Genomic DNA, 144,179 nt, shown 5'->3' with positions numbered 1-144,179 from the left:
GGGAAAACGAACGATGTTGGGGTGCTCTACGGCTTGCGGAGAAGCCAGTGAACAATAGCAAGGAGCGGGCAGTGGTGCAAGTGCCGCGTGCAGGGGGTGGCCGAAGTGATGGCTACGCGACGGCCGAGCAGCGGAGCTTGATGGAAATGACCCCGGGATCAAATTCGATGAGCTAAGAGGCTAGGCGGTATCCACACTGCTCCAGAAGCTCGTCGACGTGCCCAGTTGGGCTCGCATGGTTATAGGGCGACGACGAGTTTCGACTACGGTGGCACGGCGGCTAGGGGCGTGGGATCGACTGTGGGAGAGAGGGGAAGGGTGCTGCAGCTCACAGCGGTGCCGAGGAGAAGCATGGGGAGGCCCGGGACGCAATGGTGGCGGAGAATCACGTGGCGGAGCTTTGGTAGCCGACGATGGAGAAGACGATGCAGGCGACGATGCAGGCACTCCGAGGTGGATCCCCTCCACGTAGTCGACGTAGTCAACGACGGCGCAGCAGCTCGACACGGCCTCAAGCGCTGGGGAGCTCGTTGGGCGCGAGGATGACAAGGCCATGGCGTCGGCAGCTCGGGCATTTGCTGCGGGGAGGAGAAAACGGCGCGAGGGGGGAAGAGTGAGTGGGGGTTAGGGTTTTTCGCGACGCCGGGGAGTCTTGTGGAGCGCCGGGGGCCGGCGGATGGCTGCCCCGTGGCTGGTCCGAGCCACGGACACCGCACGGGCATCCACCTCCCTCTGATGAACAGAGGTAGGGGTTAGCCCAGATGGGCTGGGCCGGGGCACTGTGCAACTAGGGCCTAGTTGCACAGTAGCTTCTGGCCTTTTTCATTTTCTTTTTATTTCTTTTCTGTTTCTTTTTATTATTCTCTATTTTGCATTTAAATGGAGCACCAAATGACTTTTGTAGAATAAGTAATTTGCGACATACTTTAAATTGCATTAATTGGCACTGCCACATAAAGCTTGAACCTCATTTGAAAACATTTGATTTTTGGTTTGAATTTAATTATGATGGAAGGGTGTTGTTGGGTCATTCAAAAATAGCTACGGGCATTTTGGAGTCTCAAATAATGTTGGTTTTATTTTTACAATAGCTCTGGGAATTTTCGAAATATTATGAACATTTTTCTTTTACTGCTAGAAGAAATAATTTATTTGTCTTTATTTTAAATTGGAAATTGGGTTTGATTTTTATCAGGTGGCAATTTGGCTTAGTTAAACTTGATGACATGGCACCATTAGGGTGAGGTCACTGTAGCATGACACTGGGGGTGTTACACAGCTACTACCGCACCTCCTGCCAAGCAACAGAAGCTTATGGCAGATGCGATGAAGAGTGCAGCCCCCTCCAAGCCTAAGCCCAAGGCTCCGACTTCCATGCCCTATAACCATGTTGCTTCCAATCCCAATGGCAAGACCACCAGAAATATCTCCGCTGCTGAGAAGAACAAGACCCCAGTGCCTGAAAGAGAAGAAGAGGAAGATGCCCCGGTGCTTATGAAGCTAAGACCTAGATTGCCTGAACACAATGACAATCATCCAGTTGCTGAGAACATGAAGAAGTGGAAAGATAAAGGTCTCAGGAAATGGAGAGAATCTGTTCCTTACTCCATCAGAAGGAGGACTGATGTAGACTATCGCTTCCACACCAAAGAACAACTGGACTTCTATGAGACAGTGTTGCTTGACAAGAAGCCAATAGTTAGTGACATGAAGTGGGTGGCTGGAAGTATATTGATCTTCATGAGGACAAATTCCCCCACGTGCATGAGGACTTTAGGACTGTTGATGTTGACAAGTTCATTGGAAAGAATTTTACTGCATGGAACAATGAGATGATCATGTATTTTTACTCGAAAACTCACTTCTATCCCAATGGGAAGATTGTTTGGATGACCGAAGGAGTCAAGTACAAGTCTACCATGTCTGAGTGGGCCACATTGCTTGGTGTGCCCGAAGCTGATGAAGATGACATTGATTTCTATGGTAAGCCAAAGATGGACCACAGTTCCATGGCTAACATGTACATAGAGATTCCTGAGGAGGACAAAGAATCCCACAAGCTTGGCTCTGTTTATCATTTGTTGGCAGGACTTGCTACCTCAAACACCATCATGAGGCATACTTTGATGCTCAAGTCAGGTGATGATAAGATGGTCTGAGGTCACTCTATTAACATGCTGCATCATATTAACCAACATGAGAAGTTTAAGGTCATGGATTTCATAGTGAAACCATCAAGATGGCAACTGTTGATCAGAAGAGGTGTTGTGGATTTACCCTCATATTCATATGCTTATCAACTCGAACGGTGCAAACAAGTCTTATCTTCTGGATCGTGAGCATTTACCGCTTTGACCAGAGTATGAGGACAACATAGTGACAATGGATCCATCCCATCCTACCTTAGCCGCAGCACAGGCAAGAGTAGAGATTGTCAAAGCGTCAGGACCTAGTGCTCCCTCGGCTCCAGTGCTCAAAACCAAGACTGACCAGATGCAATATCTCATTCAAGCTACTCGGAGGATCGATCGGAGTTTGGCCAACCTCGCAGAGAACCATAAGAGTCTTGAGAGGGTTGTAGAAGCTAAGTTTTATGATCTGGATATCAAGGTGACAGAGGTTTAGACCACTGTTGATAGCTTGAAGAAAGAGGTGGATGAGGCAAAGCGTGCCAGCACTGATGAGGATGAGCAACATAGTCCAGCACTTCCCACGACTACCAAGTTTCAGAGAATGCCCAGGTCAACTGCAGTACGAGACACTTCCAGAGCTATAGTTTCAGGTCTAGCTGCTGCCCCCTCTGCTGCTCCATCAGTTCCTCCCAGCATCTCCACCCCTCAAGTACAGCAGACGTCGTCCGAGGGATTCGCAGATACACTTCTCTCCACTCCGACATCGACGCACACAGGCGCTGCAAGTCAGAGGACTTCATAGCCAGGAGCTGCCGGAGATCAAGCCTAGAGCGACGATTAGCGATATACTTATTTGAAATTTTTTGTACTTGTTGCCAAAGGGGGAGAATAGTATAGATCATTAGGCTTCAAGAGAGTGTTTTGCCTTTTATTTGGTTGGTTTTTATTGAGATACTTGCTCTCTGAGATTAACTTTTGCTTGATGCATGTATGAGACTACTTTATTGTGTGCTTGATCATACCGTACCCTTGATGCTATGCTTGCTTGAATATATGCTCTTGTATGATCACTGATTTGTGTGTTTGGTGAAGAGTGCTAATAATTATGCAATCTTATCATTTTGAGCGCTCCACCAAGATGTATGTGACATGGAAGAGTACCCCATGGCCCTAATCGTTTGTGCATTTGCATTCAAATGCAATTTTTTCTAATGATGCACAATTTAAGGGGAGCTCTTTCTTATCACATACTTCTCAAAGCAACAATGTATTTCATTCATTATATCATTTATCGAAGCTTTGATCTATATGGTTTCATCAATTACCAAAAAGGGGGAGACTGAAAGTGCAACTAACCCCCGGGTGGTTTTGGTAATTAATAACAACATATATGTCATTGATCTCATGAACATTGATGATAGATTTTAGAAAAGATCAATGATTGGCATGGCAAGGACTAATGGATGTGGACCCCTCAAAATATCAAGGACAAATGATTGGCTACCCAAGACTCTTCATTTTGGTTTAGTGATCCAAGATCACATTGAGTCACTTAGGAAAGCCAATACTATTAAAAGGGGATGAGGTATTGTTGATGAGGTTGTTGCTCAAAGTGCTTAGTGATATTGCTCCAAAAACCCTCCATCACTTTCCCAAAACAAATCTATCCAAACCCTAATTCATCATTTCGGTCCCACCGATATCACCTACTCCGAACCCACCGAGATGATCATTCCATTGCCACAGCCAAAACCCTAGCAATTCGGTCTGACTGAAATGGATCTCGGTCCCATCAAGATGGCATTGCCAAGTTTCTGTGATGAAGTCACTTCACTCCGCAACCACCAAGTTGAAATGATCGGAATTTCTGAAATGAGGTTTTGCCTTTGCCATTGCACTTCGGTCCCACCGAGTTGGTATAATCGGTCTCACCAAAAATCCTAATGGTCATGTCTTTTGCACTAGCCGGTCTGACCGAGAATTCACATCGGTGCCACTGAGTTGGGTCAAAGACTTGTAACGGTTGGATCTTTGGTGCTGCCTATTTATACCCCTCCACCACCTATTACTCTCCACTGGTGTGCGTTGGTCCTAAACAAACGGTTTTTAACCCCTTTCCGCGACGGCATTTGGAACCATCGCCAAGTGAGTGTGGGTGATAGGGGGGTCCTTCCCACACGACCCAGAAACCGTCGGGGATATTGAGGGAGTCTTGGATTAGGGGGTCCTCGGACAGCCGGACTATATCCTTCGGCCGGATTGTTGGACTATGAAGATACAAGATTGAAGAGTTCATCCTGTGTCCGGGTGGGACTCTCCTTGGCGTGGAAGGCAAGCTTGGCAATACGGATATGTAGATCTCCTCCCTTGTAACCGACTCTGTGTAACCCTAGCCCCCTCCGGTGTCTATATAAACCGGAGGGTTTAGTCCGTAGAACAACAATCATACCATAGGCTAGCTTCTAGGGTTTAGCATCTACGATCTCGTGGTAGATCAACTCTTGTAATACTCATATCAACAAGATCAATCAAGCAGGAAGTAGGGTATTACCTCCATCGAGAGGGCCCGAACCTGGGTAAACATCGTGTCCCCCGCCTCCTGTTACCATCCGCCTTAGACGCACAGTTCGGGACCCCCTACCCGAGATCCGCCGATTTTGACACCGACATTGGTGCTTTCATTGAGAGTTCCACTGTGTCATCATGATAAAGGCCTAATGGCTCCTCCGATCATCGCCAACGATGCGATCCAGGGTGAGGTTTTCCTCCCCGGATAGATCTTCGTATTCGGTGGCTTCGTACTGCGGGCCAACTCGCTTGGCAATTTGGAGCAGATCGAGAACTACGCCCCTGGCCGTCAGGTTAGGTTTCGAAATTTAAACTACACTGGCAAGGACTAATGGATGTGGACCCCTCAAAATATCAAGGACAAACGATTGGCTACCCAAGACTCTTCATTTTGGTTTAGTGAGCCAAGATCACATTGAGTCACTTAGGAAAGCCAATACTATTAAAAGGGGATGAGGTATTGTTGATGAGGTTGTTGCTCAAAGTGCTTAGTGATATTGCTCCAAAAACCCTCCATCACTTTCCCAAAACAAATCTATCCAAACCCTAATTCATCATTTCGGTCCCACCGATATCACCTACTCCGAACCCACCGAGATGATCATTCCATTGCCACAGCCAAAACCCTAGCAATTCGGTCTGACTGAAATAGATCTCGGTCCCATCGAGATGGCATTGCCAAGTTTCTGTGATGAAGTCACTTCACTCCGCAAACACCAAGTTGAAATGATCGGAATTTCTGAAACGAGGTTTTACCTTTGCCATTGCACTTCGGTCCCACCGAGTTGGTATAATCGGTCTCACCAAAAATCCTAATGGTCAAGTCTTTTGCACTAGCCGGTCTAACCAAGAATTCACATCGGTGCCACTGAGTTGGGTCAAAGACTTGTAACGGTTGGATCTTTGGTGCTGCCTATTTATACCCCTCCACCACCTATTACTCTCCACTGGTGTGCGTTGGTCCTAAACAAACGGTTTTTAACCCCTTTCCGCGAGGGCATTTGGAACCATCGCCAAGTGAGTGTGGGTGATAGGGGGGTCCTTCCCACACGACCCAGAAACCATCGGGGATATTGAGGGAGTCCTGGATTAGGGGGTCCTTGGATAGCCGGACTATATCCTTCGGCCGGATTGTTGGACTATGAAGATACAAGATTGAAGACTTCGTCTCGTGTCCGGGTGGGACTCTCCTTGGCGTGGAAGGCAAGCTTGGCAATACGGATATGTATATCTCCTCCCTTGTAACTGACTCTGTGTAACCCTAGCCCCCTCCGATGTCTATATAAACCGGAGGGTTTAGTCCATAGAACAACAATCATACCATAGGCTAGCGTCTAGGGTTTAGCCTCTACGATCTCGTGGTAGATCAACTCTTGTAATACTCATATCATCAAGATCAATCAAGCAGGAAGTAGGGTATTACCTCCATCGAGAGGGCCCGAACCTGGGTAAACATCGTGTCCCCCGCCTCCTGTTACCATCCGCCTTAGACGCACAGTTCGGGACCCCCTACCCGAGATCCGCCGGTTTTGACACCGACAGATATGCCCTCCTGGCACACACGTTCGGCAAAATGAGGTCGTGTGCGACCGGCGAGTGCTCAAATATGGAAATACGTACAGTAGAGCTAAAAAATACAATTATACGGCGAAATTGTTTCCAGTCGTAAGTACATCCCACACAGTCAGTCCCCACTAAACGTTTCCGTTCGTATGTACATCTGATACGTCTACGTCGTATCTACTTTTCCAAACACTTTTGCCCTTGTTTTGGACTCTAACTTGCATGATTTGAATGGAACTAACCCGGACTGACGCTGTTTTTAGCAGAATTTCCATGGTGTTATTTTTGTGCAGAAACAAAAGTTCTCGGAATGACCTGAAAATCAACGGAGATTATTTTTGGAAAATATAAAAAATACTGGCGAAAGAATCAAGGTCAGGGGGCCCACACCCTTTCCACGAAGGTGGGGGGCGCCCCCCTGCCTCGTGGGCCCCCTGGAGCTCCACCGACCTCAACTCCAACTCCATATATTCGTGTTCGGGGAGAAAAAAGCAGAGAGAAAGATTCATCGCGTTTTACGATACGGGGCCGCCGCCAAGCCCTAAACTCTCTCGGGAGGGCTGATCTGGAGTCCGTTCAGGGCTCCGGTGAGGGGAATCCGTCACCATCGTCATCATCAACCATCCTCCATCACCAATTTCATGATGCTCACCGCCGTGCGTGAGTAGTTACATCGTAGGCTTGCTCGACGGTGATGGGTTGGATGAGATTTATCATGTAATCGAGTTAGTTTTGTTAGGGTTTGATCCCTAGTATCCACCATGTTCTGAGATTGATGTTGCTATGACTTTGCTATGCTTAATGCTTGTCACTAGGGCCTGAGTGCCATGATTTCAGATCTGAACCTATTATGTTTTCATGAATATATGTGAGTTCTTGATCCTATCTTGCAAGTCTATAGTCACCTACTATGTGTTATGATCCGGCAACCCCGAAGTGACAATAATCGGGACCACTCCCGGTGATGACCATAGTTTAAGGAGTTCATGTATTCACTATGTGTTAATGCTTTGGTCCGGTACTCTATTAAAAGGAGGCCTTAATATCCCTTAGTTTCCATTAGGACCCCGCTGCCACGGGAGGGTAGGACAAAAGATGTCATGCAAGTTCTTTTCCATAAGCACGTATGACTATATTGAGAATACATGCCTACATTACATTGATGAATTGGAGCTAGTTCTGTGTCACCCTATGTTACGATTGTTACATGATGAACCGCATCCGGCATAATTCTCCATCACGATCCAATGCCTACGAGCTTTTCACATATTGTTCTTCAGTTATTTACTTTACCGTTGCTACTGTTACAATCACTACAAAACCAACAATATTACTTTTGCTACCATTACAGTTACTTCCATACTACTTTGCTACTAAATACTTTGCTGCAGATACTAAGTTATCTAGGTGTGGTTGAATTGACAACTCAACTGCTAATACTTGAGAATATTCTTTGGCTCCCCTTGTGTCGAATCAATAAATTTGGGTTGAATACTCTACCCTCGAAAACTGTTGCGATCCCCTATACTTGTGGGTGATCAAGACTATTTTCTGGCGCCGTTGCCGGGGAGCATAGCTCTATTCTTTGAGTCACTTGGGATTTATATCTGCTGGTCACTATGAAGAACTTGAAAGACGAGAAAACAAAAATTTATCCCTCAACTACGAGGGGAGGTAAGGAACTGCCATCTAGCTTTGCACTTGATTCACCTTCTGTTTTGAGTAAGCTTGCGACACCTAAACCTGCTTCTGCTATTAACTCTGATATGTCGCATGTTATTGATGATGCCACTTCTTCTATGCATGATACTTATGATGAAACTACTTCTAAGCTTGATACTACTGTGCCACTTGGCGAATTTCTTGATGAACAACTTGCTAGGGCTAGAGAGAATGAAATTATTGAAACTGATAATATTGATGAAAGTGATGATGAAGACTCTCCCCCTAAATATGAATTGCCTGTTGTGCCTAAGGGCTATGTTATGGATGAAGAAACTGCTAGAGACTTTCTTGCTTGCAATGATAGAAGTGATCTTAAGAAATTATTAGCTAAGCTGAAACAAAAAACTCTGAATGCTAGAATGAAATATGATCCTGCTTATGCTACTTCACCTATCTTTGTTACTCATAAGGATTATGAATTCTCTGTTGATCTTGATATAATTACTTTTGTTGAATGTGATCCTTTTTATGGCTATGAATCTGAAACTGTTGTGGCACATCTTACTAAATTAAATGATATAGCCACCCTGTTCACTAATGATGAGAAAACTCGCTACTATTATATCCTTAAGATATTTCCGTTCTCATTAAAGGGTGATGCTAAGATATGGTTCAACTCTCTTGATCCTGGTTGTGTGCGTAGTCCCCAGGATATGATTTATTACTTCTCTGCTAAATATTTCCCTGCTCATAAGAAACAAGCTGCTTTAAGGGATATATATAATTTTGTGCAATTTGAAGAAGAGAGTCTCCCACAAGATTGGGGGAGGCTTCTCCAATTACTTAATGCTTTGCCTGATCATCCTCTCAAGAAAAATGAAATACTTGATATCTTTTATAATGGACTAACCGATGCTTCCAGAGACCACCTGGATAGTTGTGCTGGTTCTGTTTTCAGGGAAAGAACACCAGATGAAGCGGAAATTCTATTGAATAATATGTTGACCAATGAAAATAATTGGACACTTCCTGAACCAACTCCTAAGACAACTTCGAAGAAAAGGGGTGTTCTATTTCTCAGTCCTGAAGATATGCAAGAGGCAAAGAAATCTATGAAAGAAAAAGGTATAAAAGTTGAAGATGTTAAGAATTTACCTCCTATTGAAGAAATACATGGTCTTAATTTACTGCCTGTTGAAGAAATATATGATCTTAATTCATCAGCTATTGAAGAAACACATGATCTTGATAACCCGACACAGGTAATAAAGGTAAATTCTCTCTATAGATTTGATGAAGGTGATATTCCTTACTATAAGTCTGCTAGACAATGCTTAGATGAGTTTGACAATTTTATTGTTAAAAAAGAGAATTTTAATGCTTATTTTGGTAGACAATGAAAACAAAATGCTTATATGATTGAAGACTTGGGTGATTATATGTCTAGAGTTAAAGGTGAACTTAAACTCATTAGTAAACATGCTTCTATGGTTACCACTCAAGTAGAACAAGTACTTAAAGCTCAGAATGATTTTTGAATAGTAAGAATAATGATTTTGCTGTTAGAGTGGCTACTAGAACTGGTAAAATGACTCAGGAACCTTTGTATCCTGAAGGCCATCCTAAGAGAATTGAGCAAGATTCTCAGAGAAATAATATAGATGCACCTAGTCCTTCTAAAAAGAAGAAAAAGAAAAATGATAGGACTTTGCGTGCTTCTAGTGAACCTGTTGCTGACACACCTGAGAATCCCAATGATATTTCTATTTCTGATGCTGAAACACAATCTGGTAATGAACATGAACCTAGTGATAATGTTAATGATAATGTTCATGTTGATGCTCAACCTAGCAATGATAATGATGTAGAAATTGAACCTGCTGCTGATCTTGATAACCCACAATCAAAGAATCAATGTTATGATAAGAGAGACTTTGTTGCTAGGAAGCACGGTAAGGAAAGAGAGCCATGGGGTTCAGAAACCCATGCCTTTTCCTCCCAACCCATCCAAGAAAAAGGATGATGAGGATTTGGAGCGCTTTGCTGAAATGATTAGACCTATCTTTTTGCGTATGCGTTTGACTGATATGCTCAAAATGAATCCTTATGCTAAGTACATGAAAGAAATTGTTACTAATAAAAGAAAGATACCGGAAGCTGAAATTTCCACCATGCTTGCTAATTATACTTTTAAGGGTGGAATACCAAAGAAGTTAGGAGATCCAGGAGTACCCACTATACCATGCTCCATTAAAAGATATTATGTTAGAACTGCTTTATGTGATCTTGGAGCCGGTGTTAGTGTTATGCCTCTCTCTTTATATCGTAGACTTGATTTGAATAAGTTGACACCTACTGAAATATCTTTGCAAATGGCTGATAAATCAACTGCTATACCTGTCGGTATTTGTGAGGATGTGCCTGTTGTGGTTGCAAACGTTACTATTTTAACGAACTTTGTTATTCTTGATATTCCCGGGGACGATAGTATGTCTATTATTCTTGGAAGACCCTTTTTGAATACTGCAGGGGCTGTTATTGATTGCAACAAAGGCAATGTCACTTTTCATGTTAATGGTAATGAGCATACGGTACACTTTCTGAGGAAACAACCTCAAGTCTACAGTATCAATTCTATTGGAAAATTTTCATCAATTTTTATTGGAGGTTTTGAATTTCCTCTTCCTACTGTCAAGAAGAAATATGATATTCTTATTATTGGGGATGTGCATATCCCCGTTGAGGTAACATAGTGTTATTCGAAATTTCTCCGGTTTCATGTTACTCAAAATGAGTTTGTTAACAAGACTTGATCAACCTTGTTAGTGGATTCCTTTTGATGAGCATGAGATGGATGAAGTTAGAAGGCACAACCTTCTGTACCCTTCTTTTACTTTCTGTTATGTAGTTGAAATAAATTAAAAATAGTATTTTTCTGTCTGTTTCTTGAATTATCCGTGCAATAAAAAATACCCCGAAAATAAAAGTTCTCCAAATGCCCTGCCAATTTAATATGATTTTTTCTGGAATATTTGAGAACATTTGGCACTGAGAACACAGCAGGGGGAGCAAGCACCTAGGCACGAGGGTCCAGGGCGCGCCGCCTGCCTCATGGGCCCACGGTGGCTCCCCTCCACTTATTCCTACACCCACACACTTCTTCTTCCTCCCAAAAAAATCACCAACCAGCTCAAGCACGAGTTCTAGCTCATTTTGCTGCGATTTTCGATCTCCTTGCTCAAAGCACCTCTCACAAAACTGCTCTGGGGGATTGTTCCTTGGTATGTGACTCCTCCATTGGTCCAATTAATTTTTGTTCTAGTGCTTTATTCATTGCAAATTTGTGCTGCCTAGGTGACCATGTTCTTGAGCTTGCATTACAAATTTATATGGTTCCAAGTAGTTCTAATGCATGATACAGGCTCTAGGCACTTGTAGGAGTAGTTGCTATCAATTTTGTTGAGCTTGGTTCACTTTTATTTGAAGTTACTAAAAATTTCAGAAATTTTCGGAAAATGATGAAGAGATTTTTGAGGGGCTCATCGAGCCGAAGCTCGAAGGAAAAGCAAAGTGAAGAAGCAGAGAGGCCCAAATATAATCTGCCTCGCACCGCAGAAGTTCGGCCATGTGAATGGCCTTGTGATGATTTCTTGAGAGCAGCCGGGATCTATGATGATTTTTATGAGTTGGCTGAGAATGCAGGCCTCACCGACTTCCTCCGCGACCAACGCGAACAGTATCTCTTACTCACCAATACCTTTGCGCAAAATTTTCATTTCCAATCTAGGAGGTCACCACCTATGGTGGATTTTTATTTATATGATGAGTATAAGGAGATGACCCTTCGTGAATTCTGTGAGGTGTGCAAGTTACCTTTTCCGGGTTTCATAGAGGAACCACATAGTAACGATGTGGAGGGGTTTATTGATACAATTGCTGTAGGGGAAACGAGGAAGGTTTCCGACGCACGAATCACTAGCATACACTTTCCTGTTCTACGTTACTTTGCTATATTTGCTAGTAGATGCTTAATTGGTCACGGAAACTGTGGAAACTTGAGTGTCCCCGATATTATTATTTTGTTCCATGCCTTGTTTCGTGATGACACATTTAGTATGGGCACTATTCTTGCAAAGCGGTTAAATCTTAACCTTACTAAGGGCCCCATCTTGGGAGGCATCTTCGCCTCGTGCCTCGCTGCATACTATAACATACCTATTAGGCACTATGAGAAAGAAAAGAAGTTGTTGCCTACTGTTTTTCTAGACTATAAGAGTATGGTAGCGCATCATTTTATTGTTAAGAATAGGGAAAGGGTGCTTAAATACAAACTGTTATTTGATAAAGATCACCCTGAGACTATTACCTTGCCTGCTCCTTCCTTGTTTGATTTGTCTGCAGGCAAGTATCTCGTTCCGCTGGCGGCCATCCACGCCTACCGGAACCCTACATCAGCTACAGAACCAGAGCCGGAGCCGGAGCCGGAACCATAATTTGATCCTCCACGACAGTCTAATTACCAGTGGGATCCGGAGATGATTGCCAACCAGTGGCAATCAGAGGCTTCTTCTTCTCAGTACAACCCCAACTACAACTTTGGATATCCGCCAGGCCAGCCGTGGCAATAAACCAACTTAGGCCAGAAGCCTATGCTTGGGGGAGTACGTATTTCTCACCGACATTACATTCATGTTTACACACTCATTGCTAGATGTCGGTGCTCATACTCTTTCACTTTAATATCCATGCTAGTTTATTTTCTCTTTTTTTATGCTTTCGTCTTGTGTGTTTGATAAACCTTAAGAAAACCAAAAAAATTAGTTGTAGCTGTTAGCTAGTTTACTTTCTTGTTGTATTAGTAGTAATTAAAAAGAAAACCCAAAAATATTTCATGTTCTTCTTTTGCTTGTTGGGAGCTTTCCCGTGTAAATAGTTTTATTTCTTTTCTTTGCGGTCGATAGGAGAAGACCATAATGAAAATGTTGAAGTGGCTCTTATATGCATTATTGTTGATTTAACCAAGAGCCCATATTACCTTGTCTTCTCCTGTTTATTGAATGCTCGCAGATTCCAGCTTAGTCCAATGCACATGCACTATTATTATTACATCATTCGGTCGTGCAAGTGAAAGGCAATTATGACGATATATGATGGACTGATTGAGATGAGAGAAGCTGGTATGAACTCGACCTCACTTGTTTTTGTAAATATGATTAGTTCATCGTTCCTAATTCAGCCTATTATGAATAAACATGTTTGCAATGACAATTAGAGATTATAGTTGCTTATGCCATGCTTAAGTAGCTAGGAGCTTATAATGGTTTACCTTGCATGCCAACATGCTATTAAAATGGTTGTGATGTGGTATGATAGGGTGGTATCCTCCTTTGAATGATTTAAGTGACTTGAGTTGGCACATGTTCACACATGTAGTTGAAACAAAATCAACATAGCCTTCATGATATTTATGTTCATGGTGGATTATATTCTACTCATGCTTGCACTCAATGTTTATTAATTTTAATGCATGTTCATGACTGTTGTCGCTCTCTAGTTGGTCGCTTTCCAGACTTTTGCTAGCCTTCGTTTGTACTAAGCAGGAATACTGCTTGTGCATCCAATTCCTTAAACCCCAAAGTTATTCTATATGAGTCCACCATACCTTCCTATATGCGGTATCTACCTGCCGTTCCAAGTAAATTTGTATGTGCCAAACTCTAAACCTTCAAATGAAATTCTGTTTTGTATGCTCGAATAGCTCATGTATCAACTAGGGTTATCCGTATCTTCCATGTTAGGCGGATTATTCTACAGAGGAGTGGACTCCGCTCCTCACTCATGAGAAAATGGCTGGTCACTGGGATGCCCAGTCCCATGCTTTATGCAAATCAAATCAAAATAATTGCAAACAAAACTCCCCCGGGACTATTGTTAGTTTGAGGCACTCGTTGTTTCAAGCAAGCCATGGATTGATGCTTGTTGGTGGAGGGGGAGTAAAAACTTTACCATTCTGTTTGGGAACCGCCTATAATGTGTGTAGCATGGAAGATATCGCCATCTCTTGGTTGTTATGTTGACAATGAAAGTATTCCACTCAAAATATTATTTATCTCTGCTTTAAAACCGAGCTCTGGCACCTCTACAAATCCCTGCTTCCCTCTGCGAAGGCCCTATCTATTTACTTTTATGTTGAGTCATCACCCTCTTATTAAAAAGCACCAGCTGGAGAGCACCGTTGTCATTTGCATCCATTACTATTAATTTATATTGAGTATAACCATGATTGGATCTCTTTTACCATGAATTACAATGTTTAGTCAGTCCTTGATCTTTAAAGGTGCTCTGCATTTATGTTTTGTGGTCTCAGAAAGGGCTAGCGAGATACCATCTTGTTATATCATATTATGATTGTTTTGAGAAAGTGTTGTCATCCGAGATTTATTATTATTGCTCGCTAGTTGATTATGCCATTGACATGAGTAAACATGAGACCTAAGTGTTATTGTGAATATGGTTAGTTCATAATCTTTGCTGAAAACTTGAATGTTGGAACCTCTACTAGTTTTTCTTTATCACTTTCAGTTTATCAACTGAATTGCTTAAGGACAAGCAAAGGTTTAAGCTTGGGGGAGTTGATACGTCTCCGTCATATCTACTTCTCCAAACACTTTTGCCCTTGTTTTGGACTCTAAATTGCATGATTTGAATGAAACTAACCCGGACTCACGCTGTTTTCAGCAGAATTGCCATGGTGTTATTTTTGTGCAGAAACAAAAGTTCTCGGAATGACCTGAAAATCAACGGAGATTATTTTTGGAAAATCTAAAAAATTCTGGCGAAAGAATCAAGGTCAGGGGGCCCACACCCTTTCCACGAGGGTGGGGGCGCTCCCCCTGCCTCATGGGCTCCCTGGAGCTCCACCGACCTCAACTCCAACTCCATATATTCGTGTTCGGGGAGAAAAAATCAGAGAGAAAGATTCATCGCGTTTTACGATACGGGGCCGCCGCCAAGCCCTAAACTCTCTCGGGAGGGCTGATCTGGAGTCCGTTCGGGGCTCCGGAGAGGGGAATCCGTCGCCCTCGTCATCATCAACCATCCTCCATCACCAATTTCATGATGCTCACCGTCGTGCGTGAGTAATTCCATCGTAGGTTTGCTGGACGGTGATGGGTTGGATGAGATTTATCATGTAATCGAGTTAGTTTTGTTAGGGTTTGATCCCTAGTATCCACTATGTTCTGAGATTGATGTTGCTATGACTTTGCTATGCTTAATGCTTGTCACTAGGGCCCGAGTCAGTACTAGGAAAAGGCCTGCTAGTGGCGCACTACAGGTGCACCTGTTTTGCCTACTAATGGCACACTACAGGTGCGCCACTAGCATCACGCCATTAGAATTTTTTACTAATGGCGCACAAGAGGTGCGCCATTAGTATCTGGTATGCTAATGGCGCACCAGGCAGTGCGCCATTAGTATATCACACGGTGCGCCATTACTATCTGACTTAGTAATGGCGCACCACATAGAAGTGCGCCATTACTAACTTTTTTTTCAAATTTTTTTCAGAATTTTTTTTCAAATTTTTTCGTTTTTTTCTTAATCTCGGGTCACTATGGCTTAATCTCGGGTCAATATGCTTAATCTCAAGTCAAATCGCACTCCGTGGTCAAACTTCCCAAAAGGTCACCCATCCTCACACTACTCCAGCCCAAGCACGCTTAACTTCAGAGTTCTATCCAACCCCAGCACCAGCTCACTTAACAGGCACTTGTTGATATATCTAGCATGTCAATCCTATTAAACCTTGTTGATGTCTAGGACTTTGTTCATGTTCATGAGTGTGATGAAATTTTGAAAAAATATTTCAAACTTCCGTTCATATTACGTATCATATTTTGAACATTTTTTCCAAAAAAAACTGAAACTATTTTTTTCGGTTACAAGTGGCGCACCTAGTAAATGGTGCGCCACTAGTAAGTTTGAAATTTTTTCCATTTTCCCCCTCTAGATCTTTAAAGTCCCGTATCTTTTTTTTGTTAGGTTTTTGGGGATTCTAAAAATGTTCAACGGGGTTCCCCCGGTTGAATTCAGATGTATCTTTTCGAGTAGATGATTTTTCATATAATTTTTTTTAATCCGAGTTCGTATGCAAAAGTTATGCCCATTTTACAAATTCCAGAGAGATTTTGCAAATAAAGTTGGAATTCATATTTGTAAATTTTCCCAACAACTAGACCACATATCACATGGGAAACTTATTTTATTTTGTTTTCTTGACATTTCCATCATTTTCTTTTATTTTTTCTAAAACTGAAAAGGCGGTCCAGGGGGGGTGCATTCGGTGGAATTTTTGGGCAAAGTTAGTAATGGCGCACTGTGGGTGTGGTGCGCCATTACTAGTTTAACTAGTACTGGCGCACCACACCCACGGTGCGCCACTACTAATATTTTTTTCAAAGTTAGTAATGGCGCACCGTGGGTGTGGTGCGCCATTACTAGTTAAAACTAGTAATGGCGCACTGTCCCCTGGTGCGCCATTACTAGTTTAAAAAAAATTGTTAGTAATGGCGCACCGAGGGTGTGGTGCGCCATTACTAGTTAAACTAGTAATGGCGCACTATCCCCTGGTGCGCCATTACTAGTTTTGATAAAAAAAATTGTTAGTAGTGGCGCACCGTGGATGTGGTGCACCATTAGTATTTGGACACTAATGGCGTACCAACACATGGTGCTCCATTAGTATATAGTAGTGGCGCACCACATGTGTGGTGCGCCATTAGTGTCCATATTATCTATAGCCCTTTTCCTAGTAGTGAGTGCCATGATTTCAGATCTGAACCTATTATGTTTTCATGAATATATGTGAGTTCTTGATCCTATCTTGCAAGTCTATAGTCACCTACTATGTGTTATGATCCGGCAACCCCGAAGTGACAATAATCGGGACCACTCCCTGTGATAACCGTAGTTTGAGGAGTTCATGTGTTCACTATGTGTTAATGCTTTGGTCCAGTACTCTATTAAAAGGAGGCCTTAATATCCCTTAGTTTCCATTAGGACCCCGCTGCCACGGGAGGGTAGGACAAAAGATGTCATGCAAGTTCTTTTCCATAAGCACGTATGACTATATTCGGAATACATGCCTACATTACATTGATGAATTGGAGCTAGTTCTGTGTCACCCTATGTTATGGTTGTTACATGATGAACCGCATCCGGCATAATTCTCCATCAGCGATCCAATGCCTACGAGCTTTTCACATATTGTTCTTCGCTTATTTACTTTACTGTTGCTGCTTTTACAATCACTACAAAACCGAAAAATATTACTTTTGCTACCGTTACAGTTACTTCCATACTACTTTGCTACTAAATACTTTGCTGCAAATACTAAGTTATCCGGGTGTGGTTGAATTGACAACTCAACTGCTAATACTTGAGAATATTCTTTGGCTCCCCTTGTGTCGAATCAATAAATTTGGGTTGAATACTCTACCCTCGAAAACTGTTGCGATCCCCTATACTTGTGGGTCATCAACATCCCACACATTTGCTCCAAGGAAAACATTTCCGTTCACAGGTACATCACACACAATTTTTCCCGTTAAATCGTTTGGGATAGCGTTGCCATTGCACACGATATTAATAATTTTATCATTTGTGTTATTGAATGCATCACACACGGTGCGTAGAAGAAACTGTGTGGCAAAGGCTGTCCATCACACACACTTTTAATGTGATAAACGTTTGCGCAAGGTTTCCTAACGCAAACAGTTTTCAAGAGAAAGTCGTGTGTGCAGTGAGATTGGTCGCACACGTAGTGGATCCTAGAAACGTTTCTGATCTCCACGTATACCGCAGACGTTTCGCTTTCGCAAACCATGTGCAGTGTAATCTCTAATTAATCCATAATTAATCCAATTAATCCCTAATTTAAAAATCACATGTTTTGAATTTGAAAGTAGGCAATCACTTATTTCATATCCAACCATGTTTATTACAAATATAGGTTCAACCACGAATCCATAATTCAATGCACAGGTACATATACTGAAGAACTACAGAAGCACCAAGTAAAGAATGATGAACCACAGTTGTACTAAATACTATAAAGAGAGAGGCGAAAGACATTCTGGTTGCTGGAGAAAGTGAAGCGGAATGCCCATATTCTGCCCTCCTCCATGCGTAAGGCGCGCATGACTCTAGGCCGACCCCTTGTGACGGATGCCCGTCCATCCTTCACTGTCTTCATTAGGAGTTCTCGATGCTCATTGTAGTCTAGATGAAATACTTTAACCTTCATTATGTGTCCACTAATCATGTACTTTGCGAGGTAATCTTGAGTGAACTGCTTCGGAAACCAGTGGGAACGAAAAAGATTCAGACATTGTTGTCTAACAACTCATTATGGGCAGTAAAAAGAGAAGGCTGCAGAGTTTGTAGTTACCATCCTACAGCTCACTGTTGTGTTGGATAGAGCATAAACAAATAATTTGCTTGCCACCATTCGTATCTTTTTGCTAATAATCCTTATCTGTTTCCTCACTTGATGCTTGTTCATCAATATCTCATTGCCCCATACGCAAAAAGGGTCGATGCGTGGATCCTTGCCAAGGGCATATGTACCTACAAGCAACAAGTCAATATTGGAAGCTAACTAGTGTCCAGGCCTAGATCTGTATGCACTACATTATGGAACGACGGGGGGAGTACAAGCCGAGGGATGAAGCTAACCTCGGCGGAAAATGGTGGCCACTCCCGTTGTTGTCCTGCATAAGTAGTGGAAAGGCATGATAAGTACAGCAATCTTAACATCAAACAAATATAGCAAAGGTAAACAACATCATCTCCAAATGATAGCTTGAATGTGTTGGTTTCAGCATGCTGTTAAAGCAGATATAAAATGGAAGGCAATGTTACCGACAGCAGGCTTAATAGCCATCAAATATTTCAACTCAAACTGGTATTATTGAAAATAAATAGAACGTAGGTAATGCTTAAAGATCACACTGGATAAATGTGTAAAGCTGAAATAAAGGGCATGTGTTAACTACACCGGGAATAACTGGAACCAAATATAGCCATTCAAACTGGTATTGATGTAGTCGAGCGGCACAGTTCCGACTTGCACATAATGAACCACACATTGTGAATGACTGAAATAAACAAGGCATAATTGACCAGTATAACAACCAAATATAGCCATTGAAAACTGGACAGAGTCTCACTGCAACCAACCTAACAAGCAAATACAGATAAACAGGGCATATGCTTGAAAACTGGACAAATACTCACTGCAACCAACCTAACAAGCAGATAAAGATAAACAAGGCATCTGCTTGATAGCTGGAGAAATGCTAAAAAAAAGCAACCTAACAACCAAATACAGATAGACAAGGCATCTGCTTGATAACTGGACAAATGCTAAAAAAAGCAACCTAACAACCAAATACAGATAAACAAGACATCTGGTTGATAACTGGACAAATACTCACTGCAACCAAACTAAGAACCAAATACAGATAAACAAGGCATCTGCTCGATAACTGAAAAAATGCTCACTCCAACCAACCTAACAACCAAATACAGATAAACAAGGCATCTACTCACTATAAAGAACCAAAAATCGCCATTCATGAAACTAAAGTGGACAATTCATACTTAAACATCACATAGACCTATTGAACAATACATTTTTGCATAACTGAAATAACTAAACACGACACAGTTAAAGCACCGCACGGCAAATGCTACTATAACAAAGAGTACGGGTTGGCAAGCTAGAAAAGGTAATATTTGCGGATAGAATGTTGCCTCACATTTCATGGACGGGGTCCTTCCAGTTGGAAGAGCACAGACCCATGGTGCGCTCTCTGATGTCACAGATGGGCTGTTTCACCTTGGAAGAACCTTCGTGGGTGCCCTCCTCATGGTCGTGGTCGATGAGATCTGACTTGGCAATTGAGGCTCCCAAGCCGCCGCCGTAGAACGTGTCCTTCAGAAGTGACAAAATGGGCTCGATGGCGTATAAAGCTCGCAAATCCTTGACCGCTTGGCTGAGGACATCAGCGGCAGGGCCGTCGAAGAGATCGACGACGGTTGAACTAGAGGGGTTGGGGATGGACCACTTAACTTGTGAGATGGCCCGCGTGAAGCCGTCAGTGTGGACGATATTGATGTCGTAGCCAGCTTTCCCGAGATACAGTAATACGCTAGCCCGCTGACATGAAGCCTTCGGCATGGCAACGTAGTCAACATCTTCGCCGGCTTCCGCGGCGACGTGTTGCTCCGGGATTGACAGGTCGGGGCGAACGGCGGCCACCTCGCCAACGTCCGCCGGAGAGGCCATGATAAACCTCTTCTTGGCCGACCGCTCGTCGGGCTCCCCGGGATACGTGGTCGAGCTTAGGCTGTGACATTCTGGAGCAGGGGATGTGGATCTAGCGGGGAGGGACACCGCAGGCCTCATCTAAAAACTCAGGGGAGTGGGGCGACGGTATGGGAATCGCTAGATAACCTGAACTTTATTATCTAAGCTAGGAGGAATGGGCAGACCGACAGGGTTGGTGGCGGCGCCGGCGGCGGCCGCGAGCTAGGGTTCGAAGGGGGAGGGGCGGGTGGGGGACTGTGGAGGGGGTGGTGTTTGAGGATAATCCGCGGCTACTGAAAATTTTAGTAATGGTGGGTGGAAATGGTGATGGACGAGGGAGGGCGACGGTTCAAATGCCTCGGCTACTGCAATTTTACTATAAACTCGGTGCTGGATGAGTGTGGGCGACGGTTGAAGTACGGCGGCTACTAAAATTTGGGTAAAGGAATTGATGCGGGGCGGGAGTGCCCAAGATCGTGCACGGTCCAATAACAATATGCGTGTATGATAATAAGGAAAAGTGGCGCGGATCCGCCGATTTTTGCAACGCTCAAGGCGGGTAGTTTGTTTTTTATATTTCTAGCTAGCTAGTCTATCGCACACGGTTCGTCCTAATTTCCATATAAACTTACCCGCCTTTAGCTTCCACAGGTGGTGGTTTTATAGCGCACTTGCATCGCACACGGTTAAGCCAGTACCTCCACCCTTTGCTCGCGCTTGCGCAGTCGTGGTGATTTCAGTGCACTTGCATAGCACACGGTTGAGCCAGTACCTCCACCCTTTGCTCGCGCTTGCGCGGTGTGGTGATTTCAGCGCACTTGCATCGCACACGGTTGAGCCAGTACCTCCACCCTTTGCTCGCTCTTGCGTGGTCGTGGTGATTTCAGCGCACTTGCATCGCACACGGTTGAACCAGTACCTCCACCTTAATTTGCTCGCGCTTGCACGGTCGTGGTGATTCACATCGCACTTGTATCGCACACGGTTAAGATATTATACCTCGTGTCCGTTGAGGGTCATCAGAGTCTTTGCAGCAAAAAATAACGTTAGGGAGGGTCAAAAGACAGCCACACCAGCATGTGGCCCAAATATATATGAGTGAAAAGGGTGGTATGTGATGTTCAAAATTCCAATGCACAACTTTGACCCTGCGGGCCCACGGTTGGGCGCGTCATTGAAGATCGATGAGAGGGGCCAGAAGTCAAGAACCACCTGGAAGTGGCCAAATATATGTACAAATATTGGGGATGTTTAAAACGTTAAATACACAATGCATAACTTTGGTGGCACCTGCCTCGCAAACCCGAAAGCACCCTAACAACCACCTAGCTAGGATATATATAATGACATAATGTCGTACCTAGCTAGGATGCTTGGCCCACCACCTCCCACTTCGTGTCAGCGGGGCGGATGCATGTAATGATCGATACTTTGGTCATACATGCATGTCGCCATGACCTACCATAAGACGGACCAATGAATCTTTCGTTTGGTCAAATGACAGTTTTTGTTGTCGATAAACCGCTTGGGCCAATAGATTGAACCATCATAAACATCGCACGAGAGGGACCACAAAACCAGCACCTCTTGCATGCAGCCCAAAATGATGTACGTCGGGAAGGGGTGATGTGTGTTTTCAATATAGAATAATGTAGAATTTAGATGTGGTGCCTACCTCTCGATACAGACAACAACCATGAAGGCAAGGTAGTTAAGGACGAGATACGTACGCAGGGTTTGATCTAGGTCGAACCCAGCAATTGGAGCATCTGGGAGGGAATCCTGACAATGCATCAGCTCAAGCTTTGGTTGACCGACATTTGACGGTGACCGGCCCTAACATGAACTAGGAGGAATCCATTCATGGCCAACACATACCCCTCATTATCGGTCAAAGGGATGATATATATACACTCAGGGAGCCCACAGAGATCCGTGTCGTCACAAAAAACCGCACAAGGGAGACGTGGTCGATCAGAAGACCCCGTATACACTGCATGCGGCCCGAAAATATGTATGGGTACGATGGTGTATGATGTGTTTAAATCCCAAATGCACAACTTCGATGGGCCACGCCAAGTACATTACAAACCGAACACCGTACCCGACTCCAAGCCTAGTTCAATACCTATGATGTCAATTTCCTAACTTCGAGGCGGCAACGGGGGGGGGGGGTCGTCCCACGCATGCGCTCAAACTTTATTTTGTCTAGCATGGGACACATCTATATATATATATACACATCTATACATCTATACACCTATATAGTGTGCGAATAACTATGAAAGTTGCTCGTTGGATGGAGCCAATCCGACGGTACAGAGATGGCAAATCCGAGCACTACTGGCCGTTGGATATCATCTACATTCCACCAGATTCTGCCACATGTACAATCTAGAAGACTCCATGGTTGAACTTAAGCATAATGCACAAACCTCAAAACACAAGCACTTCTCCTTTGTTCTCTAGAATCTTCCATATCTTAATTGCCCAAACCTTTTTTTAAATGAATTGTCACTTTTTGTTTTTACCTTTACAATGCACAATTCCATGAATCTTAAAATAGTTTTTTTATAAAACTAATTGATTTTGGATGAGATGAACTATAAGAATTAAACGAACATCTACATCATACATATCTGGGAGAAGAGGCGGGAAACCGATGAGAGGAGTGGCGAGAAACGGTAGCCTGTTTTGAATGAAAACCTAGTAGAGAAGGAAGCATGAGCTACACGACGCATGCGCACAGTGCTTACCCATGTACTGCATGTGCTGTCGAAAGGGCTCAGGGGGGGGAGTATCATACGCAAACCAATATTCGGTGGAAACCGGTGAAAAACCACGAGAAAAAGATGTTTCGAAGTTTCAAAAAAATGCGGGATGTTAAGAGGATGATGTTTTATTGGCACACAAAATTTCAAGTTGAAACACATTAAGAGATGTGAGCTATGAAAAAGACAAAATCAGTGTTGAATAGTGCCGAATAGTAATTCACTATTCAGGGCGGAATTTGTCTTTTTCATAGCTCACATCTCGTAATGTTTTTCAACTTGAAGTTTTGTGTCGCAATAAAACATCACCTTCTTAACATCCCACATTTTTTTCAGATTTTTATGAAACTTTAAAATATGGTTTCCATGAAGTTTTCATTGAATATCGGCTTTCGTGAGTGAACCGTGTGCTATTTGAAAACATTTCGTGAGAAGAATCTTGGTTTTTAAATCCCCGTATATCCAAAACTAAGCGGAAAATCGTGAAACCTGCCATGGTCTCACGACATCGCACTTTCGAGGAATTTTTTTTGTCCATTGTGGCACAAGTTTTATTACAAGCCTCTTACAAACCGGAGCTTCTCTCAAAGAAGCCTCGTGGTTCCGATAGGGAAACGTGTCCCCCTTGTGGGTGAAACGTAATCACTGCCTCTTTTCACCTTGTATTTTCTTCTACGGGCAACATGGAACGACATGATATCCGTGCTGAAATTTAAACTTATTCAGGGTTCGTTTGGCCTTTTTATACACTAATTGAGTTTCCTAGGCATTTAATGTGCATAATTCAAATCTGGACTACAAATACATGCTCCAGTTCACCAAAATGGCCAGAAAAATTATACATGTGTCCTTGGGTGCATGTTTAGGTCCCATGCCAGGAATGGGAACGAATTACAGCCGTACTTGTGTCATGGCTCGTACTCAAACATTTCGAATCTCAGTTTTTAAGTCCCCATAAATCCTAAACTCACCAGAAAGTCATCAAAGGTGGCATGGTGTCACGTCATGGCACATATATGTCATGCTAAAAACATTGTCCAATTTGGGCCAAGCCTTATTACAAACCTCTTACAAAAACTGGAGCTTCTCTCAAAGAAGCCTCGTGGTTCTGATAGGGAAACGTGTTCTCCTTGTGGGCGAAACGTAATCACTGCCTCTTTTCGCTTTGTATTTTCTTCCACGGGCAACATGGAACGACAGGATATCCGTGCTGAAATTTAAACTTATTCAGGGTTCGTTTGTCCTTTTTATACACTAATTGAGTTTCCTAGGCATTTAATGTCCATAATTCAAATCTGAACTACAAATACATGCTCCCACTACAAAAAAATACACTTCCGTGAAGATACGTGTTTGTCACAGTAGGTCACGTTTTCTGTCATGCATGTACAACCATGACAAATTTATGACAGAATCAAGATAGTCATACATGTGTTGTCGTAGAAGTGTTCCATGACATTACCAAAATTATCATCACAGAAGTGTCCACTTCCATGACGATAAATCGCGTGTCACAGAAGTGCTTTCGTCAAGGGTGACCGACACGTGGCATCCATCATAACGGAACGCCGTTAAGCTATCGGGTACGGTTTTGGATCCGATAACCCGTTAACAGCCTGGACCAATGGGGATTTTCCACGTGTAAAATCATAATTAGCCGGAGGAAACACATGTTGCCTCACCGTTGGGACAGATGTCATCCACTCATTGGACAGGAGGCGCCTATGATAGGTCGACACGTGGCATGGCCCAACAGTGGCCCATTCCGGTGAAAAAGGCTGGCCCAGTAAAAAATAGCAGGCCGGCCCATATAAGGCCTACTCGTGTCAGGTCCATTTAAGCCCACGACCCATACGAGATGTGATAATTCGGCCCGTCAACGGCCCGTTATAGATTTGACACCATTGCAGCCCATCATCAGTTCGAGCCCGTTAACAGCCCGCTATATATTTGGGCTCAATATCGGCCCGATGAGATTTCGAACTATTAACGGCCCATTCAGTGGATGGGCCAATTTTCACGATGTACATCTTTCGGCCTTTTAGCGACCCATTTAAATAATGGGCTAATTTCTGGCCCGGTGTGTCTTTCAGCCTGTTGACAGCCCATAAATCAGTTGGGCCATTTGTAGTCGGACCTGAGTTTCGGCCTTTTAGCGACCCATTTAAGTGTTGGGCCAATTTCCGGCCCGGTGTGTCTTTCAGCATGGTGACGGCCCATATATCTGTTGGGCCATTTGTAGTTGGACCTGAGTTTCGGCCTTTTAGCGACCCATTTAAGTGTTGGGCCAATCCCCGGCCCTGTGTGCCTTTCAGCCTGTTAACGGACCATAAATGAGTGCGGCCATTTGTAGTCGGACCTGAGTTTTGGCCTTTTAAAGGCCCGTGCCCTTCATGGTCCAATACCAGCCCGGTTTCTCTTTCGGCCTGCTAAAGGCCCACAACACAGTTGGGCCATTTACAATACGACCTGACTTTCGGCCTCTTAGCGGCCCATGCTCGTCATGGTCCAGTACAAGCTCGCTGTCTCTTTCGGCCTGCTAAAGGCCCACACTATAGTTGGGCCATATGTAGCCTGAACTTAGTAACGGCCCGTGAAATCAATTGGGCCCACCTGTTGCCCGCTTCGATGTCAGCCTGTTAACGACCCGGGAGTTAAGAGGGCCGACCATTAACTTTTGGCCTGGTAACAGCCCATTAACTTAATGGGCCCACTAAAGTTCATACATGTCTTTAGGCCAAATTATATAATTTGAGCCCATTACGACGAGCAATTATGCACAGGACCAAAACCGATCAAGCAAAGGTACGGCATACAGGGAAAAACGTTGCACATCTAGCATATATTACAGGAAATTACATCCACGGGGTAATCAAAGATTGATGCTAGTGCAAATAAATGAACATAACCTAACGATCTACAACGTCACAATCTGCAACCTCAGCACGGATGACGCCCATAAGCATGTGGGCAAGTTCTTGCTACTTTGCTACACTGTCTCTGAAAACATTGATCAGTTGTTGTGTCGCACGACTCTGCACCTTTGATTCCTCCACCATTTACATCATTCCTTCAGCCATTAATTGGTTCACAAACATACATTTTTCCGTTGCATTCGAGACAGAGGATACTGAACAGATTCAGATGGCGATTTTGGCAGGCTTGTATTATTGATAGTGGAGAGTGTCTCGACCACTGCATCATAACATAAATTAGGAGGGGAACCAAACAGATTAATCATGAGTTATTGGCATATTACCTGGCCTAGATTTATTGGAAAGGAACAATGGGGTTGCCTTGCTGTTTTCAGAGTTTGTCTTCTTATCTTCAGCAGCCTGCACCAAATTAAGACACTAGCATTGTTATCATTGGCCAAGTCAGATAATAGGAAAGCAACATTGGCACAACGAACGTTTGGGCAACTAGCCAACACCAAATTAACAAAATATGGCACAGCTATCATCAGCCAGGTAAGGTAATACGAAAGCAACATTGACACAATGAATGAATGGGCAACCAGAGCAGGACTACAATTCAGTAATGTGCATGATATGAGATAGGACACTCATGCAGCTCAGTATGCAAAACTACCAGGCAGTTTTCTTTACAAAAATCAACATTGGCGCCTTTAACATTTTGCTACAACTAATTTTAGATCAGACAAAGGTTGGATTCACGCCGATTAACAAAATACATGCTGATGTAAAAATATAGTGATATACAACAGGTACTTACATCAGCATTGGAGCACAGAGAATTCCCGCAGGATATTTTCCTCGAATACAATGCCAATGAAGGAAATCTTCTATCATCTAACCTTATATTCTAAAAGAGAGATGGGTAAGAAACATGTAGAAAATATGATCAGAATGCTATAAAATTTCTTGATGCGAGGATACGCACACGCTTCTTAGAATGGAGTTGACATTCTTTTGTTGGACTGGAGCGGACTAGTTCTTTGGCCACTGGAATCTGCTTATTATCAGTGGGAGTTGGGTTTCTCTGTGCTGGAGCAGTATCTATGAAAAATGGAGTTGGTTTATTATCTCCTGGCGTTTGGATCTTTTGCAAAGACCTGGTTTGTAACCCTTCAGATTCTAACATAGCCGTCTTCCCCTTGCATGCCTTATATAGAAGAATGGTGCTTCAATTATAAAACATGCTACAACAGAGATGGAATAGGTACTGAAGAATAGAAAGGCATGACATATTGACATGTATTCCCTCCATCCGGAAATAAATGGATGGGTCTAGGCGTATTTAAGTTCTAGATACATCCAGTTTTATCCATTTCTGCGACATGTAATCCGGACGGAGGGAGTATGATGTAAGAGCTAGGGATACAACGGGACAACACAGTAAAAAAACACTGAAAACCAACTGCAGAACCAAGGTAATCAAACCCACTGATATGAGATAGCACACTCATGCAGCTCAGGATGCAAAACTACCAGGCAATTTTCCTTACAAAAATCAACATTGTGGCCTTTAATCATACATTTTGCTACAACTAAATTTAGATCAGATAAAGGTTGGATTCACGCCGATTAACAAAATACATGTTGATGTAAAAATATAGTGATATACAACAGGTACTTAGTTCTGCATTAGAGTATAGAGAATTCCTACAAGAATCTTTCCTCACAGACGATACCAGTGCAGAAATTCTTCTATCTGTTAAGCTTATTTTCTAAAAGAGAGATGGGTAAGAAACATGTAGAAAATATGATCAACATGCTATAAAATTTCATGATGCAAGGATACGCACACGCTTCTTAGAATGGAGTTGACATATTTTTGCTGGACTGGAGCGGACTAGTTCTTTGGCCACTGGAATCTGCTTATTATCAGTAGGAGTTGGGTTTCTCTGTGCTGGAGCAGTATCTATAAAAACTAGAGTTGGTTTATTATCTCCTGGCGTTTGGATCTTTTGCAAAGACCTGGTTTGTAACCCTTCAGATTCTAACATAGTCGTCTTCCCCTTGCATGCCTTGTATAGAAGAATGGTGCTTCAATTATAAAACATGCTACAGCAGAGATGGAATAGGTACTGAAGAATAGAAAGGCATGACATGTTGACATGTATTCCCCCCATTCGGAAAAAAATGGATGGGTCTAGGCGTATTTCAGTTCTAGATACATCCTTTTTTATCCATTTCGGCAACATGTAATCCGGACGGAGGGAGTATGGTGTAAGAGCTAGGGATACGACGGGACAACACAGTAAAAAAACACAAGTTGAATATAAAACTGTATGCTAGCAGAATACGTACAGAAAAAACTAAGGCAACATACACGTGTATGATTGGGAAACTAAGATGGCATTGCAACAGAGCACTAGAACAACACTTCAATGTAAAAAAAACATGGTATGGTAGACAGATGAAGTACATACTGATGAATAACAATTCATAAGATATTCAGAAGCATGACATCCAAATTAAGCAGATGGCATTGCGATAGAGCAAGGACCTTGTGGGGTGAAGAGGATTCAACATCTTTCTGCAAGTGTTCTGAAGAACTGCCTTTACATGTTCCATCATATTGGGTATCATTGACATCAAGTTTATTGGCCTTTACACTGCTCCATGAGGTTCTTGTGGATATATCAGTGTGTGCAATTATATCTGACATGCATGGAAGACAACTAGTAGTTAGATTTATGTAATGAGTGCCTGTAGGAGATGACATAAATAGTAGGACTGGGGTTAACTAGCAGTAATAGGTCTCAAAAACTAAAGGGAGAACACAGATGAAAGCTACAGAATATGTATCGTTTGTACTCGAGATTAACTAGATGGCACACAAAAGTATTAAAGAACAACATAGGTAATACTAGAAGCATTGGCTGATGGATGATAACTATGGAACAGCGTTACCTAAAGAACAAGTATCTTAGCTGAACTATGGAACATCGTTAACTCCTGAACAAGACCCGTAAGAGATCAGCATGAATATACAGTGAAATGTGATAATCTATTTTCCATGCTTAGATGAATAACAAATCCATAAATGTTGCACACAAGTAAGATGAGGGTACAAGCTATCTGGCCGCCATCCATAGGAGTAAGCATCATGTGCTGACTTGTCGATGGCCCTGCAGTTGTTGTGGTTGTCCATGTCGGGCACGCGCATTCGATGCAGGGAACAGTTGAGTGGGGACTATAGCTCGCTTCTGGTGTATGCTTCCCTTGTTGGAGCAGCTGCGGTGAGTCGGAAGACGGTGTGGCTGAAGATGCAGATAACGCATAATGTTAAGAACGACACATATCTTTGATCTGAAGAAATGCACTAAGAGATCAACAGCAAGGTACGAGAGTGGTCACACGTCTGTTGATTGAGACTAAATTGGGGTCACACGATTTTATTTTATTTTGGTACTGTTCGATCTACGCCGGATGGCTTGATGGCCGTCTTGTGCCTCCCGGCTGACACTGTTAGGAATCTTCCCCGAAGAGCCAGCAACCAACGGCAGAGCAGCTTGCCTCCGCCGTCCGTGGCCCCGGCCAAAACCCCGCTCCCCGTCCCACCGCACTGCCGTGGTTGCGCCGCCCCCGGGCCAATCCACAAAGACTCCCCGTCATCCAGATCCGCGGCGGCAGTACCTTGAACCCACGCAACTCTAAGATAGCCATCTAAGCGCTGCTTCCGTGAACTTGTGGCCCTGCACCCTTACGTTAGACCCCAGCCAACCGGCAGCCTAGGAGCTCCGCCGCCTCGAGGGGTGCTGCTTCCCATTGGGAATCGATTGGCCCAGAATAAAAATTCAGACAACCGACGCCTAAATAAAGTGATTTGAGATGAGGGTGCGACCTATCTGGCGGCATGGTGAACTAGGCAGGTCCAGCTGCCGAGTCGGAGAGGCCGGCGCAGTTGCGGTGGCCACCGGCGGCAGGGAAACAGCGATATCCCGACGGTCGACGGCTATGGGGAAGGAGCGCCGGGACTCTGGAAGGATCCGAAGTTGGAGCCGCTCCGGCACCGTGAACAACGGCAGGGGTGAATCGGCTCCGGTACTATTCATGCGGCTGTCGTCCAGGCAGCTCCAGCAGCACGGAGTAAGAGGCACACGGCCCAGTGCACGACGGCAAATGGACAGCGTCTCCGGCATTAGGGAGGAGGGCGGCTGTGAAATTGGTGCGGTGGGGGCGCCATGGAGGAGGGGCTAAAGTTTCGCAGCTCGGGAGAAGGGAGCTTCCGGGGAGAAGGTGATTTGGTGCCCACGAGGTATGAATGGGGGGGGGGATTTGGAGGGGAGTGGAACCATGTTTTACGGACGCATTTGTCTGAAATGTAAGGGGGAGTTATAGTTCTACCCCTGCCTTTAGGCTTCTCGGCTTGGGTCTGTGTACTGAGGGTCGGGGATAGTAGAGTACCTTTGCTTCTCCCCAAATAGTGGGCGGGAGTGATTTCGGGCCAGGAGGGCGTGTTTTGAAATATAGTGGGCGCGAGCAATTTTGGGCGAGGAGAGTGTGTTTTGAAATAGTGGGCGCGAGCTATTTCGGGCAAGGAGAGCGTGTTTTGCCGACCATGGTTTATGAATTATTCGGCACATGTCATTTCGGCCGAGGAGAAGGCGGGCTTGAATGAAGTTATGAACCTACCCTCGATGCACAATGGGCCAATTAATGCGTCTCCCACATAGGACGGTAATTTCGCGTCTCCTATTTATTTGCTCGGGCGAATTCCACCGAGCAGAGGATGTTTAACGGTTCGTTCAAAATTTGGGAGAACGAGCATCCACGTCTACCTTACCAAGTCGATTCGAATCAAATTTAGAAATATTAGCTTGCCACTTCTTTTTTAGATTGAGAGATGATGCTCGGGAGTAATGTGTTTTTACATGCTCGTTGCTAGCGATTTACTATATGAAAAATAGTTGACCCACTCAAAAACGCGAATCAAACCCAAAATGAAATATCTCGATTCAATGAAATAGCTCGTTCACCAGGTCAAAATAGTGAACTAAATCCAAAATTGAACACCTTAATCAAATAGCATGTTGTACAGTATTATAGTACTCCATGAACATGTTGAAAGTCAAATTAATGAACTTGTTTGATATACGCATATATCCGTTCATGTGTGGATTGCAGACAACATGTTCTCCAATTTAAATATTTGAATGCAAGTTTATATCGAAACATGGTTTATATCTGTCTTTGATGCATAAAACGCGATCTCCCCCTCTCCCGGACTCCTGCGCTCTCTCTCTCACCGACAATCTTCAATTTTGTCGCACGCATCCAACACACAAACCTTGCTGGTCCTCTCTTTCTCTCCATCTCTCTCTCTCTTTGTTTGTTGGCGTGGGGGGTCTTTCTAGTTCGCATGCATATATACTCCATCTATAGGTCTCTCTCGCACACTATGTATGATTCTCTAGTCCAAGCTAGATATCTTGGGTGCACTCATCATACGCACACAAATTCCTTGGTTCGTTGCCCGTAACTCTCTCACGCACCACTCTGTCATCTCGGAGCTCTTCCCCCTCTCTCTCAAACTCTCCATCTACCTGGGTCACACATACACATGCATATCTCACTCGCACTCGATGGGCCGATCTAAAACTCTATCTCTCTCCCTCGTTCTCTCTCCATCTCACACGCACACACACACAATCTCATGCCTAGCTAGCCAAGTATGATGGTCTCTCACTCAATTGTAGGCACAGGCAGTCCCCCCTATATGTATATGACTATCTAATCTTAGTCTCCATCACAAACATGTGCATGGTCTATCTCAATTTCTCTCGGGGCATCTTTCTATCGCGCACGCTCCTCCCTCGATCTCCCACCCATATAGTCCCCTCACGATCTCGAGGGGGTCTCTCTATCACAAACACATCCTCTCGCCCTCCCCATGCGTCCATGTTCTCCGTGTGTCCCTCTCGACCTTTGTTCCTTGTTGGCCAGACCTCTATTGGCCATGTGCTATAGGGGTGTCTCTCTCCGTTGCAAACAATCACACACTAGCTATATTCGTGTATCTCCTCGCCTCGCTTTTCTATCTCGGAGATGCATGCGTGATATGTTCACCTAAGAAACGAAAAAACACACACTCTCTCTCTCTCTAATTTATCGTTTGTTGTCACTTTCTCTTTCACACACATACTCTTTTTGCACACTTACTCATTTTCCTTCACACACACTTGATCCCTCTCGACTTAGGCACTCTCCTCGGTCCATAGCATATTGATTTATTGAAAAGTCAAACATCACAAAGTTTGACCATGTACATGGAGAAAAACAATTACATCTGGAACGGCAAACATATACCATTAGATTCACCATGAGATGTAGTTTCGTATGATGTATCTTTGGTATTGAAGATATAAATAACATTTGTGTAAACCTAATCAAAGTTTCCAAAGTTTGACTTCTAAAAAAATTACATGCACTGCATGATTGAGCGGATGGAATATCTCTTTCCCCCTCTCAGCTATCTGACGCACCACTCAGCCTTATCGGGGCTCCTCAATCTCACTCAAACTTTATATCTCCCTGGTTCACACATACACATGTCTCGCTCGCGCTATACATATAGACCCATCCAACACTGTCCGCCCTTGTTCTCTCTCTATGTGACAGGCACCCCCCTAATAAGTACCATAATCCCTCACTCCATCATAGGCGCAAGCACTCCCCCCTAAGTATGATTATCTCTCACTAGCCATCAGGAACACACGTATTGTCTCCTTCCATCCATACCTCTATCTCGATATCTCTCGGGGTATCTTCTATCGCGCACACACCTTGTCACTCGATCTCCCACCCATATGTAGTCCCATCATGATCTCCAGGGGATCTCTCTATGACAAACATACACTCTCTCCTCCCCATGTCTGCATTTTCTCCGTACGTCTCTCTCGACCTCTCTCCCTTGTTTGTCAGACCCCTCTTGCCCAAGTGCTAGGGGTCTTCCTCTCTCGGTTGCAAACAACCACACACTATCTCCTCACCTTGCTTCCGTTGTCGAAGATGCATGTGTGATATGTTTGCATAAGACACACACATTTTCTCTCGACTTTTATCGAGTGTTGTCCATGTCTCTTTCACACATGCACACACACTTTTTCACTCACTCTTTCTATTTCACTCTCTCTCTCTCTCTCTCTAGTTAGGGACTCTCTCACGTCCATAAGCATATGGATGTTTTGAAAAGTCAAACCTCAGAAAAGTTTGACCAGGTATATGTGGAGAAAAAAATTTACATCTGGAAAGATCATTAGATTCATCACAACATGTACTTACTTCATACTATCATTTATCTTTGGTGTTGTAGATATAAGTAATTTCTTTATAAACTTGGTCAAAGTTTCAAAAGTTTGACTTTTCAAAAAATGTTGGAACTACATTATCGAACGGAGGGAGTAGCTCTTTCTCTCTCTCTCTGCTATCTCTCACGGGCCTCCCCTCTCACACGAACACTCTATACCGACGGATTATACGCTCACTGTCTCAGCGTATAGCTCTATATATTGTTTAGTTGACCGGTCAACCAGTCCACATGCTGCCTTGTCAGCTCGTGTTCTGTATCTTCGTGTGCTGGCCTATGTGGCAGTGGGTGAAAATAAGTAAACTAGAGGCCCATCTGACACACGGTGAAGTAAACAAAGTTGAAACCACTCGGGGTAGCACCCCGCACGCTAGTAAATTGAGGGTGCATTGAGGACACACTTCTTCCACGTGGAGGACGCACTCGCGCACAATTCACCACTGCGCGGCAGCATGCACAGAAGGACGCACTCGCGCACACAGCACACAACACACACCACCACACCTGTACACCGGCGTCGCCGCCGGTTGAGATGGACGGCAAGGCAGCCAATAAGCGGAGGCGGCTCGAGCCAAAACCGCATCCGGCGAGCCTTGACTTCATTAGCAGCCTCCCTGATGACATGCTGCTCGTCATCATTGGCCTCCTCCCCACCAAATCTGCCGTGCGGACCGCCCTGCTCTCCTGGCGGTGGTGCCCCCTCTGGCGCCGCGTCCCCCTCAACCTCACCGTCGACAGCTGCCTCTGCGACGGGGATTGCAAACGCATGGCTGCAGTCTCCAAGATCTTTTCATCGCACCCTGGGCAAGCCAGACGCCTTGACATCCGCATGTTCAGTACCAACTGCAAGGTCCAACCCAAGTTCAACGAGTGGTTCTTATCCCCCGCCCTAGATCAGCTCGAGGAGCTTAGCTTTGAAGCTGGACGATGTCGCTCTCTGCCGCCGTCCACGCTGCGCCTCGCGCCAACGCTGCGCCACGCTAGCTTCAGCTCGTGCTATCTTCCCCAGATTAATGCTGCGCCCGCCCTTCTTCTCCCTCAACTCAAGCAGCTCGACCTCTTCAACGTTGTCATCTCGAAGAAGGCTATGGAGCACCTGCTCCACAGCTGTACTGCGCTCGAGTACCTTTGTCTTGAGCAGATCCACGGGTTCATTAGCCTCCACATCGCCTCGACGAATCTCCGATGGATTTATGTGTCTTGTTGGCCCCGCAACAAGACATCAATTGGGAAGAGATCACTCTAGCTGTTCCACATTATGGTCATTGAGAATGCGCCTTTCCTTGACAGATTGCTTGTATCGGATCTAGAAGGTCCAACAAAAATCAGGGTCATTGATGCGCCGAAATTGACAGCGTTGGTGCACTCGTTTGCCAAATTCTCCGAACTCTTTATTGGATCCGTAATCGTTCAGGTACATCACTCATCTTCTTCTCCGTCTTCTTGAAATTCACATTTTTAAATTTCTTCTTGATGTATTTACGACCGTCTTCCAGAAAATGATTCCCACAAGCTTGACCCAGTCTATGTGCACAGTGAAGATCTTGGCAATAAAATCTATCGGCCCCAATCTGGATCAAGTTGTTGGATTCCTTACATGCTTTTCGTGCACGGAGGAGCTACTCATCGAGGTGAAACTTCTTTCCTATTAGTAAATGGTAATCACAACGTAGCTCAAATTTTTCGTAATTTTCCCAAATTACGATGACAAGTGTAGTGTTCAAAACTGCATCTACGCACTGCACCAAAAGAAATGTTTTTAGTATTTTTTTCTCATGTGATCACCTGCATCGTTTTTTTGTTGTACTACTATAGTAGCCTAGGCTAGTCATAGTGGAAAGTAACTCAGACTACTCCAGTAACTCTATGGTTACCCTAAGAGCAAGTACTACCTCCGTCCTAGTTTACTCTTCCTATTTTGTAGTATCAAAATTTGACCATAGATTTAACTGACAAAATGTTAATGCATGTCACTAAGAACTATATCATTGGATTTGTATTTGAACATAATTTCAAATGGTGTAATTTTTAGTGACATGCATTGGCATTTTCTTATATAAATATATGGTCAAAATTTTATACTAAATAAGAGGTAGTACAAAAGTGGGCTATAACGGCCCTCCACTATGTAGGCCAAAACACGTGCCAAATTCACTTGTGATGCATTTGGCATCGATGCCCCTCCATTTCTCACCTGGTGCCCCAATCTGGATCACCCACTTTGCTCCGGTGCCAAATTAACTCACGCAATGAAAAAACACTTGCGTGGGAGAGAGAGAGAGGACTGAGGCAATAAAAATACACTTGTTTGGGAGAGTGAGAGGCTGGTGTAGTTGGTTTGATTGATTTGTTTATACATGTGGGTCTGTGTGCATAGCGGTGCCAACTCTCTCACATCACGAGAGCGGTGCCAAAATCTTTTGATTTGACATCGATGCATATTATGTGGCATACTTTTTGCGAAATATGGCATCGGCCACATAGTGGAAGGCAACAAATGCCCAAGCTCTTCACGTACTCCTAGGTAAATGAGAGGAAAGAGAGAGAGAGAGAGTGAAAAATATCACTAGCCAGCCAACCCTATCGTATGAGCGAATGATATTGGTACCTCTTGATGTCACGGCAATCTTACACATCTAGCTGCTCTAATATGTTCTCTTCTTTTGCAGATAAAAAAAGACCCGAAAGTGAAAAATGTGCTGCACTATAACAATCTCATTGAATGCCTTGATCTCCATCTTACAGAAATTGATTTGATCGACTATCGAGGCAGCACATCTGAGATTAAATTGGCCAGGTTCTTTGTTCTGGAGGCAAGTGTGCTCAAGGTAATGAGGTTTGGCGTTCTATGGCGCAACAATGAATGGCGTGTTGATCACCGCAAGCGTCTAAGCCTAAATGACAAAGTCTCCGCAGAAGCTGAATTTGTTTTTGAAACATCAAGTGGACAGAGACTCGAAAACTTATTTGCCCATTAGTGACTTGTCAGGGCGGTGGATTTTAGTTTGTACGATAATGCTGCATCCACCTAAAGTAACGAAAGTTCTTACGTAAACTTCCTAGTAATTCCCTCTTTGTAGGTGCAGCATTACTCCTAACATTTGTAATATCAGTTTGAAACTTGTAATATTGTCGTATCATATTCCTGCGTTTTCAAAATCCTGGGAATCAAACAGGTCCTGAGGTGGTGATGATGTTGTTCCTGCCATCTTTCTCCAATAGCCGTTGGATCTAGATCTGACGCATACAAACCAAACTTCTCCAGTTTTGCAAAAAGATGCCCGCACTTGTTCCCTATTTACAAACAACACCTTGTCTCTCACAATTAGCCTTATCTCCTCCCCACCACAGCTAGAAGGCCATGGAAAAATCTGGCGTGATGGCCGCTGCCGGCGCCGTCCACCACCCAATCTTGGTGTTCCGTGCAATGCACGGGCATCTACGCACGGGAAATTATGTCGAACACGGCTAGTTGTAAGCAGTCTAGGTCTACAGCCATGATGATAGTGACTGCACATGGTGAGGCTGACTATGGTATGCTGAACACGGCGCCTATACTCAGGTGTCATCTCTGGCATAGGGTCTTGTCACTTCACTGTGAGGAGCAGCACGTAATAATTTGACCAACGGGTAGTACAGTGCTACTACATTGGTAGTACTACTACTAGTAGTACTAGCACCACCGTCTAGATTTAGTAGTACTACCACGTCCATCTGGATTTAGTATTTGACTAGCAATATCTAGTAATGCATGTCACAAAAAATGTACTACTCCCTCTGTAAATAAATACATGGTGTATTGTTTTATTCCTATCGGCGAGATAACTTAATGTCTTTTTGCTACTTAATAGGATTACATGCAATGAACTAACTACTGCATGTGATGTTTGGTAGTCTCAAGTCATTGAAAGCATGCACGGGCACGGAGGGGGACGCATCTTCATTGACTTACTGCACCTGCCTTTGGGTGTATGACACGTGGGCCCAACGGGTGGCTGGCCAACCTGTCATATAGCCAAAGGCAGATGCAATAGAGGGGCGAGGAGTAGATGGCCAACACATACGTGAATTCAACACAGTCTGCACTTCTCATATAAAGGCTCCCGCCAGTCCAATCTACGAAATCCTACGCACCCAAGGGCAAGAGTGATCACTCCAATCGCAAGATCAGTTGACTAGAAGCTAGACCCATGGAGGCGATGAGCGCGAGCATCAGCCGGCTGTGCCAGATGGTCCACGACGCCGGCCTGCGGCCCGGCACCGAGGAACGTCTCCAGGTAGTGCTTGAGGCCGCCAGGGCGAGGGGCCGCTTGGACGACAGCTTCGTCTCCTTGTTCGACGAGGTCCTCGTCGGCTTCCTCGACAAGTTCACCGTCGTCAAGAAGCTCGCGGACGACCTTGACGTACGCCTCCAGCCCACGCGCCCAGGCTCTGTGATGCCTGCCACCCTCAACGGCCTCTATGGTGACAACCTCTTCGATGCACTGGTGGCCCTACGACTGCCCGCCGTCGCGCCGGAGAATGTCCACCTCGAGGTCGCGCTCGCCGCGCAGCGCCTGGCGCAGCAAGACACCATCGACATAATCACCCACGTCTAAGCGCAAATCATCCACAAGGACTACTACATGCAAGAGGAGGACGATAGGACGCTGGCCTTCTTGGACCGCAGGGCAACCTTGGACGGCATTGTTCAAAAGCACGTTGAGCTTGCCACCAACGCCGCTGCTCCTCACACGTCGGTTGGTGACCTGGTGCACTAGGGCGTGAGGATGTCGTTGATGGATCCGTATGTATCTTTATCTTTCTGTCAAATCCATGTAGTAGTATATGGTACTACTAGTAATTATCTTACCTTTCGCATCAACTTCATAATTTTCCTACGTACTCCATGCATGAACCGCGCCAGAACCAAACTTCTCATTACTCTAGGAAAATCGTTATTTCTATCTATCTGTCGCGCCGTGGAGTAGAACCAAATGTTACAAGTTACAAGTTCAAAAGGAAAAGCCTGTCGTGTTCGCGTCGCACCCCCACACGGTTGGTCCGGCACGCCTCTCAAGGGGGAATGTATGCTGTGTTCCATTTTCACTTACAAGTGGGACCGTAGTTGAGCAAACCGACTATCGGCACACCCCCACCCCGCCCACCGCGCGATGGCTGAGAAAACAGGAGGGAGAAGAGATGGCTGTAGCACGGACTCCAAGAAAATGTGGGTGGCGTGTAGGTGGCGTGTGCCGTACTGCTAGACATGAATGCTAGCTATGGCCCATGCCACCCCACTATATCGAGGTGCTGGTTACATAGAACAAATTTCCTAGAGTCCGTGCTCAGCCCTCCTCTATCTCTCTTCTAAGCCAGCCAGCAGACGCGTGGAGCCCATCATCTGTTTGCTCATATGCGGCCCCACATGTCAGTGAAATTGCAAGAGGACCCACTGAACCTGCACATCTTTCACCTCGACGTGCTGGTGATGAAAACAAATCCAATAAAGATCTTCGGTGACCGCTTTTGGAGTTACTCAAGAGTTAGTAAGATTCTATTTACAGTTTAACCCAAGATGCACATCACATGGCTTCAACTACCACTCTATTTTCTTGCATGACACGACCTGGATGCTGGATGTCCCACGTGTCGGCAAAAGGAGGAAGAACTCGACCAAATCTTCGGTTGTGCTCTCGGATTAGACTAGTTGTGCTAGCTAAAAAAATTATTGTGTAGAATGGATGCAAGTTTTGGTATTGGGAAGAAGAGTACAACGATATATTGATAGAGCGCAATTTAGTAGATGTTCTAGCACTTTTAGCTAGCATAGAGGCTAGAGATGAGACTAGTGCACTTGTTGATAGAATAGAGGCTAGACACGTCTACTTCTTTACACTCGAAGAAGAAAGAAGCACGCAGGATCAAGCCTCCGCAGATCAACAATGAATGTATCGAGAAGGCACTAATCCAACTTACAGGAGAAGTTATGGAAGTTGGATATCTTTTAAAATGTATTCTTGTGGTTCTTGTTTTTCTATCAAAATTTTGGTGATGTATCTCCATGTACCAAAAAATCAATGATGAAAAAAAGATATGTGTTTGCAAAGAAAAATGTACGCGGCCGGGATGCGTCCGCGCGTTCGACGCACGGCCACCGTATCCGAGAAATGGCCCGGACACGACCCCATTGCCCTACCCAAACGGACAGAATCCGGGCAAAACGGAGGTCCGTTTGGGGTCGTGTGTTGGAGTTGGCCTTACAAGTGGGACCGCACTTGAGGAAACCGACTATCGGCAAACCCCCACCTCGCCCGCCACGTAATGGCCGAGTTAGAGAAACGATGAGGTTGAAGAGATTGCTGTTGCACGGACACCAACAAATATGGTGTCAGATGGAAGTCATGCTAGTGGCGTGTGCCGTACTCCTGGACGTGAATGGTTGTTCTGACCCATGCCACCCTACTACTCCTACTACTTATAGTAGTAGTATCGAGGATTCGAGGTGCTGGTTACGTACAGCGAACACGTTAACATATGGCTCACCTCACACTGTGGCTAAATTTCCTGGAGTCTGTGCTAGGTTAAAAAGTGTTCTTTGTGAGGATGGGTGGCTGGTCTCAAGTTTAAAACGTTTTGTATTACGTACGTAGACGTAGAGATAGTGCAACATGGGAAGCTAGTACAAATAGTGTACTATTGTTGATTGGCCTCATCCGATAACCTGTTGCAATGCACGTACAATTATGTATTCGGAAAATATTTTTTTGCCTCGTCGCAGCACCCACTCAGAGAAGCGACTCGAAATCCATTCATAAATTTAGTAAGTTTATCACAGGCATATCATTTTATTACCTACAACAGGTCATCAACCCACAACGACAATGAGGATACATTATAAATACTAAAGTTTTCATCACACAACAAATAACAAGCAATGAAATGAACTTCAACTCAACCAATCCTCGGTGTTGGAAACACTTGCTTTGTACCACAAGTGATTCTCTGGGAAGGGCCAGCTACTGTCAATCTCGAGACCAACGTAGGGCTGATCATCCAGGCTGAAGTGGCCTACTATATCACGACCAGGGTAGGGAACCACCGCAATGTTCGACGTATAGATACAGTTGCTTCTCATAAATGGTAGTAACGTTGTGTCAACAGCAGTTGGATCGCCTTTCACCATCATTGGATAGTTTTGTCCAAGGAAGAGCGATTTTGCTCCAAGATTATCAATACTATACCAGGGATAAGGTGTTGGTGCTAGCACACTAGTATCCATCCCGAATACCATGCAACGGGTGTTGGAATAGGTCCGGAGAGTGCGACCATGGGAGACAACACCTGCTCCCTCAGTAGTAACATCAGCAGTCACTACTAGGAAAAGGGCTATAGCTAATATGGACATTAATGGCGCACCATGTATGTGGTGCGCCACTGCTATATAGCAGTGGCGCACCAGATACAGGTGCGCCATTAGTGTCCTCATTACTAATGGCGCACCACACACAGGGTGCGCCATTACTAACAAATTTTATTTTTTTATTTTTCCAAAACTATTAATGGGGCACCATGACACAGTGCGCCATTACTAGTTTTAACTAGTAATGGCGCACCACACACTCTGTGCGCCACTACTAACAAATTTTTTTTACTTTTTTTCAAAACTAGCAATGGCGCACCTGGGTACAGTGCGCCATTACTAGTTCAAACTACTAATGGCGCACCGCATCCACGGTGCGCCACTACTAACATTTTTTTTGAAAAACTAGTAATGGCGCACCACGTAACAGGTGCGCCATTAGTAACCAGGGTTACTAATGGCGCATTTTTAGGTGGTGCGCCATTAGTAACCTCAGACCAGCTACATATTTTGGACAGCCACCTACCACACTCACTTTCCCCACTTCATTCTCTCCGCCTCCTCCTTCAAGCTTGTCTCGGCTGCCTCCTCCTCCTCACCTCATTTGCACCATAGATTCACCCAAATTAAGTGGTTAAATTACCTTTTTTTGATAGGTAAGTAAGGGGAAAGATTTCTTTATGTTGTAGATCTACTTTTTTCTCCCTCCAACAACTTGCACATGCACTTTTTATGGCCTAGCTAGATCTACGTATGTTTGTGGTGTTGCATATGTTTGTGGTGTTGCATATATGTTTGTGTTTGCAGGTACCGGTATTTGAAATGCGATAGTTGCCAATATTTTGCCGGAATGTTGATTCATTTCCGTTTCGGCGGGAATTTGGCACTATGGATTCTTTTTGGTCCTATCTTTAGGCAAAGTCATGCCAAATTTTTTCTTGGTTCTAAAATATCGTTTTGCTCTACCCCGCAGGCGACCATGGTCCGCACGATGACCGAAGGCATCGTGAATAGGTTTTTGAGCTCCGCGAAGGCCGAGATGCTTCAAAAGAATGAGACAGAGATAAGATGTCCATGTCGAAGATGCAAGCTGAAGAGCCTTATTACGGACCCGGATTTCGGACAGGTGCGGGACCACCTGCTCTTGTGTGGTTTCATGGATGGCTATCGGTGGCAAGGTGATGAAGATGACTATGAAGTCGTCCATGGGGGCCGGGCAAGAAATGAGAAAGGGCAACAAGACAACCGCGGCGAGGGCGGGCGAGAAGACGAAGAATCTCCAGGACATGATCATGACGGTGATGCAGTACACAGTCATGATGTAGAAGATGCCGGACATGATGATGAGGAAGAACAAGACGAAGGGCATGATCATGAAGATGAAGATGCCGGAGCAGACGACAATGGACCATCGATGGGCTGGGTGCAGGACCCTCATATTCAAGAGCTGCTTCTCAAGCAGACGGATAACGCAAGAGCTGCCGCTCGAGAGAAAGCCAAGCTGGATCAACTGGAGATAGATGCGGTTACTCCATTGTATGAAGGATGCAGGCCCGAGGATACCGCCCTGAAAGTAACGCTCATGGCTCTGGAGATGAAGGTAAAACACAAAATGACCGACGCATGCTTCGACGAGAACATGTCATTCTCGCATGAACGTCTTCCCAAGGGGAACAAGTGCCCGACCAGTTTCGAGGAGGAGAAGAAAATCGTGTGTCCTCTGGATTTACCGCACGTGAAATACCATGTGTGCATGAACAATTGCATCATTTATCGGGACGAGCACGCGGAGTCTACCATATGTCTAGTGTGCGGCGTCACTCGATACAAGAAGAGGAAGAAAGCTCCTCAAAAAGTGGTGTGGTACTTTCCGATCACTCCTCGTCTGCAGCGGTATTTCGCGGACCCTAAGCTAGCAGAGCTCCTGCGTTGGCATGCAGATAGGGAGGAGAAGAAGCGAGAAGATGACGGAAATGATCCGGAGATAAATAAAAAAGACAAGATGCTGAGTCACCCTAAGGATGCAAGCCAGTGGCAAGCGTTGAACTTCGAACACCCAGAATTTGGGGACGATCCAAGGAATATCGTGCTGGGCACGAGCACCGACGGAGTCAATCCGTTTGGCAGCCAGAGAAGCACACATAGCACCTGGCATGTGTTTGTGTGGATGTACAACCTTCCCCCCTGGTTGTGCATGAAGAGGAAGTACATTCACATGAGTATGCTAATTGAAGGGCCGAAACAACCAGGGAACGACATCAATCTGTATCTGGGGCTGCTGAAAGAGGAGCTAGACACACTGTGGAAAATGCCAGCCAATACGTGGGACGCTGCAGAGAAAGAATATTTCCCTATGAGAGCCGCACTGCTCACGACGGTGCACGACTATCTCGGTTACGGATATCTCATGGGGCAGGTGGTCCACGGATTTTCTGGATGCGTCAGGTGCATGGATGACACAACATATCGCCAGCTAGATAGAGATCCCGGGTCTTCGAAAACCGTGTTCATGGGACATCAAAGGTGGCTTCGCGATGATGACCCATGGAGAAAACGCAAGGATCTGTTCGATGGTGAAACCGAACCCCGAAGACGCCCGCGTATGAGGAGCGGCGAGGAAATAGACGAGCTGTTGAAAAATTGGAAAGATCGCCCATTGTCGGGAAAGAAGCAAAAGGCGCCAGAGCCGGGAAAGAAGCAAAAGGCGCCAGAGCCGCTGCTGAAGGTATGGAAAACGAGGTGTGTTTTCTGGGACTTGTCGTACTGGAAGATCCACCGTGTGCCTCACAGCCTTGATGTCATGCATATCACGAAGAACGTGTGCGAGAGTCTGCTTGGTACCCTGCTCAACATGCCAGAGAGGACCAAAGATGGGTCGAAAGCAAGGGCAGACTTGAAATCAATGGGCATCAGGGAGGAGCTTCACGCTAATGATGATGATGATGAGGCGCAGCAGGACACGGAAAGTCGTCGCAAAGGCAAAAAGGCCAAGAAGATCGGAAATGACTACCCTCCTGCGTGCTTCACTCTAAGTCAGGAGGAGATCGAGCAGTTTTCCACCTGCCTCGTAGGAGTAAAACTTCCTTACGGTTACACGGGAAGATAAGAAGATACCTAGACTCAGCGAAGCAGAAGTTCAGCGGGATGAAGTCTCACGACTGTCACGTGCTGATGACGCAGATACTTCCAGTTGCAATCCATGGGATCATGGACACGCATGTCCGTGAAACGCTATTTGGCCTATGCAACTTTTTTGACGTCATCTCTCGGAAGTCGGTTGGCGTGAGGCAACTCAGAAGGCTACAGGAAGAGATCGTGGTGATACTATGTGAGCTTGGGATGTACTTCCCGCCCGCATTCTTCGATGTTATGGTGCATCTGCTGGTCCATATCGTGGAGGATATCATCCAACTCGGGCCGACGTTCCTGCACAGCATGATGCCATTCGAAAGGATGAATGGTATCATCAAAGGATACATTTGCAACATGTCACATCCAGAGGGAAGCATAGCCAGGGGCTTCTTACCGAAGTGTGCATCTCCTACTGCACGAATTATCTAGGCATCGAGAACCCCGTTGGTCTGCCCGTCAACAAGCACCTCGGCAGGCTCACTGGATGGGGTCACCGCGATGGTCGCCGCGAAATGCATGTCGACTTCGAGGGTCGACTCGCCGACTTTGAAAGAGCAAACCTAGTCGCGCTACAACACATAGACGTGGTCGATCCTTGGGTGGTAGAGCACAAAACCTTTATTGAGAAGACGTACAATGACCGACGCCAACAGAGGACGGACGGAGATATAATCAAAGAGCACAACTCATGTTTCACGCGTTGGTTCAAGGAGAAGCTTTTGTCGTACCCTTTACATGAGGATTCTTCCGTGGAAGAAAAACTCATATTCGCCTTGTCACAGGGCGCCGAGCACAACCTGATGACCTATGAGGCGTACGATATCAACGGCTACACATTCTACACCGAGGGAAAGGACATGAAGAGAGATGGTTATCAGAACTCCGGGGTAACGATGGAATCCTACACCGGTAACGACAAGGACAGATACAACGGAAGGATCGAGGAGATCTGGGAGCTGAGCTACGCTGGAGAGAAGGTCCCGATGTTCCGTGTCAGATGGGCCAAGAGCGTCATAAAAGAAGACTGGTATTTCACCACCATGGTTATACCCGAAGCCAAATCCAAGACCGCGGGCGCAAACGTCACCGCGAAAAATGAGCCATGGGTACTGGCTTCCCAAGTGGACCAATGCTTCTTCATTACCGACCCGTCAAAGCCCAGTCGTGTTGTCATGAGGAGAGGCAAAAGGAAGATCATCGTAATGGATGGAGTCGCCAATGAGCAAGGCTTCGACAAGTACGGCGACCCGAAGATGAAACATGACGACGACGATGAAGTGCCATACACCACAAGAAGAAGCAGGACCACCCTAGACGTCCGTTCAACAGAAGAACTCCATTTGCGAAAAAGAAGGGCAAGAAGATTGTGAAAAGATAGCTAGCTAAGATCGATTGTATTTAAATCGTAGTCTTCATTTCTCGATAGTATTTCGACATATGGAAATGGGCAGCACTTTTTGAATTCATGAATATTTTGAAATCTGATGATATTTTTTCATATTCATAAATGTTTTCTAAAAAATTATTAGATGCAACTAAAAATCCAAAAAAATTCAAATAACAAATTTGATGATATTTTTTCATATTCATAAATGTTTTCATATTCATATTTTTTCATAAATGTTTTGAAATCTGATGATATTTTTCCACATTCATAAATGTTTTCATATATGATCGTCATTTTCTAAAAAATTATTAGATGCAACTAAAAATCCAAAAAAACAGTTAGTAATGGCGCACCAGGGGAGGGTGCGCCATTGCTATGAAGGTATTTATGGCGCACCCGAATGAGGTGCGCCATTGATATAAAAAGAATTTATTTATATTTATTCTTATATTTTATTTTTCAGTGTTCCTTTTCCTGCTTAAATTTCATGGGCACTTTTTGAATTCATGAATATTTTTTCAAATTTTATGATATTTTTTCATATTCATAAATGTTTTACCAATTCACAAATGAATGCAACGACCATAAACCAGCAGGTCGTGGGTCTGGGTGAGGCGACTGGAGGGGCGACTGCCACCTCCGGCCGGCCCGCACACCATGGTGCTAGGCGGCGGTTCGGAGGGCGGTTCTGGGCACTTGCCGACGATGAGGACGATGGGGATGGAGAGATGGATGCAATCTCGCCGGAACCGCCGGAGACACCGCCGTCGCCGACGCCTTCCGATCTGGTATGTGAATTTTTCAATGTAGGGTACGATGAGGAGGAGGTGGCAACAACTCTAGACAGGATACTGCCCCCTGATGATCCAGCAAGGATAGGACTACACGCGGGGGAGAAGAAAGAAATGATCCGGCGAGTCTTTCATCGGAGGACGGTGGCGTCGGTGATCCGGCCATGGAAAGGTCCCCTCCCTAAGGTATGTCTACCAAATCTCACACTTTTTGATTTGATCCGTCCGGAGGCTTGGACTACGGTGGTGAGGAAGAAGAAAGGCCGCCCGACAGTCGCCGGGCCGGTGCCAGCGGCAAACGCGGCGATCGCGCCGGTGATCACGGCGATCGACGTCGGGGCTGCTCGATCCTCTCGTTTGAACGAGCTTCTGGGCCGGGTTGGGCTGACGTTATGCGAAAAGGAGACGGGCCTGACTAGGACAGGGTATGAGGCCCAGGACCTTAGCCAGGTGACCGAACGGCCTATCGAGGAGGCTAGCGACGTGCATGTGATCGAGTCGATGAGTTCGACTAGTCCTGCACTTCCTCGTTTGTTTCGTTCGTCCAGGGCGGCTAGGGTTCGCAAGGTTGCTGCGCCTGGCTTCCCTCAGATTGGTTCTGGAAGGGCTGCACGTGTCCCAAGGCGCAGGACTCGCGGCTTCCCGACGTGTGGCTCGGGTCGGGCTAGGAGGATTCGACCCTTGCTGGCCATGGCCGGCCGCGGGGCTGCGGCGCCGCCAGCCAAGACGCAAGTCGCCTCTGCTCCAGCAGGTCGGGCCGGGGCTACTCCGCCGCCGGTGGCGGGTGCTGGGCGCGGTGCCCTGGTGCCGCCCGGCCAGAGACCGCCGGCGGGCAGTGGTGCAACTCAGGCCACCCAGGGTCATGGTAATGGCCGCTTGGGCGCTCGGCCGCCGGGGCAACCTTTGCAAGCTATGGCCGCTAGGGGCGGGCTGAGGCCGCCGGCGCCAGGTCTGGCTTCCGTGGCGCAGCCGGCCGTGGGTCGGGATGGGCCTCGCCCTCAGGCGCCGGGCGCGGCTGTTGTGGCTACTGCAGGCCGGGGTGGTGCGGCCCTTGGGGCTGTGCAAACGCCGTCAGCCGGTCAGCCTCGTGGCGCGCCTCCGCCTCACTTCGTCGCCAGGCCTGCTCACAAACGTTCGGGACAATCGCAGACGACGCAGAATTCGAACACTAGAGGCTCCTATGATCCGCCACGAGGCCAGTGGGGAGACGATGGTTATGATGTGTATGGAGATGGACAACATCGTGGTTCCTCATCTACGGGTGGAGGACGTGGTTATGCCTGGCAGAGTGACGGGTCTGCTGAGAGACCGTTTCTCGGGCCTCCAGGAGGTTTTGTTGAGGGTGCTTCCAGTCCGGATCACCGCCAGAGAGGGGGTGACCGTGGACATCGCGGTGGTTGGGGTGGTGGACGCGGGAGGTATCATCGCAGACCGCCGCCGCCTTCGGCAGTTGTTGACCAAGCGGAGTCAGTACGGAAGACCGATAATGCTACCGCGGAGCTCCCTCCCTAGGCAATGGAGGTGGTAGCGGCTTTAGCCAATGTTGAGGCTCCGGCGACTGGGAGTGTGACTGAGGCTACAGAAAGTTTTGAGGCTGAAAGGGCGTCCAAGTGGGCGCGTAAGAAGGAAAGGATGCTTTGCTACCGTTGTGGTGAGAAGGGCCACTTCATTGCTGATTGCGTGGCAGAGCTGTGTGAGTCCTGTGGTAAGCCGGCACATGCCTCGGGGGACTTCCCATTGTTGCGTGACCAGGCTCCATCTTTGACTATGTATGGAGTTTATTGTGCTGAACTTATGTTCTTTGAGTCTCCGGCTGCGAGAGAGACTCCGGAGGAGACTTTGAGCTTGACCACCGGGGTTGTCAAAGCTACTCAGGGTGAGGTTTCGGAGGCTCAGATTGTGCAGAGGCTTCAGGAACTGGCACCGGGAGACTTCATTGGGAGCTCGTTCCTCTCGAGGCCAAGGTTTTTAAGGTGGAGTTTCCTTCAGTGGACGATCTGCAGCGACTGTTGAGTTTTGGTTTATGCAGAGTTCCTGGCACTAGGTGCATTCTGGAGTTCCATGAGTGGCAGCAGGTGGAACCTAAAGGAAAGCCGCTTACGCAGGTCTGGTTGAGGTTTTCGGGGGCTCCATCTAAGCCTTTGCAGGATGTTCGAGTCGTGGCCAGTATGGGCATTATGGTTGGCAAGACGGAGAAAGTGGATATGGCCTTTACTCGTGCACATGGAGTGGCACACATCTTAGTGAGCGTTTTGGATATTGAGTTCGTGCCTGACGTGGTTAACTGGACCTATAGAGGAGAGGTGTTTCCTCTTGAGATCGAGTTTGAGGACGCTGCCCTGTTTGCTGACGCAATGATCGGGAATGATGTTGACATGCACGAGGGGGACGACAGTGCGGGAGCGGAAGGGGCTCCGACTGACGAGTCGACCCGTGAGGGGACTAACGGTTCCCGTCCTGTGGCTCAGTCCGGGGATGGGACCGGGGTTGAGCCGGCACCTTCACCATCGGTGCCTATGACCTCATTGCGGTTCGGGTCCTTTGGGCCAGCCTCTGCCCCTCCCAGACTTTGGAGTGACCGGGTAGATTCTGATGAGGCGTTTGAGCAGTCACTACCTTTTTTGGAGTTTGAGGATGCCGGTGGGGCACTGGCTGGATGCTCCGTGCGGACATCGTCGGTGAGGATTTTGGTTGGCTCTGGGGACGGGGAGTCGGTGGTTGCTTCACCGGAGGCTCTCTTTCCCTTGGGCGTGGCGGCGGCGGCCGCGCCTTCTGTGGCGTTGGGGGAGGGGGGCTTGGGGCAGGCGGCTCTGACTCCCACTTCCCCCTTCACTTCCCCGACATCGGCATCGCTGGTCATGACGGGACCGGCAGGTGCTGGGAGTGGAGGTCCGAGGCAGGCGGCCTCGGCTCTCTCTCCTTCGGGCGTGGCGGCGGCGCCCGCGCCTTCTGTGGCGTCGGGGAGGGGGATTTGGGGCAGGTGGCCCTGACTCCTCTTTCCTCGCCGGCGGTCAGGAGGACCGCATCTCCTTCGCCAGTGGCGGCGCCCGAGCCTTTGGTGGCGTTGGGGGAGGGGGGTATGGGGCAGGCGGTCCTGACTCCTTCCTCGCCGGCGGTCAGGAGGACCGCATCTCCTTCGCCTGTGGCGGCGCCCGCGCCTCTGGTGGCGTTGGGGGAGGGGGGTGTGGGGCAGGCGGCCCTGACTCCTCCTTCCTCGACGGCGGTCAGGAGGTCCGAGCCTCCTCCCAGCGTACCCGTTGTTATGGGTCTCGGCTTGGGGCACCTGTCCGAGGGGCATGGGAGCCCGCAAGCGCCTCCTCCGGTTTCCTTGGTTGACCCTTCGCGGGTTTCAGCGCGAGGGGTTACTAGGGAAGAGGTTGTTGCTTTTGGCGGGATCCCGGACCCGGCCTCGGCGGGGAGGCGGATGAGTGCCCGCATTCAGGAGCTTCTGGAGGTTGATGACATGCAGCAGAGGTGCGCTATGAGGGCGGCCAAGCTTCATGATGCTGCGATCTCTACTGGTATGTCCGTCAACATATCTAATTCTTTATTGCATTTTTCTCCTGAGGAAATTATAAATAATGCAAACCAATTAGGAGTTTCACTTGGGGCTACAGATAGTGAGATTTCCATGTCGGTGAATGATTTGTTAGATTTGGAGGCGGAGCGTGCCTTAGAAACTATTCGTAATATAGCAGCGGTTAAACCCATGAATGACAATGAGATTAATGCATTAGGGGTTAGAGTGCTCGATAATATGTGTGTGGATCTAGCACCATCCAATCATGAGTCGGAGGACGATGATATGCCCTTAGAGAATGCAGTTGTTTGTTCCGCTGAGCCCGGTTATGAGGATCGGGAGTCAGGACTTAGTAAACCCAAGCGTAAGTGGAAACGGAAAATTTACCCCGCTTCTGCAGTTCGTAGGAGTGCTAGGATTCGGACGACTAAAAAATTTCATGATGAGTGATGAAAGGAATCTTTTGGAATAGCAGAGGTCTGAAAGACTTGGCTAAAAGAAGGTTTCTTGCTGAGGCTTCTCTGGAGCATCGTTTAGATTTTATTGCTCTATCGGAAACTGGTAGAGATAACTTTGCGCCCCAGTTCCTTTCCTCTCTTGCGGGTGGTGTTGATTTTGATTGGCATTGCCTCCCTCCGCGAGGAAGATCGGGTGGTATCTTGCTGGGTGTGAGATGCGATTCGCTTGAAGTCCGGAGTGTAGTGATGGGTGACTTCGCGGTTAAGTTTCGAGTCAGGTCTAAGGCTGATGGTTTCAACTGGGCATTGGTGGCGGTTTATGGTGCCGCACAGCCCGAGCTTAAACCGGAATTTTTGGCGGATCTGGTTCGGATTTGTGGGTCCGAACAGCTTCCAATCTTAGTTGGGGGTGATTTCAACATCATTAGGAGGAGAGAGGAGAAGAATAATGATAACTTTGACGGCAGGTGGTCGTTCATGTTCAATACTATTATTGAAAGCTTGGATCTGAGGGAGATAGAGCTTTCTGGTAGAAAGTTTACATGGGCTAACTCTTTGCCCAACCCAACTTACGAGAAGCTTGATCGCGTTCTTGCGAGTGTGGAGTGGGAACAGAAGTTCCCGCTTGTGACGGTTCAAGCTCTTTCTCGGGGTTTTTCCGATCACACACCCCTGTTCGTTGACTCAGGGGAGCCGAACCACGTGGGAAACAAAAACACCTTTTCTTTTGAGATGGCCTGGTTCGAACGCGAAGGGTTCCTAGACCTGATCGCTAGTGAATGGGCGAAGGGTGTAGGCGGTAGGACCGCGGTTGAGCGTTGGCAAAATAAGATTAGGAGTTTGTGAAGCTTCTTACGGGGTTGGGCTAAGCACCTTAGTGGGGTATATAAGATTGAAAAGGACAGGCTCCTCTCTCTTATACAGAATCTGGACGTTAAGGCCGAATCCACGATTTTGATGCCTGCTGAGCTCCAGGTTAAAACTGATGCAGAGAAGAGGTTGAAAGAACTTCTCCGCGAAGAAGAATTGAAGTGGGCTTTGCGGGCCAAGGTTCGCAAAGTGGTCCAAGGGGACGCGAATACTCAATTCTTTCATCTGATTGCTAATGGTAAGCACAGAAAGAAGAGAATATTCCAACTTGAACAAGATGAGGGCACTATTGTAGGACAGGATAACCTTAAAACATATATAACCGAGTATTATAGGCAGTTATTTGGACCTCCGGAGGATAATTGTGTATCTCTCGATGAGTCCAGAACTGAGGATGTGCCTCAACTTTCGGCTGCTGAAAATGATATTCTGGTTGCCCCGTTTTCGGAGAAGGAGGTGTTTGATGCTATAGCACAGTTGAAAAATAATAAGGCTCCCGGACCGGATGGATTTCCGGCGGAGTTCTACAAGAAGTGCTGGCATATTATTAAGGGGGATTTGTTACCTATGTTTCATGATCTGTTCTCTGGACAGCTTCAATTATTTCACTTGAATTTTGGAACTATCACACTGCTTCCTAAGAAGACGGACGCTGTGAGAATTGAGCAGTTCAGGCCGATCTGCCTTCTCAATGTTAGTTTTAAAATATTCACCAAGGTCGGGACTAATAGGCTCACACAGATTGCGCATTCTGTGGTGCAGCACTCCCAAACTGCTTTCATGCCGGACCGAAACATCCTTGAAGGGGTGGTCGTCCTTCATGAAACGCTCCATGAAATCCATTCCAAGAAGTTAGATGGTGTCATTTTTAAGGTGGATTTCGAGAAAGCGTATGATAAGGTTAAATGGCCATTTCTCCAACAGGCATTGCGAATGAAAGGTTTTGATGAAGTCTGGCGACGCCAGGTTGAATCATTTACGCAAAAAGGGTGTGTGGGAATTAAAGTGAATGACGATATCGGTCATTACTTCCAGACACATAAAGGCCTAAGACAAGGAGATCCGATGTCCCCTATCTTGTTTAACATTGTGGTTGATATGTTAGCAATCTTGATAGGAAGGGCTAAGGAGAATGGTCAAGTGGGTGGCTTGGTACCTCATCTGGTTGATGGAGGTGTATCCATCCTTCAGTACGCTGATGATACAATCATCTTTATGGAGCATGACCTAGCCAAGGCGAGAAATATGAAGCTGGTGTTATGCCTGTTCGAACAATTGACCGGGTTAAAGATTAACTTTCATAAGAGCGAGCTGTTCTGCTTTGGTAGAGCCAAAGACGAACAGGAGGCTTATCGGCAATTGTTTGGGTGCGATTTGGGGGTTTTACCTTTCTCGTATCTAGGTATTCCAATCCACCATAGAAAGCTGACCAATAGAGAATGGAAATGCATCGAAGACCGGTTTGAGAAGAAACTGAGTTGCTGGAAGGGCAAACTCATGTCATATGGAGGCCGGTTAATTCTGATTAATTCGGTGCTCACGAGTATGCCTATGTTTCTCTTATCGTTCTTTCAAGTCCCAGTTGGTGTTAGGAAAAGACTGGACTTTTATCGATCGCGTTTCTTTTGGCAAGGTGATGATCTCAAAAGAAAATACAGACTTGCAAAATGGGATATCATCTGTCGACCGAAAGACCAAGGGGGTCTTGGTATTGAGAATCTTGAAGTTAAGAACAGATGCCTTCTTAGCAAGTGGCTGTGGAAGCTTTCTTTTGAGACTGATGCCATGTGGGCCCAGATCCTTCGCGGCAAGTACCTACAGACAAAGTCCTTGTCCCAGGTCACAGTCAGGCCAACTGACTCGCCTTTCTGGAAAGGCCTGATGAAAGTCAAACAATCTCTGTTTAATAGGACAAAGGTTGTTATTGGCAACGGCGCTACTACGCGCTTCTGGGAGGATACTTGGCTCGGCGAGACACCCTTAGCCATTCAATATCCGTCTTTATATCGCATTGTTCAACGACGTGAGGTGTTCGTTGCTACGGTGTTTCAATCCACCCCCCTTAATATTCAGTTCAGACGGTCGTTAATGGGCAATCGTTGGGAAGATTGGCTTCGTTTAGTTCGGCGACTAATGGATGTCCAGCTTTCTCAACACCCCGATGAATTACGCTGGAAACTAACTAAGTCTGGAGTATTCACGGTTAAATCAATGTATATTGATGTAATTAATTCGAGCTCCATTCCTACCTCCAAGCATGTTTGGGCTGTCAAAGTTCCTTTGAAAATAAAAGTGTTTATGTGGTTTGTCCATAAACAGGTTATTTTAACCAAGGATAATTTGATTAAGCGTAACTGGACAGGACCTACGAGGTGTAGCTTCTGTGATCGGGACGAGACGATCAAACATCTCTTTTTTGATTGCCCATTGGCCAGAGTACTTTGGCGGACGGTTCACATTGCTTTTAATATTACTCCACCGATTTCTGTCACTTCGTTATTTGGGACATGGCTCACTGGGATTGAGCCTGAATTAGCGAGACATATTCGTGTTGGAGTTTGCGCTTTGTTGTGGACTATCTGGACTTGCAGGAATGATTTGGTTTTTAACAGAACATCACGTGTTCACTTTTTGCAGGTTATTTTCCGAGCTACGGCCGTGATCCGTTCATGGTCGCTACTCACTCCGATGGAGACCAGGGACCGTTTGGTTACTGGATCTATCCGCTGGGAGATGGTAGCTCGGGATATCTTCAACCGGTTTGGATGGCGGTCATGTAATAGGATAGGCAATTAGTTTCCCTATCTATCTTTAGCCAGCCGGTTGTGGCGTATTTATCTTGGCTAGTCTGTGTGTTTAGCCTCTTTTAGCTCTGTGTGAGCTGTCTTTTTATTACTTTTCAGTCCGAGACTTTGGAACCATGTTGGAACCTTTTATTTTGGTAATAAGATGGCCGTATGCATCATTCTGATGCAGAGGCCGGGGAGATCCCCCTTTTCGAAAAAAAACAAATGAATGCAACTAAAAATCCAAAAAAAATTACTAATGGTGCACCGCTAAGCGGTGCGCCATTGCTATCCAAAAAAAGTTACTAATGGCGCACCGCTAGGTGGTGTGCCATTGCTATCCCTCCCCCCACTAAAATCACCAATCCCCAATCTCACATCTCTCTCAGCCCCCCCACTGCGCGCCGCTGCCCCGACCCACTGCGCCGCCGCCCCTACGTGCGCCGCCGCCCCCTCGCCCCCGCCGCCTCCCTCTCCCCATCTTCCCCTTCCTCTCCCTCCGACCCAACCCCGACGCGTCTCCGTCTCCACGCCGTCGAGCACCGAAGCAGGGCGGAGAAGTCCAGCACGAGCGTCTATGTCGTCTCCGTCGGATACGTCAACGAACCGGACCGGAGCCGAGCCGAGGAGCACCGCGAACCCGCCACCGAGCCCTTCTTCCACCTCGGATTCCGCCGCCTCTCCTTCAAGTTCGGCCGGCCTGCTGCTCCTAATCCACCGCCGGGCCTTCGTGTGCCTCCGCGGTGAGCTCCCCTCGCTTCCCATCTTCTGTTTCCCCTCGTCCCGAGCGCTGTAGACCCCTCGCGCACCCGCTCGCCTGCGCGTACCACCCGCGCTGGCCGCTTCCACCCTGCCGCTCTCGAACTATTTGGAGGATGACAGGTTTGCCATGTTATAGAAACTTTCAGAAATTTCCATGGCAATTGCTCCATAAATTCGCCATGACAAGTACTCATAGCAATTCTATCCATCGCAAACTACTCATAGCAAATACTGCCATGGCAACTACTACAGAATTTTGCCATGGCAATTACTCCAGAATTTCGCCATGTCAAAAACTCGTAGAGATTCTATCCATGGCAACTACTCATAGCAAAGTCTGACATGGCAATTTTCATAAAAACATTCAGTTTGCCATGGTACTTGAAATAAGTTTGACATGTTGTGGAAATTTCAGAATTTGCCATGTTTTACATTTGCCGTGTTTTTAGCTAAGAGCAATCCTACATTTGCCATGTGACCATGGTCCCAAGATTTGCCATGGCAAAAGATTGTAGCTGTGTAAACAAAAAAAAAGTGTGATAGCTCAAAAAATGAGATCCAAACCTACTACACAAAAATTCAGTTATGTATCAAGGTGGCAAAATGTTTGTTTGTTCTGTAAAATAGCATGGATAATTTTTATCTAAGAGTTTGTTCTATTTGTATTTATCTAAAGATTAGCATGGCAATTTTCTACATGGCACAATCTTTCAGCATGGCAAAATATAGGATGATAGCATCCTAATTTTTTCATATGGCAAAAATGAAGAAAAGCATCAACTTATACCTGAGGAAAAAAACTGAAGCTAGTGACAGCACAGTGGCCACGCTTCTACTCTCCCTATATAAGCGTTGACACATTGGCACTCTTTTGATCAGACAATAGCATTAATAGGTGGAGACTGTTTAATACCGGGGTCCTGTTATTTTAGTTCATGACAGCTCTTGCGTTTGGTATTGTTGACTTATGTCTCTGTCCACGACTCTGTTTTGCATACGGGCTGTTTTGTTGTTTGTTCGATCGAAAGAAAAAAGTGTTCCTTGATGCGTTCCAGACACTAGAATAGGATCCACCATAGAACAGACCAGACTCCATCTTGCATTGGCTGGTGAACTCCTCGATCTGTTGTTAGTCCTTATCTGCATTTTCCCACATTGTTCATGTATCTGATCCACCATTGCTTGTACTAGTTTGTCAAGAATACAGGTCTGTATAGCACAGAGAGCACCACAAGTTAAACACCTCAATCTGTTAGTATTTGTCTGCATTTTCTCACATTCTTCTTGTATCTGATCCAGTATTGCTTGTAGTGGTTTGTCCAAAATGTTGAATGATACTGCCTGGAGATGCATATATTGTTTCACCTCTTCACATGCCAACGTATTTTCCATGTTGTGATGGAGGCCTTTTTTTAACACTGGGCTTTGCCACCTGTTGTTTGTCTTGTAAATAGCATTGGACAGAGATTTAAGCAAGTAGCACATTGCCTTGTCCACCTGGGATAATGATTTTGCAAGTACCCCGAGAGGCCCTTGAGTTTGCCGGAATGTCAATTAACTTCCGTTACGGCAAATTCGGGTACTCCATATGTCCTATTTTCAGCAAAGGTCATGCTGAAATTTTCCATGAATTTTAGCATGACTTTGCTAAAAATAGGACATATGGGGTACTTGCGACTAATGCATGGCCCGGGGTATCTTAGTACTTAATTAAGTAGGATCAACTGCCTCTTGTGTTATACATATAGAAGTGTGATATCAACTCATAGTTATTACTAATGTCAGTTGCTCGTCATCGATAAACCCTAATCTGGTAGGATGACCTACTAAAAAAGCCCATACCACATATTCTATTTGGATGGTCCTCCTAACCCTTGACCATAAATACTTGAGATGGATGTAGCAGGCTTAAAGAAAGAAATGTTTTTAGGCCAACTTGTTATATCAACCAATCAACTCCTTATTAGAAGAACTCCACCAGAATTTTCCCTAGAACGCATGCAAGCTTCCAGGTCCTCGTAGGGTCTCCGTTCTAACTTATAAGAACTTGGAAATGCAATCTATTAGTGCAAGAAGTGAATGAAACTCTATTACTTAATTAAGATTTAACAAAATGTCAATATTACTTAATTAAGTAGGATGAACTTAGTAGTTATAATATTTTCAAGATGATATGATGATGATGGCTTTTAGGGTGCCTCGTCATCGATAAACCCTAAATGATGAAAGCTTAGGCTTTTGGGGTGCCTCGGCGTCGACAAACCCTAAATGATATAACCTTGGCTTTTAGGGTGCCTCGGCGTCGACAAACCCTAAATGATAAAACCTTAGCTTTTAGGGTGCCTCGACATTGATAAACCCTAAATGATGAAAACTTAACTTAGCATTTAGGGTGCCTCCGCGTCGACAGACCCTAAATGATAAAAGCTTAGCTTTTAGGATGCCTCGGTGTCGACAAACCCTAAATCATGAGACCATGATAATTCCTCACAAACCAACCCTTAAATAACACTGAGCCATTATGCCGTCACCCTTGAAGCCTTGCGGGCATTTGCAGCCCTTAGCTTGTTCATTCTGTAGATTTCCAAAATTCAGTTTTGTACCGCACACCGAAGCCAACTTTTTGGCGACATTCCTCGAGAATTAGGTTATTTGGTCAACTTAGAGATCTTGTTCCTTGACAATAACCAACTTTTTGACCAAACTTCCTATTTAGAGCAAAACATGGCCCACAACGATGAGGCCGGCGGTTCGGGCAAGGCATTCTGGGAGCTGTCCCTGGAGATGGAGGAAGAACCTCACCGCTATGAGGACGCCGCGGAAGACACCGATCCTGACTACACAACCCCTAGTGGCGCCGGGGATGACACCACTGATGGTGCCGCCGAGGATGCCACCACTAATGATGGCAGCGCACACACAGATGGCAGCCAACCGAAGAGGCAACAGAAGGACCGGTGCCCGAATGTGCTCGGCACCGTCAAGGAGGAATTTACTGAAGTGTCCTCCGAGGGGCATCCAACGGCGCCCAAAGAAATAGTCAAGGGGTACGCGGGACAGCTCGGGTACATTCTCCGGAGCACCGTCTCGATCAACACCGAGAACCTAAGGCATCCTGACCGAGGGAATTTGCGCAACCTCCTCTTCACGAAGCTACACGAACGGTACAAGTTCCCTGGTGACTTCGCAAACACACGCCTCTCAGGGAATAAAGTGAACAGTGCCGCCCTCATGAAGATGAGCATGGCCCTGGCTACTTGGAGAGCCGCGGTGAAGAGAATGATTGAAAAAGGTGATAGTTATGAGAAGATCATGGAGAAAAATCCTTCAAGCAGCAAACATGACTACCGGGAGTTCAAGATCAAGTGCGAGAGCAACGCAACCGTGGAATCAAGTCAGTGGGGGAAAGATATGCGGGACTTGAACTTAGGGATCCACAAACTCGGTCCCGGCGGTTACAGAGTGGCGGAACCTATATGGGACAAGGATAACGCGGAGCGTGCCGAGCAAGGCCTACCGCCCCTCTTCGGGAAATACCGTGACAAGCAGACCAGGAACTATGTCAGGGCCCGGTACAAGATTGACCCGGTAACCAAGGAGCTTACCACGGATCCGAAGACCAAGGTGCTTGAGCTTGTTCTGGTAAGGAATACACCCCTGTGTAATTAGCTCCATATGGTTGCATTCTAATTAATGAATCCAAATTTCTAAATGGTTCACATTCCTTCCGCAGGACACTGAAAGCAGTAGAACGGGGTCATCTCAGAGCTCCCCTTTCGACACCCCTTTAAATAGGGCGTTGAACGTAATGAAAAACAAGGATAAGCTCAGTAAGCCGTCGTCAGCTGGTCGTGTGGCCGGCAAAGGCTTGTCACAAAATGGCCGGAATACTATACCGCTGGGCGAAAGGAGAGAAAGACCAGCTCAAAAAGCCAGGAGCGCGAGGTACAACAACTCAAGGCACAAGTGGCACGGATTCCGGAGATGGTTGAAGAGCAAGTGCGAGATCAACTGGGACCGACGATCACCGCCATTATACCTACCTTGGTTTCTCGGCTGCAAGCGTGGATGGCGGGCGTCCAACAGGGGCCGCCCCCGATTCCCAACTTCACGGGCAGCAACTCGGGCAACGCGCCGGCGGCGCCATTGGTGTCTCCCGCGCCGGCGCCGGCATTGTAGCTTATTGCACCCGGGTGTGGGAAGAATACGCCGGCCGGCACCTCGGCAGCAAGCGGCCCCTCCGTCAATTGCACGCCCGCCGTTGGCGGTGCCTCGACATTAGCCGAGCTCGACGCCATCATGGTAACTAATTAAGCCTCTCGGCCGATGACTTCATCTCCTTGCCTTTGACTGGGCATCCCTGACGCCCTACATGTTTTCGCAGGGCGCCGCCGACGTTCCATGCACTCTCCTGCACTTCATGGACGGCGAGTTGATCGATGTCGCCAAGGCCAGAATCGTTCAACCGGGCAACCGCCTATTCCACGGTAATCCGATGCCACCCAACGTGTATAGGGTTCAACTGGTTCGGGTGCTGCGGGGCTGCGACGACTTGTTACCTCCGTTTCGACCTCATGGGGCCGACGAAGATGATGTGATGACCCTCAGCGCCTGCTTAAGCTGGCCCCTGCTTTGGCCGAAGAGCCAGATTCGTTTGGGGGCGGGGGACACCACTCCACAGACAACACCGCCAGTCGTGCCGGCGCCAAGCCATGGCAAGACCGCCGCAACGCTACCGGACATGCCGGACATGCATATGGCACAGGATCCGGACATGCATATGGCACAGGATCCGGACGACGACAACGACGGTACATTTACCAACGTCGATAAGTACTTCAACGAACATGGGTACGGTGACGAATTCTTGGGGCCTCCTTCTCAAGAACCCAACCCTGCAAAAGACGATCGCGCTGGTACCGCGGAGAAACCCAATTGCAATAGGCGTCGTCTGGCATTCAGTTCTCAGGAGACGCCTCCAGCTGCCGCCTTCACCGAGCCTCAGATAGCCTAGGTGCGAAATATTATCAGCCCCAACACACTCAAGAAGGCGGTCTCTGAGCAGAACTCGATCCCATTACAGCAGAAGAAGAAGGGCCGAAAAAGAAAGACTAACAAGGGTGCGAGCCAGCCGGCACCGACTACGATCCATGCTCAGGACGGGCCACCTTCACCTAAGGATATCTCGAGGAGGGTGCATGTGGCGGGTAGGCCGATGCTACCGACTAATCTGCTCAATGCTGCAACCGGTGCTATGCGGAGCCTGCATGACAGTGTTCTTTCTTTGGAGAAGTGGCGTCTCTCCGAGAATGATATGGCATACCCGGTTTTCGTGGCCAAGGTGCCAGAGGGCAAGGGCTTTGTGGATAGCGCCATCGGGGGTACGATCGTCCTGCGGTTTGATGACATCTTCGCTATGTTTAACCTTCATCTGCTGCACTACACCTTCGTTTGGCTATTTCCGCTGAGTATGGAGATGCGGATCATTAGAGACAAGACCCCGGACATCGTGATAGTCGACCCCTTCTACATGCGTGCCAAGATCTTGGGCAGCGCTGGGGACCGGCAAGTCGCGAGTTCATACCTCGAAGGCGTCATTCTGGCAAACCCAGATAAGGATAACTTCCTCGTGCCTTACTTTCCCGAGTAAGTCATCCCCTCACCGCCCCGTAACATATGATTTCTTAGATTTCGATCGTTCTTTTTTTTTCTAACATTCTGTGTTTTCTGCAGTGACACACATTGCACACTCATCCTCTTAAGCCCGAAATATTCCATGGCCACGTATTTCGACTCGGACCGTCAGTCGAAGAAAGACTACACAAATATCAAGAAAGTTCTTGATGATGTTCTCCCCTGCTACGCCAGATCTGGAGGCACCTTCAGCAGGCCAATTGGTAGGTACGGCATGCACGTGTTCACCCACAATACGACGTTCCCCTACGTCAAGCAGCCGCCTGGCGGTCAGAAGGATGCCTACTACGCCCTCCATCACATGCAGGCGATCGTACGGGACCATAATCACCTTCTGCTACCAAATAATCTCAAAGATTGGGCCGCACGCTTGTCGGCAATCCAGGACGCGGACATGAACAAGAATTCTTTCGCATCCAGTCGGAGTTTGCAGAAATCATCCATCAAGATGTCCTTCGTACCTCGGGGCAGTTCTACCTCAGATATCAACCGTCCAACAGTGAGATAGAAACTACGCTACAAATGCAGGCTGACAACGCCCGCGATTTCATGACCATCACGACAGACGACGGCTTCATCCACGCTCCGGTCGCTGAGTCGAGTCGAAAGTAGTGATGCTATGTAGTTCTGAAATATCGATTAGCTCATGTTGTAATTAAACTTTAATGAACTTGTATGTCTCTTTGGTTTGGACAGTGGCTCAACTTATATGTAATTGATGCTATTTATTAGTAGGCCCATGAATCGTGCTATTAATGTCTTGCTTTTCTCTTCCGATCCTTTTGTTGCATACTTATATATTGCTTATGTATTGTCTGTGAATTGCTACTAACGTTTTGTTTGGCTAGTGCATAGATATGCCGTCGTGTGTCGTGTACAAGGGTAAGGTTCCCGGAGTCTACGACGACTGGGAGGAGTGTCGGAGACAGGTTCACCGTTTCAGCGGTAACAGTTACAAAGGGTACACCACTAGGGTGGAGGCGGAAGCTAGATACGCGCGCTATCTAGCGGGAGAGAGGAGGGAGCGGAGGAGGAACCGGATGAAGACTAGTTTCATCGCGATGATACTAATCGTGATGACCGCAGCTCTCTTCTATGTGATGGTAGTTTAGATGATCGATATCGACTTGTAATGTGAAGACAAACTCGCTACTCGCGGTCTCGAGACTTGTAATGTTCTAACTTTGTTCGGTCTTTTGAATTCGGAGACTAATATGATGAATTGTATTTGGAGACTAATCTTCTATTGTATTCGGTAAATCTGCTGTTTATATGTTCTACTGTCTATATTCTGTGCAGTAATATATTTTGTAACATGTGCAAATATCAGAAAAGAAAAAAAATCCTAATATTCATACTAGTGGCGCACCACACAACACTTTAGTGGTGCACTGCAATAAACACACTAGTGGCGCACTATCTAGTAGTGTGCCATTAGTAACCCAAAGCACAAGGTAAATATGGCCCCCTGGGAGGCATAGTAATGGCGCACCGTCTGACATACTAATGGTGCACTCCCTGGTGTGCCACTACTGTCTGGTATACTAATGGCGCACCAGGGGTGCGCCATTAGTATTAGTTACTAGTGGCGTGATGATAGTGGCGCACCTGTAGTGCGCCATTAATGGCCAAAACAGGTGCGCCACTAATTAGCCTTTTCCTAGTACTGAGTGGGCTGTATACAGACAAGAAGTGGTGATCCATTGGAATTAGTTGCCAGCCGCCAGTGAGCATATGGGCCCTGCTCGTGATCATCACCATCGTCATCTCCCCCTTGGTTATAAAAAATTTCAATTATAGGTGGTGGAATGTTCACAGGACCTTGGAAACACAAGAAGAAGGTTAATTAGTAGAGAAGGGAAACTTGCTAACTCGCATGCATGTGGATGAAACAATTATAATTACGGTGGAAGAAAAACTTACCGAAACTACTAGGATCCCATGCAAAAACAGTGCCACGAGTGGTGGCAGCAAACACAAGACCCTCGTATTCAATTGCATCACAGTACACATCCGTGTATAGAAACTGATTTTTGAGCAATATCCATCTAGTCAAACCACGAAGGACAGCAACAACTTGATAGTTCTTGTAATTCCAAGAGCGGTTGGGAACTCGAGAAATTGCTATCTTCCGTAGACGACAGTCACCATGATCATATTTGAACGTACATAGATCATCTGTGTGCTCAACCTCAGGGCACTCGGAGATTTTTGGAAGTGGAATCCGCTGACGACTATACACATTCACAAGTTCCCACTCACAATTGTACCCAATATAAACAACCCAATCTCCATTTGCGCCTGCCCAAGCCTTGCCCTCAAGCGATGGCATCTTAACATCATATGTATCATTATCAAGCGGCATCAACTTGCACAAGGCGAGGCTTCCCTCGTCCCCGCGCCAGTCAGCAGGGTCACGGTGAAGAAGATAGGGGAGATCAAACCGCTCCTGGACCCTTGGGTTCCTTGTAATGATGTTATTAGTTGAGTCGAGAATGTTCTTGAACGAACCTGCCATGCTAGCCGTGGTGATGACGTCGCACCGATCAATGAGTTCCCCCACCACGTCATCTTTCAGATCGGGGCAAGAATAACGGGGTCGTTTCCGGCTTTTTCCCTCCATGGAGAAGACGATCGAACAATGGCAGAAGGAAGGGTGAAGGAAAATGGAGGAGGGAGGAAGAGCGTGCAACAGCAGTTCCAAATCGAGAGGGAAAGGCGAAGAGTGGGTGGACGGTTGCCAGTTTTACCACGGTACACGAAGAGGCGCCCCGGCCTACACGTCCTTTCGGAAATTGTACAAAAGGACTCGTTGTCGTCTCACTGACATGTTGGAACGGGACCACATGTCAACGAAACATGGTGTGTAATTTCTCGTGCAAAATGCGATCTGGCCGCGTTGGCCCGAGGTGCCGCATTAGTTATCGACCTTTATTTTTTTAAATACACTTTGAGTGGATATCTCCTGTGGTCATCACACGTGAGCGGATATATAGGTGGGCTAGGTGGGCAGGCGGTAAGTGCTAAAAGAGTTGATCCCGAAAAAAGAGTTGATCCAATGCTTGGTTTTGTTTGGATTTTCCAACTATGACCATTGGATAGAGTGAATCAATGGCTTACGATCAAAGTTATTCTCATACTATAGAATGGTATAGGAACATGGAGAGATTTGGTTGATTTTATATCGCTGAATAAAATAAAATATTATGAGTGCAGACGCTCCACCCCGAGGTTTGTTGCTCCTTCTCGGTCGTCGGGAAACTATGTTCTTCCACTCTTTCGTTTAAGACATGAGCTTTGTTCACCCTTTTGCCGACACGCGGGACATCTATATGCCTCCATTTTACAAAACCATACTATATGCCTACATGACACGCAGGACCTCTAGCATCAAGGTGGCCTGTCATGCAAGAAAATGGAGATATGCAGTGCGTAAGTGAGTCGTGTACTTCGATGGCACCTAGTACTACGCAATATTGTTTCTCCTCGATGGCACGTGAATAGTGCACGTACTCAATGATAGAGCACGGGATGGTAGCCATGGACATGGTCGGACCTTTTTTAAGAGAGTAGTAATAAATAACTTTGATGTGTCCCGTCAACTCGCAGAACGACGAGAAGCTTGCTTACTACGCCTTCTCCCTCGCCAACGCGTGCGCGGTGGCTCGCAGCACGAGGAGAAACTTTTGCTTACAAGCGGTGGACGTGCAACAGTTCATTTGGTGTCAGATTGCCAGAAGTACTGCTGTAGTACCATCATTATTGTTCGACTTCCGGAAGAGGAGAAGAGCCAAGCGCAAGGTCACCTACTAACCTAGTATAGTACTACTATAGCCAAAGTTGGTCCACCTTTTTAGAGCATGGTTAATTAATATAGGTGGCTCTTGCAGCGGCACATCATTTAGAGCAAGTACTCTCTTCGTAGGAACAAAGGAAGTCAAACAAAAGTTGGAGTGGATGGTAGATTGCCAATTAAAACATGATTACATAGGAAAAAATCCTATAGCATTCTATCATGAATCAAACGACCAATGTAGGAAAATTATGAGGGGGGTCTCTCCAACAGTGTTCCTTGGCTCACACCTAGTATCACGGTGGTCGAACTTCGAGTCATTCATCTGGTACACGTGGCATCTCAGATCTGGACACAAGGTGACGCGACCTCTCACTTCCTCCGCCATTTGAAGCGGCGCGCCGGTGGAGGGCTAGCATACTCCAATATTAGGTTGGCTCTATGTGATGTGGCAACTTCATATACTAACCGGATGCTGCCTATACTACTACGGTACTCACACTCCAAGAAGTGACTCGAAAACCATTCATAAATTGAGTCTATGACATGCATTTGCAAATGTACCATTCATTACATACAACAAGTCATCAACACACAACGACAACGAGAATACATGTCGGATTACAGATTATTCCAACAAAGCATTCTAGCAAATACTAAAGTTTTCATCACACAACAAATAACAAGCAATGAAATGAACTAAAACTCAACCAATCCTCGGCGTTGGAAACGCTTGCTTTGAACCATAGGTGCTCTGAGAAGGGCCAGTTATTGCCGATATCGAGAGCAACGCAGTACTGATCATCTAGGCTGAAGCGGCATATATCAGGACCAGGGTAGGGAACCACCAAAATGTCCAAGGTATAGATACAGTTGCTTCTCATAAATGGTAGTAACGTTGTGTCAACAGCAGCTGGATCGCCTTTCACCATCATTGGATAGTTTGGTCCAAGGAAGAGCGGGTTTTCTCCAAGACTATCAATACTGAACCAGGGAGAAGGTGTTGGCGCTAGCACACTAGTATCCATCCTGAATACCATGCAACGGGTGTTGGAATAGGTCCGGAGAGGGCGACCATGGGAGACAACACCTGCTTCCTCAGTAGTAACAATCTGAGTGCACTGTATACAGACAAGAAGAGGTGATCCATCGGAATTAGTTGCCAGGCGCCACTGAGTATATAAGTTTTGCTCCTCCTCATGCTCGTGATCATCACCATCGTCATCTCCCCCTTGCTTATAAAATTTTTCAAGTATAGGTGGTGGAATGTTCACAGGACCTTGGAAACACAAGAAGAAGGTTAATTAGTAAAGGGAAACTTGCTAACCCGCATGCATGTGGATGAAACAATTATAATTACGGTGGAAGACAAACGTACCGAAACTACGAGGATCCCATGCAAAAATAGTGCCACGAGTGGTGGCAGCAAACACAAGATCCTCGTACTCAATTGCATCACAGTACTCATCCATCTGCAGAAACTGATTTTTGAGCAATATCCATGGACGATGAACCGTGGAATGAGTAAGGATGGCAACAAGCTTGTCGAAGATAGAAACAACTTCATAGTTCTTGTAATTCCAAGAGCGGTTGGGAACTCGACAAGTTGTTATCTTCAGTAGACGACAGTCACCATGATTGTATTTGAACGTACGTAGATCATCTGTGTGCTCAACCTCAGGGCACTCTGAGATTTTTGGAAGTGGAATCCGATGACGAGTGTACACATTCACAAGTTCCCACTCACAATTGTACCCAATATAAACAACCCAATCTCCATTTGCACCAGCCCAGGCCTTACCCTTAAGCGATGGCATCTTGACATCACACGTATCATTATCAAGCGGCATCAACTTGCACAAGGCGAGGCCTCCGTCGTCCACGCCCATCCGAACAGGCTTATAGCGAAGAAGATAAGGGAGATCAAACCGCTCCTGGACCCTTGGGCTCCTTGTAATGATGTTATTAGTTGAGTCGAGAATGGGCTTGAACGAACCTGCCATGCTAGCCGAGGTGATGACGTCGCACCGATCAATGAGTTCATCCACCACGTCATCTTTCAGATCAGGGCAAGAATAACGGGGTCGTTTCCGGCTTGTTCCCTCCATGGAGAAGACGATCGAACAATGGCAGAAGGAAGGGTGAAGGCAAATGGAGGAGGGAGGAAGAGCGTGCGACAGCAGTTCCAAATCGAGAGGGAAAGGCGAAGAGTCGGTGGACGATTGCCAGTTTGCCACGGTACACGAAGAGGCGCCCCGGCCTACACGTCCTTTCGGAAATTGTACAGAAGGACTCGCCGTCGTCTCACTGACATGTTGGAACGGGACCACATGTCAACAAAACATGGTGTGTAATTTCTCGTGCAAAATGTGATCTGGCCGCGTTGGCCGAAGTGCCGCATTATTTCTCGACTTTATTTTTTTAGTGGCGTGCCGTTCAGTTTTGAAGCACGACTAACTGGTACTGTTTGCAGAGAAAATATAAACTACTCTACCACTACTCCACCTCTAGTACTAGTAGTATAAAAAAGATATATAGGCTGGAGCTTCAGAGCTTTCTTGTTAAGGGTTGCCCACTTGCTTCTCACACTATCACCCTCTCTCCAAATCTAAAAAAGATGGCCTATCTCTCCCTCCTCACCGGTGGTCACAGATCCGCCGGGGAAGAAAAGGACGTGCAGCGTTGACGCACTCGTCGTCGGCGAGCGAGGTCACGCACTGACGACAAGGCCATCCTCTCAGACCTAGCGCCCGCGCGGGATGGCCTCTGTCCCCAAGCTCGCTGCCGTAGTGCGTGCAGAGGACGACGACCACGAGCAAAGCCACTTCCCGCCGACCCTCAGGTATGCTACCTCTTTTCGAACCATACCCTTGTTCTATTGCCCCATCTACCACGTAGCTGCATGTGGATCTTTTTCCACTCCACCATCTTCCTAATTTCCTGTCCTCTGCTCTGCTGGTCACGCAGACGAAAACCTTAATTTGCACTATTAAAGGAAACCCTACTTCATGCAGACTAATCCATGTCTGGGTTAATAAGGAAAAGAAGGGAGACTGTACTGTCCAAGAGAGTAGGCATCGAACCCGCATCTAGGTTGAAAAGGGGAAATCAATAGCTAAGGAACGAGTCTCGTGTCTCGACGTTGAAGAAGGGTAGAAAGGCATGACAACGCAATAGAGAATGACCAGGTTGATCGGTTTTTTGTCCTCACATAGGAAAAAGGTGGCTAAAGAGAACAAAAATGGGATGTAATCCACATATGCTGCCTGGATATTTGTTGCTCTGGGCAACCATACCTCCATCACCACTCTATGCGTTCATGGACGTACATCGTACTGGTGCACCCACTGTCCGAATGGGCCTAGCATGTCCCTTAAACCAAACACATACTTATTGTCACTTTTTTGCTATTAGTATAATGCCAGCAGTCAAGTCAAGCAATGCTACTGCTAAAGTGATGCCACATTTAACTAATGCCGCACTCAGTCTAATGCCACCGATAAATATATTTTCTGACGAAAAGGCAGGGCCACTGCTTTTCATTGCGTATAGAAGAAATAAACAGTTACAAAAACAAGATTAGAGAAGGAGGATTGGGGTTAGAGATACATCAGAAGTACATCAGTCTGGTTCTAGGGGGCGCTCTACAAGAGCCATTGCACGCTAATGCCCAGCATCAACCCAGTCCTTTGCTTCGACCTGAATCTTCAGAAACAGTTGTGTGGGGTGACAAGAAATATTTCTGAATGTTCTATCATTTTTTTCTTTCCATAGGTTCCACCAAACCAGGGCCAAAATTGATCTCCAAGATTTCGCTCTTTCCTTTCCCATGGAAGCATTTGTTTGCTGCCACCAGCTAACTAGGGAATTGTCATGAACTGCCGCCATACCGGGCTCATGTTCAGCTTGCAGAGTGTCAGGTGCCAAACTTCCTTCACAAAAGAGCAAGAAGTAAGCAGGTGGGGAGCAGTTTCAGGCTCTTGTAGACATAGCAGACACAGCGGATTTGAAGGAAATATGCCCTAGAGGCAATAATAAAGTTATTATTTATTTCCTTATATCATGATAAATGTTTATTATTCATGCTAGAATTGTATTAACCGGAAACATAATACTTGTGTGAATACATAGACAAATAGAGTGTCACTAGTATGCCTCTACTTGACTAGCTCGTTGATCAAAGATGGTTATGTTTCCTAGCCATTGACATGAGTTGTCATTTGATTAACGGGATCACATCATTAGGAGAATTATGCGATTGACTTGACCCATTTCGTTAGCTTAGCACTCGATCATTTAGTATTCTGCTATTGCTTTCTTCATGACTTATACATGTTCCTATGACTATGAGATTATGCAACTCCCGTTTACCGTAGGAACACTTTGTGTGCTACCAAACATCACAACGTAACTGGGTGATTGTAAAGGTGCTCTACAGGTGTCTCTGAAGGTACTTGTTGGGTTGGCATATTTCGAGATTAGGATTTGTCACTCCGATTGTCGGAGAGGTATCTCTGGGCCCACTCGGTAATGCACATCACTATAAACCTTGCAAGCATTCCAACTAATGAGTTAGTTGCGGGATGATGTATTACGGAACGAGTAAAGATACTTGCCGGTAACGAGATTGAACTAGGTATTAAGATACCGACGATCGAATCTTGGGCAAGTAACATACCGATGACAAAGGGAACAACGTATGTTGTTATGCGGTTTGACCGATAAAGATCTTCGTAGAATATGTAGGAGCCAATATGAGCATCCAGGTTCCGCTATTGGTTATTGACCGGAGACATGTCTCGGTCATGTCTACATAGTTCTCGAACCAGTAGGGTCCGCACGCTTAAAGTTCGATGACGGTTATATTATGAGTTTATGTGTTTTGACGTACTGAAGATAGTTCGGAGTCCCGGATGTGATCACGGACATGATGAGGAGTCTCGAAATGGTCGAGACATAAAGATTGATATATTGGAAGCCTATATTTGGATATGGAAGTGTTCCGGGTGAAATCGGGATTTTACCGGAGTACCGGGGGTTACTGGAACCCCCCCCCCCCCCGGGGGGGGGTTTAATGGACCAAGATGGGCCTTAGTGGAGAAGAGGAGGGGCGGCTAGGGGAGGCCGCACGCCCCCTCCCCCTCTAGTCCGAATTGGACAAGGAGGGGGGACGGCGCCCCACTTTCCTTCCTCTCTCCCTCCTCCTTCCCCCTTCTCCTACTCCAACTAGGAAAGGAGGGAGTCCTACTCCCGGTGGGAGTAGGACTCCTCCCTGGCGTGCCTCCTCCTGGCCGGCCGCCTCTCCCCCCCTGCTCCTTTATATACGGGGGCAGGGGCACCTCTAGACACAACAATTGATCCCTTGGATCTCTTAGCCGTGTGCGGTGCCCCCTCCACCATAGTCCACCTCAATAATATCGTAGCGGTGCTTAGGCGAAGAACTGCGCCGGTAGAACATCATCATCGTCACCACACTGTCGTGCTGACGGAACTCTCCCTCAAAGCTCGTCTGGATCGGAGTTCGAGGGACGTCATCGAGCTGAAAGTGTGCTGAACTCGGAGGTGCCGTACGTTCGGTACTTGACCGGTCGGATCGTGAAGACGTACGACTACATCAACCGCGTTGTGCTAACGCATCCGCTTTCGGTCTACGAGGGTACATGGACAACACTCTCCCCTCTCGTTGCTATGCATCACCATGATCCTGTGTGTGCGTAGGAAAAAATTTGAAATTACTACGTTCCCCAACAGTGGTATCAGAGCCAGGTTTTATGCGTAGATGTTATATGCACGAGTAGAACACAAGTGAGTAGTGGGCGATATAAGTCATACTGCTTACCAGCATGTCATACTTTGGTTCGGCGGTATTGTTGGATGAAGCGGCCCGGACCGACATTACGCGTACGCTTACACGAGACTAGTTCTACCGACATTCTTTGCACACAGGTGGCTGGCGGGTGTTAGTTTCTCCAACTTTAGTTGAACCGAGTGTGGCTACGCCCGGTTCTTGAGAAGGTTAAAACAGCACTAACTTGAGAAACTATCGTTGTGGTTTTGATTCGTAGGTAAGAACGGTTCTTGCTCAGCCCGTAGCAGCCACGTAAAACTTGCAACAACAAAGTAGAGGACGTCTAACTTGTTTTTGCAGGGCATGTTGTGATGTGATATGGTCAAGGCATGATGCTATATTTTATTGTATGAGATGATCATGTTTTGTAACCGAGTTATCGGCAACTGGCAGGAGCCATATGGTTGTCACTTTATTGTATGCAATGCAAACGCCCTGTAATGCTTTACTTTATCACTAAGCGGTAGCGATAGTCGTTGAAGCATAAGTTGGTGAGACGACAACGATGCTACGATGAAGATCAAGGTGTCGCGCCGGTGACGATGGTGATCATGACGGTGCTTCGGAGATGGAGATCACAAGCACAAGATGATGATGGACATATAATATCACTTATATTGATTGCATGTGATGTTTATCTTTTATGCATCTTATCTTGCTTTGATTGACGGTAGCATTATAAGATGATCTCTCACTAAATTATCAAGGTACAAGTGTTCTCCCTGAGTATGCACTGTTGCGAAAGTTCTTCGTGCTGAGACACCACGTGATGATCGGGTGTGATAGGCTCTACATTCAAATACAACGGGTGCAAAATAGTTGCACACGCGGAATACTCAGGTTAAACTTGACGAGCCTAGCATATGCAGATATGGCCTCGGAACACTGAGACCGAAAGGTCGAGCGTGAATCATATAGTAGATATGATCAACATAGTGATGTTGACCATTGAAACTACTCCATCTCACGTGATGATCGGACATGGTTTAGTTGATTTGGATCACGTGATCACTTGGAGGATTAGAGGGATGTCTATCTAAGTGGGAGTTCTTAAGTAATATGATTAATTGAACTTAAATTTATCATGAACTTACTACCTGATAGTATTTTGCTTGTCTATGTTGATTGTAGATAGATGGCCCGTGTTGTTGTTCCGTTGAATTTTAATGCGTTCCTTGAGAAAGCAAAGTTGAAAGATGATGGTAGCAATTACACGGACTAGGTCCGTAACTTGAGGATTATCCTTATTGCTGCACAGAAGAATTACGTCCTGGAAGCACCGCTAGGTGCCAGACCTACTGCAGGAGCAACACCAGATGTTATGAACGTCTGGCAGAGCAAAGCTGATGACTACTCGATAGTTCAGTGTGCCATGCTTTACGGCTTAGAACCGGGACTTCAACGACGTTTTGAACATCATGGAGCATATGAGATGTTTCAGGAGCTGAAGTTAATATTTCAAGCAAATGCTCGGATTGAGAGATATGAAGTCTCCAATAAGTTCTACAGCTGTAAGATGGAGGAGAATAGTTGTGTCAGTGAGCATATACTCAGAATGTCTGGATATAACAATCACTTGATTCAACTGGGAGTTAATCTTCCGGATGATAGCGTCATTGACAGAATTCTTCAATCACTGCCACCAAGCTACAAGAGCTTCGTGAGGAACTATAACATGCAAGGGATGGATAAGACAATTCCCGAGCTCTTCGCAATGCTAAAGGCTGCGGAGGTAGAAATCAAGAAGGAGCATCAAGTGTTGATGGTCAACAAGACCACCAGTTGAAGAAAAAGGGCAAAGGGAAGAAGAAGGGGAACTTCAAGAAGAACAGCAAACAAGTTGCTCCTCAGGAGAAGAAACCCAAGTCTGGACCTAAGCCTGAGACTGAGTGCTTCTACTGCAAACAGACTGGTCACTGGAAACGGAACTGCCCCAAGTATTTGGCGGATAAGAAGGATGGCAAGGTGAACAAAGGTATATGTGATATACATGTTATTGATGTGTACCTTACTAATGCTAGCAGTAGCACCTTGGTATTTGGTACTGGTTCTGTTGCTAATATTTGCAACTCGAAACAGGGACTACGGATTAAGCAAAGATTGGCTAAGGGCGAGGTGACGATGTGCGTGGGAAATGGTTCCAAAGTCGATGTGATCGCGGTCGGCACGCTACCTCTACATCTACCTTCGGGATTAGTTTTAGACCTGAATAATTTTTATTTGGTGCCAGCGTTGAGCATGAACATTATATCTGGATCTTGTTTGATGTGAGGCGGTTATTCATTTAAATCAGAGAATAATGGTTGTTCTATTTATATGAGTAATATCTTTTATGGTCATGCACCCTTGAAGAGTGGTCTATTTTTGTTGAGTCTCGATAGTAGTGATACACATATTCATAATATTGAAGCCAAAAGATGCAGAGTTGATAATGATAGTGCAACTTATTTGTGGCACTGCCGTCTAGGTCATATTGGTCTAAAGCGCATGAAGAAACTCCATACTGATGGACTTTTGGAACCACTTGATTATGAATCACTTGGTACTTGCGAACCGTGCCTCATGGGCAAGATGACTAAAACGCCGTTCTCCGTAACTATGGAGCGAGCAACGGATTTGTTGGAAATCATACATACAGATGTATGTGGTCCAATGAATGTTGAGGCTCGTGGCGGGTATCATTATTTTCTCACCTTCACAGATGATTTAAGCAGATATGGGTATATCTACTTAATGAAACATAAGTCTGAAACATTTGAGAAGTTTAAAGAATTTCAGAGTGAAGTTGAAAATCATCGTAACAAGAAAATAAAGTTTCTACGATCTGGTCGTGGAGGAGAATATTTGACTTACAAGTTTGGTCTTCATTTGAAACAATGCGGAATAGTTTCGCAACTCACGCCACCCGGAACACCACAACGTAATGGTGTGTCCGAACGTCATAATCGTACTTTACTAGATATGGTGCGATCTATGATGTCTCTTACTGATTTACTGCTATCTTTTTGGGGTTATGCTTTAGAGACGACTGCATTCACGTTAAATAGGGCACGATCAAAATCCGTTGAGACGACGCCTTATGAACTGTGGTTTGGCAAGAAACCAAAGTTGTCGTTTCTTAAAGTTTGGGGCTGCGATGCTTATGTGAAAAAGCTTCAACCTGATAAGCTCGAACCCAAATCAGAGAAATGTGTCTTCAAAGGATACCCAAAGGAAACTGTTGGGTACACCTTCTATCACAGATCTGAAGGCCACACTTTTGTTGCTAAATTTGGATCCTTTCTAGAGAAGGAGTTTCTCTCGAAAGAAGTGAGTGGGAGGAAAGTAGAACTTGATGAGGTAACTATACCCGCTCCCTTATTGGAAAGTAGTTCATCACAGAAACCGGTTCCTGTGACACCTACACCAATTAGTGAGGAAGTTAATGATGATGATCATGAAACTTCAGATCAAGTTGTTACTGAACCTCGTAGGTCAACCAGAGTAAGATCCGCACCAGAGTGGTACGGTAATCCTGTTCTGGAGGTTATGTTACTAGACCATGACGAACGTACGAACTATGAAGAAGCGATGGTGAGCCCAGATTCCGCAAAATGGCTTGAGGCCATGAAATCTGAGATGGGATCCATGTATGAGAACAAAGTGTGGACTTTGGTTGACTTGGCCGATGATCGGCAAGCCATTGAGAATAAATGGATCTTCAAGAAGAAGACTGACGCTAACGGTAATATTACTGTCTATAAAGCTCGACTTGTTGCAAAAGGTTTTCGACAAGTTCAAGGGATTGACTACGATGAGACTTTCTCAACCGTAGCGATGCTTAAGTCTGTCTGAATCATGTTAGCAATTGCCGCATTTTATGATTTGGAAATTTGGCAAATGGATGTCAAAACTGCATTCCTGAATGGATTTCTGTAAGAAGAGTTGTATATGATGCAACCGGAAGGTTTTGTCGATCCAAAGGGAGCTAACAAAGTGTGCAAGCTCCAGCAATCCATTTATGGACTGGTACAAGCCTCTCGGAGTTGGAGTAAATGCTTTGATAGTGTGATCAAAGCATATGGTTTTATACAGATTTTTGGAGAAGCCTATATTTACAAGAAAGTGAGTGGGAGCTCTGTAGCATTTCTGATATTATATGTGGATGACATATTGCTGATTGGAAATGATATAGAATTTCTGGATAGCATAAAGGGATACTTGAATAAGAGTTATTCAATGAAGGACCTCGGTGAAGCTGCTTATATATTGGGCATCAAGATCTATAGAGATAGATCAAGACGCTTAATTGGACTTTCACAAAGCACATACCTTGACAAAGTTTTGAAGAAGATCAAAATGGATCAAGCAAAGAAAGGGTATTTGCCTGTGTTACAAGGTGTGAAGTTGAGTAAGACTCAATGCCTGACCACTGCAGAAGATAGAGAGAAGATGAAAGATGTTCCCTATGCTTCAGCCATAGGCTCTATCATGTATGCAATGTTGTGTACCAGACCTGATGTGTGCCTTGCTATAAGTTTAGCAGGGAGGTACCAAAGTAATCCAGGAGTGGGTCACTGGACAGCGGTCAAGAACATCGTGAAATACCTGAAAAGGACTAAGGATATGTTTCTCGTTTATGGAGGTGAGCTAGTCGTAAATGGTTACGTCGATGCAAGCTTTGACACTGATACGGACGATTCTAAATCGCAAACCGGATACGTATTTACATTGAACGGTGGAGCAAGTTGGTGCAGTTCTAAACAAAGCGTTGTGGCGGGATCTACATGTGAAGCGGAGTACATAGCTGCTTCAGAAGCAGCAAATGAAGGAGTCTAGATGAAGGAGTTCATATCCGATCTAGGTGTCATACCTAGTGCATCGGGTCCAATGAAAATCTTTTGTGACAATACTGGTGCAATTGCCTTGGCAAAGGAATCCAGATTTCACAAGAGAACCAAGCACATCAAGAGACGCTTCAACTCCATCCGGGATCAAGTCAGGTGGGAGACATAGAAATTTGCAAGATACATACAGATCTGAATGTTGCAGACCCATTGACTAAGCCTCTTCCACGAGCAAAACATGATCAGCACCAAGGCTTCATGGGTGTTCGAATCATTAATGTGTAATCCAGATTATTGACTCTAGTGCAAGTGGGAGACTGAAGGAAATATGCCCTAGAGGCAATAATAAAGTTATTATTTATTTCCTTATATCATGATAAATGTTTATTATTCATGCTAGAATTGTATTAACCGGAAACATAATACTTGTGTGAATACATAGACAAACAGAGTGTCACTAGTATGCCTCTACTTGACTAGCTCGTTGATCAAAGATGGTTATGTTTCCTAGCCATTGACATGAGTTGTCATTTGATTAACGGGATCACATCATTAGGAGAATGATGTGATTGACTTGACCCATTTCATTAGCTTAGCACTCGGTCGTTTAGTATTCTGCTATTGCTTTCTTCATGACTTATACATGTTCCTATGACTATGAGATTATGCAACTACCGTTTACCGGAGGAACACTTTGTGTGCTACCAAACATCACAACGTAACTGGGTGATTATAAAGGTGCTCTACAGGTGTCTCCGAAGGTACTTGTTGGGTTGGCGTATTTCGAGATTAGGATTTGTCACTCCGATTGTCGGAGAGGTATCTCTGGGCCCACTCGGTAATGCACATCACTATAAGCCTTGCAAGCATTGCAACTAATGAGTTAGTTGCGGGATGATGTATTACGGAACGAGTAAAGAGACTTGACGGTAACGAGATTGAACTAGGTATTAAGATACCGACGATCGAATCTTGGGCAAGTAACATACCGATGACAAAGGGAACAACGTATGTTGTTATGCGGTTTGACCGATAAAGATCTTCGTAGAATATGTAGGAGCCAATATGAGTATCCAGGCTCCACTATTGGTTATTGCCCGGAGACGTCTCGGTCATGTCTACATAGTTCTCGAACCCGTAGGGTCCGCACGCTTAAAGTTCGATGAAGGTTATATTATGAGTTTATGTGTTTTGATGTACCGAAGATAGTTCAGAGTCCCCGATGTGATCACGGACATGACGAGGAGTCTCGAAATGGTCGAGACATAAAGATTGATATATTGGAAGCCTATATTTGGATATCGGAAGTGTTCCGGGTGAAATCGAGATTTTACCGGAGTACCGCGGTTTACCGGAACCCCCCCCCCCCCCGGGGGGGGGGGGTTTAATGGGCCAAGATGGGCCTTAGTGGAGAAGAGGAGGGGCGGCCAGGGCAGGCCGCGCGCCCCCTCCCTCTCTAGTCCGAATTGGACAAGGAGGGGGGCGGCGCCCCCCTTTCCTTCCTCTCTCCCTCCTCCTTCCCCCTTCTCCTACTCCAACTAGGAAAGGAGGGAGTCCTACTCCTCCCTGGCGCGCCTCCTCCTGACTGGCCGCCTCTCCCCCCTTGCTCCTTTATATACGGGGGCAGGGGGGCACCTCTAGACACAACAATTGATCCCTTGGATCTCTTAGCTGTGTGCAGTGCCCCCCTCCACCATAGTCCGCCTCGATAATATCGTAGCGGTGCTTAGGCGAAGCCCTGCGTCGGTAGAACATCATCATCGTCACCACGCCGTCGTGCTGACGGAACTCTCCCTCAAAGTTCGGCTGGATCGGAGTTCGAGGGACGTCATCGAGCTGAACGTGCGCTGAACTCGGAGGTGCCGTACGTTCGGTACTTGATCGGTCGGATCGTGAAGACGTACGACTACATCAACCGCGTTGTGCTAATGCTTCCGCTTTCGGTCTACGAGGGTACGTGGACAACACTCTCCCCTCTCGTTGCTATGCATCACCATGATCCTGTGTGTGCGTAGGAATTTTTTTGAAATTACTACGTTCCCCAACAGGATTATGGGGCCACCGTCGCTTAGCAAGGTTATCCGCCGTTAGACATCGATCTTGAGCAGCCAGCCAGATGAATAACTGACATTTGGGAGGGGCATCCGAGTTCTAGGCCAGCTTCGCATAAGGTGGCCTAATGTTGGCAGTAAGAGTGGCAGTGTACGCCGAGCTAGAGGAAAACTGACCATCGTTTGTCCATCTCCAGGTTAGTGAATAATCTTGAGCCTGAGTGAGTTGGATCGGCTGCAACTCATTCCAAAGGTTCATGAATTGCGCGATGGCCTCTTGAGTTAACCTCCGATAAATTTAAGCAATGCCATTTAATGTCACTGGATTATTTCAGGGTTAGCTGTTGATTGTGGATGTATTAAATATTTTTCAGCTAAGGCATTCTAATGCTGTTGCAGAGCTAGTATACCAACGATGAAACTTGTTACTACCTTCAGATTTTTGCACTGTTAATGCTTATAAATTACATACCTCACTTTCATGAGATAAGTTAATTTTTTTGTACAGTGTCACCAAAATGCCAAGGCGCTGATGTCATTTTATTTTGTTTAAACTGCACAAAAAATTATGAAGACAAGAGGAAAGGTGAAGAGTGGGCACCTCCTCCTCCGGCTGTTCTCTTGATACGTTCGTTCAAGTTTCTATGTTTGATCGATTATCAAGATTGGGATAGCAATTTTTAAGGTCCCCCCGAGTTTGAAATGATATTTACCTTGGAGGTACATGGTTTGCAATTTTTTTATACTGTCATTAGTTAATAGTGCTAGTTACCTTCAGACTTTTGTATTTGGTTTAATGCTCATGCACAGCTAGTATACCAATGCTGAAACTTGTTACCTTTACATTTTGTATTGTTAATTCTTATAGAAATCTTCCAGTGCTAGAGTTTATTGAAATCTGTTCAGTAAAACCATTGTACTGTACCCTGTAATAAAATAACTACTCTACTGTTGCACTAACCACTGGATTAGTGTATATTTGTAGTATTCGAATGGTGTTGCACTAGCGTATGGACATAAATAAAGTGTGCCAAGCTTTCCCAGATATGTGCTCAAGAAAACTACTACCTATTTTTCTAAATACTAGACGTTTGGGTACTTTAAATTGAACCACAAAAATGGCTTATATTAAGGAACAGAGGGTGTAGAGTTCACTCAAATTATCCCGGTAAAGCTAGTCACACCTTTGTTAAAATTAATGTTCATTATGTTATCGGAGGAGGTCTGTAAGTTTGTCTCTAATGCATGTCGACTACATACCTGACATCATGATGTAATGTTAAGTCATTTCCTTTTGGACAGTGTCACTGAATTGTCAAGGCGGTGATGGAATTTTATTTTAGTTGAACTGCACAAAATATGCTTAAAAGAAGAGGAAAGGTCAGGAATCGATCATTCTTTCAGAAAGAACTATATATGCCTTTCTGACATCAGCCGTTGTTGCCTTATTTATTCCTTCAAACAGGTGGTTAGAAACAGTCTTGCTACCTTTTCCCATTAAGAAATTGGAATGCTTATATTTATGAGTCTATGCTTCAACTAGTGCCACTTTTATAGTAATCACACTTTCAATATCTATGCAAACAGGGATGCTCGATTTTAGTGGAACTGCACAAAAAGTCCAAGTGGTTCAACATTAGGAGCATGTTTTCTTCCAAACCTTTATATCCAATTGGTGGCACTATGAGCTGTTCATTAAGAAGGTACATGGTTTGCTACTATCTTGCTACTCTTTTTGTACTGTCATTAGATAGTAATACTAGTGGTTTGCATGTGAATTTATTAGCAGGGTGGACCTACATTGGAGGTGCAGGACAGGATTCAATGATTGGATGCTCAATTTCGGTTGTATCGATTTCACCTCTTCCATCACTGCAAACATGGATATCCTTGGTCTGATGAAGAATAGGTGCTATACTTCTGCTTTGAACAAGCAAATCAATTCAGTATGAAATTGTCCAGGGCAAAACATGACTGTATCAAATTCTCCAGTGCAAAACATGACAGATGCTAAGCGGAAGAGACATGTTTAAACCGAAAATACAAGGTGGGGTATATGTTTACTAGCTGCTTGATATTTGTGCAGACAGAGATGTCTGCCTGTGCTATTTGGCAAACACACAAAGTGACCGCAATTTTGGTTGAACTGCACAAGAGAATAGTATAGTCACTGCATGCAGTGCCATTTGAAAATAGACGCAGAAAGACTGGATAGTCACTTTATGGACTGCAGAAAAGTAGTACTGTACTATTTATTGGCCAACACTAGGTGCTTCATTACTTTGGTATGATTATACAATGGGCATCATTTTGCCTAAGTTAAAGTTTGTATTCCGAAAATAGTCTCGCCGTGTGATCGGGAGAAGACCAAATCATATTGCAGTGGATGTTCCCCCATCATGTTTGGTTCATTCTCATGGTTCCAGCTGTTGGTGAAACCACTTATGTTTGCAAGAGGAATTGTAGACTTCACAAACAAATTTGTCTTCCATGTTAGTAGGAAGAACATTTGTTTTTTCTAAATCTTTGCTTTTGGAGCTACATATTTGTATATGATCTGTGAATCATTGAGATGCATTAACATGTTGATCTTATGTATGGGAATCGTACTAGTTGGTTTTAGTTGTGGCTGATCTTTGCTTTTGGAGCTACATATTTGTATATGATCTGTGAATCATTGAGATGATTAACAGTTCCTTATATCTGTTCGCTCAGTGTTTACAAGTTACTGATCGATCACTAGCTAGCCTACTAATGCGCTCCTAGCAGTTTTAGTTTTGACGCAAGATCCGAAGTGGCGGTTTTTTGAATAAAAATGCCTACCTCTGAAGAAACTGACAAGCTGCTCTGAAGAAAATGCCATGCGAATCTGAAAAAACTGCCAGCGAAAACGTTCGCAAATGCCTTATCTCCCAGCTAAAGTTCATCAACTAATGCCCTCGGCTGCGACTCGTTGCATGCTGCTCCGCGTACTGGCTGCGAGCGATTTTGAGTGCCTGCATGCAGCCGGCCGTAATTAAGGCAGCTAACTAATGTGAAAAAAGATGCGCTTTAATTGTTGCGGGCCTTTTAAATCCGTGGAATCATTATTGACAAGGAGGGAGATGATTCGAGTGCACTCGTTTGACCGTCATGCCGGCGTGCGACCCAGCACGGACGGGACGGGACGGCACAATCAGAATTTCAGTTTCTCTAGTTTTCCACGGTAAGCTGGTGCGCTAAGCCATGCCTGCTTAATTATGCATTGAATTCCGATGACCGTCGCGCTACCTTCCGCCTATAAGTACTGTTTCCCGGCCTTCTATGGTGGCACCATGACCCAACTCGCCCTATCCTCATAAGCCCCCACCGGCCCGACGTCGCTCGCCACTTATCCTCGCTCTCGCCACGTCCGCCATGCCCCCGCCCGTCCGCGATAGGTGAGGCCGGAGGCGGTCACCGCCGGAACTAGTGTTCGGTTTTTCACTGGAAGGCAGACGGAGGGAGGAGGCATTCTATCGGTCTTTAGATGGCAATGCGGAGATCGAGGACTTGTTGGAGCGCGACCGCCTAGCGGAGGAGCAGGAGTTGTTGGAGTGCGATCGCTTGGCGGAGGAGCAGTGTATCGCCGATTTGCGCCGCCAGCAGGACATGGAGCAGCAGTGCACCGACGCTCTGAGTCGCGCGCAGAGCGCCCGCAACTGGGCCGACTACGTGGAGGCCGTCGCCCGGCAAATAGCCCTGGAGGCTGTCGGGCATGCACGCAATCGCGACGCCGATTTTTACTACCAGCTCGTCAAGTGGGTTTCCCGCTTAGAAGCCGAAGCTTCGGTGGACCACGCCGGCATAGAAAGGGCCAACCCGCACGAGCAACGCGCCCTATCGCACCTCTGGCAAGTTCGAGGCGAGGCAGAGGACGCCGGTGCCGGCGTTTAGCGTGTACCACAGATGGCGTCCGGCATCGTCTAGTTAGCTAAGAGTAAGTTAGTACTAGTACGCTACTAGAGTATTAGTGGGAGTAGATAGTTAACTTGGCTACGATGGTTGTCAACGTGGAAGTTCAGTACTCTATATGTGGATCAGACCTGTTACTTTGCTCTGAATGTTGAACTTTCCGTTTGAACGTATGGAATGGGCTGTTATTTTTTTTAATGGGTTGTATTTGTCCTCCACGGGTTTAGAGGCTGACTTGTGGGCCTACCAAGTTGACGCGTACACAGTCAGGAGATGATTGTACGTGGAGAGGATGACAGCAGGGACCCGCCAAGGTCATGGCAGTACGCAAGCAAGTGCCTCCTTATTTCAAGCCAATAAAAAAATGGCTCCTCCTAATGGATTTCTGACATCTGGGTCCCATGCCATTGTCAACGTAGTCAATAAACGAGAGAATTGCACAACGAGCGGCTGACACCAGGGACCCAGCAGCTCACCCAGTTATTTTTGTTTTGGGTTAATTTGATAAATGCCACTCCAAATCTGGTGTTTCTGAGAAATGCCACTACAATTTCCAAACTTTGATAAATGCCATTTCATGCCATTTCCAGTGGCATTTTTCGAAGTATGGAGTGGCGTTTTTCAAAGTTTACAAATTGCAGTGGCGTTTTCGAAAGTTTGCAAAAATTGCAGTGGCATTTTTCAAAGTTTGGAAATTGCAGTGGCATTTTTATGAATCGCCATAATTGGAGTGGCATTTACCTAATTTGTTTTTGAGACGGAAGCAGGGTGTCAACTGGGCTGTGCGGGGCACTCTGGCCTGTCTAGACAGCCTTCTCTTTTATGTTTACCACAGACCAGCCCAGTAGTTTTTTTTCTTTCTGAAAATGCTTAGCCCAGTTTTTTTGTGATTTGCCAAGTAAGTCGCTTTGTCAGGCCTGTTGGGCTACAAATCTTTCAAGACGAGGAGAGCTTCATTCGGCTGGACGAGAAAATGGCCTATCAGTAATGAGAAATGGGTTGTACATTTTTAAAACACATCAAACCGGCAATTAGTTTCGAATTTCTTTTTTTCATTTCGAGATTTTAAATTGCATTAATTTTTATGCATGGACAATTTGTTGGATTTTATATTGATATACATTTATTTTTAAAATCAGTTTGAATGTGACTCGAAATTTCGGGATTAAAAACAGTTCGGACCGCACCGAAATATGCAAAATTTCGTATAATTTCTTAACCGTGGCCACAATATGGGCTGTAATGCTAACAAAAAGAATATTGGCTCCAAAAAAACCTTAAGAATTAGCAAATGGGCTGTAAATTATTAGAAATAATGGCAGATGGGTTGTATGCTGTTTTCCACATATTTGAGGCTTTCCTAAAAAAAGTTGACGCACAAGCAGTGACTGTTGGATGTCCATCCAACGGCCGTCATGCTTCTTCAATCTCTGCTCTTCCTGCTCCAGCCGCTCAAACAAGCGCCGGCGGGACTGCCTGCTCCCTCCTCCCCGCGGCCAGCTGCGCTGCCGCGCGGGCCTCACCGCCCCACCGCACTTCCATCGCTGGCCTAGCCATCCCTCTACTCACCCACACCTGTTGTTATTCTCCGGCAACGGCAGACGAACCAGTAAACCCTCGTACAGTCGTACTCCCCTCCGCGTGGGAAACAACTGCCGAGTCTTCCCTACCTCTGTGTCGTTCCCTTCCTAGGTCTCACCGTCATCCACCGCCCTGGTGCTCTCGGCGCGGCCTGGTCAATGTGGTCAACGACCGACATGCATCTGAAGTGGACTGTACGTGGAGAGGCTGACAGCTGGGTCCGCAGCCGCACGCAACGAAATGCCTCCTTATTACGTGCAAAATAATGATTCCTCCACCTGACATCTGGGACCCACCTAAAGGGCCTCTGTATTTCGCAAAAAAAACGTTACCGCCGCCGACAGCTCGGACCCACCAGCTATATCTTCGCACGCAAGGAAGTGCGTCCTTATTACGCACAAAAAAATGAATACTCCCCCTGCTAGCTGGGTCCCAGTATAGTGGCAGGCTGACTTGTGGGCCTACTAAGTTGACGGGGATGGAGGGCTTTGTCAACTTAGTCAATATGCACGATTCTAGCTCTAGTGACCGTACGATGTCCATCCAACGGTCGTACGTAGTGCTTCTTCAACCTCTGGTCTTCTTGCTCCACCCGCCCAAACCAGCGCCAGTCGTGCCTCGTGCTCCTGCCTCCCGTGGCCGGCTGCGATGCGGCGGAGGCCTCACCGCCCCCTACTACTCCCACCGCTGGCCAGGCCATCCCTCTACTCACCCACACCCCCTGTTATTCTGCGGCGACGGCAGCCTCACACCGCAGCGAACCAGTGAACCCTCATACTCCTCTACACATGGGCATCCACTGCCGCGTCTTCCCCGGCTCGGCGTCGTCCCCTTCCTAGGCCTCGCCAACGTCCACCGCCCTGGTGCTCTCGGCGTGGCGTGGTCAACGTGGTCAAGGAACGACTTCTATCGGAAGAGTACTACACGTGGAGAGGCTGACAGCTGGGTCCACGGCAGCCGCAAGGAAGTGCCTCCTTATTACGCGGAAAATAATTATTCCTCCACCTGACAGCAGGGACCCACCGGACAGGCCACCGTATTTGGTGAAAACGCGTTTCCCCTGACTGCTGGGACCCATCGGACGGGCCACCGAATTTCGCGAAAAAACCGTTCCCCCCGCTGTCAGCTCGGACCCACCGGAAGTGCCGCCTTATTACGCACAAAAAAGTGAATACTCCCCCTGCTACTTGGGACCCACCTTGGTGGGTGGCTGACTTGCGGGCCTACTAAGTTGACGGGGATGGAGTGCTTTGTCAACTTAGTCAATATGAACGATTCTAGCTCCAGTGACCATACGATGTCCATCCAACGGCCGTAGTGCTTCTTCAACCTCTGGTCTTCTTGCTCCAGCCGCCCAAAGCAGCGCCGGTCGTGCCGCATGCTCCTGCCTCCCGTGGCCGGCTGTGCTTCCGCGGAGGCCTCACCGCCCCTACTATTCCCACCGCTGGCCAGGCCCTGCGGTGACAGCAGCCTCACACCGCAGTCGAACCAGTGAACCCTCGTACTCCTCTCCGCGCGGGCTTCCACTGCCGCGTCTTCCCCGGCTCCGCGTCGTCCCCTTCCTAGGCCTCGCCGTCGTCCACCGCCCTGGTGCTCTTGGCGTGGCGTGGTCAACGTGGTCAAGGAACGACTTCCATCGGAAGAGTACTGTACGTGGAGAGGCTGACAGCTGGGTCCACGGCCGCAGCAAGGAAGTGCCTCCTTATTACGCGCAAAATAATTATTCCTCCACCTGACAGCGGGGACCCACAAGACGGGCCACCGTATTTCACGAAAAAAACATTTCCCCCTGACTGCTGGGACCCACCAGCTACATCTTCGCACGCAAGGAAGTGCCTGACGGTCGGGACCCACCTGGTCGAAGCGTACGTAGCGTTGTCATTCTGGTCGCGAACGTGTACGTACATACTTGTCGATGTAGAGGCGCGCACGTGTCGTAGTAGAGGCTCGCACGTAGCATGTACACGTACATACAGCGGCCAGTGTGCAAGAAAGAAAATACGGGATACTGTTCATCTCCACCGTCGACCCCCTCCAGCCTCTACGGGCTACTATTCATCCAGCATCGACCTCCTCCAGCCTCCACCTGCGACTGTTCATCCACGGGCTCTTGTTCATCCAGCCTCCACCGCGCGCTACTCCACCGGCTACTGTTCAACCAGCCCTCTCCACGAGCTCCTGTTCATCCAGCCCTCCACCGTCTACTGTTCATCCTGCCCTCCACGGGGTGGTCCTGTTCATCCAGCCCTCCACGGGGTCCTGTTCATCCAGCCCCAACCGGCTTGATCGATCGGGGTCCTGTTCATCCAGAGGCAACACCACGGGGTTTTGTTCATCCACCCCCACCGGGAACTGTTCATCCAACCCCCCCCCCAGCAACGCTCACTGTTCATCCAGAGGCAACACCACGGGGTCCTGTTCATCCACCCCCACCGGGAACTGTTCATCCAAACCCCCAGCAACGCTCACTGTTCATCCAGAGGCAGCATCGATCGGCTTCAGTTAGCAGCAGTAGCGAAGGAATCACTCGATCGGGTTCAGTTAACTGCCATCGATCGATCGCTCGGGTTCAGTAACGCGTAGCCTGCAGTGTAATCGCTCGGGTTCAGTTAGAGCCCAACGCCTCGCACCCACGCGCGTGCGTGTACGAGAGAAACGTACATCGCTCGGCCCCGACCACCCACCGTAACTGGGAACACCCCGATATTTTCATCGCCCTCGCTTCTACCATGGTTTTTTCAGTCATGGACGGCCCAAAGAATGTCATGCAGCTGCGTCTCCGGCCCGCCCAGGATGAAAACCCCATTTTCTGTCATGATTTTTTGTCATAGAAGTAGGACCCCACCACATCTATGATGATACCAGGTTTTGTCACAATTATCGTCATAGAAGTGTCATAAGTATGATAGAAAAAATTTGTTCGGCCCAAAATGTCATGGATGTGTCTTTTTTTTGTAGTGTCCAGTTCACCAAAATGGCTAGAAAAATTATACATGTGTCCTTGGGTGCATGTTTAGGTCTCATGCCAGGAATGGGAACGAATTCCAACCGTACCGGTGTCCTGGCTCGCCCTCAAACATTTCGAATCTCGATTTTTAAGTCCCCATAAATCCTAAACTCACCAGAAAGTCATCAAAGGTGGCATGGTGTCATGTCATGGCATATATATGTCGTGGTAAAAACATTGCCAATTTGGGCCAAGCTTTATTACAAACCTCTTACAAACCGGAGCCTGTCGCAAGAACCCTCGTGGTTTCGGTAGGGAAACGTGTCCCCTTGTGGGCCAAACGATAATCACCCCCTCTTCTAGCCTCGTATTTTGTTCTACACGCGACACGGAAAAATTGGAGATTCGCGCTGAAACTTTGAAATTATTCAGGGTTCGTTTGACCTCTTTTATTCATTAATTGAGTTTTCTAGGCATTTAATGTCCATCATTCAAATCCGAACTAAAAATACATGCTCCAGTGCACCAAAATGGCTAGAAAAAATGTAAATGTTTCCTTGGGTGCATATTTAGGCCCCATGGAACGAATGGGAATGAATTCAACCGTCTCGATGTCCTGTCCTGGCCACAAACATTGCGAATCTCGGTTTTTAAATGTCTGTAAATCCAAAACTCACCAGGAAATCATGAAACTTGGCATGGTGTCACTACATGGTATATATAATTGTCCAATTTGGGCGAAGCTATATTACAAGCCTTTTACAAACCGGAGCATGTCGCAACCCTCGTGGTTCCGGTAGGGAAACATGCCCCTCTTGTGGGCGAAACGATAATCGATGCCTCTTCTCGCCTTGAACTTTGTTTTCTACAGGCAACATAGAATAACAGGAGTGTCGGGCTGAAATTTGAAACTGTTCAGGGTTCGTTTGGCCATTGTATATATATATATATTACTAATTACTAAGTTTTCTATGCATTTAATGTAGTCCATAATTCAAATTTGAACTACAACCACATGCTCCAGTGAAGCAAAATGGGCGGGAAATCGTACATGTGTCATTGGGTGCATGTTTAGGCCTCGTTTAAGGAATGAGAATGAATTACAAACTTGTCGTCGTCCTGAAACAATGAGAATCTCGGTTTTTAAATCCCAGTAAATAAAAAAGACACCCAAAAAACATGAAACTTGGCATGGTTTCATGACATGGCACATATATGCCGTGGTAAAAAAATCGTCCAGTTTGAGAAGAGGCGCACACATTAGTAGCCAACGAAGTCCTTTTTGAAACAAAAAGCTGACACGTCAATATCGCAAACGGTTGTATTATATTTACCGTGTCGAAATTTAACCATACTCGGTGGCGTGCGTGCAGCTGTTTGCTTAGACGGGACGAGCGCGAGAAGTCCGCCGTGCAGGTTCGACGGGACGCGTGCGAGCAGTCCGCGCAAGCTCGACGGGACACGTTCATCCTGTCCACCTCGCTGGCTTGACGGGACACGTGCGAGCAGCAAGGCCGCCCATGCTCACCAAGAAGCGAGCTCTTTGACCTCCATGCACCAGCCGCCGCCCGCTGTCGGTGTCAAAACCGGCGGATCTCGGGTAGGGGGTCCCGAACTGTGCGTCTAAGGCGGATGGTAATAGGAGGCGGGGGACACAATGTTTACCCAGCTTCGGGCCCTCTCGATGGAGGTAATATCCTACTTCCTGCTTGATTGATCTTGATGATATGAGTATTACAAGAGTTGATCTACCACCAGATCGTAGAGGCTAAACCCTAGAAGCTAGCCTATGATTATGATTGTTGTTGTCCTACGGACTAAACCCTCCGGTTTATATAGAAACCGGAGGGGGCTAGGGTTACACATAGTCGGTTACAAGGGAGGCGATCTACATATCCGAATTGCCAAGCTTGCCTTCCACGCAAAGGAGAGTCCCATCCGGACACGGGACGAAGTCTTCAATCTTGTATCTTCATAGTCCAACAGTCCGGCCAAAGTATATAGTCCGGCTGTCCGAGGACCCCCTAATCCAGGACTCCCTCAGTAGCCCCTGAACCAGGCTTCAATGACGATGAGTCCGGCGTGCAAATTGTCTCCGGCATTGCAAGGCGGGTTCCTCCTCCGAATACTCCGTAGAAGACTTTGAACACAAGGATCGTGTCCGGCTCTGCAAAACAAATTCCACATACCACCGTAGAGAGTACAATTTCCCACAAATCTAATCTGCTGACAAATTTCATAGCGTGACATCACGCCATGGCCTGGTCATTATTCGAACCGTTTTTCTCAACCAGCTACTGCACATATTGCGAGGTGGTTTTCCTGGCACGTCTTGTCGAAGCAGAGATCATGTCCCCTTATCACGGGATTCTCATCAATACGGGTGTGGGTAACCCAACCGCGCCAACAATCACGGTGCTTGGGGAATAAGCGAGTTTATCAGGCAAGTGGGGAGGCGCAGAATCCCTGCTGCCTTTATAAGGGGATAAGGACTCCCTTTCGCACCCACGCTTTCTTCTTCCCGATCGATTCCCCTTCACTCGAGCTCCAGCGCCCGAGCGTTCGTCTTCTTCGCCCACAAAGGCCTTCCGAAAATGTCCGGATCTGGAGCAGGAGGCAAGTGGATGGCCTCTACCGTCTGGGAGAAGGATATCAAAAAGCTTCGGGAGACCGGGTACCTGGCCAAGAAAATCAGCCACCGTCTCCCGACGGCGGGACAGATCGTCCCTACTCCGGAACCCCACGAGAGGGTTGTATTCCTCCCTCATTTTGTCCGTGGGCTAGGGTTTCCCCTCCACCCGTTCGTTCGCGGCATCATGTATTATTACGGGATCGATTTTCATGATCTATCCCCCAATTCTTTCCTCAACATCTCGACATTTATCGCGTCTGCGAGGCTTTTCTCCGCATCTCGCCACACCTCGGCTTATGGCTGAAGATCTTTAATGTGAAGCCCAAGGTAGTGAGCGGCGAGCACGCCGAGTGCGGAGGCGCTATGGTGAGCAAGATGCCCAACGTCACATGGCCGATAGGTACTTTTAATCATTCCGTCAAAGAGTGGCAACAGCAGTGGTTTTACCTCACTGAGCCGTGCGGCACGGGATGGGCCGCTGCTCCCGAGTTCTGATCCGGAGCCCCTCTGCGGCTTACGTCCTGACCCAAGAAGGGCCTGAACTGCTCTTCGTCCGACGAACTATCGGTGCTCTAGACGCGCGTTAAAGATATGGAAGACAAGAACATCGAACTTGTCAATGTAGTCCAGGTGATGTTAGTTCGCCGGATCTGCCTTGTCAACACCAGACTTGCAATCTATGGGAATTCGATCCGGCCAAGCACCAGACCCTGCAAGAGCTCTTTGGCTCCTCTCACAAAGACATCTGGAACGTGCTTTTCAAGTCCGGCAAATCATGGCCAGACTCAGCCGAGGACCGCGGGTACCAACTGTCCCGCCCTGCAAGCTCGGTAAGTCATCATACGTTTTATCCGCATAACCCAACGGAAATGCTTAATGTGTTTTCCACAACTCTCCTAGGGATGGACGAAGAAGGTGGAGCGGATCCATTGTGCGGCCCCGCTGCCCAAAGAATCGGCCGGCCCACTTCTGACGAAGATGCTGGTCGCGGCGCCTTACAAGGCGCCGGAGAAGAAGGCCGAGAAGGAGGCCAAAAAGACCTGGGGCGGCCTTCGTCGCCGCGGCACTTCGGACACAATATCCGAAGGCTCCAATGCCCGTTCTGCCTCCGAAGAGGACGAGGAGGAGGAGGAAGACGAATCCCCAGCGGGGGGAAGAAAAAAGAGGACGACCTCCATACACTTGGAGGCCGAGTCGCCTAAAATGAGAAAAACTCCTCTTCCGGAGGAGTCCACTGCCGCCGCCGACAGCGGTCCGGAGTGGGATCCCAGGGCCCAGCCCCTGGTGAACTCGTGAGTATCCGAACACGATTATGCATCCAGACTCATCATGGCATAATATTTTAACCTGAGCCATACTTTTTGTAGTCCAGCGAGGTCCCGCACCGAACAATCCTCGTCAGAGGATTTGCTGAGTTCGGAGGCTATGGAGAGCGGGACACCCCCGAAGGCCCCTTCCCCCAAATATGTGAATAACACCGAGGTTTCGTCCCAGAAGGACCCAAGCCAAGGAGGGGGGGAAAAGATCGTGAAGGCGGCGCCTAGAGGTCGAACTTTAGGGGCCGGAAACATGGGGGAGAAGATTCCATAGGAGACGACGGCGGGGGCCATCTTGAATTCGGACCCCGGCCGGACGCAATTCTGGAGACCATACGGCTCCAGAATCAAGCAGGCGGCCTCCCTCGGCTGGAGGGAGTGTGCCTGTTCCACCGGCAACCGCTGTCCAACCAGAGGTGTCGGACGCTTTGTTGGCGGCGCTGAAGAGCGCATCCATCGTCGATGAACACCGTGCCCTTATGGGTGCGGTGATTGAGAAGATTCAGTCTGCTGAGAGTGGACTGAATGAAGCATGTATGAGCCTTATAAGAGGCTTTGAGGTATGTTCTATGAGGTTTCGAAGAGTGTCATAGTATGGATAGTAGCCCCTGATACACTGTTCGGTGAAAGAAAGAACCGAACAGAAGATCAAATTTATGTTCGCAGGAAGACTCTGTTGATGACATCTATCTCTCTTCTTTTATAAGCAGGCGTCTGTAGCGACTGCTACCTCTCATACTGCGGAGGTCTCCGGACTGAATCAAAGTCTGGAGCGGGCCAAAGAAGAACTTGGCCAATTGAAAGGGCAGTTAGAAGATAAACAAGGTATGCATAAACCCTGTTCGCGTTCATTGCGAACGAATTTCCAGTATGATAAAATATGTTTCATGATTTGCACTAGGGACGATGACCGAAGTCGAGGCTAGTAAGAAGGTTGTGGCCGAGGCCAAGAAAAAGGCAGCCGCAGAGTAGGCTCTTCGTGAGAAGCACGAGGCCAGGGTTATTGAAGCTGAGCAGGAGCTTCAAGAGGCCGTGAAGAAATGTGAGACCTTGGAGCAGAGTTTAACGGAGAAAGAATACAAACTCACCAGGGCTAATCAGGCCGCGCGCGATGCCCGGGGTGTTGGGTTACGTAGTAATTTCAAAAAAATTCCTACGCACACACAGGATCATGGTGATGCATAGCAACGAGAGGGGAGAGTGTGCCCACGTACCCTCGTAGACCGAAAGCGGAAGCATTATATCAACGCGGTTGATGTAGTCGTACGTCTTCATGATCCAACCGATCAAAGTACCGAAAGCACGGCACCTCCGAGTTCTGCACATGTTCAGCTCGATGACATCCCCGCCTTCTCGATCCAGCAAGAGGGGCGAAGTAGTAGATGAGTTCCGGCAGCACGACGGCGTGGTGACGGTGTTGGTGAAGAACAATCTCCGCAGGGCTTCGCCTAAGCACTACGAAAACTATGACGGAGGATAAACTAGAGGGGACGGGGTTGCCGGCACACGGCTTGGTGTATCTTGATCTGTCTTGGGTGCTAGCCCTACCCCTCTATTTATATGTTGAGCCTTGGGGTCAAAACTTGGAGTAAAAGCCTCCACAAAGTCGGTTTCACCCGAAAGGCAAGAGTCCTTCTCGGACTCCAGGGCCAGACGCCAGGGTTCCCGGCGTCTGGACCCAGACGCCAGGGACCCTGGCGTCTGGCCCCTAGACTCCGCAAAACTTCCTTTTGCGCTTTCCAAAAACCTCGTGGGCTCTCTCCTTTGGCCCAGATAAAGTGTTCTCGTGCCCAAACATTTCGGGAAACATCCGGAACCCCTTCCGATGGATTCCGGAACCTTTCCAGAGATCAAACACTACTATCCACATATCAATCTTTACTTCCGGACCATTCCGGAGTTCCTCGTCATATCCGTGATCTCATCCAAAACTCCGAACAACATGCGGTCACCAACATACTGTGACACCCCAAAATTTTGACCTTGATTTATTAATTTAAAATTTTACCAGGAAATAAAACTTTTCCATTTGTCTAGTTTTGCCCCTTTTTGATATTGTGGATTTTACCTCTAGTGGAAAACTTTCCAAAAATATTGTTGGACTTGCATACTCTCTCTATAAAACAATTCTTTCTCAGTGGATTTAGTTGCAAAATTTGCTTTCCCCTAAACTTTATTCCTTTAAAATGGTTTTTTTTCATAAATTTGGAGCCTGTTTTGCACTGCAACCATTTGACAAATGCATTTAAAATTTCCACCAAAATTTGGGGATGTCATGTGATGCAAAAATATCTCTTGGCCATTGGAGATTTTGAGCTCTACACCAACTTTTCCAATCTGGTCCAGTAGGCATTTTTGCACTACAACCTGTTTAAATATTTATTTAAAAAAATTCCAAGTGTTTGGAGATGTCAGTAGATGCATACAATTCAACTTTTTACCAAAACCTAGTGTTGTCCTTTGAAGAATTTGAGTGAATCAACCTCTTTTTCATTCTGGTCCAGTTTGATGATTTGTACTGCAACCCTATTTTATTTTGCTCTAGTGACCCTGAGCTTTTTCCTGCTTGTAGCCCTCCCTACCAAACCCTTAAGTCCAGGAGATTGGACCCATTGGAGGATTTTAAGTGCATGCAATGAGCCCTTTTTCTTTCTGTCCAAAACTGGAGTTTTGCAAAAATTGCACTAACAAGTTTCTGGTTTTGCCCAAATGAGCTTGCCATCATCTCCTACAGCTAGAGAGACCCTGATCTGGAGATTTTGACCACTCCAAGAGTTGCCTAAGTGCATTTGGCATTCTGTCAAACACTTGGTGTGCACAGTCAGTTTTGGGCATGTTTCCTAGTTTGCACTATGATCTTGTCTCACTGACCCAGCAACCTTGTCCACTAATCTCCTAGCTATCTCTATCCTAGTCCTGTTAAGTGCCAACCTCCCCTTCGTACTCTAGGCTGCCCTGGCATTTCGTCGAGCAGGTTCCGTGCGTGCTCTGGACGCGCCCAGAGCGCATGTTTTGCACGCGCGCGCACTGAGCCGCCGCGTCGCACTGCCGCACTCGACACGACCCGTCCCTAGCCCCTGCGCGCCTGCTGAACCACGCACTACGCTCGCCCACTCTCCACGCCACCCCTGGCCCCCTACAGCGCCGCTGGCAGAGCGTTTGGCGGCACGCCGGCGTCGGCAGCGAGCCTCTGCCATGGACGGCGCCGCCCAAACCACACCAGCACGCCAGCTCCCCCCATGAACAGCTCGGTCTTATCCCGAAGCTCGTCGACATGTGCTCGTCGCCACCACGTTGCCCTGCAGCTACAGCACGGCGGTCACCGGCAATCTTATCCTCAGCCGCCGTGGGACCAACCCCGAGCGCCTATTTAAGGGATCCCCGAGCTCATTCAAGACCTCAGGCGACCTCAGACTCTTCCCCTAGTTCTCCCCAAGCAGTGGATTGGCCCGGGGAGGCCCTCTTCCCCAACTCCGGCCGGTTCGGCCGCTGCCGAGCTCCGGTGCAATACGTTGCAGCCAGCCACTCTCTCGCCCAACCAACGCCACCAATCGCTTCCTCTTGCCCTTACGGAGCTTCCCAGCAACTCAACCTCGATCGGAGACCACCGGAACCCAAAACTCACTTCACTCCCGTAGCTCCCTCCGCCGCGGAGCTCGCCGTCGGCGACTCCTCCCACCACCGTCGACCCGACGACCACCAAGAGGACCACCCCAGTCTGGCCGTTCCATCCCCGTCCTCGGGTGCCCGTGAGGAGCTGCCATTCGTCGACGGCGATCGCCGGAGTCCTGCTCCCGTCGGGCAGAGGAGAGGAGGGAGAGGGAAGAACGGTCAAACCTGACCAGTGGGCCCTCTGGACCCACTGTCAGTGACCCGCGCGCCGTCCACTCTGGTTAAGTGAAGGCGCGGACGTCCTGGGTACGTTTCCTCTGCTGCGAAAGCGTATTCTCTCCCGAACGTTTTTTTTCTGGTTTTTATTAAAAACAGAAGTTTGACTGACTATAACTTTGAAAATAAAACTCCAAATGAGTTGATTCCTTTTCCTACCTCTCTCAAATTTCATCTAGTTTATTTTAAGATTTATTTCAAAAATATTTGGGACAAATTTTTGTACTATGTTTGAAATATTTTGTTATTTGAATATTTCTCAAAATAGGATTTTGGAGAGAAGGGAAAGCTTTCAAAAAGTGCACCCTTTGCATACTCTTGAAGGCAAGCATTTCTGAACTCTGGCATAATATTTTTGTGTGGTGTTTTGATACGGTTACAACACCACTTTGACGTGGAGCATACGTCATTCTTATGTAACGGTAAGGTCACATGCATGATTGCATATTGGAGATTTTTCCTTACTGTTGTAAATGGATATGCTGGTGACAATGATCATCCTCGTGAGCTTCTCATGTATACCGGAAGGAAGCCGGGAAAGTCGTGGTCTTGGGTAGACACGAGCTTGTCCCTAGTTCCTCGTCGGGACGAGTGTGTCCGGTATGGCATGATGAGTTTTGGTGAACGGTGATTCTGTCCGTCACTGCTAATATTTGTTTTGGTTAAGCTAATCATTCGGAGAATTCTTGGACCACCTGAGTCGGTCATGGGTCGAGTCTTGTTTAGTAGCTTCCACTTCTTGTTTTGTACTACCACCGGTCCCTGTCGCGGGTAGGGTACGGTTCAGTAAGTTGTCAACCCCTTACCAAAGCACACACCGTACAGAGAGGCCATGGTGGAAGATACCGGAGGCCTCCGGTAGGCGTGCCACCTGGTCCGGGGGCATGGGTGTTTCCGGTTGGGACCGAGAGGGGGGCACCCCTTAGAGCGCGCGTATATAAATTTGATCCCATGCTACGTCGAGGTTGTAGCCCCCCCACTTAGAGTTTTGCTTGACGGGTGTTGTGGGTGATTCCAGACACCGGTAAGTTAAGCTGGTGTGTGCAGGTCAGGCGTGTTTTCAATTAAAAGGCCGTAGACGGAATTAGTCTCGATGGACTAAATAAATCCGTTGCTCATGGGTAAACAGTACACCCTCTGCAGAGGATATATCCATTCGGATAGCCATATTCATGAGTAAGGACTACAGTCTAAGATGGCTCATAGTAACGGTATTCGGATGGAGAACGGATTAATTAGAATCATAGTAACTGCATTCGGATGGAGAACGGCTTGGTTAGAATCTAGTGACGGTCTTCGGATGGAGAAACAGATATACCAGAACTTTGTTTATGACCTATGAGGATTATGATTTGTTATTATTGTGGACTAACCATTTACTTTATTTGCAATTATTGAGTATCCCTGGGACGGTTCTACCTCCTGGATATTCACTGTGATTATTCTTATATAAGTCCTTTATGTGGTGTCGCTCAGACGCCCGACTGCGGCATGCTTGTTATTTATTTATCTTTTATAAGCCCTTTATGTGGTGTCCCTCATACGCCCGACTGCGGCATGCTTGTTGTTTATTTATCTTTTATAAGCCCTTTATGTGGTGTCGCTCAGACGCCCGACTGCGGCATGCTTGTTATTTATTTATATTTTATAAGCCCTTTATGTGGTGTCTCTCAGACGCCCGACTGCGGCATGCTTGTTATTTATTTATCTTTTATAAGCCCTTTATGTGGTGTCGCTCAGACGCCTGACTGCGGCATTGTTAATTTATTTTGCAACCTTTCGAGGAGTCCTTTCAGACACTCGGTCGTGCATCCTACTTCTACTCCCGTATTGCATGTTCATTATTCTCCTGCATGCGAGCATCACAGACTTTCGTGGCAGACGTTGTGATCATAAATATCCCGGAGCATGTTTGTCTCTTTTTATATTATACCAGTGTTCTTAATGTTTGTGAGTACATTCAAACGTGCTCACTGGCTTGTCCCTGGCTATTGTCTTGGCCAGATTCCTTGCTTGGAGATGAGTATCGCGATGACAGCCCCGGAACATACGCAACGACGATAGCAGCCTCGCGAAGATAGGAGTTATCCTGGTCAGCTGTTCTTGTGGGAAATGGAGTCCCATAGACGCAGATGAGCCACAAACCGCTTCCGCCATCAAGCACTAGAAACCAAGTATTGTACTCCTAGGCCACAATGGTCTTGTACTACATATTTGTACTTTGCTTGGAATTCTTGTATCAAGTTGGTGCCTCATCAGCTAACAGTAATCCTGGGGCTGGTGGGCACAAAGGCCATTTTCTGGGAAATTTTATATCCCGAAAATCCGGTCGTGACAGACTTGGTATCAGAGCCAGGCTGACCATTGGCTAATCCTATCTTAGCCAGGTCAATAAACCTAGGTTAACCAAACCACCAGACCTTAACCTAACCCCGGTCAAGCTTCTCGCGTAAGATGACCCCACAGTGACTCGACGCCTTTCGGCGGACGGTGCCCAACCTATCATCCTAGCCCGTCGATCACACGCCAGTGACCGGCACCCAACCCGTCTCGTTCGCAAGCATGCGAAGGAAGACTCCGTCCCCTTTTTCCTATAAAAAGGGCACGCTAGCCTCAACACAGCACAGCCCCTTTCCCAAAACCAAGCCACGATGCCTGGCCCCATTGTTCACAATGAGACCACAGCGACCAACCTTGGAGGTTTTGTGACCGTGCTCGCAAACCTCACCCGCCGTGCCTATGCATTAGAGGAGCCTCCTGAATATGTTGTGTACCAGGGACCCATGTACGGTGAGAGCCGTCAGTACTGGGCCACTGTGCACATCTACGGTAGGGGTCTGTCGCCAGAACGCCCCTACAGGTTCACTGGAAGGACAAGTTCCTTTGAGCCACAAGCCATCCAACTGGCAGCCCGAGAAGCTATAGTTCAACTCCGGCACTTGTCGCCCAGTGTTAACTGTCGTTCGTTCTACTACTACCCCAGTCGTGACGGGTATGGTAGGCCGCCCCAGGTTGCCAACGGAGATCACGAGACGGATCCTGCACTACTGCATCTGGTGCGCTATGTAAGCGCACTAGAGCAACTGTTCGATCAGGTCACCCTCGATCTGATCGCAGCTTGTGGAGAACTGGTTCGCCGAGCCCCGGCGAGAAGGGAAGTGGAGCCCGACACCGACAACCCAGTCGTGCTGTTCGGACACCCGATCGATCCCTTGAGATCTGCACCAGTCATCAACCAGAGTACTTTGGTGTCCCCAGAAGCGCTTCGTCGCCTTTTGGGAACCCATTCCAACGGGATTGTGGCCAACAACCCCCGCGATGGTCATCACCACTACCCCGACCCTGCAGCCCCTCAACGTCAACCGGCAAATCCCGACGGAGAAACCCGTGGAGAAAACTCGGCATCCGCCAGGCCAGCCCACTTAGACATTAACGAAGTAGACTAAGCCGCTTGAGTAGTATCAAGCCTTAGTTTACCCCCGCTTGTAATGGTGTGACCTCGTATCGCTTTTATTAAATGATGTCTGCTTATTCGCCCCTGTTTTTGGAGTAGCAGCTATGCATATGTATGTTGGCGTACATTTGCATTTTTTAAATTTCGGGCACAGCTACCAAGACCAACCCCGACAGCACCCACAGTAATGCGTCACATTTATGTGATGCGTATATCTGTGGCTTTGACCCTAGAACAGGGTCGACATCGGTTGCCCTTCACCACGGTAGGTAACCCAACCCCAATGCTATATAAAGGCCACCTCGTGACCTTGCCGAGTACCCCTTACCTTGTGCACAACTTTCACAGCCATTCATTTGCCATGCCGACCCCCAGTATTTATCTGAGAACCCCAGATGCAACCCTAGGCAATTTTGTTGAATTATTGTGGGACTTTACCTGCGGCACCATGAGTGCCACCCATCCACCCCAGTACGAGTTGCTCAAATCGAGGATCACCCCTTCCACCTCGAAATATTGGGCAGTGGTGCACATCCCTCCCGCATACCCAAACCAAGACCCAACGGAAGTCTCCTTCGTGGGGAAATCCATGCCGACTCCGCATATGGCCATAGAAGCTGCTGCGTACGAGGCGCTCGCTCGTCTTCGATTCGCGGTGCCCTATGCCAGCGAGCGAGGATATTATTATTTTCCGAGTCGTGCAGCACCCGGAGAAGTTGCATCTTTTCCCGGTGGACGAATTGAGAGAGATCCAGTACTGGCCAACCTTGCCCAGTACGTTATCGCTCAGGAACGTTTGACTCAGCGGGTAATGGGTTATCTCCAGAGTCTTGCGGATTTAAATCCTCGGATCGCTATTGACAGACCACTGAGGCCTGACCAGGAAGGGCGCATTCATCGACTGGTCAACCCGCTTCCCCCGATAGAAGAGGAGTGTGCCCCAGTACCAGAGGCATTTTCTCAGGACCCGGTCTTTTTGCCGTTTTCTTTGTAAACGTCACCGTTGTGTTTATTATCCCAGTGTTTATTTATGTGTTGTAACTTGCACCTAGTATCCAAAATTTGTGCGATGGATCAGATTTTCTTTGTTTTCAATTTTGTGAGCAGTTTTGCTGCTGTTAAATTTGTTTTAACAAAAAATTTCGCTCGCGGTAAAGTTTTTGTGACGAGATTTCTTTCCCCCGAGTCGCTGCAGCGCATATATCTTCACGACATAGATTTTTATTCGCGCAGCACCATAACAGCAGACTCACGGCCGCAACCACTCGACCTCGCACGCTGGTTACAAATTCTCGTACACATTGTTACGCCTAACCGACCATACCCGAGGACACCACAGTCTCAGTAAGAGAGATTTGTGAGTGATCATTCGAGCGCGAGCTGCCCCAGCACACCGACAGCAGTTAGCGCTCGATGCCGTACCTAATCCACGTGATCGCCGCCGCCGCGAAGACCTAACACTCGAGCGGCAGCATCACGACGATCATCCAGGATCATCGCGCACAAGAGCACGGATAACCCCAGCAGCACCGCCAAACCTCCACACACCAGGACCACATACCAGTCCGGTATCGCCTCCGCCATTAGAGCCTCGTCTCGAGCTCCTGCTAGCAGCAATGGAGGAGAAGGAAGGAGAAGTAGAAGCGAGGCCAGGTGTGAGGAAGAAGAGAGGAGCACCGCGATCGTTTTATAGCTCGAGATCGGTGTACGGTGGCAAGGTCCACCAGCGCCACTCGTCGCCCGATCGCCGGTGTTCGGAGGCGAGTCCGCGAGCAGTGCCGACAGCGCACTGGCCCGCGAAGTGAGTGCACGCTGCGCCGGCAGCTAGCACGCCGCGCACTACCGCAGTACGGCCTAGATGCCCTACGAGCTAGGCATCGCCGGTGGAGGAAGCACGGGAGGGCACACGAGAGAGAAGAGAGAGCCAGAGGTAGAAGAAGAGGCCGATAGCGGGCCCCGGGCCCACCTGTCAGCCAGAGAGAGCACTGTGCTCTCGGGTGCGACCAGCGTATTTTAGTAATTTAGAATTTATTCTAAATTACTGTATCCGCGTAGAAATATTTCGTTTTTCCCCGACCGTGGATTCTTCCACGCTACGCCAACATATCACACTGTGGTTTTACACCACTTATAGCCCTCTCGCTGTAGCCGCTTTGTTTTTGCACAGTTGAACGATTTCTTTTGATAAAAACAGTATTTGTTCAAAGCAGCTTCTGACAAATCTCGAGGACGAGATTTTTCTTAAGGGGGGTAGTGTTGTGACACCCCAAAATTTTGACCTTGATTTATTAATTTAAAATTTTGCCAGGAAATAAAACTTTTCCATTTGTCTAGTTTTGCCCCTTTTTATATTGTGGATTTTACCTCTAGTGGAAAACTTTCCAAAAATATTGTTGGACTTGCATACTCTCTCTATAAAACAATTCTTTCTCAGTGGATTTAGTTGCAAAATTTGCTTTCCCCTAAACTTTATTCCTTTAAAATGGTTTTTTTCATAAATTTGGAGCCTGTTTTGCACTGCAACCATTTGACAAATGAATTTAAAATTTCCACCAAAATTTCGGAATGTCATGTGATGTCTCCACATCACTTTTATGCAAAAATATCTCTTGGCCATTGGAGATTTTGAGCTCTACACCAACTTCTCCAATCTGGTCCAGTAGGCATTTTTGCACTACAACCTGTTTACATATTTCTTTAAAAAAAATTCCAAGTGTTTGGAGATGTCAGTAGATGCATACAATTCAACTTTTTACCAAAACCTAGTGTTGTCCTTTGAAGAATTTGAGTGAATCAACCTCTTTTTCATTCTGGTCCAGTTTGATGATTTGTACTGCAACCCTATTTTATTTTGCTCTAGTGACCCTGAGCTTTTTCCTGCTTGTAGCCCTCCCTACCAAACCCTTAAGTCCAGGAGATTGGACCCATTGGAGGATTTTAAGTGCATGCAATGAGCCCTTTTTCTTTCTGTCCAAAACTGGAGTTTTGCAAAAATTGCACTAACAAGTTTCTGGTTTTGCCCAAATGAGCTTGCCATCATCTCCTACAGCTAGAGAGACCCTGATCTGGAGATTTTGACCACTCCAAGAGTTGCCTAAGTGCATTTGGCATTCTGTCGAACACTTGGTGTGCACAGTCAGTTTTGGGCATGTTTCCTAGTTTGCACTATGATCTTGTCTCACTGACCCAGCAACCTTGTCCACTAATCTCCTAGCTATCTCTATCCTAGTCCTGTTAAGTGCCAACCTCCCCTTCACACTCTAGGCCGCCCTGGCATTTCGTCGAGCAGGTTCCGTGCGTGCTCTAGGCGCGCCCAGAGCGCACGTTTTGCACGCGCGCGCACTGAGCCGCCGCGTCGCACTGCCGCACTCGACACGACCCGTCCCTGGCCCCTGCGCGCCTGCTGAACCACGCACTACGCTCGCCCACTCTCCACGCCACCCCTGGCCCCCTACAGCGCCGCTGGCAGAGCATTTGGCGGCACGCCGGCGTCGGCAGCGAGCCTCTGCCATGGACGGCACCGCCCAAACCACACCAGCGCGCCAGCTGCCCCCATGAACAGCTCGGTCTTATCCCGAAGCTCGTCGGCACGTGCTCGTCGCCGCCACGTCGCCCTGCACCTACAGCACGGCTGTCGCCGGCGATCTTATCCTCAGCCGCCGTGGGACCAGCCCCGAGCGCCTATTTAAGGGATCCCCGAGCTCGTTCAAGACCTCAAGCGACCTCAGACTCTTCCCCTAGTTCTCCCCAAGCAGTGGATTGGCCCGGAGAGGCCCTCTTCCCCAACTCCGGCCGGTTCGGCCGCTGCCGAGCTCCGGTGCAATATGTCGCAGCCAGCCACTCTCTCGCCCAACCAACGCCACCAATTGCTTCCTCTTGCCCTTACGGAGCTGCCCAGCAACTCAACCTCGATCGGAGACCACCGGAACCCAAAACTCACTTCACTCCCGTAGCTCCCTCCGCCGCGGAGCTCGCCTTCGGCGACTCCTCCCACCACCGTCGACCCAACGACCACCAAGAGGACCGCCCCAGTCTGGCCGTTCCATCCCCGCCCTTGGGTGCCCGTGAGGAGCTGCCATTCGTCGACGGCGATCACCGGAGTCCCGCTCCCGTCGGGCAGAGGAGAGGAGGGAGAAGGAAGAACGGTCAAACCTGACCAGTGGGCCCTATGGACCCACTGTCAGTGACCCGCGCGCCGTCCACTCTGGTTAAGTGAAGGCGCGGACGTCCTGAGTACGTTTCCTCTGCTGCGAAAGCGTATTCTCTCCCGAACGTTTTCTTTTTCTGGTTTTTATTAAAAACAGAAGTTTGACTGATCTTTGACTGACTATAACTTTTAAAATAAAACTCCAAATGAGTTGATTCCTTTTCCTACCTCTCTCAAATTTCATCTAGTTTATTTTAAGATTTATTTCAAAAATATTTGGGACAACTTTTTGTACTATGTTTGAAATATTTTGTTATTTGAATATTTCTCAAAATAGGATTTTGGAGAGAAGGGAAAGCTTTCAAAAAGTGCACCCTTTGCATACTCATGAAGGCAAGCATTTCTGAACTCTGGCATAATATTTTTGTGTGGTGTTTTGATACGGTTACAACACCACTTTGACTTGGAGCATACGTCATTCTTATGTAACGGTAAGGTCACATGCATGATTGCATATTGGAGATTTTTCCTTACTGTTGTAAATGGATATGCTGGTGACAATGATCATCCTCGTGAGCTTCTCATGTATACCGGAAGGAAGCCGGGAAAGTCGTGGTCTTGGGTAGACACGAGCTTGTCCCTAGTTCCTCGTCGGGATGAGTGTGTCCGGTATGGCATGATGAGTTTTGGTGAACGGTGATTCTGTCCGTCACTGGTAATATTTGTTTTGGTTAAGCTAATCATTCGAAGAATTCTTGGACCACCTGAGTCGGTCATGGGTCGAGTCTTGTTTAGTAGCTTCCACTTCTTGTTTTGTACTACCACCGGTCCCTGTCGCGGGTAGGGTACGGTTCAGTAAGTTGTCAACCCCTTACCAAAGCACACACCGTACAGAGAGGCCATGGTGGAAGATACCGGAGGCCTCCGGTAGGCATGCCACCTGGTCCGGGGGCATGGGTGTTTCCGGTTGGGACCGAGAGGGGGGCACCCCTTAGAGCGCGCGTATATAAATTTGATCCCATGCTACGTCGAGGTTGTAGCCTCCCCACTTAGAGTTTTGCTTGACGGGTGTCGTGGGTGATTCCAGACACCGGTAAGTTAAGCTGGTGTGTGCAGGTCAGGCGTGTTTTCAATTAAAAGGCCGTAGACGGAATTAGTCTCGATGGACTAAATAAATCCGTTGCTCGTGGGTAAAGAGTACACCCTCTGCAGAGGATATATCCATTCGGATAGCCATGTTCATGAGTAAGGACTACAGTCTAAGATGGCTCATAGTAACGGTATTCGGATGGAGAACGGATTAATTAGAATCATAGTAACGGCATTCGGATGGAGAACGGCTTGATTAGAATCTAGTGACGGTCTTCAGATGGAGAAACGGATATACCAGAACTTTGTTTATGACCTATGAGGATTATGATTTGTTGTTATTGTGGACTAACCATTTACTTTATTTGCAATTATTGAGTATCCCTGGGACGGTTCTACCTCCTGGATATTCACTGTGATTATTCTTATATAAGCCCTTTATGTGGTGTCGCTCAGACGCCCGACTGCGGCATGCTTGTTATTTATTTATCTTTTATAAGCCCTTTATGTGGTGTCGCTCAGACGCCCGACTGCGGCATGCTTGTTGTTTATTTATCTTATATAAGCCCTTTATGTGGTGTCGCTCAGACGCCCGACTGCGGCATGCTTGTTATTTATTTATCTTTTATAAGCCCTTTATGTGGTGTCGCTCAGACGCCCGACTGCGGCATGCTTGTTATTTATTTATCTTTTATAAGCCCTTTATGTGGTGTCGCTCAGACGCCCGACTGCGGCATTGTTAATTTATTTTGCAACCTTTCGAGGAGTCCTTTCAGACACTCGGTCATGCATCCTACTTCTACTCCCGTATTGCATGTTCATTATTCTCCTGCATGCGAGCATCACAGACTTTCGTGGCAGACGTTGTGATCATAAATATCCCGGAGCATGTTTGTCTCTTATTATATTATACCCGTGTTCTTAATGTTTGCGAGTACATTCAAACGTGCTCACTGGCTTGTCCCTAGCTATTGTCTTGGCCAGATTCCTTGCTTGGGGACGAGTATCGCGATGACAGCCCCGGAACCTACGCAACGACGATAGCAGCCTCGCGAAGATAGGAGTTATCCTGGTCAGCTGTTCTTGTGGGAAATGGAGTCCCATAGACGCAGATGAGCCACAAACCGCTTCCGCCATCAACCACTAGAAACCAAGTATTGTACTCCTAGGCCACAATGGTCTTGTACTACATATTTGTACTTTGCTTGGAATTCTTGTATCAAGTTGGTGCCTCATCAGCTAACAGTAATCCTGGGGCTGGTGGGCACAAAGGCCATTTTCTGGGAAATTTTATATCCCGAAAATCCGGTCGTGACACATACATAACTCATAGTACTATATCGTCAACGAACGTTAAGCGTGCGGACCCTACAGGTTCGAGAACTATGTAGACATGACCGAGACACCTCTCTGGTCAATAACCAATAGCGGAACCTGGATGCTCATATTGGCTCCCGCATATTCTACGAAGATCTTTATCGGTCAGACCGCATACCATCATACGTTGTTCCCTTTGTCATCGGTATGTTACTTGCCCGAGATTCGATCGTCGGTATCTCAATACCTAGTTCAATCTCGTTACCGGCAAGTCTCTTTACTCGTTCCGTAATACATCATCCCGCGACTAACTAATTAGTTGCAATGCTTGCAAGGCTTAAGTGATGTGCATTACCAAGTGGGCCCAGAGATACCTCTCCGACAATCGGAGTGACAAATCCTAATCTTGAAATACACCAACCCAACAAGTACCTTCGGAGACACCTGTAGAGCACCTTTATAATCACCCAGTTACGTTGTGACGTTTGGTAGCACACAAAGTGTTCCTCCGGTAAACGGGAGTTGCATAATCTCATAGTCATAGGAACATGTATAAGTCATGAAGAAAGCAATAGCAACATACTAAACGATCAAGTGCTAAGCTAACGGAATGGGTCAAGTCAATCACATCATTCTCCCAATGATGTGATCCCGTTAATCAAATGACAACTCATGTCTATGGCTAGGAAACTTAACCATCTTTGATCAACGAGCTAGTCAAGTAGAGGCATACTAGTGACACTCTGTTTGTCTATGTATTCACACATGTATTATGTTTCCGGTTAATACAATTCTAGCATGAATAATAAACATTTATCATGAAATAAGGAAATAAATAATAACTTTATTATTGCCTCTAGGGCATATTTCCTTCAGTCTCCCACTTGCACTAGAGTCAATAATCTAGTTCACATCGCCATGTGATTTAACACCAATAGTTGACATCTTTATGTGGCTAACACCCATAGTTCACATCGACATGTGACCAACACCCAAAGGGTTTACTAGAGTCAGCAATCTAGTTCACATCGCTATGTGATTAACACCAAAAGAGTTCTAAGGTGTGGTCATGTTTTGCTTGTGAGATAATTTTAGTCAACGGGTCTGTCACATTCAGATCCGTAAGCATTTTGCAAATTTCTATGTCTACAATGCTCTGCACGGAGCTACTCTAGCCAATAGCTCCCACTTTCAATATGTATCTAGATCGAGACTTAGAGTCACCCAGATCGGTGTAAAAGCTTGCATCGACGTAACTCTTTACGACGAACCTTTTGTCACCTCCATAATCGAGAAACATATCCTTATTCCACTAAGGATAATTTTAACCGCTGTCCAGTGATCTACTCCTAGATCACTATTGTACTCCCATGCCAAACTAAGTGGTAGGTTATACAATAGATCTGGTACACAGCATGGCATACTTTGTAGAATCTATGGCTGAGGCATAGGGAATGACTTTCATTCTCTTTCTATCTTCTGCCGTGGTCGGGCTTTGAGTCTTACTCAATTTCACACCTTGTAACACAGGAAAGAACTCTTTCTTTGACTGTTCCATTTTGAACTACTTCAAAATCTTGTCAAGGTATGTACTCATTGAAAAACTTATCAAGCGTCTTGATCTATCTCTATAGATCTTGATGCTCAATATGTAAGCAGCTTCACCGAGGTCTTTCTTTGAAAAACTCCTTTCAAACACTCCTTTATGCTTTGCAGAATAATTCTACATTATTTCCGATCAACAATATGTCATTCACATATACTTATCAGAAATGTTGTAGTGCTCCCACTCACTTTCTTGTAAATACAGGCTTCACCGCAAGTCTGTATAAAACTATATCCTTTGATCAACTTATCAAAGCGTATATTCCAACTCCGAGATTCTTGCACGAGTCCATAGATGGATCGCTGGAGCTTGCATACTTTGTTAGCACCTTTAGGATTGACAAAACCTTTTGGTTGCATCATATACAACTCTTCTTTAATAATTCCATTAAGGAATGCAGTTTTGTCTATCCATTTGCCAGATTTCATAAAATGCGGCAATTGCTAATATGATTCGGACAGACTTAAGCATAGATACGAGTGAGAAACTCTCATCGTAGTCAACACCTTGAACTTGTCGAAAACCTTTTGCGACAATTCTAGCTTTGTAGATAGTAACACTACTATCAGCGTCCGTCTTCCTCTTGAAGATCCATTTAATCTCAATGGCTTGCCGATCATTTGGGCAAGTCAACCAAAGTCCACACTTTGTTCTCATACATGGATCACATCTCAGATTTCATGGCCTCAGGCCATTTTTCGGAATCTAGACTCACCATCGCTTCTTCATAGTTCGTAGGTTCGTCATGTTCTAGTAACATGACCTCCAGAACAGGATTACCATACCACTCTGGTGCGGATCTCACTCTGGTTGACCTACGAGGTTCGGTAGTAACTTGATCTGAAGTTTCATGATCATCATCATTAGCTTCCTCACTAATTGGTGTAGGAGTCACAGGAACAGATTTCTGTGATGAACTACTTTCCAATAAGGGAGCAGGTACTGTTACCTCATCAAGTTCTACTTTCCTCCCACTCACTTCTTTCGAGAGAAGCTCCTTCTCTAGAAAGGATCCATTCTCAGCAACGAATATCTTGCCTTCGGATCTGTGATAGAAGGTGTACCCAACATTTTCTTTTGGGTATCCTATGAAGACGCACTTCTCCGATTTGGGTTTGAGCTTATCAGGTTGAAACTTTTTCACATAAGCATTGCAACCTCAAACTTTAAGAAATGACAGCTTAGGTTTCTTGCCAAACCATAGTTCATACGGTGTCGTCTCAACGGATTTAGATGGTGCCCTATTTAACGTGAATGCAGATGTCTCTAATGCATAACCCCAGAATGATAGTGGTAAATCGGTAAGAGACATCGTAGATTGCACTATATCCAATAAAGTACGGTTATGACATTCGGACACACCATTATGCTGTGGTGTTCCAGGTGGCACGAATTTTTGAAACTATTCCACATTGTTTTAATTGAAGGCCAAACTCGTAATTCAAATATTTTACCTCTGCGATCATATCGTAGAAACTTTTATTTTCTTGTTACCATGATTCCCCACTTCACTCTGAAATTTTTTGAACTTTTCAAATGTTTCAGACTTGTGTTTCATCAAGTAGATATACCCATATCTGCTCAAATCATCTGTGAAGGTCAGAAAATAATGATACTTTCCGTGAGCCTTAACACTCATCGGACCACATACATTAGTATGTATTATTTCCAATAAGTCAGTTGCTCGCTCCATTGTTCCGGAGAATGGAGTCTTAGTCATCTTGCCCATGAGGCATGGTTCGCAAGCATCAAGTGATTCATAATCAAGTGATTCCAAAAGTCCATCAACATGGAGTTTCTTCATGCGCTTTACACCAATATGACCTAAACGGCAGTGCCACAAATAAGTTGCACTATCATTATTAACTTTGCATCTTTTGGCTTCAATATTATGAAAATGTGTATCACCACGATCGAGATCCAACAAACCATTTTTATTGGGTGTATGACCATTGAAGGTCTTATTCATGTAAACAGAACAACAATTATTCTCTAACTTACATGAATAATCGTATTGCAATAAACATGATCCAATCATATTCATGCTCAACGCAAACACTAAATGACATTTATTTTAGGTTCAACACTAATCCCGAGAGTATAGGGAGTGTGCGATGATGATCATATCAATCTTGGAACCACTTCCAATACACATCGTCACTTCACCCTTAACTAGTCTCTGTTCATTCTGCAACTCCCGTTTCGAGTTACTACTCTTAGCAACTGAACCGGTATCAAATACCGAGGGGTTGCTATAAACACTAGTAAAGTACACATCAATAACATGTATATCAAATATAGCTTTGTTCACTTTGCCATCCTTCTTATCCACCAAATACTTGGGGCAGTTCCGCTTCCAGTGACCAGTCCCTTTGCAGTAGAAGCACTTAGTCTCAGGCTTAGGTCCAGACTTGGGCTTCTTCACTTGAGCAGCAACTTGCTTGCCGTTTTTCTTGAAGTTCCCCTTCTTCCCTTTTCCCTTTCTCTTGAAACTAGTGGTCTTGTCAACCATCAACACTTGATGTTTTTCTTGATTTCTACCTTCCCCGATTTTAGCATCGTGAAGAGCTTGGGAATTGTTTTCATCATCCCTTGCATATTATAGTTCATCACGAAGTTCTACTAACTTGGTGATGGTGACTAGAGAATTATGTCAATCACTATTTTATCTGGAAGATTAACTCCCACTTGATTCAAGCGATTGTAGTACCCAGACAATCTGAGCACATGCTCACTGCTTGAGCTATACTCCTCCATCTTTTAGCTATAGAACTTGTTGGAAACTTCATATCTCTCAACTCGGGTATTTGCTTGAAATATTAACTTCAACTCCTGGAACATCTCATATGGTCCATGACGTTTCAAAAACATCTTTGAAGCCCCGATTCTAAGCCGTAAAGCATGGTTCACTAAACTATCAAGTAGTCATCATATCGAGCTTGCCAAACATTCATAATGTCTGCATTTGCTCCTGTAATTGGTCTGTCACCTAGCGGTGCATCAAGGACATAATTCTTCTATGCAGCAATGAGGATAATCATCAGATCACGGATCCAATCCGCATCATTGCTACTAACATCTTTCAATTTATAAAACAGGGGAGCTAAACGCGAGCTATTGATCTACAACATAGATATGCTAATACTACCAGGACTAAGTTCATGATAAATTGAAGTTCAACTAATCATATTACTTAAGAACTCCCACTTAGATAGACATCCCTCTAATCATCTAAGTGATCACGTGATCCAAATCAACTAAACCATAACCGATCATCACGTGAAATGGAGTAGTTTTCAATGGTGAACATCACTATGTTGATCATATCTTCTATATGATTCACGCTCGACCTTTCGGTCTCAGTGTTCCGAGGCCATATCTGCATATGCTAGGCTCGTCAAGTTTAACCTGAGTATTCCGCGTGTGCAAAACTGTCTTGCACCCGTTGTATTGAACGTAGAGCTTATCACACCCGATCATCACGTGGTGTCTCGGCACGAAGAACTTTCGCAACGGTGCATACTCAGGGAGAACACTTTATCTTGAAATTTAGTGAGAGATCATCTTATAATGCTACCGCCGAACTAAGCAAAATAAGATGTATAAAAGATAAACATCACATGCAATCATAATCTGTGACATGATATGGCCATCATCATCTTGTGCCTTTGATCTCCATCTCCAAAGCATCGTCATGATCTCCATCGTCACCGGCATGACACCATGATCTCCATCATCTTGATCTATATCAATGTGTCGTCACATGGTCGTCTCGCCAACTATTGCTCTTGCAACTATTGCTATCGCATAGTGATAAAGTAAAGCAATTATTTGGCGCTTGCATCTTATGCAATAGAGAGACAACCATAAGGCTTTTGCCAGTTGCCGATAACTTCAACAGAACATGATCATCTCATGCAACAACTTATATCTTCATCACATCTTGACCATATCACAACACAACATGCCCTGCAACAACAAGTTAGACGTCCTCTACTTTGTTGTTGCAAGTTTTACGTGGCTGCTACGGGCTGAGCAAGAACCGTTCTTACCTACGCATCAAAACCACAACGATAGTTCGTCAAGTTAGTGCTATTTTAACCTTCTCAAGGACCGGGCGTAGCCACACTCGGTTCAACTAAAGTTGGAGAAACTGACACCCGCTAGTCACCTGTGTGCATAGCACGGCGGTAAAACCAGTCTCACGTAAGCGTACGCGTAATGTCGGTCCGGGCCGCTTCATCCAACAATACCGCCGAACCAAAGTATGACATGATGGTAAGCAGTATGACTTGTATCGCCCACAACTCACTTGTGTTCTACTCGTGCATATGACATCTATGCATAAAACCAGGCTCGGATGCCACTGTTGGGGAACGTAGTAATTTCAAAAAAAATCCTACGCACACATAGGATCATGGTGATGCATAGCAACAAGAGGGGAGAGTGTGTCCACGTACCCTCGTAGACCGAAAGCGGAAGCGTTATATCAACACGGTTGATGTAGTCGTACGTCTTCACGATCCGACCGATCCAAGTACCGAAAGCACGGCACCTTCGAGTTCTGCACATGTTCAGCTCGATGACGTCCCCGCCTTCTCGATCCAGCAAGAGGGGCGAAGTAGTAGATGAGTTCCGGCAGCACGACGGCGTGGTGACGGTGTTGGTGAAGAACAATCTCCGCAGGGCTTCGCCTAAGCACTACGAAAACTATGACGGAGGATAAACTAGAGGGGACGGGGTTGCCGGCACACGGCTTGGTGTTTCTTGATCTGTCTTGGGTGCTAGCCCTACCCCTCTATTTATATGTTGAGCCTTGGGGTCGAAACTTGGAGTAAAAGCCTCCACAAAGTCGGTTTCACCCGAAAGGCAAGAGTCTTTCTCGGACTCCAGGGCCAGACGCCAGGGTTCCCGGCGTCTGGACCCAGACGCCAGGGACCCTGGCGTCTGGCCCCTGGACTCCGCAAAACTTCCTTTTGCGCTTTCCAAAAACCTCGTGGGCATTCCCCTTTGGCCCAGATAAAGTGTTCTCGTGCCCAAACATTTCGGGAAACATCCGGAACCCCTTCCGATGGATTCCGGAACCTTTCCGGAGATCAAACACTACTATCCACATATCAATCTTTACTTCCGGACCATTCCGAAGTTCCTCGTCATATCCGTGATCTCATCCAAAACTCCGAACAACATGCGGTCACCAACATACATAACTCATAGTACTATATCGTCAACGAACGTTAAGCGTGCGGACCCTACGGGTTCGAGAACTATGTAGACATGACCGAGACACCTCTCTGGTCAATAACCAATAGCGGTACCTGGATGCTCATATTGGCTCCCACATATTCTACGAAGATCTTTATCAGTCAGACCGCATAACAACATACGTTGTTCCCTTTGTCATCGGTATGTTACTTGCCCGAGATTCGATCGTCGGTATCTCAATACCTAGTTCAATCTCGTTACCGGCAAGTCTCTTTACTTGTTCCGTAATACATCATCCCGCAACTAACTCATTAGTTGCAATGCTTGCAAGGCTTAAGTGATGTGCATTACCAAGTGGGCCCAGAGATACCTCTCCAACAATCGGAGTGACAAATCCTAATCTCGAAATACACCAACCCAACAAGTACCTTCGGAGACACCTGTAGTGCACCTTTATAATCACCCAATTATGTTGTGATGTTTGGTAGCACACAAAGTGTTCCTCCGATAAACGGGAGTTGCATAATCTCATAGTCATAGGAACATGTATAAGTCATGAAGAAAGCAATAGCAACATACTAAACGATCAAGTGCTAAGCTAACGGAATGGGTCAAGTCAATCACATCATTCTCCCAATGATGTGATCCCGTTAATCAAATGACAACTCATGTCTATGGCTAGGAAACTTAACCATCTTTGATCAACGAGCTAGTCAAGTAGAGGCATACTAGTGACACTCTGTTTGTCTATGTATTCACACATGTATTATGTTTCCGGTTAATACAATTCTAGCATGAATAATAAACATTTATCATGAAATAAGGAAATAAATAATAACTTTATTATTGCCTCTAGGGCATATTTCCTTCACGGGGGAAACCCAAAGCACCCTGCAGGAGATCCAAGAGGCGAGGAAGATCGCGGCGGGTAAGGCTTTTTTCCATGTAAAGCAAGTATTTGAGGAGAAAATCATGTTTCTAATTTTGAATTCGGATTTCTCCATGGGTATTTGCGGAGCTGCCCCGCAGCATATCGGATGCCGCCCAATTCTACCGAGCCGAAGAAAGGGAAACTGTGGATAAGCTCTTCTGGTCGCAGTATATGGCACCGAATTATCCGGTGCCTTTTGCCAATCAACTGAAACAGCTGATCGAAATGCATAGGGCGGCCGAACTAGTCATGAAGGATTTGATTATCCGGCTATGGCCCGCTGAGCCGATTCCAAGCAGCTACTTCGGGCTCGTGAAGCGGCTTGTAAGTGCCTGCCCTCGACTTGACGTCATCAAGCGGTCGGTCTGTATAGAGGGTGCGCGGATGGCCTTCGCCCGCGCAAAGGTGCACTGGGGGAAGATGGATTCTGAAAAGCTGATGACCGAGGGACCGCCAGAGGGGAAGGAGCACCGCAAGCCCGAATTATATTATGAAAGTGTCCTGAAAGGATCCTGCCTTGCGGCAGAGCAATGCACCAAGGACGTTATATTTCCATGAATACAATCATGTTGTCCTTTGTAATGTTGAACAAGGTCATTTCTATTATTTATTGCATGTTATATAAAAGTTTATCCTCCTGCGCGTCCGTTTTATATATTAATCCTGAGAGTTGGCCAGTCGTCGGCTTCTGCCCCCACGTAGGAAGTACGGGGGTGTTCGGGATAAACCTGATCATTCTTTATCCCAGTTTTGGGTCCTTCGAAGGAGGTGTTCAGCACAACGAACCAGGCAATCGGACTATAGGGCTTTATCACTCTCACTTAGCCATAGGAGCTTTAGAAAAGGAAGGTAGGCACAGCCCCTGGTGTTCGGAAGACCGCACGAGGGGCTCTATAAGCACCTGATCGAAAGAAAAACCGATCCATCGCACGCTGCATTGGCTATGGAATTATGCGGGAGAAATCCTTAAAGATTTTAGAACCTCTCGAACAGCTGACCAGCTCTCGCCATATCATGACAGTCAGTTTTCGGCTTTCTCTACTGAGGTGCTCGTCCGGAAGAACCGGGACACAATCGCAGTAGTTCTCCCTGTGCCGCCTTAGCCGATATAGTGAAACGTAAGGCAGTAAAACATGGGTGCCGGGCAAACCCAACATTTGACCCAAGACATGATTCGGAGCTGATGCATATAATGCTATAAGTTCGGGGTGCCGAACTTCCATGAAGGTGTTCGGACTTTATTGTCGTATTATGGGTGAAACGAAGCCCCTGGCATATTTAAGGCATATCGCGGCGTACGGATGCCACTTGACAAAAGAATTTCAATAAGAAATAACAGCAGATAAGCTTCATATAAATCCACATGTTGTATTTGAATGGTACGTCGATGCATATGAGTACAAGTAATGTGATAAAAAAGAGGTATGACTGTGGAACCTGCTGAGACCAGGGGGAAGAAGCTGTGTGCGGATCCGGAGTATAGTCGGATGGTCATTGCGGGGAATATCTAAGGATTCCCTTGCGCGTTCAAGCTGCTTCCAAATCGCCAGTCCTGGTCGGCGCGAGGGTGAACCTGCAAAGGGAATGTAAGAAATGTTTGTGTGCCGGAGAGCGGTTGAGTCGTGGTATGCGGCCTGTCCTGGCCTTCGCTGGAGTGTTTAATTGAGCTCTGGACGAGTCGGGCTATCCTGCCGCGAAGTAGTTCGGAGTCCTTTGGCGGTGTCTGGGAGCCTGGCCGTCGACTCGAGGTTCGATTGGAAGGTGCCACTCGTTGCTTCTGCTGTTAAAGCAGCGGTATACTCCTTGGTGCCGAGGGAAAGTTCAGCCTTGCCATTAACCATGATGACGCCGCGCGGACCGGGCATCTTGAGCTTACGGTAGGCGTAATGTGGCACCGCGTTGAATCGAGCGAACGCGGTTCGTCCGAGCAGTGCCTGATAATCACTGCGGAAGGGGACGATGTCGAAGATTAATTCTTCGGCACGGTAATTGTCTGGTGATCCGAAGACTACCTCAAGGGCGATGGAGCCTGTACAGCTAGCCTCCACACCTGGTATAATACCTCTGAAGGTGGCTTTAGTGGGCTTGATCACCGAATGATCGATGCCCATCTTGCGCACTGTGTCCTGGTAAAGCAGGTTTAGACTGCTGCCTCCGTCCATAAGGACTCGTGTGAGGTGGAACCCGTCAATTATTGGGTCGAGGACTAGTGCGGCTGGATTGCCCTGATTGGTGTTAACCGGACGATCCGTGCGGTTGAAGGTGATCGGCCCTAGTTTATATTGTGGGACGATTGGTTCTGTTAAGTCGACATCCCTAAGGGTGCGCATCCGGTCCGGGTTGGGAGTGTGTGTGCCGTTTACCACGTTCACCGTTTGGATTTGCAGGGGAAATTTCTTTTGCCCTCCTGTATTCGGTGATCTGGGCTCCTCGTCGCCATCATCGCTTTGAGACCCCTTATCTTTGTTTTTGGCGCCTGACCTGCCGGCTTGTTTGAAGACCCAGCATTCTCTGTTGGTATGGTTGGCTGGCGTTCCAGGGGTGCCATGAATTTGGCATGGGTGGTCGAGTATGCGGTCCAGACTGGACGGGCCCGAATTGTCATTTTTGAGTGGCCCATTCCGCTGACCGGACTTAGAGCCACTAAATCCGGCATTGACTGCCGTATCTTTGGCGTTTTCACCATTTTTGCGGCGCTTGTGTTTGTTGCATCGGGGTTTGTCGTTGCTATCTCTGGCCTCTGATGTGCCAGGGTTTCTTGCTGTGATGTTGCTACGGGCCAACCAGCTATCTTCGCCCACACAAAAGCGGGTCATGAGTGTCGTCAGGGCTGCCATGGATTTTGGCTTCTCTTGGCCGAGATGTCGGGCGAGCCACTCGTCATGGATGTTATCTTTAAAGGCCGCTAGGGCTTCGGCATCCGGACAGTCGACAATTTGGTTCTTTTTAGTTAGGAACCGAGTCCAGAATTTCCTGGCTGACTCTCCGGTCTGTTGTGTTATGTGACTTAAATCGTCAGCATCCGGTGGTCGCACATAAGTGCCCTGGAAGTTGTCCAGGAATGCGTCTGCCAGGTTCTCCCAACTTCCGATGGAGTTTGCCGGCAAGCTATTCAGCCAATGCCGAGCCGGCCCTTTGAGTTTTAGCGGGAGATACTTGATGGCGTGTAGATCATCCCCGCGGGCCATGTGAATGTGGAGGAAGAAATCCTCTATCCATACCGCGGGGTCTGTAGTGCCATCATATGACTCAATGTTCATGGGTTTAAACCCTTCTAGGAATTCGTGATCCATTACTTTGTCAGTGAAGCATAGGGGGTGTGCGGCGCCTCTGTGCCGAGCTATGACGCGACGCAGTTCATACGAGTCTTGTCTGCTGTATTCGGCCCTGCCGGATTTGTGTTTAGTATATCCGGCGTGACGGTCGTCGTCATGCGTTGGGGCACGCCCCCGTGATCCGTAGATCGATCTTGCATGTCCTACTTTGTTTTCCAATACGTCTCGCAGGTCCTGCGTGTTACCCCGGGCCTTGGTATTTTTGTTTAACTGGCGATGGGGTGCGGGCTGGACTTCGGCCTGATATGCCGCTTTGTCTCGGCCACGAGGTGGCCGGTCAGCCGCATCATACGCTGGAAGCGTAGGCTTTAATGCTTCCTCCTCTAGTTGGGGTAGCAACCTGCGCTTTGGGTAACTTTTGGTTGGGCGCTCGAGTTCGTATTCCTCGGCCGCTAGGACCTCAGTCCATCTATCCGCTAGCAGATCTTGGTCAGCTTGAAGCTGTTGTTGCTTTTTCTTCAGGCTTTTTGCAGTGGCTATGAGCCGGCTCTTGAAGCGCTCCTGTTCGACGGGATCCTCAGGCACGATAAATTCTTCATCGCCGAGGCTCACCTCGTCTTTGGAGAGAGGCATGTAATTGTCATCCTCTGATTCTCCGTCTGCTGCCTGTTCCTTAGGGCTAGCTTGCCCATCCTCCCGCTCGAAGCCTGGCTGGAGGGGACTGTCTTCGTCTTCGGCACTATCTGCAGCGTTATTGTCTCTTGTGCCGGTATCGCTGCTTTTGCTATGGCGGGGCTTAGAGCGGTGCCGATGACGCTAGTGCTTAGATTACTTCTCGAGGTGATTATCCTCTGTTGCCTTATTGCCGTCGCTTTCTTTGGGGGTGTCCACCATGTATATATCATATGATGAGGTGACACTCCAGCGCCCTGTGGGCGGTGGTTCCTGTTCTTCTCCTGCATCATCGTCCATATTGTCGATGTCTTTGGAGCCGAAATCGAGCATGTCGGTTAAGTCATCGACAGTGGCTATTAAGTGGGTGGTGGGTGGGGAATGAATTTCTTCGTCGTCCGCTTCCCACTCGAGCCGGACATAGTTCGGCCAAGGGTCTCCTAACAAGGAGAGAGACCTTAATGAATCTAGCACGTCGCCCAAGGGCGAGTGCTGGAAAATATCCGCGGAGGTAAACTCCATGATCGGTGCCCAATCAGATTCGATAGGCACGGACGCAAGCGGTTCGAAGCCCGTGGCCGGGGACGAATCCAAGGGTTCGGCCACACAGGTCTCATAAGAGGTGAAGTCAGTATTCGGCTCTAATGCCGCTAAGTGTGCGGCCTCCGTGGCGGGGTGCATCCACCTGTCCTCGGACGGCGCAATCTGCTCCGGATTGAGGGCCGGAGTAGCCACAGGTGTGATCTCCCGAACACCGTCCGACGGCAGAGCTAAGTCATGCTCGTCGTGACTGTGCGGCGCACCTGACATGGGCTCGAATCCGTCGAAGATCAAGTCTCAGCGGATGTCGGCGGTATAGTTTAAGTTTCCAAACCTGACCTGACGGTCAGGGGCGTAGCTCTCGATCTGCTCTAGATGGCCAAGCGAGTTGGCCCGCAGTACGAAGCCGCCGAATACAAAGATCTGTCCGAGGAGAAAAACCTCACCCCGGATCGCATCGTTGCCGATGATCGAAGGAGCCATCAAGCCTTTATCGCGACGGCACAGTGGAACTCTCAATGAAAGCACCAATGTCGGTGTCAAAACCGGCGGATCTCGGGTAGGGGGTCCCGAACTGTGCGTCTAAGGCGGATGGTAACAGGAGGCGGGGGACACAATGTTTACCCAGCTTCGGGCCCTCTCGATGGAGGTAATACCCTACTTCCTGCTTGATTGATCTTGATGATATGAGTATTACAAGAGTTGATCTACCACGAGATCGTAGAGGCTAAACCCTAGAAGCTAGCCTATGATTATGATTGTTGTTGTCCTACGGACTAAACCCTCCGGTTTATATAGACACCGGAGGGGGCTAGGGTTACACAGAGTCGGTTACAAGGGAGGCGATCTACATATCCGAATTGCCAAGCTTGCCTTCCATGCAAACGAGAGTCCCATCCGGACATGGGACGAAGTCTTCAATCTTGTATCTTCATAGTCCAACAGTCCGGCCAAAGTATATATAGTTCGGCTGTCCAAGGACCCCCTAATCCAGGACTCCCTCACCCACCTCGCTCACAACTTCTCCACTAATGGGTTAATTAAAGCACCTGGACGGAGGGTGTTTGCTTGTGATCCCAAGGTAGCATTTGCTTAATTTGTTCATGTTTTCAACTCGTATTCCGCCCTAATTTAAATTTCCACATAGCGCAACGGATAATACGACCACAAATAAAATGGCAATGGATAATACGACGACAAATTTACAATTGCGCAGATAATTATTATCTTACATATTCTGGATAATTTATAATGCCACATGCGGCAAAGCCCGGAAGACACGGGGGCAAGAGAAGAAGGAAATTGTAGACAACGATCTGGGTCGCTACTGTCTCTACTCGTCGATGGATCGCCGGGCGGCAAAATCCTCCAGCTCCTTTCAATTCCTCACGACTTTGCTTGAAATCAGCCACGGATTCCTCCACCTCTTGCTCGCGCTCGATCCGAAGCTTCCTCAAGCCACCCATCAGTTCCTCGACGACCTCTTTCAGCGTCATCTCCGAGGCACTGCTCTGCTCATGCAACATCTTCCAGCCGGCGGCCTCCTCCTCCTTCTCGGCGACCAACTTGAGGAGCTTCGCATTGTCATCCATGAGTTGCTTGACGAGGCCGGTCGCCTTGTCAACCGAGGCATCGCTGATCTTGAGCAGCTTCATTAAGCCGTCGACCAGCTCCTGCTGCGTAGTGAAGCCAGCGAGAATGTCATCGTCGCCAGCGAAGGACTTCAGGAACGCTGGCTCGACGCGATGGCCGATGCCGCAAATACGCTTGTGAGAGCCCTCGCGTGCCCATGAGAGCTCGTTCGAGGGCTCCGCGGCGCGCCGGGACATCTCTGTTGCGGTTGCGGCTTCGCGGCGGGACCTCTCTAGTGCTTCTGCGGCCTTGGTCTTTGCTGCCTGGTTATATGTCCACCCTAAACTCCTCCTGCCGGTCATGGCGGAACGACTTGACAGAAAAAACCAGTTTTGTGGGTGATGAGGAGAGGAACTGTGAAGTAATTTTCGAGTGGGTAGTTTTTATAGCCCGGTGCTAAGTGTGGACACATATTAGTTTGATAGGTGTGAACAGATTTGCAATTACTTACTGTGTTGTAATCAGCAATGTGACGAGAAACAAGGTCAAAATTTATTGATGGCAGAAGGTTGACCACGTGGTTGCTCGCCATTGAGGCGGCCGCGGCGCGCCCCGCTCTAGCGTCCCTATGCGTGCTCTGCTCGCCGTTGAGGCAAAGTTACAATGGCAAGGTTAATAATTCTTAATAATTGTCTTGCATGTTCAGGATAATTTAAAATGCCAACTGCGGCAAGGCCCAGAACACTCACGACCTACATATGCACACAATTATAATAAAATATAGGCTAAAAGGCTGAGCTGGCGGCCTTCCGACAATGGTCTTCTCGGACTCCATGATCAGCATAGCACCCTTGCGGCCATTCACTCCGAGTGTCCCAACCCGCCTCCGCCTATGGAGCTGCTGGCGCTGGGAGGCTCTTGGGGCTGCTGGGCCTCTTCCAGAAGAGCTTGACAGCATGCAATCGCGCGCATGACAACTCCGCGGAACCGCTCCATTTCCATGTCTCTGGCCTGGTAGCAAATTCCGTCAATCACCTGCATCCTCAAGATATCACGTTGGCGATGTTCTACTTCGTCGGGGACATCAACTCCGCCAAGGATGCGCTCGAGCCTGGCCACCACATCATCGGGATCGAGGTTGACACAGCCGTCGTGGGCAATGATGAAGCCGCAGGCTGCCTTTGTCTTGACTGAATCGCAGAGGTCCTCTGCCCATTCCTTGCTGGGCATCAGGCTCTCGATGAGCACTGGTGATGGCGGTTCTTCGGGTGGGTCGTCGATCATGTCGCCGAGCAGCTCTGGATCTTTTGCACGGTGGATGGCAAACTGCTCATCACACCTCCTCTACAATATGTCAATTGTGCTCCCAAGGACTGTGACACCGATATCGCAGCCGATGGGTGATGGTGCCTGCACCCGCCGATGAAGCTCTTGCTCCCCAACCTGCTCCGGCTCGTTCTCCTTGCCGAAGATGTAACGCAGGTAGGCGTCAACATTGAAGCTTTGGTCGTTGCCTGGCATGCTTGGAATAACTAATGGTAGATGGGTGAGGACTAGAACTTCCGAGAGTGTCGCGGCGCTGCATTGCCGCCTGGGTTATATGCAGCAAGCCGTTACCTGGTGGTGGGAAACCGGTGAGGGAATAGGCATGGATTTTACAACTCACCCATGTGGAGCGCGGGAAGAATTCGCTCGAGCGCGGGAAGACTAAGTGGATCACACACACAACACGAATACCGTATCTGGTGCCACGTGTTATTTATCACACAAGTGTTAACATAAGGAAATGCATGTGTAACTTACTAATCATCGCACACGAGTACTCGCAGACGCATCGTGTGTGATACTCCTACCAACCGCAAGCAACTAATTTGCAATTTTTTTAAGTTTTTTGTACACATAGAATCGCACACGAACTAACTGTATTAACCGTCTGTATTGTAAATTCTCATCGCAAACAGTTCATCCAAGTCAGCTGTTTGCCACGTATCACACACATCTCGTTAAGTTGAACCATTTCTGTTGCGTTCCCTAATCGAAAACAGTTCGTCCGAGTGAACCGTATGCCCTATATCACACACACCTTGATCTGGCTAACCGTTTATGTTGCACTCCCTAATAGCAAACGGTTCATCGGAGCGAACTGTATGTCGTATATTGCACACATATTGATATGGTTGCCCGTTTTTGTTGTTCTGCCTCATCGCAAAAAGTTCGAACGGGTTAACCGTGTGCCCTAGATCGCACACGCAACTAAAATCTGAACCGTGTTTGATGCGTCCTCCATCGCAAACGTTTTGCACCTTTTTTTGATGATTTTTTTACATCCTCGTTTGTGATTAATGCATCGCATACATTTTCGTGAAAGGGTATCTGATCATACTGTCGCGTTAGCAGCATCCTGCAGTAGTGCTCTAAGAGAGCCATCAGAATGGACCACTACTTCCACCATTCGTTTTCTGAGAGAGAACCACCTACTCGTGTGTTGAGATCAAGAGACTCCATTCCTACCATTTGAATCTTGATCTCTAGCCTCTTCAAGTTGCTTTCCACTCCAATCCTTCTCCTACCCAAGCCAAATCTGTGAGAGAGAGAGATTGAGTGTTGAGGAGACTATCATTTGAAGAACAAGAGCAAGGAGTTCATCACCAACACACCATATATTACCTTTTGGAGAGTGGTGTAATCTAGATTTGTTAGGTGTCACTTGGGAGCCTCCAAGATCATGTGGAGTTGAACCAAGGAGTTTGTAAGGGCAAGGAGATCACCTACTTCGTGAAGATCTACCTGAGTGAGGCTAGTCCTTCATGGACAGAAGCCATGGTGCAATAGACAAGGTTGCTTCTTCGTGGATCCTTCGTGGGTGGATCCCTCCATGCACTCGCGTTGCCGTTACCCTCCGTGGGTTGAAGTCTCCATCATTGTTCAAAAAATCTTCCAACTCAGCGATTTATCGTCTGATACATCGCTACTCTTGGGGTGACCGATAAGATTATGCCTTATCTTCACCGTTTATCATTTGGGTCGATTTATCGCTATGACAACCGATTTATCAGTAATAATCTACCGATAAATCGGGCCTATTCGTACCACTATATTTGCAAAAGCTATGTTTATTTTCATTTTGTGGACCTTGTTATGCTATATGTACTGTTGTCCTATTATGTTTTTCATTATACATGAATTCGAACGCTAGTAATCAAGGTAACACTTATGTCCAGTATTGTTTTCGTGTTGAATATAGCCTATTTTAGTGTTGGGAACCTGAGATTTGCAAAAATATATCCGATTAATAGTTGATCGATAAATTGATTAATCGGCCAGTTTTTGATTAATCTCTAATCTCCAGCGGACCGAGACGCTAACGATAAGCGATATCCTCAACAATGGTCTCCATCAACATTGACGTACGATAGCACCATCTATCGGAACCATGCCAAAAACCATCGTGTCTTCATTGCGTTTGAAATCTCCAACCCCCGCCTTTACTTACATGTGCAATGTTTTACTTTCCGCTGCTATACTCTTAGAATTGCATGTGTAGGGTGATGCTTGACTTGCTAGTATTGCTAAAATTTGCCCACAAATAAAATTGGGAAAAGGTTAGGTTTTTATTTGGTCAAGTAGTTTAATCACCCCCTCTCTAGATATACTTCCGATCCTATAGTTCATGACTTGCATGTCGATGAGTAAGGCAACTGACAGGAGCCATAGGGTTGTCCAAGGTTGTGAGAATCGCGATTCTATTATATGATTCTACGACTTTACGATCCAAACTAACCCCTATGATTCTACGATTTTAGTTCATAGAATCTACGTTTATATGATCCTGATAGTGAAGATTCTATGATTTGCGATCCTACCATCAGAGCTCCGATCCGATTCAAAATCGCGATTCTGGCAACCTTGGGGTTGTCTTTAATTTATTGTATGACCTGCATGTCAACTATTAAACGCCATTTAATTGCTTTACTTTATCACTATGAGTTAGCAATAGTCGTAGAAGAAATAGTTGGCAGAGACAACCACATGACGACACGATGATGGAGATCATGGTGTCATGCCGGTGACAATGGAGATCATGCCGGTGTTTTGGAGATGGAGATCAAAAGCACAAAGATGATGATGGCCATTATGTCACATATTCATTGCATGTGATGCTTAAATTTTTATGCATCTTATTTTCCTAAGGATGACGGTTGCATTATAAGATGATCCCTTCACTTAATTTCAAGATAAAAGGTGTTCTCCCTAAGTATGCACCGTTGCAATAGTTCGTCGTTTCGAAGCACCTCGTGATGATCGGGTGTGATAGAATCTTTGTTCACATACAACGAGTGTAAGCCAGTTTTACACATGCGAAATACTTGGATTAAACTTGGCGAGCCTAGCATGTACACACATGGCCTCGGAACACGGAGGACCGAAAGGTCAAACATGAGTCGTATAGTAGATAATATCAACATGGACATGTTCACCATTGATGGCCACCCCATCTCACGTGATGATCGGACATGGGTTGGTTGATTTGGATCATGTAACACTTAGACAACTTTGGAGATGTTGATTTAAGTGGGAGTTCATTAGTAATATGATTAATTGAATCAATTATCATGAACATAGTCTTAATGTCTTTCCAAAATTATGTTGTAGATCAATGGCTCGCGCTGTAGCTCCCCTGAATTTTAATGCGTTCATATAGAAAGAAAAGTTGAAAGATAATGGAAGCAACTATGCGGACTGGCTTCATAATCTGAGGATTATCCTCACTTCTGCACATAAGGCTTATGTCCTTGATGCACCGCTAGCTGTGCCACCCGATCCCGCCAATATAGATGTATGCTATGAACGTCTGGCAGACAAGAAATGATGACCACATGATAGTTCAGTGGGCTATGCTTTACGGCTTAGGACCAGGGCTCCAAAGATGTTTTGAGCACCACGGAGCATATGAGATGTTCCAAGAGCTGAAATTGGTATTTCAAGCTCATGCCCGGGTTGAGAGGTATGACACCTCCGACAAGTTCTTTAGCTGCAACATGGACGGGAACAACTCTGTTAGTGAGCACGTACTCAAGATGTCTGGGTACTACAACCGTTTGAATCAGTTGGGAGTTAATCTACTGGATGAAGTAGCGATTGATAGAGTTCTTGAGTCACTGCCACCAAGTTACAAGGCCTTCGTGATGAACTATAATATGCAAGGGATGGAGAAAACGATCCCTGAGTTTAAGGCCGCGGAAGTAGAAATCAAGAAGGAGCATCAAGTGTTGATGGTCAATAAGTCCACTAGTTTCAAAAAGGCAAGGGAAAGAAAGGGAACTTCAAGAAGAATGGCAAGGTAGTTGCAGCTCCCGTGAAGAAGCCCGAGGTTGGACCCAAACCTAGTACTGAGTGCTTCTATTGCAAGGGGAATGACCACTAGGAGTGGAACTACCCTAAGTACTTGGTGTCGGGGTTACGATCCTGACAATGAGTGCTATGGTATGAAAGAGGGGCAAAGCCTAGCTACGGCGCAAGTGTCGCACTCAGTTTTTATGAGTTTGGGCCCCTCTTGGAGGAGGTAATAGCCCTACGTCTCGTGCCCTGAGGCTTGTTTTCTCTTGGGGTATATGATTGCAAGGAATGCTGAACCCTTGACAAGGAGGAGGAGGGCGACTTATATAGAGTGCGTCGCGGCCTCTAAACTCTCTCGTTACAAGGGGAATTAGTGACTATAACTATGGCAATTTCAGGTATAAACAACTATGACTACGATAGTTACAGGTAATGACAACCATAACTATGCTTGAAGTCTGACTTAAGACCACTCGACCATTGTAGCTCCCATGTCGTCGCTGCGTCTTCTTTGTCCGAGTGGTGGTGGCTGGGACGTCCGAGTGTCATCAGTCTATCCGAGTGGATCTCTGGTGGTGCGCAGCCGAGTGCGCCTATGGTCCAGGGACCTCCCAATGATGGTGTAGGACCCTATGTGGGTCCAAGATCTCAGGTCTGTTACCCTACTAGTAGTGGGTGACCACATCACTTGGCAGATAAGAAGGCTGACAACGTCAACAAAGGTATATTTGATATACATGATATTGATGTGTACCTTACTAGTGCTCGTAGTAGCGCCTGGGTATTTGATATTGGTTCGGTTGCTAATGTTTGTAGCTCAAAATAGGTGTTGCAGAATAAACGGAGAATAGCTAAGGGCGAGGTGACAATGCGCATTGGATATGGCTCCAAGGTTGATGCAATCACCATTGGCACGCTCCCTCTACGTCTACCTTCGGGATTAGTTTTAAACCCGAATAATTCTTATTCGGTACCTGCGTTAAGCATGAACATTATATCTTGATCTTGTTTATTGCGAGATGATAATTCATTTAAGTCAGAGAATAATGGTTGTTCTGTTTATATGGATAATATCTTTTATGGTCATGCACCCTTGCGAATGGTTTATTCTTGTTGAACCTCGATCGTAGCGATACACATGTTCATAATATTGATGCCAACAGATGCAAAGTTAATAATATTAGTACCATATACTTGTGGAACTACCGCTTAGGTCATATTGGTGTATAGTGCATGAAGAAACTCCATGCTGATGGACTTTTGGAATCACTTGATTATGAATCATTTGAAACATGTGAACCATGCCTCATGGGCAAGATGACTAAAACCCTGTTTTTTGGAACAATGGAGCGGACAAGTGACTTATTGGAAATAATACATACCGATGTATGCGGTTCAATGAGTATTGAAGCACGTGGTGGATATCCTTATTTTCTTACCTTCGCGGACGATTTGAGTAGATATGGGTATATTTACTTAATGAAACACAAGTATGAAACATTTGGAAAGGTCAAGGAGTTTCAAAGTGAAGTAGAGAATCATCGTAATAAGAAAATAAAATTTCTATGATCTGATCGTGGAGGAGAATATTTGAGTTATGAGTTTGGCGCACATTTAAGACAATGTGGAATTGTTTCACAACTCATGCCACCTAGAACACCATGGCGTAATGGTGTGTCCAAACGTCGTAATCGTACCTTATTGGATATGGTGCGTTCTATGATGTCTCTTACCGATTTGCCACTATCGTTTTGGGGTAATGCATTAGAGACAGTCGCAGTCACTTTAAATAGGGCACCGTCTAAATCTGTTAAGATCACACCGTATGAATTATGGGTTGTCTTGAAACCTAAGATGTCATTTCTTAAAGTTTGGGGATGCAATGCTTATGTCAAGAGGCTTCCGCCTGATAAGCTCGAACCCAAAGTGGAAAAGTGCGTCTTCATAGGATACCCAAAAGAGACCATTGGGTATACATTCTATCACAGATCCGAGGGTAAGATCTTTGTTGCCAAGAATGGGTCCTTTCTAGAGAAGGATTTTCTCTCAAAGGAAGTGAGTGGGAGGAAAGTAGAATTTGATGAGGTAATCGTACCTTCTATTGAATTGGAAAGTAGCACATCACATAAGGCAATTCCCGTGACGCCTACGCCAACCGGAAAGGAACTAATGATGATGATCATGAGACTTCGGATCAAATTACTACTAAACTTCGTAGGTCGACCAGGACACGTTCCGCACCAGAGTGGTACGGTAATCCTGTCCTAGAAGTCATGTTGGCAGACAAGGGCGAACCTACGAACTATGAAGGAGCAATGATGAGCCCATATTCTGAAAGATGTCTTGAGGCCATGAAATCCGGATAGGATCCATGTATGAGAACCACGTGTGGAGTTTGGTAGACTTGCCCGATGACCGACAGGCCATTGAGAACATATGGATCTTTAAGAAGAAGACATACGCTGATGGTAGTGTCACTGTCTATAAAGCTCGTCTTGTGGCGAAGGGTTTCCAACAAATTCAAGGATTTTACTATGATGAGACTTTCTCACCCGTAGCGATGCTTAAGTATGTTAGGATTATGTTAGCGATTGCTGCATTTTTCGATTATGAAATCTGGCTGATGGATGTGAAAACCGGTTTCCTTAAGGAAGAGTTGTATATGATGCAACCCAAAGGTTTTGTGGACCCCAAGAATACTAAAGAGATATGAAAGCTCCAATGATGCATTTATGGACTGATGCAAGCATCTCAGAGTTGGAATATACATTGTGATGAGGTGATCAGAGCTTTTAGTTTTATACAAACTTATGGAGAAGCTTGTATTTACAAAAAAAGTGAGTGGGAGCTCTATAGAATTTATAATACTATATATGGATGACATGTTATTGGTTGGGAATGATATAAAATTTCTGGAAAGCATAAAGGGTTATTCGAACAAGAGTTTTTCAAAGGAAGACCTGGGTGAAGCTGCTTACATATTGGGCATTAAGATCTATAGAGATAGATCAAGACGTCCGGTAGGACTTTCACAGGGCACATATATACCTTGACAAGATTTTGAAGAAGTTCAAAATGGACCAGTCAAAGAAGGGGTTCTTGCCTGCATTTCAAGGTGTGAAGTTGAGTGGGACTCAAAGCCTGACCACAGCAGAAGAAAGAGAAAGGGTGAAAGTCATTCTCTATGCCTCAACCATAGGCTCCATAATGTATGCCAAGTTGTGTAATAGACCTGATGTGTGCCTTGCCATGAGTCTGGCAGGTAGGTACCAAAGTGATCCAGGAGTAGACCAGTAGACAGTGGTCAAGAATATCCTTGAGTACCGAAAAGGGACTAAGGAAATGTTTCTCGTTTATGAAAGTGATAAGGAGCTCATCGTAAAGGGTTACGTCGATGCTAGCTTTGACACTAATCCGGACACATATTGAATCGCGGAGCAGTTAGCTAGAGTAGCTCCGAGTAGAGCATTGTAGACATAGAGATTTGCAAAGTACATACGGATCTGAATGTGGAAGACCCGTTGACTAAACCTCTACCACGAGCAAAACATGATCAACACCATGACTCAATGGGTGTTAGATTCATTAAGATGTAAACTAGATTATTACCTCTATTGCAAGTGGAAGACTATTGGAAATATGCCCTAGAGGCAATAATAAAATGGTTATATAATATTTCATATTCATTATAAATGTTTATTATTCATGCTAGAATTGTATTGACTGGAAACTTAAATACATGTGTGAATACATAGACAACACTGTGTCCCTAGTAAGCCTCTACTAGACTAGCTCATTGGTCAAAGATGGTTAAGGTTTCCTAACCATAGACATGAGTTGTCATTTGATAATAGGATCACATCATTAGGAGAATGATGTGATGGACATACCCAACCGTAAGCTTAGCATCAGCCCGTATCACTTAGTTATTGGCTACAGCTTCCGTAATGTCAAGTATTTGTTCCTTAGACCATGAGATCATGCCACGGCTGGATATCGGAGGAATACTCTGTGTTCTATCAAACGTCACTTCATAACTGGGTGGTCATAAAGGTGCTCTACAGCTATCTTCGAAAGTGTCTGTTGGGTTGCATGGATTGAGACTGGGATTTATCGCTCCGTGTGACGGAGAGAAGCTCCAGTTTGTAATAAGTTTATACCAAAACTTGTCCCAAATCTGACAAATGTTTACCACAACATGTTGGTGCCATTTCATGATACCATGCCAAAGTTTCGTGATTTTCAGGCGATTTTTGGATATACATGAATTTAAAAACCAAGTATCTCAATGTTTTCGGCCGAGCCACGATGCCGAGGTGTTTGAAATTCATTCTCAATTCTTGCATGGGACCTAAACATTCACCCAAGGACACATATACGATTTTTCAACTCATATCGGAGCAATGGAGCATGTGTTTGTAGTTCAAATTTGAAATATGCACATTAAATGCCAAGAAACTCAATTAATGTATAAAAAAGGCTAAACGAACCCTGAATAATTCCAAATTTTAACACGACACTCATATAGTTGCATGTTCACTATAGATGAATGTTCTAGCAATTCATACACCATCCTTTCCCTTCACAACATCATTTTGTCTTTCAAGTCAGAATGAAAAAAAATCAGGTACACCACAAAGAGTTTACTAGCAAGAATCGTGTACGATGCGATATAAAATATCTTGGCACACCCTCTTGTATGGCTTACGCCGGAAGTTTCGTCGTCTATAGTCCACCGACCGCACTTCAACTACACTTACGCGCCAGTTTCTCGCGGCACCAAGCGAAAAAATTTGGCAACAGCGGAAATACCTAGCTCCCTGCTCCCCCCCCCCCCGAGAAAAAGCCACATTTCAACTGTTCCTCCTTCCTTTCCAAGTTCAAACCTTCACTGACTTGCAGCGCTACCTCCTCGCCGACGACAATTCTTCTTGCCATGCGGCCTCATCAATATATTCAGGTAATCTACACCCCATCCCCATCCTCTTCCTCCTACTCCATCCCACATGCCTTGACCGATGGCACGACACCTTCCGCCCAAATCACCGCCCATACTCCAAATAAGTGTCGCCCACAGCCATTTGCAGTATAGCGAGCAGCTCAGGAGCATCTGGCAGCGGAGAAGCAAATCGCAGCCGGACGCATGGATGAGGTCGCGATGGCTGCCATGCGTGCCTACTGCCAGATATTGGAGGAGCACCTCCCCTTCGAGGCCACCGTCGACGCCACCACATGGTTGGCTACTTTAAAATACAGTCCGTGGTGTTTTGTCAAGGCCACCGCCGGTGCCTTCTAGTAAATTGTCCCCTGTAATGTTAATATGCAATCTAATCTTCTGAAATGTAATGTTCAGTTAACAGGTTGGTCTAACAATGGCTACATTTACTAGTACTTATCAAGCATTCTTGGTTTGGCTAATTGTCTTATCTTCTGCAATGTGGTGCTCAGTTAACTGTTTGGTTCATTTGTTCTGATGTCCAGTTAACTGTTTGGTTCAATTATGCAATCTGATGTTCATTTGTCGTGGGTACAGTTTTGTATTGTTATGCATGTGAGAAATAAATTGAATGTGGCTGTACTAAATACACGAGAAACATATACAATTGCTCTATTTCCAAGTTGTTTAGCAAGGTCAGTGTTATCCTTAGGTCTTGGTAGTGTTGCAGAGTTCTTCGGGGTTGGTGTGTAGCGGCTTGGTTGCTCTGTGATTTGCCTCATCTCCATTGGCATGTGGTTGGTATAGGTCGAGCATGTATCGCAGTACGCACGATGGGTTTGTTTTGTGGATGTGGTTGCTAATCCTTGTGATTGGCATTGTAATAGCCGAAAGGCTTGTATCCGGCTTTTTTTGCCTCTTCTTCTATCAATATATGGTACGCATGCTTGCGCGTATTCTAGAAAAAAGTTGTTTTCCATGCTTGGTTTGGTTAACTGGTTTTTCCATGTGGCTCGAATTAATATGTTGAATGTGCAACATGTTTATTTTTCATCAACATATTTTACTGATAGTATGCCAACCCTCACTTAACCTGATCAATGACGACATTATATGTGTTGCAAGGAAACAATGGGAGGCAATGAGGTTTACCATCGAGGTTTGCACATACATGGTCCTTTGGCTAATAGCACATTATTGTGCAGTTGCAGGAATCATTCTAATATTTAGGTTTTAACAATTTGGTCTTGCACATATAGGTCCTCAGGTTTAGACCCACTGTTCGATCCATTTTTCATATGGGGAAATGAGATGTCCATGAATATCAGTTAAGTCAAGAAACTCAAAAAGATTGTTAGGATAAAGAAACTCGCGACGAATAATAGCAAGATCTTTGTTTGCACAATGAAGAAGACATCAGTCAACTATAGGATGGTACTAACTCTTTTACCTTGTTTTTTCCCTTGTGCCATTTCAAAATTTATAACAACTATTTATGCATACCTTTGTTTTCAGTACTTTCCAAAGCAGTTCACCGATGATTACTTCTCAGACCACCTCCATGGTTAAGAGGCGAGGAAGGTATTCATTCAACACCCACGGTACAATATTGAAGTCATCCTCAATAGGACGAAGGTTGGGCTGGCAATTTCCATAGCCACTGGCCTAAAGTTGCAAGGACATTCAACATCACTGAAGGCTCAATATTCGCCTTCTGCTTCTGCAGTTTCCTAGATGAGACTCATCTGTCTATTTACCGTGTATGATGCTACTTTCCAAAGGTTTTCGATGTTTCATGTGAAACTTGGTGATGTTGTGTAATGGCGTAGCTAGCTATATGCCTATATGGTGTAACTAGGTGCTGAAGCTATCTGATATAATTCAGTTATGAAATCTTGGTTGTCGTAATACAGATACGAAATATTTGGTGTGTTTTATAAGAAATGTCAATTTGATTACTAAATGGATTATCAATAATAGTCCAATTAGCCTGCTTATTGCACTAGTGGAAAAACAGCTAGACACAACTTTCGTTGGTGGCGCGCCATTTTCCATCAACACCAGCACTATTTTTTTTAAATAGTGCTGGTGTCGGCCAAACTGGCATGCCAGCTACAATTTGGTAGTGCTGGCGTGGCTATTTCCGCTAGTGTCACTACTATGTGGCCCTAGCTGTCGTGGCCAATTGCAAGATACTGCTGGCGTGTGATTTATAAAAACGCCATAGATACTTAACCTAGTGTTGTCGTGCCACCGATTGGAACGCGAGCACTAAGTTTTGTATATATATATATATATATATATATATATATATATATATATATATATATATATATATATATATATATATATATAAGTGTTCGCAGCCCATGTTTCTCAAATACATTCACTTCCATTCTCCACAAAATTGTACACCCTCTTAGTTAGCTGCTTTGGTGACAATGGACCCACCGGAGCATGTTGAATCGGCACGAGTCCCACTTGCGAGCCCACGTCGGCGGGGTGTGTTGAAGGTTTGGGACTTTGCCGCCTTGGCCGAGCTCTCTTCTGGACCAGTTGGCTACGACATGAGCTCGCCACGGCCAATGTAGTCGGCTTTGTCCGGCGAATCATCCCGCTGCAGCATGACGTCCGTTTGATCCGGTAGCTAGGTGCCGAAGTTGTCGGGAATCGAGCGAGGGCACATGTGCTGCATTGCGGCTGTCGATGCCCTGCTGATAAGAATATGTCGCACACAGACTGGAATCCAGAGTGAGAGCTTTACATCTGCGCTAACTGTGGAAAGGTAATAACACAGAAAATACCTATTGATCTTTTTCTGCTAATTTGCACAATTCAACTCTATATATCGTCTAGTGTGTCGCTCACATGAATATATGTGTGTATATTGTGATCCACAAGCGTTATGGACAAAATATTGCTACACATGGATATGGGTTGATCTCGTGCAGAAGTATGTGAGCGAGTTGCTCGAGTAATCCATTGGACCACTAAGACAACAGATACATGAGATGCAGCTCAAGACTGATGTGATGCGCGGCCAAATCCAAAAATTCAAGATGCTTCGATATGCACTTTTAGCTGGTGTTATGCTTGGCTCGTTCTCCCAGCTAGATCGGTGGCAGCATTTTTTATCATGGGAGTCATTACACGGATGATGTTCTTAGCCTAGATCAAGAGTAGTATAGTAAAGTTATATATTTGTTATTATTTTCATCCTTCAACTATTATGTATCTAGGCCAGATTTATGACATCCATGTTGTGTTCTAATTATTGGTCTGTATGTTTACATATTTACACAAAATAATTAATAAAATATAATATTAACAATATAATAAATAGTAGGAAAAAACAATAAAATTGTAAATAAAACATCTATATGAATATGAAAAACAATGTGTGTAACTCATAAAAGTAAAAAGGGAAAATTAATAAAAACTAAAAATAATAGCAATGGCGTTGGCACCATAGGCCAACGCCAGCAATTACCTCGCCACCCCCGGATTAAAATTAATGCCCCACACACACCTCTCTCATTCTATCCCCACCCTTCCCAAACCTCCGCTTCCGCCGCCGCCGCCCCCGTCGCCGTCGCCTCCGCCTCCACCGCGCCGCCCCCGTCGCCATCACCTCCATCTCCAGCCCGCCGTCCCCGTCGCTATCGCCTCCACCCCACCAGCCCCGCCCCCATCGCCGTCACCTCTGGCTCCGCCCCCATCATCTCCACCCCGCAACGCCCCTTCGCCGTCTCCCGCCGCCGCCGGTGAGTTCTACATAGTGTAGTGTAATAGTCGTAGTAGTTTAGAATTCTTAGTGTAATAGTAGTAGTGTAGAATTCGTGCATGTAAGATTTTTGTGTAGTTGCACACTTAGTGTAAGATTTTTGTGTTGTTGTAGTGTAGAATTTTTCGTGTAAGAATAATGTAGAATTTTGTGTGTAAGAATAATGTAGAACTTTTAGTGTAAGAATAATGTAGAATTTTGTGTGTAAGAATAGTGTAAGATTATAGTATATGATTTTAGCTAGTGTGCTTTTATTGTAGTTCTATGTAGTGTACTTGTAGTGACATAATTTAGTGTAGTTGTAGACTATGATTTTAGTGTAGCTGCAGTGTACGCTTTATTACATTGTAGATTGTAGGTTTTGCAGGTACTCATTAATATGCCCAGTTATTACCAACTTGTTAGTTATATATGCACCGTCACAGATGGCTCCAAAGTTTCATGGTGTGTGACCGAAGGGATAAGTATTATGCCACCATTAGGAAGGACAATGTCGTCCACGAGCTTGGCCATTGGGACACCCCAGAGTTAGCGGCGCGCGCCTATGATGCCATGGCGGTAGAGTTCTTTGAGGAAGGGGCGACACTGAACTTCCCTAAGTGTCGTGAGTACGCGAAGTTGCTCGCGCTGGACGACATGAGGATACTTCAGTATGTAGTCAGGAAGAGCGCGAGGAGGATCCCATAGACTGGGATGCCTTGGAGCGTGAGGAGGAGGATCAGCAGGGGTATTGTCGTAGGTCCACTAGGCACGACCACGAGGCCGGTCCCTCTGGCCACTAGCTTAGCGCGCACTACCTATTTCATACGAACTGTTTAACTTTATGCATGTTATATGTTTGAACTACCCATGCTTTGTAGAACTATTTAATTACAAGTATGTGTTAATATCTAGATGGCCAGATAGTGCTAGTTCGTACTAACTGGTTATGTTGCATTATATCTATATACATATGTTATGTATGCTTAATTTTCTCAACTTGATGAAAGAAGTAAATGGATGCCCCATGTGAGACATGTGGTTCAGTGAGATGCTAAAGGGATAAGAAGTTCTTCATAGATCTGCCGAATGACTTCCTCACTAGGACGGTATGTTTAAGTTCAACATGTTCTGATTGAGTTTTATATGTGATGTATACGGTTGTGCCCAAAATTATCTAACTAGTTAGTTCTTTATTTCAATTTTGCTCAGGTCATCCCTTGCGGGGCAAGGCATGACTTCTTCACTGGTACGCGTCGGTGCTATACAAACGGTTTTTAACCCCTTTCCGCGACGGCATTTGGAACCGTCGCCTGGTGAGTGACGGCGATAGGGGGGGTCCTTCCCACACGACCCAGAAATCGTCGGGGATAGGGAGCCTTGATGCATACAGTTGTCCCTATATAACCATTTCCGATATCTTGAATATCCCAAACGCTTCATCCTTGCTACTCGTTTGTGCTCGCATTGCCATCGCAGTAGGAGTTTTGTGGTTTTACCTAAAACCAGGCAGATTCCAGGCACGGGAGTTTTCCAGGCGGATTCCAGGCACGGGAGTTTTACGATGCCTGGCACATCACAAACAGTTCATGATCATAATCGTGTACGATAGCTAGACAATCACACACATTTAGTTTTCCCGTACCGTATGTGATAGTGTCTGACATCACACACGCTTTGCAAACGGCAACTGTGTGCATTGTTACACATGTTTTCTCTTCGTGAACTGTGCCGGAATATGATGTATATCGCACACGCTGTGCTTTATTAACCGTGTGCGCCGTAATGACCTGCACACCGTAATTTTGCCCTAGTTTAATTGGTGCTATTTAAAATTGTACCTAATTTAAACTTGAAAGTAGGCTATAGCTTTATTCATATCCATCAGGTTCAAACAACCAATGCATTATTCGATTCACATGTACATATGTTTAAAAATTACATAAGCACCAAATAAAGAATGATGAACCAGGGTTCTATACTTGTACTATTACAGATGGTAAAGAAAGAGGCGACAGACATCCCGGTTGCGGAACAAGGTGAAGCAGAATGGCCCTATTGTGCTCTCCTGGATGCAGAAGGCATGCAGGACTCTAGTCCAACCCCTTGTGATGGCCGGCCGCCAATCATGTAGTTTGAGAGGTAATCTTGAGTAAACTGCTTCAGGATCCACTGCAAAAGAAAAAAGATTCAGACATTGTCATCTAACACAACTCATTACGGGCAGTAAAAAGAAGGCTACAGGGTTCTTACTTACCATCCTGCAGTTCACTGTTGTCTTGCATAAAGTGTAAACAAACAGTTTGATTGACATCTTTTGACCCATTTTAATAACAATCTTTATCAGTTTCCTCACTTGATGTTGGTTCATGAATATCTCATTGCCCCATATGCAGAAAGGGTCGAAGTGTGGATCTTTGGCAATGATATATATACCTAAAAGCACCAAGTTAATATTAGAAGCTAAACAACAATTGAAAAATGACGTAGTACAACATTCCCTCCATCCCATTATATAAGATTTTATTACATGTATATCTAGACATGGTCAGAACATTAAGGTCCGCACATACTAATCGTGTGCTATCAAACATTAAAACCTTCCAAGCGGTAGATATTTTCGAGATTACGAGGCAGAAATATTTTCGAGATTGCGAGGGATGCAGAGGCGGGAGTATTTGGGGAGCGAGCTAGTGTGCTTGACATGCCGACTGTGGACTGTAGCCGACGCACCTTCTCGCGTAAGCCGTAGGCATACTATACACCGACGGTGCTCCAAGATATTTTGTACTACATCTCACACGGTTGGTGATCATAAACTACGTGGGATCTACTAGATTTTTCATCTTGGTTTGAATTACATAATGGCGTCACAGCGGCAATGGACGGTGTTTGAATTGCTAGACATTTTATCTGCAGTGAACATGCAACTATATGTGTGTCGTAAAAGAATTCAAATTATGCAGGGTTCGTTTGGACATTTTATACATTAAACTGGTTTTCTAGCCATTTTAGGTGCATAATTCAAAATTACACTACATGCACATGCTCCGGTGCATATAAATTGGTTGAAAAATCAAATATGTGTTCTTGGGTGCATGCTTAGGTCCCATGCAAGAAATGGGAATGAATTTCAAACACCAGCGCACTATTGATTGCCAGCAAAATGTTGAGATACCTGATTTTCAAATTCTAGTAAATCCAAAACTCGTTTGAAATTCATGAAACTTGGCATGGTATCATGGAGCGGCATCAACATTACGTGGTAAAAAAATGTCCCATTTGGGGCAGGTTTGGGTATAAGCTTCTCACAACAAGCCTGGCGGTTTTGGTACAGAACGTGCCACCTTTGGGGACGAAACGATATCCGTTGCCTCCTATTGCTTTCCAAAATTTTCTAGTGTCAACATAGAACAACAGGAGTGTTGTGTTAAGTTTTGCAATTTTTCGGGGTTCGTTTGGACATTTTTATACATTAAATGGGTTTTCTAGGCATTTTATGTGCATAATTCAAATTTGAAATACATGCACATGCTCCAGTGCATATAAATTAGTTGAAAATTCAAACCTTTGTCCTTGGGTGCATGCTTAGGTCCCATGCAAGAAATGGGAATGAATTTCAAACACCAGGGCACTATTGATTGCCGGCAAAACATTGAGATACCTGGTTTTAAATTCTAGTAAATCCAAAACTCGTCTTAAATTCATGAAACTTGGCATGGTATCATGGAGCGGAATCAACATGAAGTGGTACCAATTTTGTCCCATTTGGGGCAGGTTTGTGTATAAGCTTCTCACAACAAGCCTGATGGTTTCGGTAGGGAACGTGCCACCTTTGGGAACGAAACGATATCCGTTGCCTCTTATTACTTTCAAAAAATTTCTAGTGCCAACATAGAACAATAGGAGTGTTGTGTTAAGTTTTGGAATTTTTCAGGGTTCGTTTGGACATTTTTATACATTAACTCGTTTTTATAGGCATTTTATGTGCATAATTCAAATTTGAAATACATGCACATGCTCCCGTGTATGTAAATTGGGTAAAAAACCAAATCTTTGTCCTTGGGTGCATGCTTAGGTCCCATCAAGAAATGGGAATGAATTTCAAACACCAGGGCACTGTTGATTGCCGGCAAAACGTTGAGATATATACCTAGGTTTTAAATTCTAGTAAATCCAAAACTCGTCTGAAATTCATGAAACTTGGCATGGTATCATGGAGCGGCACCCGACATGTCGTGGTAAAACATTTGTCCCATTTGGGGCAAGTTTGGGTATAAGCTTCTCACAAACAAGAGCTTCTCACAACAAGCCTAATGGTTTCGGTAGGGAACGTGCCACCTTTGGGGACGAAACGATATCCGTTGCCTCTTATTTCTTTCCAAAATTTTATACTGACAACATAGAACAACAGGAGTGTTGTGTTAAGTTTTGGAATTTTTCAGGGTTCGTTTGGATATTTCCATACATTAACTGGGTTTTCTAGGCATTTTATGTGCATAATTCAAATTTGAAATACATGCACATGCTCCAGTGCATATAAATTGGTTGAAAAATCAAATTTGTGTCCTTGGGTGCATGCTTAGGTCCCATGCAAGAAATGGGAATGAATTTCAAACACCAGGGCACTGTTGATTGCCGGCAAAACGTTGAGATACCTGGTTTTTAACTTCTAGTAAATCCAAAACTCGTCTGAAATTCATGAAACTTGGCATGGTATCATGGAGTGGCACTCGACATGCCATGGTAAAAAATTTGTCCCATTTGGGACAGGTTTGGGTATAAGCTTCTCACAAACCAGAGCTTCTCACAACAAGCCTGGTGGTTTCGGTACAGAACGTGCCACCTTTGGGGACGAAACGATATCCGTTGCCTTTTATTGCTTTCCAAAATTTTCTAGTGTCAACATAGAACAAGAGGAGTGTTGTGTTAAGTTTTGGAATTTTTCGGGGTTCGTTTGGACATTTTTATACATTAAATGAGTTTTCTAGGCATTTTATGTGCATAATTCAAATTTGAAATGCATGCACATGCTCCAGTGCATATAAATTAGTTGAAAACTCAAATCTTTGTCCTTGGGTGCATGCTTAGGTCCCATGCAAGAAATGGGAATGAATTTCAAACACCAGGGCACTGTTGATTGCCGGCAAAACGTTGAGATACCTGGTTTTGAAATTCTAGTAAATCCAAAACTCGTCTTAAATTCATGAAACTTGGCATGGTATCATGGAGCGGCATCAACATGAAGTGGTACAAATTTTGTCCCATTTGGGGCAGGTTTGTGTATAAGCTTCTCACAAAGCAGAGCTTCTCACAACAAGCCTGATGGTTTCGGTAGGGAACGTGCCACCTTTGGGGACGAAACGATATCCGTTGCCTCTTATTACTTTCAAAAAATTTCTAGTGCCAACATAGAATAATAGGAGTGTTGTGTTAAGTTTTGGAATTTTTCGGGTTCGTTTGGACATTTTTATACATTAACTGGTTTTTATAGGCATTTTATGTGCATTATTCAAATTTGAAATACATGCACATGCTCCCGTGTATATAAATTGGGTAAAAAAATCAAATCTTTGTCCTTGGGTGAATGCTTAGGTCCCATCAAGAAATGGGAATGAATTTCAAACACCAGGGCACTGTTGATTGCCGGCAAAACGTTGAGATATATACCTGGGTTTTAAATTCAAGTAAATACAAAAATCGTCTGAAATTCATGAAACTTGGCATGGTATCATGGAGCGGCACCCGACATGCCGTGGTAGAAAATTTGTCCCATTTGGGGCAGGTTTGGGTATAATCTTCTCACAAACCAGAGCTTCTCACAACAACCCAGATGGTTACGGTAGGGAACGTGCCACCTTTGGGGACGAAATGATATCCGTTTCCTCTTATTTCTTTCCAAAATTTTATAGTGACAACATAGAACAACAGGAGTGTTGTGTTAAGTTTTGGAATTTTTCAGGGTTCGTTTGGATATTTTTATACATTAACTGGGTTTTCTAGGCATTTTATGTGCATAATTCAAATTTGAAATACATGCACATGCTCCAGTGCATATAAATTGGTTGAAAAATCAAATCTGTGTCCTTGGGTGCATGCTTAGGTCCCATGCAAGAAATGGGAATGAATTTCAAACACCAGGGCACTGTTGATTGCCGGCAAAACGTTGAGATACCTGGTCTAGTAAATCCAAAACTCGTCTGAAATTCATGAAACTTGGCATGGTATCATGGAGCAGCACCCGACATGCCGTGGTAAAAAATTTGTCCCATTTGGGGCAGGTTTGGGTATAAGCTTCTCACAAACCAGAGCTTCTCACAACAAGCCTGATGGTTTCGGTAGGGAACGTGCCACCTTTGGGGACGAAATGATATCCGTTGCCTCTTATTGCTTTCCAAAATTTTCTAGTGTCAGCATAAAACAACATGAGTGTTATGTTAAGTTTTGGAATTTTCAGGGTTCGTTTGGACATTTTTATACATTAACTGGGTTTTGTAGGCATTTTATGTGCATAATTCAAATTTGAAATACATGCACATGCTCCAGTGCGTATAAATTGGTTGAAAAATCAAATTTGTGTCCTTGGGTGCATGATTAGGTCCCATGCAAGAAATGGGAATGAATTTCAAACACCAGGGCACTGTTGATTGCCGGAAAAATGTTAAAATACCTGGTTATTAAATTCTAGTAAACCCAAAACTCATCTGAAATTCATGAAACTTGGCATGGTATCATGGAGCGGCACCCGACATGCCGTGGTAAAAAATTTGTCCCATTTGGGGCAGGTTTGGTTATAAGCTTCTCACAACAAGCCTGATGGTTTCGGTAGGGAACGTGCCACCTTTGGGGACGAAACGATATCTGTTGCCTCTTATTGCTTTCCAAAATTTTCTAGTGTCAACATAGAACAACAGGAATGTTGTGTTAAGTTTTGGAATTTTTCAGGGATCGTTTGGACATTTTTATACATTAACTGGGTTTTCTAGACATTTTATGTGCATAATTCAAATTTGAAATACATGCACATGCTCCAGTGCATATAAATTGGTTGAAAAATCAAATCTATGTCCTTGGTGCATGCTTAGGTCCCATGCAAGAAATGGGAATGAATTTCAAACACCAGGGCACTGTTGATTGCAGGCAAAATGTTAAGATACCTGGTTATTAATTTCTAGTAAATCCAAAACTCGTCTGAAATTCATGAAACTTGGCATGGTATCAAGGACCGGCACCCGACATGCCGTGGTAAAATGTTTGTCCCATTTGGGGCAGGTTTGGGTATAAGCTTCTCACAAACCAGAGCTTCTCACAACAAGCCTGATGGTTTCGGTAGGGAACGTGCCACCTTTGGGGACGAAACGATATCCATTGCCCCTTATTGCTTTCCAAAATTTTCTAGTGTCAGCATAGAACAACATGAGTGTTGTGTTAAGTTTTTGAATTTTTCAGGGTTCGTTTGGACATTTTTATACATTAACTGGTTTTGTAGGCATTTTATGTGCATAATTCAAATTTGAAATACATGCACATGCTCCGGTGCATATAAATTGGTTGAAAAATCAAATATGTGTCCTTGGGTGCATGCTTAGGTCCCATGCAAGAACAGGGAATGAATTTCAAACACCAGGGCACTGTTGATTGCCGGCAAAACGTTGAGATAACAGGGAATAATTTCTGGCGCTGTTGCCGGGGAGACATCATCAACATCTATCAAGTACCTACACATAAACTTTCATCTTCTTGCAATTATTTATTTGCCATTTGCCTCTTATTTTCATCTCCCCCACTTCTAGAAAGTTTTAAAATAATACAAAAATATTTTATGTCTGCCTTTTTCTTGTTCAATCCTTTGTTTGCTTGATATCTTGCCTTGTCATTATGTCTAGCATAACTATCCCTCCTTTGTCACCGGATTTTGAAGTTCTATACTTCAAACAGAAACAAGGAGAAAATTTGAAAGATGCTTGGTATAGATTGATGAAATCTTACCGTGTTTGCACTATAAAAGGGGATGTGAAAATTTTGCTTCGTAATTTTTACATCGGATTAACCATGTCCCATAGACAACTCTTGGATTTTGCTGCAAAAGGTATTTTTATTGAATGTGATGCCAACACTGCTTATGAAATAATAGAGGGCATATTGGGAGTTCCACCTCACAAAAGGGATTTGTTCTCACTTAAGAGGGACTTCAAATATTAGACAAACTGGGTGAGATGCATAAAAATTTGGTTGAGTTACAAAAAATCTAATGAACCCCTTAAAAATATTAGTGGAAACCTCAATCGCACGAATACCTTAATCACCCTGTGCAATAAGCGGTTGGATATTTTGGATATTAAAATTGCCTCTTTTTCAGAGAATAATGGGAAACGTAAAGAACATCCTGGATTTGAGAAAACTCCTACAAAGATTATTAAAACCAAATATGACAATACTTGAAAATATGCATTATGCCTAGCTAGCTAGGGGCATAAAACAATAGCGTTTGTTGGGAAGCAACCCAATAGTTATCTTATTTTTTCTTGTTTACTTTCTGTTTTCTTGTGTTCGCATAATTATGCTACTGTTATGATTGTGTTTTTATGTTTTAATTAGTGTTTGTGCCAAGTAAAGCCTTTAGGATTATGTTGGATGATAGTTGACTTGATTATGTGGAAAAACAGAAACTTTTGCGCCCAGTTCTAGAATTTTGTAAATTCACAGAAAACGTATTTTTGCTCTGATTTTTTTTTCCACATAATTGATATACAAATTGCCCATGCCGTCCTAGTTTTTCAGATTTTTTTACAGAATTTCATAATTGGACTGGTTGAGGCCCCCGGATTATATGATCAGTTTTGGTGTGAGGTCTGGGCAGGCGACCACGATCATGTGCACCCACTTCATCAAGTTGGTAGGAGTAGCGACAGATGTTGCCACGAAGGTAGCTTCAGATTAATTGATGTATTACTATGTAAGGCTTTGTTGACTATTTATAAAGAATGGTTGTGTGCATAAACATAAACACAAACTATGATGTGTGGTATGATTAGCTGATATGAAATGATAGGACAGAACACAAACTTTCTAAACAAAAACACGATAAGACGAGAATTCTAAGTTTTCACAAAAGATGGAATGATAGACTGGAACTTGGGGCTCATATTGGGTCAGCATGAACTGTACTCGCGGCTGAAAATGCAACAATTTTTCATTTTGTAACCATGCAAGAGAACTGCATTTTGTAACCATGCAAGAGAATTGCATGTGATCAAAGAGTATAAGATGGCTGTGTGCATCGCTTGATGCAGAGGTCGGGGGTAATCCTCCTTAAAAAAGACCTCACAACGACCTACATAGGAAAGCAAAGGAACTGCGATAATTCAAGGCAGAGCCCGGGCTCAGATGCACCTGTTCAGCAAAAAATTAAAAAAAAATACTAGAAAAATTCAAAAAATTCCAAAAAAAATTCGGGTGGTAGATAATTAGGTGCGTGAGGTGCGCTGCAAAAATCAACTCGTTTGGACATTTGAGCAAGTCTGTGCAAAAAAGACAAAATCGGTGTTTTGACCCGATTTGTCTTTTTGCACAGACTTGCTCAAATGTTCAAACGAGTTGATTTTTGCAGCGCACCTCACGCACCTAATTATCTACCACCCGAATTTTTTTTGGAATTTTTTGAATTTTTCTAGTATTTTTTTTATTTTTTCCGTGAGCGCGGGTGCAGATGAGCCCGGGAGCCAAATCACCGCACTCAAGGAACTGTTGAAACACAAACCACAAACCTATTCGAACAGACATACACAAGCACGAAGCACCGGCCTTGAACCATTAAAAGCTGTGCCAAAGATTACATTAACCAGCGATGGTTAACTGATGGTAGCATACCTTCAGTTAAGTGAACCATTCAAACGACAACTGAAAGTAGCATATCCTCAAACACCCTGATGTTACATTCTTTCTGAATGGACCATGCGACCGAGCGACCTCATACCTGACCAAATGTCCACCAATCCACGAGGAACTACCGACTTTGCAAATAAATGCTGGATACTCCAGAACATGCTTCTGAAATATGGGATAAGCTGAGAAGAACAGAGCCGATCATCTTAACCAAACAGCTGTGCAAGACATTTGGGCCCTGCCCAATACCAGTTGTGCGTATCACACTTAATTTGTTCGATCATGCAATCCAAACAGAATGATTTTCCTTCAAAAACTCTGTTGCTTCGTTTCTGACTCCATTCCTGGTGCTTGACCACCAATGAGAGAAAGAGCTGCACGGCACAGTGCAGGAGAGACCGTCGGCGTCCAATCCAGTCATAGCTTGGCTTATTAGGGATGATAGACTACTTATATCAACAAGGAATTTCTTCTTTACCGGCGTCCATTCAGGAGAACTCCAAAATTAAACGTGCTCAGCATGAAGCAATTTCAGGATGAGTGACCGACTGAGAAGTTGATTCCAGATGCGTACAAGTGAGAACAAAGTGCACAGAAAAGACTAGTATTGATCTGCGGGACCAATCTAGATTCTGCCAGGAATAATGGCCAGTAACCAGCGGGTGTGTTCACAAGCAAAGGATCACCGAGCATCCCACAAGAAAATGATCAGCATCTTCACGATCAGGGCTAATTCAGAGATTTATCAACTGAATAGTGGAGTACACGGCAACAAGGTTGGTGATTCCAAAACCTCCAAAAATCTTAGGCTTGCACACATCGTCCCAAAATGCAGCAGTTGCTGGCTTATCAGGATCATTATGCTGTTTCAAACCGAAACGAGCATCAACATTTGGAATCCAAAATGTTGTGCATAGTGATACCAAGTATAACTAACAGTACATATATCATCATTCTTTTGCCGGCAAAAAATGATAAAGAGATCAAGTCATTATACATGATCAGCCTGTACCATGCTGGCTCTCTCTACTTGCAAGCTCAAAACAAAATGTCCTAGCAACCTATGTAGTACATTTACATCTCTGCATGAAGCAAAATGGCGAGGCAGCGGATGGAAGTACTTCCAAACGCTAAGCCTCCTCCTTCACCTTTGATGATCCAGCCAGGCATGGATGACATTGGATCATTGGTGCAGCATTCATTCCCATGCAGCTGAGGAAGCCGGCTTGAACGCGAGGATTGCCACGGTTCTGTCTATCGCGTTCGTCTCCCGTTCTGCACGGTCTGATGTCGAGGTGCTGAAATTGTCCAGTGAAAACCATTAGGATTAGCAACACATCCACACTACAGAAAAACGGGACCATACTATCAGGAGGCATAGCATATGGTGAACATTCTACAATTGCTCCGGACTATGTACCTAGATTCGGTGCCCTCTGATTGCTGAAAACTTTGCTCGTTTGAGCACGTCAGTGTCCCTCCATTTACAGCAGTGCACTGCACTTCCGAGCTTTCAGCCAGCCTGTAGAAAGCGTCACGGAGGCATACACGTGTCTTCTTTGTCAGCTTCAAAAGCAGATGTTTCATAGTTACAGACATGTAAAGATGCAAAGGTTACATGAACAAACTGGACATGCCAAAATGGTAACCCCTCTTCCGGTGAACATACCTGAAACATGACATCTTCAAGTTCCTCAAGCACTGCTACTTCCCCGTTGGAGGAGCTCTCTATATCGGCCACTGATCTACTCCTCTTCATGGTGCTCACCTCAGCCTGCAATTTAACAAATTTTAGTTTAAGCCAGATAAGCATTTTATTCAGTAACTATAGATGCTTGACCAAACAATCTTCTGTACTGGAGCAGGATTATACCTTGTCCTGGGAGGCACTCAGTAGTGTTTGTAAGCTGCCATCAGCACTGCTAGGATCATTTTGCAAGTCATGGCTGAACAAAGGAAAGCCGCAAGTATCCATGGTGTCCATTTCATTATGACCCGGATTTGCTTCTTGATTTTGAGAATCAGTCAATACTCCACTCAGCATGTTCTCATAGGACAACAGCCTGTGCATGGAGCCAGGGAACATATCAAGTGCCTGAAACGGCGCATCCATCATCCTCATTTCATCATCCGAAAATTGACTCCTGAAAAAGTTTTTGGACAAATGGGCTTACAACCATGTATAAGATCTACGGCGATCACTCGCACATTACTTTCTATATGAGCCTTTAGTAAAGCACTGCACTAGTGTTGTGTACATACAAGAAGATGTCGTTTGTTTCCTTGCAGTGTTGTAGTTCCAACGGCGCTGGCCCCTCAGATTGTTCTTCTGAAGGCCCTGTGCTGCAATCTGAAGATGCAACTCTGGCACATGCTGACGACCTCTCCTGTTGGCTGCTCCTCTCATGTTCATCGGCGTCGTCGAAACATTGCTCGATGCCATTCTCATGCTCGTCTGAGTATAGGCTTGTTGTGTTCAAATCATCAGATAGCCTTGAATTCCATTGTGTCCAGTAATTTCCTTGCTCTGTCTTTTGATTCCCAACGAGTTCGTCGCCAGATGGGAAGATGCTTCCACCTTCTGCCAGGGTATAACACGACATGCTACTCATCTGGAAGAGGTATGACACTATTAGAACATCAACCAAACTACATGTATGTCAGACAAGCAAATTTTGTAGTCATAGGTGACTGCTGGAGTTATAATTCATCGATTCAGGATCTCTTTCAATTCAGGGTTAACCAGTTTGCAAATAGCCGAGCAAAAACGGACAAGTCACTCGTGCGTATTCGAGAGAAAAAAAGGGACAAGTAATCAAATCTAAGCATCAAAAATGATTTTTGTTTCTTTTAAAGCTAAGCGAAAGGCAGAACTTTCAATTCAGGCCGGGGGAAGGTGGAAGTCGTGGACTCTTGGACGGGTAAATCTTAGCATCTCCATGAATCAATCAATCCTTCCCTTCCGTTACCTGTTGTTGGCGACGGTGAGTTGGAATCGAGATCCACAGTCGTCGCTTTGGTTCGCTGAATGTCGTTCCATTCTAGCGTCCGACTCGTGGCGTTCCCCATGTCGACACCGACCCTCGATCCGGATCGACGAACCCGGTTCGAGGATCGCTGCCTCCTTCCCCGTTCCCGGCAACTATATTTCCACATGAGGGACAAAGCTAGCTAGCTACCGGCAGAGGTTAAAAAAAACAAGCCTTACGGACGAGATCTTACGGGGAGAGCACGGAGTGGAGCAATTGAGCGGAGAACAAATCAACAGAGGAAGAACAGATGAGTAAATCAGCAAAGCACAAACCTTTTCTGTCTTCTCCTGGGCGGGGGGGGAGGAGCTGTTCTTGTGGATGCGCTGAAGGAAGCGTCTAGGCGGCTGCTGCTTAAAAATTGTGGTGGACGGGGAGAAGAGAAGATGAGGAGGGGATTGCTCTACTTAACGACCAAAGCGACACAATGACAGGCGGGCCAGACGAGCGGTTGGGCCCGCGGGTCAGTGCTGCGGTGGGCCCGGGCTGGTGAGGTGTGAGCCGCTGGGCCAAG

The 144,179-nt window shown here is 46.0% G+C and overlaps 1 protein-coding gene across 1 annotated transcript; it reads right to left on the bottom strand.

Annotated features, from left to right (window-relative positions):
- Window positions 1–141,502: 141,502 nt before the first annotated feature.
- Window positions 141,503–144,090, bottom strand: LOC123180327 (protein LNK4). Its single transcript, XM_044592354.1, has 6 exons — window positions 143,941–144,090; window positions 142,899–143,248; window positions 142,510–142,780; window positions 142,306–142,410; window positions 142,057–142,202; window positions 141,503–141,934 (listed from the first exon to the last, which is right to left on the bottom strand). The coding sequence occupies exons 2-6, from the start codon at window positions 143,246–143,248 to the stop codon at window positions 141,835–141,837; spliced, it is 972 nt and encodes a 323-aa protein (XP_044448289.1). The 5' UTR covers window positions 143,941–144,090; the 3' UTR covers window positions 141,503–141,834.
- Between the last annotated feature and the right edge of the window lie 89 nt (window positions 144,091–144,179).

Source organism: Triticum aestivum, chromosome 1D, assembly GCF_018294505.1.
Source record: "Triticum aestivum cultivar Chinese Spring chromosome 1D, IWGSC CS RefSeq v2.1, whole genome shotgun sequence".
In the NCBI taxonomy this organism is placed as follows: Eukaryota; Viridiplantae; Streptophyta; class Magnoliopsida; order Poales; family Poaceae; genus Triticum; species Triticum aestivum.
This window is presented reverse-complemented; position numbering and strand designations above follow the sequence as displayed.

Excerpts from the sequence above, each read along its gene's own strand:
- LOC123180327 (XM_044592354.1), bottom strand. The coding sequence starts at position 143,248 with ATGAGTAGCATGTCGTGTTATACCCTGGCAGAAGGTGGAAGCATCTTC. Across the intron at positions 142,411-142,509 it reads TGAGTGCCTCCCAGGACAAG|GCTGAGGTGAGCACCATGAA; the intron begins GTATAATCCTGC and ends GTTAAATTGCAG. Across the intron at positions 142,203-142,305 it reads TTGAAGATGTCATGTTTCAG|CTGACAAAGAAGACACGTGT; the intron begins GTATGTTCACCG and ends CTGCTTTTGAAG.